The 142,294-nt window shown below is 52.3% G+C and overlaps 3 protein-coding genes across 7 annotated transcripts; 1 reads left to right on the forward strand and 2 right to left on the reverse strand.

The window, feature by feature from the left end:
* The first annotated feature begins 23,113 nt into the window (after positions 1-23,113).
* NKX1-1 (NK1 homeobox 1) lies at positions 23,114-26,609 on the forward strand. The gene is made up of 2 exons (XM_045986330.1): positions 23,114-23,600; positions 25,741-26,609. Exons 1-2 carry the CDS (start codon positions 23,114-23,116, stop codon positions 26,607-26,609), a joined length of 1,356 nt encoding a protein of 451 aa, XP_045842286.1.
* Positions 26,610-39,184: 12,575 nt separating this feature from the next.
* UVSSA (UV stimulated scaffold protein A) lies at positions 39,185-67,910 on the reverse strand. 4 transcript variants are annotated; one of them, XM_045988634.1, is made up of 14 exons: positions 67,875-67,910; positions 66,120-66,361; positions 64,850-65,180; positions 64,118-64,238; positions 62,850-63,230; positions 61,826-61,938; positions 61,439-61,567; positions 53,011-53,116; positions 46,590-46,728; positions 46,058-46,177; positions 45,247-45,430; positions 44,792-44,900; positions 42,129-42,303; positions 39,185-40,874 (listed from the first exon to the last, which is right to left on the reverse strand). In XM_045988634.1, the coding sequence occupies exons 2-14, from the start codon at positions 66,215-66,217 to the stop codon at positions 40,781-40,783; spliced, it is 2,100 nt and encodes a 699-aa protein (XP_045844590.1). In that variant the 5' UTR covers positions 66,218-66,361; positions 67,875-67,910; the 3' UTR covers positions 39,185-40,780. The 4 variants fall into 4 exon arrangements, with proteins under 4 accessions (XP_045844590.1, XP_045844598.1, XP_045844606.1 ...); XM_045988642.1 differs by having other exon boundaries at positions 66,120-66,219; positions 67,875-67,908; XM_045988650.1 differs by lacking the exons at positions 53,011-53,116; positions 67,875-67,910 and adding an exon at positions 46,315-46,378 and having other exon boundaries at positions 66,120-67,203.
* A 7,575-nt stretch (positions 67,911-75,485) lies between these two features.
* Positions 75,486-108,156, reverse strand: MAEA (macrophage erythroblast attacher, E3 ubiquitin ligase). 2 transcript variants are annotated; one of them, XM_045988674.1, is made up of 10 exons: positions 108,051-108,156; positions 90,169-90,351; positions 88,061-88,264; positions 84,760-84,882; positions 83,955-84,068; positions 81,214-81,290; positions 80,388-80,496; positions 77,561-77,694; positions 76,592-76,787; positions 75,486-76,234 (listed from the first exon to the last, which is right to left on the reverse strand). In XM_045988674.1, the coding sequence occupies exons 1-10, from the start codon at positions 108,117-108,119 to the stop codon at positions 76,139-76,141; spliced, it is 1,305 nt and encodes a 434-aa protein (XP_045844630.1). In that variant the 5' UTR covers positions 108,120-108,156; the 3' UTR covers positions 75,486-76,138. The 2 variants fall into 2 exon arrangements, with proteins under 2 accessions (XP_045844630.1, XP_045844639.1); XM_045988683.1 differs by lacking the exon at positions 83,955-84,068.
* Positions 108,157-142,294: the final 34,138 nt, after the last annotated feature.

A 142,294-nucleotide genomic window follows, 5' to 3' on the forward strand; every position in this document is an offset into this window, starting at 1 on the left:
CAGTGTAAGCCTGGTCCACTCGCAGGCGCACCTGCAGTGTGGGCATGAGAAAGTGTGATAGAGAAAGAAACGGTCCCAGGAGATCAGCTGAGCCCAGGTCCACACCTGGAGGCATACAGGGCTACCTTACAAAGGATGGCTGGGGACATCTGGAGAGTCAAGGGGATGCCATGTCAGAACAAGGCCACACTGGGGTGCCTGGGTGGTTCAGTGGGTTAAAGCCTCTGCCCTCGGCTCGGGTCATGATCTCAGGGTCCTGGGATCGAGCCTCGAGCCTTGCATCCGAGACTTGCATCCGAGCCTCGCATCCTGCTCTCTGCTCAGCAGGGAGCCTGATTCCTCCTCTCTCTGCCTGCCTCTCTGCCTACTTGTGATCTCTGTCTGTCAAATTAAAAAAAAAAAAAAAAAAAAAGAACAAGGCCACAGCTCTCTGGATCCCAGGGACAGAAGTGCAACTCAGACTGGTGAGGCCAACAGGAACGTTGGGGTGAGGCTGGGCTTAGGAAGACCAGGTCCCCAGGTCTCCCTTCCCCACTCCCTCCCCCTCTCTGTCTCTTCCTACCCCACCCGTGCCTCTCTCTGCACTTTGGCTGTTTCTCCATCTGTTGCCAACCCAGCCAGCACATGCTCTTGGTCAATCACAGAGAATCTGCAGCCGTGAGCCATGGACCTCTGCTGTGGGTGCCCTGGGGCACATTGAGCCAGCATTCACACTGTGACCACCCAGACTCTAGAGACTCCTCTGTGGCTTTGCCCTCTGTCAGCTTCCATGTGATCCAGGCACTCAGGCGGGGGTTGGGTGGGGGCAGTTGCCCAGAGCTGGGCCGGCCCTGGGGACAATGGCAGGGTGCTCCTCCTGCCGTCTCCTCCCTCACGGGCTCTCTTCACTGCACTTCAGCGTCTTCGTCCCCAGGGTGGCCTGCCCCACTCACACCCTGCTGTCCTGGGATCAGAATCCCACACCAAGGTGCTATGGTCCCATCCCAGCATTTCAGCTCATTTCAGCTCAGAGACCCCACCACAGCCCAGAAAGTGAGGGGTCATGAGTCCCCCCTTCCTGGGGTGCAGGGGCAAAGTCTCCATGTACCCCACTCCCTGCTTTCAGGGGTGAGCTCAGTGTCCCAGGTTCTAATCCTATCCCAGACAGCTAAGCTACCTGCTGGGGCCAGTCTGTCACCTTGAGTGGCAGGTTCCAAGTCTTTAAAGCGCATCACAGCACCCAGCCCAGGGGCAGGCAGGGGGGATATGACCTAGAGGAGGCGGAGGGCGGGTGGGACCCCTGCTCAGACCTGGGTGCTCCTGCCCGTCCCCTCTCCCAGGCCTGAAGAAGCTCACGCACAGCTTGGGGCCAGACCCAGCACATCCCACCTGCCCTGGCAGGAGGGAGGGAGGCCCAAGACAGACCCAGAGTTCTGGGGAGCTGAGGCCTGCCCAGCTTAGCAGCAAGAGGTGGCAGGCGGCTGTATTTTTCCCTTAATGTGACAGACACTTAAAGCAGAGAAGGGGACTCATGGCCCCTATGAAACAGCGGCCCCGTCTCCCAGGCTTTATTTTATTCACGACAACAGAAATAAAAGTGCCTTTTATGGGGCCTCCTGTTTCTGGCTCCCCAACCGCACAAAGACATCATTTACAAGGAAGCTAACTGCCCCCTTACTAAGCTCCAGAGGGGGGACGCCCATGTGGGCCCGGCTTCCCCAGCAATGGTGTGGGGCTTCCAGGGACAGGCAGAGCATATTCTCGGGACCACAAACAACGTAAGGATGGTGGTACAAGGTCCCAGCAGCCACCACCCTGGCCAGGGCATGCCCAGGCACCTCAGTCACCCCCACCAAGCAGAGATGACCTTCATCCCACCCCAGCCATGATGGAGGGTGTGGGGATGCACTGGGCCACACTAGGCGAGGCCATCTCGCAGGACCCCGGGGGTTGCATTTCCAGGCAGGCAAAACAGGGGTGCCAGGGGCCTCTCCCCATCCGACCTGGACACAGAATGGCCAAGATGTTCTGTCATTCGTCAGCCCATTTGTTGTGCACAGTTGCTGACCCAGGTGCTGGGGCGCCTGCTCCTGGGACAGACCCGCCCCACACCTAGCACAAGGCGCCTGATCTTGAGTGCCCTTGCAGGGGGAGGAGGCTGCCTCTAGCAGAATGGTCAGGGGCTGCAGACTTCATGCTATCCCTTGGGGGGGGGGGGGATGCCGGTGACTGTGGGGGAGGTTGAGGGCTGCACCAGGTGTGGAGGCCACAGCAGGGTAGTGTGGATGCTGGAAGGGTCATGACCTAAGCACAAGGTGAAGAGGACTGGTCAGAACTTGGGGGGGTCATCAGGGGCCCAGCAGCATGGTGGGGGGAGACGGAGGCAATATCTGGAAGCTGAGAGCATGAGGACCAGTGCTGGTCAGACATGGAGCTGAGGAGGGGCAGGAGATGCCCAGCCTGGGTCACAGGAGACCTAGGAGATTCTCTGGATGTGTGGTTGGAAAAGGGGTTCTGAGCTGCAGGAAGGATGCCCAGAAGGACCTGTGCGGTGGGCAGTGGATGGGCAGGACTGGATTCCAGACCTGCTCTGGAAAGGATGCAGGTGGAGACTGGACACTGGAAAGGGGTGTGGGGCCTGGGGGCTCTGGGACAAGAGGACAGAAGCCAAACACAGCCGGCAGTCAGCACAAAGGCAGGCGGGCAGTGTCCAGAGGCAGGAGCAGAGCCCACAGAGCGTGGTGTCAGTGAAGAAGGGGCCTTGTGCCAGCCCGACAAGCGTGAGTCTGAGTGTGAGTCTGAATGTGAGCCTGTCGAGCGTAGTCTGAGTGCCAGCCCGTCGAGCGGGAGTCCAGGCACAGGTCTGTCAAGTGTGAGTCTGAGTGTGAGCCTGTCGAGTGTGCACATTCAGGCCTGGCCTGCTGCTAGGCAGCAGGTTAGGACCTCGTGACCTTGGCTTGGATACAGAGCCCCCATCCTGCTACAGAAGGAGGGAAAGGCTATCTCCAGCCTTTGGTATTCTCAGCGCAGAGAATGGATGAATCAGAACCGGATCCACCCCTCAGGTGGATGCTTTCCCCCCGAGCAGAGACCAGCGGTGTTTATCTATGGGTCAAGAGGTTCATTTCACAGAACTGGCTCGAATGCTGTGGGGTCAGCTGGATCACGGGGGACCCACAGGGCAGGTGGCAGGCTGGTGTCTCCAGGTGGGGTCCCCTCCTCCTGAGGGGCCTCTGTTTTGCTCTGCAGACCTTTTACTGCTTAGATGAAGCCCCACTTTGCTGGGGATACCTCCTTTACTTCAGGTTCCCTGATGGGAGACGTGAGCTGTACCTGCCAGAGACCCTCCCAGCAAAACCTGGGCAGGTATGCTCACACCTGGGTCTCACCAAGTCCAACCGCCATCACAGACTGGGCCCATGCAGAGCAGGGTCTGGCCTTTCTGCTCCATGCTGGGCAGGTGTCCTGAGGGTCACAGCAGAGGACAGAGCCCATGGGGCGTTCCCTGAGGTCCAGTTGCAGGCTGCAAACAATAGGCACCAATAGAAGCCTCAAGTGCCCAGAGCAGGGATGTGGTGAGCCCTCAAGGCCATTGGGCCACCCCTCCCAGCAAAGCCCCCAAGCCATCAGCCACTTTCTCCTTCCTATCTGTGCCAGCAAGGCTGCCTTTGGTGTCCCCCGCCACCCACCTTGACCTTCCAAGATCATCAGTGACTCTCTTCCCCAGACCCAGGGGTCAGCCCACAGGTGTTACTTATGTTCAGCAAGCTGTGGCCCAGACACCCAGACTGAGACAACTTCTTCCCTGGGTTCCAGAACCTTCGCCTCCTAGGAATCCTGTAGACTCGGCAGCTGTCTCCTCAGATCTGGGCCTGGAGAGTGAAGACAGTGAGGAGGGCATCTGGCACATGCTCTGAGGGGCCACAGGCTCCTGGGTGCCCTGTGAGTGCACGCGGCTAGCATATGGTGAGGGCGTCACGGGAGGGGTCAGGGTCTTGCCCCCGCAGCTGGCAGGACCCACCCTTCCTTGGCCCCTTCCACCTGCCACCTCAGGGTTCGCCACTCCCACAGCACTGTGACCACATTGCTGTCTCAGCCTGTACCCTCCCCCAACCTGGACCCCTAAATCCGGCTGCCTGCTCCCGGAGGCCTCTGGCTGTGGGAAGAAGTACACGAGACAAAATCCAGCTGTGCATCCGCCTTCCTCCCTTCCTCCCATTCCCTATCCCAGGAAGACACCTGGGCCTCCATGGGTTCTCACCCAGGCTCAGACAGGGACCGTCCCGGGGCCGAACACTGTAGGGAGCTTTGCTTCCTACTGAAAGGGAAACATGGGGAGAGACCCAACATAGCCCTCAACCCATGCTCCCAACCAGCAGGCCCGCCCCTCCCCAGGCCCCAAGCTGCACCAGCTCCTACCACACATGGCCACCTAGACTGCCTCCCCAGGCACGTCTCCCCGGTTCACACAGGCTCAGGCTGCTGACCCCTAGGCCAGTAGGTGGACAGAGGTCCCGCCCCATGTGCACATGTGACCCCACAGATGGACAGTCTGGGACCTGCCAGGCCTCTGACTACCCAGCAGGACAGCAAGACCCTGGCCACAGCCATTAACACCTGCTCTGAAGCCTGGTTCACACCCTCCTCCCGGGACTGTCTGCTAGGTCTCCAGCCCAATGCCTGTGGATACCCTGGTCTTGAGTTCACTGGAATGTGCTCCTTGCCTTCTAAAGCACTGTAGTTAGCCTGACAGAGCTGAGAAGAGGCCACCAGGCCGTTAGAAATGAAGGTCATGGACACTTCCAGAAAACCCACCAGGTCTGAGTTTTAATTCTGCAACAGCCCAGCAGAGAGGTTGCATCTTCCGATTCACCTGTTTATCACAGGTCCCACTCATTAAGGGCCTAGCTGGTTCCAGCCAACTCCACAAGAAGAAGCACCTCAAAGACCAGACAGAATATCCAAATGGATCCAGAACCCTCACCACCCTGTGGGTGGCCAAGCGTTCCACAGCCAAGCAGCTTGGTCCGAGCAGAAATCCCCAGAGAGAGAAGTTCCTTGCTTTCCAGGCCTCTGCCCACCCTCTACCCACCTCAATCCTCCAGAAATCCTGGATGGCCTCAAAGCCCCAGAGCCAAGAAAGAAGACCCTGGAGGAGGGAGAGGTGATGGCAAAGGCCTGTCAGACCACCCACCCCAGACCCCCCTCCCAGTGTGCCCCTCTGCTGCCTTCCTTTGAGTCCCCCAGGGCCTGCTTTCCAGCTGAAGCCTGACCTGCTGTATTGAATGCAAGGACAGTTAGTCATCTCTGAGCACCCAGGCCCAGCTAAGTTCAGAACGTTCGTCAAGTGAATGAACAAGTGGCTTGAAAGCACTTTCTTGATGACTGAACCTCTGACAGAAACTTTCCAAGAGCTGTAGAGTGATGTGCACGGAGGGAGACTGCCCTGCTTGGGGCCAAGAGTTAGCTCTGCGTGCCAGGTGGGGGTGGTGCTTGCTACATAGCATTATCATCATTCTTATTTCCTAGCAGCTCACCTACTTTAAGGACCAAGACAGTAGCCTTCAAAGGTGGGCCTGTTATGTTAATGGCTGTGACCAGGGTCTTGCTGTCCTGCTGGGTAGTCAGAGGCCTGGCAGGTCCCAGACTGTCCATCTGTGGGGTCACATGTACACACATGGGGTGGGACCTCTGTCCACCCACTGGCCTAGGAGGAATGGGCCTGAAGGGGTCATTTAAAATCTAAACATGAGGGCACTCTCCTGTTGACCCTGGAGGGCCCTGCTAGGCAGGTGTCAGGCCCAGGAAGGGAGCCTGTGGGGTGGGGAGAGGGTGTGAGGGTGACCAGCTCTGTGTAACACAGGTCAATGCAGAACAGGCCAGAGGGGATGAGATAAAAGGACGACATCTGTGAAGGTGCTTTGTCATATAATTGTGGCATTGGAGCTATGTAAAGGCTTTACACAATTAAAAAAAAATATATATATATATATATATGGAGAAAATCAACCCACAGAAATTTAAAACAAACTGGAACTAATAAACTTACCACACAGAAAAAAGAATTAATTTAGGTGACTGTAATTACAGTATTTTTATGTGTATGCCCAGTGAGACTTATTCTAAGGACAAACAAACAAAAAACTGCATAAAGAAATCTTAAATTGCACTTGGAGATCCTCTTGCTAATAGAAACATTGGCATTACTATTTTGAAATTAGTATAGATATATCATAGGATGAAGCATGTAAGTAATTATGTTAAGGTCGTTAGGAAACAAGATTTTTAGCATGAGAGAAAAAAGATGAAATTGCAAATAAAAAATGAAGTTTAAGACTGTAATATGAATAAACCATCTGAAAATAAAATTAAGAAAACAATTCCATTTACAATAGCATCAAAAAGAATAAAATACTTAGGAATAAATTTAACCTAAGAGGTGAAAGACTGGTACACTGAACATTACAAAATATTTGCTGAAGTTAAAGGGGACCTAAACAAATGGTAAGATATCCTGTGTTCATAGAGTCAAAGACCAAATATTGTGTTAAGATGATAATACTCCCCAAATTGATTTTTGGTTTCAATGCAATCCGTCTCAGAATCCAAGCTGGCCTCTTTGTACAAATTGACAAGCTGACTGTAGATTTCTTATAGAATTGCAAGAGACCTAGAATAGCCAAAACAATCCTGAAAAAGAAGAATAAAATTTCAAAACTTACTACAAAGCAATGGTGATCAAGAGTAAGAAGTCCTGGCACAAGGAGAGACAGTGATCGGTGGACTAGGACAGAGTCCAGAAATAGAACTTGTGTCCATGGTCAACTGATATTTGACAATGGTACCAAGACCATTCAGTGGGTGAAAGTCTTTTTGAACAAACAATGCCAATGCTAGGAAAACTGGATATCCACATGCAAAAGAATGAAGCTTAAGCCTCACTCCATACCACATACAAAAATTAACTCAAAATCAATCAAAGACCATGTAAGAACTAAAACTATAAAACTCTTAGGAAGAAAATGTAAAGGTAAATTATCATGGCCTCAGGTTAGGCAGTGGTTTCTTAGTATGACACCCAAACAGCAACAAATAAAAAGAGACATATTGGACTTCATCAAAGATAACAACATTTGTACTTCAACGGACACTATTAAGTGAAAAGACAGTTTTCAGAGAATGAAAGAAATTCTCTTCCAGAGAATGGAAGAAAATATTTTCAAATCCTATACTGATATGGACTTCGAATCTCAAATATATGAAGAACACATAAAATTCAATAGTAAAAGACCAATTAACCTTATTTAAAAATGGGCAAATAGGGGCGCCTGGATGGCTCATTGGGTTAAGCCTCTGCTTTCAGCCCAGGTCATGATCTCAGGATCCTGGGATCGAGCCCCACATCAGGATCTCTGCTCAGCAGGGAGCCTGCTTCCCACCGCCCCCGCCCCCGCCTGCCTCTCTGCCTACTTGTGATCTCTCTCTGTGTCAAATAAATAAATAAAATCTTTTTTAAAAATGGGCAAATGATCCAAATAGACTTTCTCTAAGGAGGATATACCAATGGCCAGTAAACACATGAAAAGATACTCAACCTCATTAGTTATCAGGGAAATAAAATCAAAGCCATAATGAGATATTGCACATCCACTAGGATGGTTAGATCAGAAAGCCAGATAACAGATCCTTACAAGGATGTGGAGCAGTTGAAACCCCTTTACAGTGGTGTGGGAATGTAAAATGATGGTGACATTTTCATAAATAATTTGGCAGTTCCTCAAATGATTAAACATAGTTACTGCTTGGCCCAGCACTACTTCGCTTCTAAATACATATCCAAGAGAAATGAAAACATCTGTCTGCATAAAGCTTGCACACAGATGGTCATCATGGCATTATTTATAATAGCAAAAGGTGAAAACAACCTAAATGTCTGCCAACTGATGAATGGATAAGCAGAGTGTGGTGGAACCATATAATGGAATATTACTGGAGAATGAAAAGGAATGAAGTCTTGAGATATGCCACTACATGGAGTCCCAGAAAGAAAAGAAAAAGTTCAGAAAAAAATACTTGAAGAAATCGTGGCCCCAAACTTCCAAAATCTGATAAAAGACGTAAATTTACAGACTCAAGAAGCTCCGTGAACTCTGAAGAAGATAAACTCCAAAAAACCCATGCACAGAAATACCATAATCGAACTATTGAAAACCAAAGACAATGAAAAAAACCTTTAAAGCAGCCATTTTAAAAAAATGATAAGTTACATATAAGGGAAATAATGACTGGAAAGACCATGGATTTCTCATCAAAGACCATGGAAACAAGAAGGCAGTGGAACAACACCTTTTTTAATGCATTGTTTTTGTTTTTAAGTAAGCTCCATGCTGATGTGGAGCCTGAAGTGGGGCTTAAACTTGTGACCCTGAGATCAAGATCTGAGCTGAGATCAAGAGTTGGATGCTCAACTGACTGAGCCATCTAGGTGCCCCAGGAACATTTTCTAAGTACTGACAGAATCTAAATGCCAACCCAAAATTCAATATCCATTGAAAATCCTTCAGAAATTAAGGCAAAATAAAGACACTCTCCAATGAAGGGAAGTGAAGAGAATTTGTTGCCAGCAGACCTGCTCTAAAATAAATTCTAAAAAGGGTTCTCCAGGCAAAATGAAAATGGCACCAAAAGAGAACTTGAAACTTCAGGGGGCAAAGCAAAAGAAATCATGACTCTCTACACGAAACTCTGATTTTACTTCTTACTTCTTTAACATATATATGAAGGCTGAAACAAATGTTCAGCATGGTCTGGGGAATAATCCATGTATGAAGATGTAATGAGGCAACACTAACTATAAAAGGAGGATACAGGTGGTTTGAGGACTTAATTTTCTGCATTCCACTGGAAGTGGCAAAATATTCACTTGAAACAGACTGTGACAAGCTCAGTGTCTGTATGATAATCCCCAGAGCAATTGCTAAAAACATAATTAAACAAGGTGACATAGTAAAACAAAACAAAACTAAGCTAAACTAAACCACCCACTGAGTAAATTGGAATGCCAGAAAGAAAGAAAGAAAGAATCATAAAGAAAAGAGAAGAGAGAGGCATGAAAAAGAGAAGAAGAGGTATGAGACGAACAGGCAAAAAAACAGTATAGTGTTTGACCCAAATCCAAACACATAAATAATTACATTAAATGTCAATGGTTTAAACCACCAATTAAAAGACAGAGATCATTACACAGGACTGAGAGAAATCCAATGTGCTATCTACACAAATCCACCTTAAATATAACCATATAGGTAGATTAAAAGTTAAAGGGTGCAAAAGGATAGATTATGGAAACAGTAATCAAAAGACAGCTATGCTCATATAGTATATGGGTACTATATGGTACTATATGGGTACCTATATACTAATATCAGATGAAGAAAAATTGCCAGGAGTAAATGGAGACATCACATAATCATAAAAGGATCAATTCTTCAAGTAGACATAAAATCCTAAGTGTGCATTTACCAGACAACAGATCTTCATGATACATAAAGCAAAAACTGATAGAACTGCAAGTTGAAATAAATTCACAATGATGGCTGTGACCTCAACCGTTCTCCCTGTGTCAGCAAAACAAGCACCTAATCAGCAAGGAGGCAGAACTAACTGAGCACCACAGCCACCTGGTCCATTACCAAACACTCCCTCCAACTACAGTAGAATACGCATCATTTTTAAGTGCATATGGAACATTCTCCAGAAAGATCAGATCCTGGCTTATAAAACTGACAAAACTGATTTAAAAGAATTCAACGTACACAAAGTATGTGCTTGACCACAATGGAATTAAAGTAGAAATCAACATAGAAAGGTGTTTGAAAAACCCCAGAGGTGCAGAAGTTAATGCACTTGTAAACAATCCACAGATCAAGAAGATGCCTCAGGGGAAACCGAAAAACATTTGAACTAAATGAAAAGAAAGTTTTCAGTCTCAAAATTATTTGTGGGATGGAGTTAAAGCAGAACGTAGAGGGAAATTTATAGTATTAAATGTTTACATGGGAAAAGAAGAATCCAAGCTTCTTCCTTAGTACACTAAAAAAAGAAGAGCAGAAGAAAACCAAAGCAACCGGAGGAAAGGAAATAAGAAAGATGAAGCCCAAATCAGTAAGATTAAAAACAGAAAAATTGTAGGTAAGATCAATGAAGGAAGGACTGGTTCTTTGGAAAAGACTATTATACCAATAGATCTCCAGCCAGATGACAAAGAAGAAAGAGGTCATCACTGTGGAACCCACAGACATGAAATGCAGAGTGGGGTCTGATCCATGTAAACAGATTCTGACTCTGCAATCTGGATGGATGGACCAGGTTCCTGAAATCCACAAACCATCCAAAGTCACCCAAGAACTAACAACCCACATACCTTCTATCTACTGAAGCAACTGAGTTCATAGTTCATAGGCTTTTAAAGAACGAAACTCTGAACCCAGATGGTTTCACTGGCAAATACTACAAAATAGTTAAAGATCAAAAAAAAAAAAAAAAGCTCTTCATAATCTCTTCAAGAGAATAGAGGAGATAATACAATCCCATTTTATGAGGGCAGCATCCCCAAATTCCAACAGGAGACAAGGACAAGGACAAGGACAGGACAAGATAAGAAGCTATAGAATCAAGAATACGTGTGCAAAATCTTCAGTAAAATATTAGTAAGTTGAATCCAGCAGCATAGAGCAAGAACAAAAACATCTGGACCAAGTGGGGTTCATCCCCAGAATGTAGAGTGGTTCAGCACCCATCACCTGTCACCATAGTAACAGACAAAACCACAGGGCACTGCAGAGAAAACATTTGATAAAACAATGTGTTCATGATAAAAACTCACAGAAAACTAGGATCAGGAAGGAACTTCCTTAAGTTGGAGATATTGTAAAAAAAAAAAAAAATTAATTTCAGTTTCGAGTTCTTGATTGCTTGTACGTAGGAATTTGACCTTTTATAGGTGGTATCCTCTGACCTCCCTGACAGGTCCTGGGAATGCGTTGTAGGTCTGCCGGGGTTTTCCAGGTGGATTCTCATGTTGTCTGCACAAAGTGAGGACAGTTTGAGTTTTTCTTTTCCACTCTGTATGCCTTTTGCCTCCTTTTCTCCACTGAGACGTTTGGAGGTGGAGGGACACAGTGTGTGGAGATGTGCTTCCAACCATCGGAGCAAGAAAAGCATGGCAGTGAGGACATGGGTGGTGGGACGTGCTGTTACCCTGCTGAGCCCGAGCAGCAGGGCTCCTCTCTGCATTTCTGTGTACGTTTGATGAAGGGTTTTTAAAAATCTTTTACAACAACCCAACAGTAGAACAAATGGGAAAGGGACAAAGGCAGTTCCCCCCAAATTAAAAACACACCTGATCAAGATTCACTGAGGAAAGATTGCATCCTTCCTAGCAAATTCCCGTGGAGGGGATCTGCCCACCTTGTGTGCAGAATGGCGGGCACCAAGGGATGTGTGGCTGCCTTCCCGTGAACCCAGGCGGGCACCAAGGGATGTGATGCGCCTTCCCGTGAACTCAGGGACTCGCATCTGCTTCTTCCTAAAGAGGGGACGGAAATCTAAAAAAGAATCCACACAGCAACGTGTTTAGAGTAACCTGCAGCTAATGGAATGATAATTCGCTCAGGTCTCTGGACGAGGTACAGATGACTATGGTGGGGCGGAGAAGCGGAGACTGAAGGCCATGGATCGTGTCAATATGCACATCTTTAAAAAGCAGCAAACAGGGGCACCTGGGTGGCTCAGTGGTTTAAAGCCTCTGCCTCTGGCTCAGGTCATGATCCCAGGGTTCTGGGATTGAGCCACGCATCGGGCTCTCTGCTTGGCAGGGAGGCTTCTTCCCGCCACCCCCTCCCCCCCGCCTGCCTCTCTGCCTACTTGTGATCTCTGTCTGTCAAATAAATAAATAAATCTTTAAAAAAAAAAAAGTGTCTTACCTGACCAAAAAAAAAAAAAAAAAAAAAAAAAAAAGCAGCAAACACGGTAAACGAGAAACAGGCAAGAGAGTGCCCTGAGGTCTTGCCGTGAGGCGGGATTGCAGAGGCTTCCCCCACCTGGCATGTCTCCGCAAGGGCATGTTACCTTCATTATCAGAAAAGATACAGATTGTCTAAGAACATGGAGATAGCAGGATCCTTCCCACAGCCCCACAGCAGGCTGGACCAGGGAAGCACGGAGCCCCCACACCAGGCTCCTGCCCATTTCAGCCCCAGCTGCTCCCCTCCCCACCCCCAGGGCTGCCTGGGCTTCTCTGCTAACTGTGCCCTGGGTTGGCTGTCTCCAGGGAGGCGGGATCTTTGAATTTTCTGCAGACAGTGCGACCTTGGCCCCAAGCCTAGTACAGTGGGCAGCCAGGCAATGAGGAATTGGGGACAGGAACAGGGTCATCTGGGCAGAGGCCTGGGGGCCAACAGGCAGGGAAGGGGGAGGCACCAGCTTGCCAAGGATGACAGCCTTGCAGAAGTCAGGAAGGTCACAGAGGGTCAAGGTCTCCAGGCTCCTTCGAGGTCTAAGCTCACTGGGCAGAGCAGACTTAGCTCCACGGCACTGCCTGACCCCGCTTCCAGGACACTTCTGGGCACAAAACCTTATGCTTCCCAGCCGCCGTCTCAGGGCCTGCCTCCCAAGAACCAGCTCATTCTGTGGTTTCTGTGGTTTCTGTGGCAGTGAGGGAAGGGGCCGCTCTGCCCAGGGCTGGCAGCCAAGAGCAAGGCTTTGTGCAGCCCATGAAGGACGAGGGGAAGCAGCAGATGGCTGCATCTGCCACAGCTCACTCCAAACCATGGTGCCTGTCCTGGTCTTATACACAGCATGACCGGCCGTGCTCACCAAAGGTCACCTTAGGAGCAGCCTAGCGGCACTGTCAGCCCTCCGTTCCAACAGTGAATGAATAAAGCAGGGCTTTTGGGGGAAGAGCTGGGCCAGGGCCTTTAGGGGGTGCTGCTGGAGCAGAGAAAGGCATATCAGTGAGAAGCTGGTGACAGAGGCAGGGAATGGCCAGTGCAGAGGCCCTGGGGCTGGAGTGAGCTAGGCGGAGGGCACAGCAGCACAGGCGTCCTGGCAGGGCTGTGCTAAGCCCAGTGAGAAGGGGGGAGGCAGGTGGGGGCCTCTCCAGCCATGGCCACAGGACTGGTTTTTGTTGTCGGGTATCACCTAGAAAGCTTTGGAGGGGTCACGAGGTGAGCCCTGCACCCATGCTCTGAGCATCGTGAACAGGCGGACCCCTCTGCTCCAGGCACCCACTGTAGAGAAAGATGGGAAAGCAGCTGAGGGTCCATGGACCAGGGTACCCACCTCACAGCAGGACAGGCAAAGCCCCTCTTGGCTGCTCAGAGCTGGGGTCAGAGACCCACTCTTCAGGAGCCCCACTGCCTGGGACCCCAAAGACCCCTGGTTCAGAGGGAGCCAGCGACAGGGGCAAGACTGGCAGGATAGGCAGGAACGGCCGGAGCCTGCAGCCCGGCCCTCCCAGCACCTGTCCCCAGATTAGATTTCTCCTTTCTCATTACCACCGTAATAGGTCCTTCAGACCTCATTCCAGCCCTAGATATTATCTGACCCGTATAATTAATTAATTATAGCCCAAATATTATAGATTATTAAAAATAGCATAACTAATAGTGTAATATCTCAAGCTGTCGACTTTAATAGTCAACATTGTCTTGGCCGCGCTTATCAGCCCGGGACACCCGGTGAGAATATTGATTCCGGGGTAATTTTAGCCGTCATCTGCCATCCTGACTGGGACTGTCAGGTCCTCACCCAAGCCGGGGCTCATTTGAAATCGTTAAACCGCCGCTCGGCTCACAGTGGATCTTAATGTTCCCTTTTTCTCCCCTTCAATATGTTTCAGCAACAGAGAGGAAAATAAATAGAGAAGAGGAAGGGGAAAGCCAGAGAGAAAGCGACGGAGGGAGGGAGGGAGTCCGCTCTCCAGGGGAAGGGAGGTGCGACTGATTTGTCTCTCTCCCTTGGGACCCTGGACTCCCGCCCCCTCTGCCCCCAGCCCGTCTTCCCCCAGACTCCGCCCGCAGAGCTGTGCAGGGGGAAGGTGTGGAGGGACAGGACACACGTGCGCAGCTCCGCCGGCAGCCTCAGACCCGCCCGCTGCACCCGACGACCCCGGGGACCCCTCGCAGGCCGACCCACTGGGTCAGACCCAGGCCGGCACCTGGCGCAGGCGGCCACGCGCACAGACACGCACACCGCATCACGTGGACACGCACGTACCAGCAGTCACCTGCAGAGCCACACGTGTGAGTGAACACACAACCACATGCGCGCGGGGAACACGGACACACGCGTCCCAGCCGGCGCGCATTCATTCACCGAGGGCCCTGGTTGGGTGCCGGCAAGCCCCAGTGGCTCAGAGTATTGAGGGGTCCCGTGGACGCGACCTCCCGGGGTGGGGGGGCTCGGGAGAGGAGGGAAAGTGCGGCCCGGAGTCCCTCCCGCCCCGGAACGCAGCTCCGTAGCCACAGCCCGCAGGCCGCGGGAACCCTCCGCACTCACAGACCGCCCCTCAACGGGAGAGGGCTCGGCGGGGTCGGGGCCGTCGGGGGGCGGGGCCTAGTCTCCCCAGATCCTCCCCATCCTGGTCCGATCCCGCGGGGCCCCGCTGGGCGAGCGCTCACCCCGCACGCCTACCGGCCCGCACAAGCCCCGTCCCATGCGCACTCAAACCTCACCCCATCCGCCCCCCTCCCACGTCTCTTGTCCCCTCGGCAGGCCGCTCAACCCCACCTCCACCCCCACATGCCCCTCTCCCACTCTCCGCAGCCTCTTGGGCGGCCCGGGACCCCAGCGGCATTTCAGAATCGCTCCTCCAAGCCTTCCCTTGGAGTGTTACTCAAAATTCTAATTAGGATTCACGCGTGTGATAATAATTTAATAATCAGGGAGCCATGCAAGAGGCATTAACCTCAATTAAGCTCAATTCGCGGCCTGACGCCCCCCACCACTTGCCCTCCCGACCCTGAGTGAGTCCTGCCGGTGTGACTGTGGCATGTGAACGCTGGGCAGGAACAGTTTCACTGAATGCATTTATTGAACACCTTCTGTGTACCTGGCCTGGACCCCGCTCGCATCCTGAGTGGGTTCCCAAGGCCCCCTCCCCTCTTCCTCCTTGTGCGCTGTCCATTTCTCCTCACAAAGGAAGTGCCATGTCCTCCATGCCTAGCCTTCCCACCAGCCCTCATGACGGCCCTCCCTCCCTCAAGGCGCCTCAGGTAGAAACTGTCAGAGGTATGCCTTGGAGAGTAGCTGAATACATGGTGGATGAAGGAGTGAGCCCCCCATGGGATGAGGTATGGGGGGAGAAACACAGTACCTGACACTGGGTGACTGTGAACATGTTCAGGAAAGAGCCCTGTGACTGTGGGGTGGATGAACAGTGAATAGGTCACTGTGGGACACAGAAGAGAGCCAGGTGACATGGGCTGTGAATGGACAATGGGTAGGGACTGCAGAGGCCACACCTTCTCACCTCTAGGATGCCACAGGCAGTAAGGTGCCCCACTTGTATCAGTCAGGTTCTGCTACAGTATGGCTGGGTAACAAACAGCCCTGTAGCTCTCAGTCCACAGCCATGACCGACCATTTCCTGCTTGTGGACCTTGATCAGCTGCCACTGGCTGCCCCTGACTGGGCTTGTCGGGAGTGGGGGGTGTTCAGGTGGACTCTAGACCTTTATTCCTAGACCCAACTGAATGTCTGGAGCATGTTCTCTTCACAGAGGAGAGCAGAAGTTGCAAGAGGCCAAAACACAGATGCTCCTAAGGCCTGAGCTCAGAGTTGGCTCCTGGAAACTTCTGCCCAGTGCAGGTCATGTGGCCAAAGTATAGTTTCAGTGGGTGGGAAGTGTACTTTCCCCATTGCAAGGCCTTGACCGAGTAAGAGGGTGAAGGGAAAGAAAAAACTGTGGTTAAATTATCCAATCTATGACATTTCTGATTTAATTAGAGTTTTTCCAGTTGGATGGGACTGGGAGGGGCAGGGGAGTGAGGAACAAGAAGCATTACTGTAAATGTCCGCATGTCCACAGACACATCATCACTTCTGAATCAAGCTGTGCCCGGAGACACTGCCCGGAGACACACAGCACGCAGGGGTAATTAAGTCCTCCCTTGGGCAGGGACCTCCCGGGTCAATCTCCACCCATCCCATCTTGTCACCCCTGGTGAGACCCAAGCAGAGTGAGAGGCACAGATTTGGGCCCCTGGGATTTACTGAGGGAGGAGAAATCCAGGAGGCAGTGCAGGAGAGGCAGGGGGAGGACAGAGCCAGGTTGCCTTCTGCTGAAGTCCTCTTGGCCTGATCTGCGGGGAGCTCTGGAGTAAAAATCCTGACAGCTGTCTACCCCTGAAGGAGGGGTGGGGGTCCTCCCAGGTGTCTCTGGGAATGGGTCTCCTATCAACTAAGGACAGTTCTCCTGAGTAGTTCATGGGTGTGAGCTTGAGCCCCTCCACTCTTAGCAGCAGCGGCTGGGGTATAGACAAGGATCTGGGAGGGGTCTTGGAAAGGACCCAAGCAGGGATCTGAGTGGAGTTCTGGGCGGGACACCATCTGACTCCACTTCACCAAGGAGAAAATTGATCAGTGCCAGACCCCCTGTTGGTGGAAGACAGAGCCAAGGTGGCCAAGGCCCTTACTCCCCAGCCAGGGCCATTTCCCTATTTAGAAGGGCCAGAGAGCTAGAGCAGGAAGTCAGACCATTACTGGGGTGACTGAGAGTGGGTGAGCAAAATGCTTGCCCTACCCCTCAGCACTCGGTCTTCCAATTTTCCTTGTCAGTGTAAACATGGTTTTTTGCATTTTACATTCTGCCCTTACTCTGATGGGGAACACAGAGCTAAGTGAGACACGCACAACATCCAGGAGCCCACATTCTGAAGACAGAGCCACATGTGAAAAGATAAATGTCCCATGATGTGTTAAAACAGGACAGAGTGAAGCTCAGGGTTTGGAGGGACACTCAGGATGGCACCTCCCTTTTCACTGGGAAAGTCAGATGTCTTCCAGGTGGTGCTGCCACTAAAGTAAGAAGAAATGATGCATGTGGACAAGTGGCCAAGGGCACGGTTGAATGAGGAAACAGGTGCAGGCACATGGCATGTTGACCATCGGGCTCAGAAGCCCTGGGTACAGGGTGCAGGTTTAGGGACTATGCAGGACAGCCTATAGGATCCAGTCAGGATGTCCTTGATGCCAGGCTGCAGAGCCCAGATTTCAGCCCTGGACCATGGCAGCCTTCAGGTGTTTCTGGAAGAGGAGTGTGATCTGATTTGTGCTTTAGAATGATGGAGGATGGACCAGAGGGCCAGGCTGTGGCAAGGGCAGTGAGAAGAGGAGGAGACCATCAGCAGAAACCTGACACCCTGTGCCCCAGGCATCCCCAGATGCCCCACTCACAAGGATTCTTTGGGACATTCACTTCCAAACAGAGGCATTCCACTGGGTAAAAAAAATCCATAGAAAGCCCAAACTACTGTGGTGATTACTGATGGTGAGAATGACTGCCCTTGAAACCCTGGGTACTGATGGGACTTTGGGGGGACAGGGACGGAAGGTGGCTATCCTGGGCATGACTGAACCTGGACATCCTTGCTGCCCCATAAGATGGACCAGTGGCAGGCAAAGCAGCTGGAAAGACCAAGGGCAACAAGGGGCATCCTGAAGAGAGAGAGTCTGAGGCAGCTAGGACCCCTCTGGGCACCCCACCTGGACTGCCTTCTCTTTGGCACCTGATTGTTGATAATCTGTCACTTTGCACATTAAGAATGTTGGCACCAGGGATGCCTGGGTGGCTCAGTGGGTTAAGCCTCTGCCTTCGGCTCAGGTCATGATCTCAGGGTCCTGGGATCAAGCCCCGCACTGGGCTCTCTGCTCAGCAGGGAGCCTGCTTCCCCCTCTCCCTCTGCCTGCCTCTATGCCTACTTGTGATCTCTCTGTCAAATAAATAAATAAATCTTAAAAAAAAAAAAAAAGAATGCTGGCATCAGTAGGACCCAGCATTCACATACTTCCACCACATACTGGCTGGATGACTCTGAGCATGTGATCAATCCTCTTCACCCTCAGTTCTCCCATCTGTGAGGTGGTCATCCTCACCCCTGCCCTACTCTCTGGTCAGAAAACCCTTGGGGCTAGGATGTCCTCTGAGGCCAAGAGAGAAATCTGGCCACCACCTCCCCAGTGCTGATGTGGGAGTTGGGTATCCTACCCTCCACACACAGCCTGAGAGCCACTCCCAGTTTTGATGATCTGCAATTTTGTTTTTGTCTTAAGTTTAAAGGGTTTAAACCTCACCTTTGCACTCGACTGACCCCTTGGCATGAACTGGCCCAGGGCTATGTGCTCTTCATCTTTGAACTCACGCAGCTTACAAAGAGAACCATTCAAATACAGGCAGTGAAAACCTTGTAAAAATCCCTGGCGCTTTGGTTAGTTCTGGCTTAGCCATGGTGACTGAGCTGGGGTGCAGCATGTACGGCTCCAGGACACCACACCATACACACCCTGCCGCCCTTTTCCTCCTCTGGGGTATCCCGGGGGTCAGGGAGAGAGCCAAGGTCGGGGAGAGCGCCAGGGAGAGCGCCAGGGAGAGCAAAGAGGCTGGAAGGTTGTTCGCTGTCCGTGGTGCTGACCGCGGGAGCAGGCTCAGTCCTGGGAGGACCAAGGCGGGGGCGCTGTTGGTGGTACTGACCTGCAACGGCCCTGTCCATGGATCCGAAGTTGCCCCTGGTGCGGAGGTTGTGCAGTCGGCAAGCGCAGCCAGCTGCCCATATTTCCTCTCTTCTCTGGTGTTCTGAGGGTGGGGTACCCTTGCTTGAGAAGTCAGGAGACCTCAGGAGAGGCATATCTTGAAAGATGAGTAAAGAAGCCAAAAATCGGAAAGTTCCTCTCTTGTTTTCCAAACTCTGGATGAACAAAAGGGTTCACCATGGAGTGGAGCCGGTGGAGAGGCAGAAGGAAGGAGAGTAGAAGCCTTTTGTTCTCCATCTCTGCCTCTACCTCCCGCATCCTTCCCAAAGGTGTGCAGGAGAATGGCCCGGTCAGAGAAAGCACCATGTCATCAGCAGGACCCAGTATGAACTCAAGGAGTCAGAACACTAACTTGTAGATGGGGGTAATAATCTCTTCCCTGCATATTTCATGGCGATGTTGGGGGTGCCTGGACAGTCTGGGATGGGGTGTGCTTTGCATGAAACCAACATTATACAAAGTGGGGGTTATCCATCCTTGTGCTCTGTAGACCCCAAGAACATTGCTGCCCTTCCATTCTGTCCAATAAAGCTCTCCAGCTGCAAGAGAAGGGAGGCCCCTACCCCTATGTACAATGAAGGCTGTGATAGTGTTGTCATTCAACTCACAAGGGAAAGGTATAAGGGACCTTAAAGATTACATAGGATCCAACCTCCATAATTGACAGAAGAAGTCATGGAGGAGGGAGTTCATAAACTCATGATAAGTTAGTGGCAGTAGAGGAATGCCTCTCCTGCTCTTGTACACCCCAAACTTCCAAAAACTCTGATGTGGGGAGAGGAAATGGCCAAGGATTGAAAGGGCTGGATGCTCCACTCTCCCCAATCCTTCTCCCTCAAAAACCTCCCCTACCTCTTCCTCCCCTTCCTCTTCTGCATAATCTCAGCCCTCACCCACTACTTTTCTTTGGCCACTTCACCACCAGTCCCTCCCCCAGATTTCTTCACTTGTTCCATGTTGCTTCCTGCTTTGGTGCAGCCCCTCCCCCAGCCTCCCAGTGACCCCATCTGGTCCTGCTGATGTGCAGTGAGTGGAGACTTAGCAATGAAGTGGTGTCTCTTGTCCACTGTGTAGGCAGAGGCATCCCTATCTCAGGCACTGATTTCACCTGTCAGTGCCCACCTGGGGCCCCGCAAGTGAAGCTGGTGGCTTGGAGATAAACCGATATGGCAGATGGGCAAAGATTGCACAAATGAGGGTCTAATTGACAATCAATTGTGATTAGGAGCGAAAGGATGTCTTTATAGCCCTGGAAGCTCTGAGTTGAAGTTGGGGGGAGGGGAGGGTTGTTCCTGGGTATCTGAGAGAGTAGGACGGGGGCTGTACAACGCCATGACTTACTTGGGTTGTTTTTTAGACATGGGGGCGGCATGGGGCAGGAGCTGATGTCATGATCTCCCTGACCCTTGTCCTCATATAGCACCCCCTCTTTTCATGGTAACATGACCCAAGGTCCTCTCTGTAGCACTGGAGGCCTCCCCTCACACCCCATTGCCCTACCCCTATTCCCCTGGGTCAGACCCTGCAGCTCATTACTCTGACGGCTGCAGCTCCCATTAGACAGTTCACAGGGAAGAGAGGGGAGAGGAGAGCCAAGGAGGAGAATATTGGTGACTCCAAACTCCAGGACAGTCACAGCACTTTTTGTCCAAGCAGCACTAAGCCCTGAGCCAATCCCCACCTCTCAGCAGGGAGCAGAGCCTGCTGTGCTGAGTGTGTGAATATATGGTTGTATATTACAATATGTTATTTCATTATGCTTCATATGTATCATATTTAATATACTGTATTCTGTTTACTATGTCTTAGTGCTATTTACCATACATTACACTATGTTGACATTATATAAAACGTCATTTTATGTGGGTTTGTGTTGAATGAAAGTTGTACCAAGAGGCGCCCCATTTCTCTTCCTCACCTGCAGGTGTCTGGTGTGTAAAACGGGGGTGAGAGCAGACCCACACCCTGCCCCTGCCCACCCAGCAGGGTGTGGGGGTAGTGACTGCCATGTTTGTGCCTCCCCTGGTGACCTATGGTAGATAGGGACAGACTGTGTGTGGCATGGAGTGTGAGCACGCACAGGAGGAGGTCGTGATGCTCTAGGGCACACTGAAACTCAACCACCCAGAGCCAAGTCAAAGGTCTGCACTGGGGATCTGCCCTAGCACACCTCACCCTGTGCCTCAGAGGGCAGAGTGGCAGCTCAGGGACTCTGCAGGTAGGGGCCCTGTGTGCCATCCTCCTGGAAAGACTTAAAGAGAGGACTGAGACAAGCGAGAAGCTGGTGGGTGCAGGTGAGGCTGGCTGCAGGGCACTGAGAGCCTCGTGGCTCCTGAGCCTCAGACAAGGTGGCTAGGTGCTCGTGAATGAATCTGGGATTGTATGTGTCGCATCCCGCTGAATGAGTGTATGTGTATGTGTGTGTGTGTGTGTGTGTGTGTGTGTGAGTGGGGTGTGCACATCTATATTCAAACTTAGCTGGGGGAGGGGTAGAGAGAGCCTAAGAGTCCCGCCAGGAAGGTGGGGGAGGGAAGGAGATAATTACCTCCCTGTGATGAGAGATTATCCACCCTCCTTCCCCCAGAGGTGATTTATAATTTAAAGATAAAGAATAATCAAGTCCTGGCAAGGAAGGACACAGTGTTGTGGGTCTGATTAGAATCTCAGGATGGACCAGCACGCGGGGGAGGGGATGGGCTGGGAGAGGGGAGGCCTTGCCTCCCCGCCCCCCTCCCCAGTCCCAGCCTCCCTGAGGCTCAGCATGTCCGAGCTTGGCCCAAATTACAGCCGATTGGTCCCCCATTATTTCTCCCAACTTTTAATTTCTGCTTCCAAAGGATCATTGCCCGCGGTAATTGCAAAGGACCCGTCCTTGTGTGCGGAGCAGGCTCCGGGGACCGCAGTGAGAGGTGGCGTGCACACCGCTCATGCACACGCCCGCGCGCACACTCGCGCCCATCGCAAACAGCCTCACACCCTGAAGATCCTCGCACGCGCGCTCCCACCGCCGGCTCCCACCTGGGTCCCACCAGCGGCCCAAGCGCTCGCCGGCTCTGCTGTGGGAAGGGGGAAAGGGCGCTGCCCAGGAGCAGCGGTGGTCTTACCCTCGGGCGCCGGACGCTGGCCGGTCCTTCCGAGGGCCACAGGGCCCTGTGGTGCGAACATCGCTTCTGTGGAGAAATATGTGCAAATAAAGACCCGGACCGAGGGCCTTCTTCTTTCTCCGGACGTGGGGCTGGAAGAGTTTGCCGTAATGTGTCCCCTTACTTGCAGGGTATCGATTTTTATGTAGGCCGCCTGCTGTTTGTGGGATTCTTCGGTCCCCATTTTGGGGGGCGGGGGTGGGAGGGCCGTTCAGCCTCCCTCATTTTCGATCCCACTTCTAATGAGCGACCCAGGGGCCGTCGGCCCCGCCCCTCGCGGGTACACAAGGCCGGGCCCTAGTTTGACGACGCGAAAGGGGCGGGAGCGGGAGGGGCTGAGGGACAGCGACCCGGAGCCGCGAGAAGAGACCCCGGCAGGAGCGACCGGGAAAGGCGGGACCGACGTCCACGGAACCCGTGGGAGGGGGCTGAAGAAACGAGGAGGACACCCCGAGTCTGTCCCCAGGAGCCACCCCGCCCCAGCCGCTGAGGGACGCCGGAGCCTCGAGGACCGCCGGAGTGGCAGGACCGCGCTCCCCGAGCCTGCAGAGAGGCAGCCTGGGCGCCGCGTCCCGCGCCGGGCTGTCCCAGCCAAGTCTTAGCGCTCGCCCGCCCGTGGGCCCCGGGGCCTCCGCGGCCCCTCCACCGATTGATCCCGCAATTATTTAAAAGCCACGGCTGTCTCCTCCCCTTCGCCCAGGAGGCAGGTGCACAGTTTCTGGACGAGCGGAGGCGCAGCGAAGCGCCGCTGACCGAGACAGCCGCTCGCAGCCCGCACCCGGGCTCCGGGTGGCGAGTCTGTCGGTCGGGCCCGGGGCTCCGTCCGTGCGTCCCGCGCGGGGCCCGCCTCCTCCGCCCGGGACCGTTCGCAGCCAATTAGGCGCGCGCGCTAACGAGGGCGGCGGAGCCCCGCGGCCGCCTGCGGGCGCACGTGTGTGCGGCGTGTGGGCGCGTGGGCGCCGCCGGCGGGGCCGCCATAAATGCGCGGGCCGGGCACGGCGGGCGCCTGAGGCGGCGGCGGAGGCAGCGCCGGGCAGCAGCGGCGGAGCGCGGGGGCACGGTGCCGAGAGCCAGGCGAGCCGCGGCCGCTGGCGCGAGACCGTGCGGCGGCGCCAGGGCCGCCGGGGATGGAAGCCCAGTAGCCGGAGGGGCCCGAGCGGCCGGAGCGGCGGGAGGCCGGCATGAGCGCGAGCGGCCCGGCGGCTCCCGGGGACTGCCCGGCGCTGCCGCCGCCGCCTCCCGGGCCCGGCCCGGGGCCCGCACCGCCCACGCCCGCCGCCGCCACCGCCCGGGACGCCATGGACGGGCGCGCGGAGCTGCCCGCCTTCGCCCGGGCCGGACCCCCGCCGCTGGCCGCCAGCGACACGGTGCCCGCGGCGCCCGAAGGGGCCGGGGCGGTTCGCCCTGGCCCGCCGCCGCGCCCCACCTCCTTCTCGGTGCTGGACATTCTGGACCCCCACAAGTTCAACAGCAGAAGACGCCGCTGTGTGCTTCTGGGCCCCGTGGCGCCCTCCGCATGCGCCCCGTGCGCCCCGGCCCCGTGCGCTTCGGCCCCGTGCGCTCCGGTCCCCGCCGCCCCGGGACGCCCGCCGCGCGCGGAGGAGCTGGAGCGCCGCGCCCTCGCCGCCGCCGGAGGAGCTGGAGCGGCCACCGGAGCTGAGCCGCCGCGTGAGTAGGACGCGGCCCGCTCCGGTAGCGGGAGCTGGGGGACGGGCCGCATCTCTACGTTTACGCTCCTGGGCCCCTCGGTCAGCCGGAGCAGCCGGGCCAGCCGTGTGCCAAGGCTCAGTGCAAAGTTCGCAGCGCGCGGGGCTCCGTCCGACCCGGACTCCGGGGCCGGGGCCGCCCCGCGCCTCCCGGGATGGCTCCGCCGGGCCGGTCCCAGGGCTTCGGGGCTGCAGGGCCGGCCTTGGAAGGTAGTTGGTGCCAGAGGAGGAGGGGACCTGCAAGGCGGAGGGCTCGTGACCTCCCCGCCCCCACCGCGGCCGCCGGAGGGCTCCCTCCCCATTTCCTCCTTCTCCTCCTCCTCTTTTTTTTTTTTTTTTTTTTTTTTTGGGACAAATCAGACTAATTGTGACAAAACGCTGGTTATCTCTGGAAAAACAATTAAATCCCTTCGATTACAGTTAAGGGGAAATGTGCTTAGCGGCGGAAAGCGGCCGGTAATGGGGCGGCCCGCGCCCCCGGCCCGGTCGATATCCCATTACGGCAGCATGCATATCTCTTTCAAGCACCTTGCAAACTCCCCCCGAACATCTAAATTATAGGGTCAAAATTCGGATAATTACTCGATTAAAACCTATTACACTTATTAGGGGCCGCTATTGATCGAGAATTGCATTCGACCGGCTCCTGATTGCTTTTGGTGCCCCCTCCTCCGGCCCTTCCTCCCTCCAACTTCCCAGCCCCTCCACTGAGCAGGGACAGGAATGCAGGGTGGACAGGGCTGGGGTCGCTGTCTTGGGGCATAGGGCCCTCCAGGAACATGGGCTGGTGGGTTCCATGTGGGGTGGAGATGAAGGAGGAGCAAACCCAGCCTGGCTGGAGGGGAACCTATTGGGCTATTGGCCTAGCCAGGGTTCTGGGAGCCTCCACCCAGAGCCTCCACTTGCATGGGGAGCCCATCCTAGCGGAAGGCCCTATCTCTTGGTTCCAGGGGTAGCCTGGTCAGGCCGTCTTCCTCCTTGGACTACCTCTGACAAGGCAAAGCTAGATGGCCAGGTGCTCTCAGGATTCCCTAGGGGACAGCCTGCTCCTGCTAGGAGGTGTGGGTGCCCCCCACCCCCGCACACCTGCCCCGCTGACACCCATGCAAGCTCTGCGGTCACCCTGGGGAAGGCTGCTGGCCCACAATTCGACACATATTGCCTGGGTTCTTGATGCCAACCTGACACAACAGCGGGGTCTTGGTGCCTGACTGGGTTGCTCCGCGACCACCACGTGCCCAGGAACCACCACCACCTGTGGGGTGCCGTCTGCAGAGATGGCCTCCCAGGCCCTGCCCAGGACACACTCTGTCTTCCAAATTTTCCATACTGGAAATGCAGCCCTTCAGGGGCCTCTGCTTGGAGGATGGGGGCTGCCCCTCAGACTGAGCCTAGTGGGGACGCCAATTCCCCCCCCCCCAGCCCCAAGTTAGCTCTGCTCAGGACCCACCCCCGGGCCAAGACCTTCTGGTCAGGACCCAGGCCTGCGGGCTTTCATCGGAGGGGCGTAGAGGTTGCCAAGTTCCGGGGCCGCGGCTTGAGGTGGAAGTGGGGCCAGGGCGGCCGGGTTTGGTTGGTCCCCAGAAGTCCCCTCCTGGCAGGCAGCTCCAGCCCCACCCCTGGCTTCTGGCCGGCCGGCTCTACAATGCCCGGTAATTGGCTGGCCCACGCCTTTCTGTAATTGGTGGGTAATATACGCCGAAATAAATTAAATGGCCGTTAACTAGTTTGTACATTACACAAAATGAGTTTAATTAAGTTTGTATCTGCCCCGCGGATCGATCGGAGCTTTCACTCTGCGGTGAACCCCGCACGCGGCACCGGTCGGCCTGGCTCGGCTCGGGTGGACGCCTCGAAGGGGAAGCTCCGAGAGGAGAGAACGAGCGAGGGATGGAGAGCAGACGCGGGCGGGCGGGCGCCGAGGGAAGAGGGAAGGAGAACGAAAGCGCTGGGCAGAAGAAGAGGAGGGCAATAAGGCAGAGAAGCGACAACCCCGGAGGAGGGAACCTTTCCCGGGGCGGGACAGCCCGAGGGGATGAGCATGCGGAAGGGAGGGCGCTGCGTCCTAACTATCCTGTCCTCCCCGTCCCGTCCGCCCGCAGACGCCGGCGACCCCTGCAAGGCGGACGAGGCCGAGGCCAGCGGCTACAGCAGCGGCGGCGGTGGCCGCAGCCCGAGCGCGGACAGCGGGGACGAGGCGCCCGACGACGACGACGACGACGAGGCGCCCGACGCGGGGACTGCGCGCGGCACGGAGGAGGCTCGGGGAGGCGGCGGCGGCCTCGCGGCCCGCGGGTCGGGCTGCCCGGGCGCGGCCGAGCCCGAGGCGCCCCCCGGCGCGGTGGACGAGGCTGCAGTGCCCGGACCCCGCGGGAACTCGCCCGGAGCCCCCGTCCCGCCCGGGGCCTCGGCGGCGGCGCCGGGGGGCACGGGCACGACGCCGCAGGGCGCGGCCGCGGCGACGAAGCCAAAGCGGAAGCGCACGGGCTCGGACTCCAAGTCCGGGAAGCCGCGGCGAGCGCGCACTGCCTTCACCTACGAGCAGCTCGTGGCGCTGGAGAACAAGTTCAAGGCGACGCGCTACCTGTCGGTGTGCGAGCGCCTCAACCTGGCACTGTCGCTGAGCCTCACCGAGACGCAGGTGAAGATCTGGTTCCAGAACCGCCGCACCAAGTGGAAGAAGCAGAACCCTGGCGCCGACACCAGCGCGCCGACAGGCGGCGGCGGGGCCGCGGGGCCGGGCGCGGGGCCGGGCGCGGGGCTTCCCGGCGGCCTCAGCCCGCTTAGCCCGTCGCCGCCCATGGGCACGCCGCTCGCCATGCACGGCCCCGCCGGGTACCCGGCGCACGGCCCCGGCGGCCTGGTGTGCGCCGCACAGCTGCCCTTCTTGTCGAGCCCGGCAGTGCTGTCGCCCTTCGTGCTGGGCTCGCAGACCTACGGCGCGCCCGCCTTCTACGCGCCACACCTCTGAGCGCGGCGGCGGACGGGGACCCGCGGGCGCCGGGCGACGGGCTTGTGCGGCCGCAGTCGTGGACTCGGTACACAGCCGGCTGCTACAGAGGAGTTTTACGTTTATAATCGACTGTACGCGTCGGGGCCGGGCTCGGCCCGCTCGGAAGCACTTTGCTGAACTTCGCTCAATCAATAAACCGCAGGAGGCTGCACTGCGTTCCTCAGGCTCCCGCCTGCCCGCGCGCGTCCGTGGGGACTTCGTCGCGTCGGAGGTGCCTCCGGCCGTTGGGCCTGGCACTGCGTTCAGGCCCCGGTGTCCCCTGGCCAAACTCTGCCCTCCCGTGGCGCCGCCCGCCCCACACCCTACACACAGACATACACGCACAGACACACACACAGGGACACACAGGAACACACAGACACACACACAGGAACACACAGACACAGGCTTCTTTGGGTTGGATGACTAAGTCTGTCCTCTGAGAGGCCCTGGTCCCTGCGTCTTCCTTCCCCCCAGCCTGGGGCCCGTGGCTTCAGGGACATCCCCTTCCTCCTCTGTGTAGCCTTAGGGGGCTCTTCCAGGTGGAGGATGTCCCGCAGGACGAAGCGGGGCGCAGGGTCTGGGCTGGGAGCAACACTGTCTCCTGGGCACCTACCGCAGGCCTGGCTCGGGTTGGGCATTTGCACCCCCAGGCCCGGCAGGGACCAGCTCCTGTGGCTTCTCAGGGCAGGGAAGCTGGGGCTCCCCAAGCTCGAGCGACTTGCCCAAGGGCGCCCGAGCTGGACCACAAGCCCGGCAGCACGTAGCGCTCCAGGCCGGCGCATCGACTTGCGGGTCCCGCTCTGGGCGAGGGCCGCACACCGTTCCTGGAGCCCTGGGGAGGCCGGGAAGGGAGATGCGGCAGCGCCTGAGCTGGCGGCTGCCCTCCGCGAGAGCCGAAGCTGCGGGATGCAGGCACTGCGGCGCGGTGAGGAGGGGTCCCTCTGGCAGCACCGCCTGGACTTGGGAAGAACTCGGGAGGGGCAGCAGGGTGCCGGGCGCGGTGACTGCTCTGCGCCGAGGCCTGCGCTGCAGAGGCAGCCGGCTGCGCTCTGGGATGCGTCTTTTCTAGGCGGCATCCCCTCCACGGGAGGAGCCGGCTGAGCTCTCAGCACTTGCTCCCGCGCCTGGTAGCCGCCCCACTTCGCACCCAGCCGCACCCACTTCGGGGAGGGCGGAGGCTGAGTTGGGGAGCTAGAGGGCGCTGCAAGGGTGGGTGGCAGCGACTCCCACACCTGCTGGGACAGCAGCGGAGAGAGCGCCCCCCCCCCCCCCCCGCTTCACCATCACTAGTGGGTAAAGGGCCACCGAGGGGCATTCCCCAGCCTATAGGGCTGCTGGGGTGGGGCTGGGGGTAGAGGCGGCTGGGACCACCTTGCCCACCGCTGGGGCTGGCCTCCTGCAGGCCACTGCTCTGCTTCAGAACCCCCCCCCCCAAACACACCTGCTACCCCTTCTCTGCACTCCACCTGCTCAGCACTGGCAGCAGGAAATTTTCTAAGTAACCATGCTGCCTTGTCTGTCCAAGAACAGGGCTCTCTGGCTGGCAGAGCTCAGCAAACCCGATGTGTCTGTGCAATCCAACAGCAGAGGGTGGAGGGGGTGGGAACACCCATCGTCTCACCACTGAGGTCTGCGTATCCAGAGTATAGGCAGCTGACAGAGAAGACCCAGAACTCCAGAAAGTTCCAGATGGCTCTTGGCCTAAACTCAAATCATCAGCATTATTGTGCACTTAGCCCGGCTGGGCTTGAGGGCTGCCAAGCAAGAAGCCATAGCCTCCACCTCCTGGACGCAGGGAGGACAACAGCGAAGGTGCAGGGGTTTTCCCTAAGTCACTCTTGCTTGAGCTCAGTGGGGCCTCTTCCATCATAGCCCTGGAGGGAGAAGACGAGGTAGGCCAGGTACAGTCACCCTGCGAGTCCACCCCGCGGGCCACGGTGCTCAGGCCTCTGTGAGCCGGCACCCCCAGCCTAAGCTAGAGGTGGAGGTGAGTGGTGGTTTTCCTAGCCCCTCTTTGCTGTCCCCCAACATGGGGGCCCCACTTTGGTGTTAGTGCTACGAAGGGCTGTCTCAGCTCCGAGATCTGGGTGCACTCTGGGATGGTCCTTCCTCAAGCTCTTAGGACCAGTCCTGGCTGTGTCAGCATCCACTGGCATCCCAGATTACACCCTTTCATCTCTGTCTCCTGTCAAGCAAGGCATAGGCCCTGCAGGTGTGCACCTGGACAAATCCAGGCCTGTCCGAAGGCCGCGCTGTCTCCTGCCCAGGCACTGCTGAGCCCAGACAGAGGCAGAGCCCCCTCCCCATGAGGCCACTCCCCACACACTCAGCCCACAGCTGGCACTCTGGTGCCTTGCTATTAGGATTGGTTTTGGCTGCATGAAAGAGAATATCCAAATGAACACAAGTTGAAAGGAGATTATTCATTTTCTCTTATGTGATGGAAATCTGGCCACTGGCAGCCCAGGCAGCGAGGACACCTACACAGAGTTCTTGGAAATCCTCTTCCATCCCATTGTGTGCTACAGCATTCCTGGGCTGGGAGCTCATCCTCAGGGACCCAGATAAAGGGCAGCGCTCTGGCCATCACATCCCCATTCCAGGCAGCAGATAGGAAGGAGAGGAGAGAAGGGGGTACACCCCTTTTCCTTTTAAGGCGCTTTCCCAGAAGCCCATGTAAAACAGCTGCTTATAACATTGGTCTGAGCTTGGTCACATGACCACTCCTCACCAAGGGAGGCTGGGAAATGTAGTTTTTAAAGCCGGTAGTGACTTCCTCCTCTTAAGGTGGGGAAAATAGGTATGGGAGCTGCTAGCTGACCTGCCACCCTTGAAGCTTTGCCCACTCTCCTTCCTAGCTGCCCCGCTCAAGTCTCACCAGCTCCGCCTCTCCTCCCCGACAGCTGGGCCTCACCCTGGAGAGGGCACTCACCTGGCCAGCAGCCCGCTGCCCCACCGTGTCCACGTCCCTCTCTCCACGGACCTCCACCTCCCCTCCCACGGCCTGCTCAGGCCACCTGCCTGTTCCTAGGGTGGCCTCCCTCCTCACCCACTCTTCCCCACTGGGCCACACATCCACACCCTCCTTCTGTTCCACCCTGGCTAGCCCAGCTGCCCCCTTCCACGCCAGAGTTACCTCAAGAGCTGTCTATACTCGCTGTCTACACTGGCCTCTTCACCAGCTTCTCCACTTGAGCCCGCATGGCCCCCACCCTGCTGCCTGGCCAGAACTGCCTGCTATTCCTCTGATCTGCAGCCCCCGCTGGACCCCAGGCTCAGCGGACCCCTCAGGCCCCACCTGCAGTCCCGTAGAGATGAGCTCAGCTCGGCCACTGTTGGGGAGTGTGGCCCCAAGACTCTCACTCCTCATCCCCAGGACTTGCTTCTGTCCTCGCTCTCCTGCCAGCACTTGCCCAGTTCTTGCCCTCATCCACGTGGTCCCCTCCCCCACGTGGCAACAGAGGGTGCTTCTGTGGCCACCTCTTGAGTCCCATAGTCCTCCACTGGACCAGTGACTGCCTCTGCCCTCCCACTCCTCCTCCCTTACCTGCGGAGTCACTTCTGACCGCTCGCCCCCTGCTTCCAGCAAGCCAGCCTCATCGGTGACATCCCCTAACCCCCAAAGTGGTACCCAGGACACAATGTGGGGTCCCCAGGTCTCTGCCCTCGGCCACTTGAGGTTCACATGGCTCTGAAGTGTTACTCAGCTCAGAGGGACCTTCGTAGGCTAATCAAGGGAAGGGGTGAAGCTTCCTAAAGGGGGTGACATTTCCATGGGGAGGGTAAGTCTGGACATAGAGCCAGGGGCACCAAGGACAGCAGGTGGTAAAAGCTGGGGAGGAAGTGGAGGTCAAATAGGTCATTCTCAGGGGTCTGTATTCTGTAGGGACTGTCACATGTAGACACTGTTGCATACAGGTCCATGGGGAAAGCAGGTTCTCTTCCATCCCAGGGTTCCATCCCCCATAGGCAGGTGACAACTCCAGGATGCCATTTCCCACTCCATCCTGTGATGGCCCTTTCAGAGCAGCCAGTGGATGGCTGATTTCTTCACCCTTTTGCCTGGACACAGGAGTTGCTGGTAGCTGGATGCCTATCCCCAACATAAAGGACAGTGTTTTCTGCTTGCTGGGCAGCTGGGCACTGCCAGGTGACTAAGACTGGTGGAAGTAGCAGGGCACCTGAAAAGGTTCTCCACAGGAAACAGAGGTACACCCCCTCCACTCCTCTGTCCTCATACCCTGGGATGGCTGGAGCCCCAGCAGCCAACTTGGGCCAAGAAGTAGCCTAGGGGTGGAGGCCCTATGCACTGATGCCAGCAAGCAAAAAGCCCCAGTGGCACCGTGATGTCTTCTCACTAGCTTGGGGCACCCCACCTTAGGGCTTTTCATGACAGAAGCACACAAAAATCCTGTGTTGGAGTCAGCTAATTCTGTTAACACCCTGTTTCTGTAATGGTCTGTCCAACCCCAGTGCTGAGGCCACGACTTTGCAGTGATGTTCCCTGGGCCCTGCCATTCCTCCCTCCTGCAGTCTGCTCTGGATGGGGACAGCAGGGCCCCTCCCCCATGCTCCACCTGCACCCCATGCTGTTAAGTTTCACAAAAACGCCCTCTTCCACCACACCTCTTGTTGCCTCAAAGAGAACAGAAAGAAGTCTCTGACATGAAAACATAGCACAAAGCTACAGTAACCACAACAGTGTGGTAACACACACAGAGGCAAGTTGGTGGGGGGGGAGAGAAAGCTCCTGAGCAGAACCGCTGTCTGCGGGAATCACATGAGACAGGGCAAGGCTCCACATAAGCTCAAGAAACACTGATTCGTCATGAAGTGGATGACACAGCTGAGCAGCTGTCTGAAATAGAAAACTGGATTTTCTGGTCACGTTTTATATTGAGAGTAAATGATAAACAAATCAGTGATATAAATGTGGAAATGAAACACGTAGAAGTACCAGAGGAAAAATTTTTATTTTTACTTGATTAAAAAAAGTTTTTTTTAAAGATTTTATTTATTTATTTGACAGAGAGAGAGAGAGAGAGAGAGAGATCACAAGTAGGCAGAAATGGAGGCAGAGGGAGAGGGAGAAGCAGACCTCCTGCTGAGCAGACAGCCCGATGCAGGACTTGATACCAGGACCCTGAGATCATGACCTGAGCCAAAGACAGAGGCTTAACTTACTGAGCCACCCAGGTGGCCCCAGAAAAAAAATTTTTTTTCCAGAAAAAGTTTTTAATAGAATCTTTGAGGGGGGAAGGGACACAGATACACGAACTTCCGTGTGGCAAAACATTAGCAAAGTCAGCAGATGGGAAATATTTGCAATTTGTCACACAGAGCTCATTCTTTTTAAAGATTTCATTTATTTATTTGACACACAGAGAGAGATATCACAAGTAGGCAGAGAGGCAGGCAGAGGGGGAGGGGGAAGCAGGCTCCCGAGCAGAGAGCCTGATGAGGGGCTCAATCCCAGGAACCTGGGATCATGACCTGAGCCGAAGGCAGAGACTTAACCCACTGAGCCACCCAGGTGCCTCCAGAGCTCATTTTCTTTTCTTTTCTTTCTTTTTTTTTTTTAAAGATTTCATTTATTTATTTGATAGAGAGAGAGAGATCACAAGTAGGCAGAGAGGCAGGCAGAGGGAGAGGGGGAAGCAGGCTCCCCACGGGGCAGAGAGCCCGATGTGGGGCGTGATCCCAGGACCCTGAGATCATGACCTGAGCCGAAGGCAGAGGCTTAACCCACTGAACCACCCAGGCGCCCCCAGAGCTCATTTTCTTAATGAACAAAGAGCTCCTACAACTTTTATAAGCTAATAAACCAACAGGAAAATGACCAAAGGATATGGACATATAATTCACAGAAAAGGAGCCAGGAAGAGTGCTTTACCATACGAAAAAAATGCTCAACACCTGCCTCGTAAAAGACAAGTGGATAATAGCCCTGAGATGCCAGTGTTCCATGAGGCTTGGTGAAGATCAGGATGCTTACTACCACGTCGAGGGAGGAAGGGTTCCGAAGTCAGTGTTCTTGCAAGGTCACTTCTGGGAAAGCAAGCTGAAGTCCCCGGGCCTCAGCCCACAGACACTTGTGGCTGTGCGTGAAGACGGGCGTGTCCAAGCACACCTGTGGCAGGACGGCACAGTACAGTATAGGGCAGGGAAGGGCCTTCCTGCCCAGCACTCGGGACAGCTCGAAATGCCACAGAACCCAGGGAAAAACTGAAAAAATGAACTTTTAAAAAACTCTGGAAATTAACCAAAGACCCCTAACAATCCAAGGAGGGTTCATCCTAGAAAAATGGCTCAATCTTGGTGGGAAGGCAAACCCTGTGGCAATTTTCAGTTGGTTATGCCCACACCCTCTCTCCAGCTCTGCAGTGGTCTCCACACCCAGCAGCCTCAGAGCCGTAGCAGCAGCCCCTGGGAGGGGAAGACGGGGTCTGGTGCACCCCAAAACCCCACCCTCACTCCTCTCAACTCCACCTGTCACTCCTGGACTTGTCTGGCTGCTACCTGGAAAAAACCCACTCACCAGGTTCGTCTTTTTCCTGGCCTGACTCAACTGGCTCAGTGTGGGTCGGTAGAGAACAATCAGGGCTACTGTTGAACAATGCAGTGGCCTGCAATGGCGACATCCAATTGGCCAAGGATGCTGGTGAAAAATCTCAGAAGACTTGAGGAGTACTTAGCTCTCACCACTGGTTGAGCTTGAGGCCCTGAACAAGCAGGAAGTGTGAGCTAAAACGGAGTTGGCAACTGCCTGGCTGAGTGTTCAAGGTGTGCCTGACACATATGCATGGCTTTCTGCCAAGACCACAACACTTCTTGGATCGAAGCATTTAAAGAAGTTTCTGTCTGATCATTAGTGATCACTAAGCTGACCAGAGACTTCAGTGGCCAAGCATGACAAAGAATACAAATTTTTACATAATTAGTCCAGAAAAGACACTAAATAAACAGCAACAAGAAGTTGTGGGGCGAGGGATCTGATTTCCAGAGTTGCCATGTTATGTTATCTAAAATGTCTAATTTCAACAAAAAAATTAAGACACACAAGGAAATAGGTAAGTACGGCCCATACATAAGGAGCAAAGCAGTCAATGGAAACGGTCCCTGAACAAGGCCAGATGTTGAACTTATTTGACAAACACTGTAAACCAGTTCTTATAAATATTTCCAAAGAAGTAAAGGAAGCCATGTCTAAAGAATTAAAATATGAGATAATGTTTTACCAAATAGAGAACATTGGTAAAAAGAAATTATAGAAGAGAACCAAACAGAAAATTCTGGACTTGGAAAGTACAAGTGAAATGAAAAAATCATGGGGTACCTGGGTGGCTCAGTTGGTTAAGACACTGCCTTTAGCTCAGGTCATGATCCCAGGGTCCTGGGATCGAGTCCCACATCAGGCTCTCTGCTCAGCAAGGAGCCTGCTTCTCCCCCACTACCGCTCTCTCTGCCTGCCTCTCTGCCTACTTGTGATCTCTGTCAAATAAATAAATAAAATCTTTTTAAAAAAATGAAAAAATCATTAGAGCAAGTAAATATTAGATTTTACTTGGCAAAAGAAAGAATCTGTGACCCAGAAGATAGACCAATAGGTTCATTCTGAGGAACAGAAAAAAGAATGAAGAAAAATGAACAAGGCTTCAGGGACCAGAGAGACACCACCAGCCATCTGATACACATAAGGGTAGTCCAACGACACAAGGGACACACACACATACACACACATACACACAGAGGCAGAAAGAACCTTTGAAGAAATAATGTCTCAAAACCTCCCAGATTTGATGACTGACAACCTCCAAACCCAAGAAGCTCAATGAATTCTAAGGAAGACACACACAAAGAGATCCATAACTAGACACATTTTAAAATTGTCAAAAGTCAAAGACAGGGGCACCTGGGTGGCTCAGTGGGTTAAAGCCTCTGCCTTCAGCTCAAGTCATGATTCTGGGGTCCTGGGATCAAGCCCCACATTGGGCTCTCTGCTTAGCAGGGAGCCTGCTTCCTCCTTTCTCTCTCTCTGCCTGCCTCTCTGCCTACTTGTGATCTCTGTCAAATAAATAAATAAATAAAATCTTAAAAAAAAAAGTCAAAGACAAAGAACATCTTGAAAGTAGCAAGAAAAAAAATACAACTTACTGTGTACAAGGCACCTTCCAAAAACCCAGCTTATTAACACTGGCTTCTCATCAGTGGACACCAGAAGGACACCAGAAGTGGGATCATACACTCAAAGTGTTAGAACAGAAAAACTATTAACAACATATCAAAATCCAGTGAAGCTATTCTTCAAAAGTGAAGAAGTTAAGACATTCCAGATAAACGAGCATCGGGACAATTCACTGCCAGCAGACCTACCCCTCAAGAAACACTGAAGGGCACCCTGCAGACCAAAGTAAAAGACACAAGCCAAATCCACAAGAAACGGAGAGTGCTGGGTCAAGGTGGCCACACAGCCCAAGAGCAAACAGTATAATGTAAGTCTTTTCTTTTTCTTTTTGACTTTAAAGAGCTACAAAAAGCAATAATCACAAAACCATGTTGACGGTCTCACAATCTATCAAGATGTAATTAGTATGGCAAAAATGGCACAAAGGTGCTAGTGGGGAACATACCTATATAAGAACAGAGCTTTTGTACACCTCCCAAAACTAAGCTGATATGAAGCCATACTGGATTGTATTTACTTGTTCACTGGAATCTTCAGAGCAACCACTGAAGAGTTCCCCAAAAAACCAAAACTCAGTGAAAGATACAGGGGAATCCAGTGAATATCCATGCAACACACACACACACACACACACACACACACACACACACACAGCAATGGGAAAAAGAAGAAAAAGATGTGTAGAAAAACTGGGAAATGGTAGACAGAAATCTTCCCTTCTCAGTAATTACATTAAAGGTAAATGAACTAAATATCACACTTGAAGGCAGAGATCAGCTGCATGGAAGTACAAGGATGGAAGAAGATATAGTGTGCAGATACCACAAGGTGTGAAGACACCATACAAAAGAGACTTTAAGACAAAAGCTGTTATAGAGACAGAAAACACCCCATGACAAAAGGGTCAATCCATCAGGAAGAGTACAGACTTATCAACAGAGCCCGAAAGCACATGAAGTAAACTGACAGAAAGAAAAGGAGAAATGGACAATCAAGAATAACAGAGGCATGGGGCACCTGGGTGGCTCAGTGGTTTAAGCCTCTGTCTTTGGCTCAGGTCATGATCTCAGGGTTGTGGGATCGAGCCCCGCATCGGGCTCTCTGCTCGGTGGGGAGCCTGCTTCCCCCCCAACTCTCTCTGCCTGCTTGTGATCTCTGTCTGTCAAATAAATAAATAAAATATTTTAAAAAAAAAGAATAACAGAGGTAGCAACACTCCACTTTCAAGAATGGACAGAACAACTGGGTTAAAGGTCAACAGGGAAAAAGAAGACATATGCAACACTATAACCACCTCAACCTAACACACATTATCTACAGAACACTCAACAGCAGAACACAGTTCTCAAGTGTACATGGAACATTCTCCCAGGAGAGCACATATATGAAATAAGTCTTTAATTTCAAAGGACTGAAATTATACACAATGTATTCTTCGGCCACATGGAATGAAATTAGATCAAATGACAAAAGAAAATTTGGGAAATTAACAAGTATATGGAAATTAAACCAACTCCTGAATAATCAGTATGTAAAAGAAATTCAAGAGAAATTAGAAAATACCTGGAGATATAGATGAAACACAACATACCAAAACTAATGCAATGAAGCTAAAACGGTGCTTAGATGAAACCTTAGTTGTAAACACCTACATGGAAAAGTAGCTACACCTCAAATCAATAAGCTAATCTTCTATCTTAAGAAACAGAAAGAGGGGCGCCTGGGTAGCTCAGATGGTTAAGCATCTGACTTTGGCTCAGGTCATGATCCCAGAGTCATGGGATTGAGCCCCGCATTGGGCTCCCTGTCTGCTTCTCCTTTTATTGCTCCTCCTGCTGTGTTCTCTCGCTCTGTCAAATAAATAAATAAAATATTTAAAAAAACACACACAAAAAGAAACTAGAGAGTAAACCCAAAGCAACCCAAAATTTTTAAATTATTTATTTTTTTTAAATTTATAAACTTGTATTATTATAAAGATCAGTAGAAATTAACAAAACAAACAATGAAAAAAATGAGAGAAAAATCAACAAAACCAAAAGTTGGGTTTTAAATAGATCAATAAAATTGATAAGCCATTAGCTAGACTGGCCAAGAAAATTTTAAAAAGTGAGAAAACACGCATATTTTTAAAATCAGGAATGAAAGACATTGTCAGCAAGCTTACAGAAGTAAAAAAAATTACAAAGGAATACTGTTAACAACACTATGTCAACAAATTACAACCAAAGACCCATATGAAATAGATAAATTCCTAAAAATATAGAAACTACTGAGACTGACTCAAGGAAGAACAGGAAATCTAAACAGATCTACAATAAATTAATTTTTAAAAAGATTTAATTTATTTATTTGTCAAGGAGAAAAAGAGCACAAGCAGGGGGAATAGGAGCAGAGGGAGCAGCAGATTCCCCACCGAACAGGGAACCCGAGGCGGGACTCGATCCCAGGATCCTGGGATCATGACCTGAGCCGAAGGCAGACGCTTCACCAACTGAGCTACCCAGGCACCCAAGAAAATAAATAAATTAAAAAAAAAAAAAAAAGTCTCACAAGGAAAAGCCCAGGACAAAACTTCACTGGTAAATTCCACCAAATGTTTAAAGAATTAATACAAATCCTTCACAAACTCTTCCAAAAAACAGAAGAGGAAGGAACACTTCCCAGCTCAATCTGTGAGGCCCATACTACTCTGATACCATAGCCAGACAGACGTCATAAGAAGAAAAGTCTGTGGTAATCTCTTTTATGAACACAGACACAAAAATCCTTAACAAAATACTAGCAAACTACGTCAGTGGAATTGTACAATATTAGCAAACCAGGTGCAATAACATATACGAAGAATTATATACCATGACCAACTGGGATTTATCCCGTGAATGCAAGGGTGGTTCAGCATATGAAAAACAATTCATGTAACATACCATATCAACAGAATAAAGGATAAAAACTACATGATCATTTTAATAGATCCAGATAGACATTAATAGATACAGAAAGACATATGATAGAATTCAACATCCTTTCAAGACAAAAACATTCAACAAACTAGAATTAGAAGGGAACTTTCTCATCCTGACAAAAAGCACCTACAAAAGCCCATGGCGACACCATTCTCAATGGTAAAAGACTGAAAGCTTTCTCCCCAAGACCAGGAACAAGATGAAGATGTCTGCTCTCACCACTGCTATTTGACGCTGGACTGGAGGTTCTTAATTTGCCGAGGCGATTAGGCAAAAGAAAGACAGGCATCCAAATCGGAAAGAAAGCATTCTATTTGCAGATGACATGATTGTGCGCAGAGAAAATCCCAAGGGATCTACACACATACACACACACACACACACACACACACACACACACACACACAGTTAGAATTGAGCTCAGCACAGTTTCAGGCTACAAGACCAACATACAAAAATCAATTATATTTACAATAACATCAAAAAGAATAAAATACTTAGGGATAAATTTAATGAAATAAGTGTAAAACTTATACACTGAAAACTACACAAAACCTTTGAAATAAGCTAAAGAAGAGCCAAATAATAAGAATATCCCAAGTTCATGAATCATAAAACTTAATATGAAGATGACAGTGCTTTTCAAAGTAATCCCTAGATTCAACAAAATCTCAGCTGCCCGTTTTGGGTAGAAATCAACAAGCTGATCCTAAAATTCATTTGGAATTGCAAGGGACCCAGAATATCCAAAATAATCTTGAAAAAGACAAAGTGGGAGGACTTACTTTCAGGGTTCAAAACCGCAAAGCTATAGTGACCAAGACATGGCAGCACTGACACAAGGATATGTAGGTCAGTGGAACAGAATGGAGACTCCCAAAATAAACTCTTATGTTTATGGCCAGCAGATGATCAGCAAGGTGTGATGGTAATTCAGTGGGGGAAAGAATAATTTTACAACAGATGGTGCTGGGACAACTGGTATCCACACACAAAAGAATGAAGGTAGACCCCCACCTCACACCATATACAAAAATTAACTCAAAATGGATCATAGGCCTAAATTTAACAGCTTAAACTATAAAACTCTCAGAAGAAAACATAGGAGTAAATCATGATCTTGGACCAGGCCACATGCTTAGGACGCCAGAAACACACGAAACAAAAGAAAAAACAGATACTGGGTGTCATCAAAATGAACAACTCAGTGCTTCAAAGGACACTATCAAGGAAGTGAAAAGAGAATGGGAGAAAATATTTGCAAACAATGTAAGGGTCTAGGATATATAAAAAATTATTTTTTTAAAAGGTTTTTTATTTCAGAGAGAGACCAAGTGAGCATGTGAGCACAAGCAGGGGGAGAGGCAGAGGCAGAGGGAGAAGCAAAAACCCCCCACTGAGCAGGGAGCCCGATGTGAGACTGGCTCCCAGCACCCTGGGATCATGACCTGAGCCTAAGAGAGTTTAACTGACTGAGCCACCCAGGTACCCCCTAGAATATATAAAGAATTCTAACAACTCAAACAACGCAATTAAAAATGGACTAAGAATCTGAATAGATATTTCTCCAAAAAAATACACAAATGGCCAATAAGCACATGAAAAGATTACCATCACTAGTAATTAGGAAACTACAAATTAAAATGCAAATCAAGATACCACTTCAGGGATGCCCGGGTGTCTCAACTGGTTAAGCATCTGCTTTGGGCTCAGGTCATGATCCCAGGGGCCTGGGATCGAGCCCCACATGGAGCTCCCTACTCAGTGAGGAACTTGTTTCTCCCTCTACTTCTGCCCCTCCCCCTTCTCATGCTCTCTTTCTTTCTCTCAAATAAAATCTTAGAAAAAAAAAAGATACCACTTCACACCCAGGTGGCTAAGATTAAGGAGAGATCACGTGTTGGCAAGAACACAGAGAAACTGGACCCCTCGCGCTGTGGCAGGAATGTAAGTAAAACAGGGCAGCTGCTTTCGAACAGTCTGGTGGTTCATCAACACGTAAACACACAGTGGCCAAATGAACTAGCAGTTCCACTTCTGGGCGCAAACCTAAGAAATGAAAGTATATGACCACACAAAACTCGGACACATATGTTCACAGAATCATTACTCATCACAGCCAAATGGTGTGAAAACTCCCCAAATGTCCGTGATACGGAGGTGTCATTGCTGAGCCATATTCCACAACATGCAAGACCTGTGGAGATGCTGTGCTAAGTGAATGGAGGAAGCAGACACAAAAGGCCACATGCTGCTAGGACGCCATCCACCCAGAAAGGACAGAGCCACGAACAAATCAGGAGGGGCCAGGGGCTAGAGGAAGGATAAGGGGAGTGACCGCAAATGGGGACAGGCTTCTGGGGCAACAGAAAGTTCTGGAACCCGGTGTACAGGTTCTGGTCTAGGTTATACAGCGCACTTCATGCCACTAAGTGGTACACTTTGAAAGGGTGAATTCTAGGGTGTGAGAGTATGAGGCTGTTTTTTAAAAACACGAAAACCATGAGGTAGTTGCTGTAATTCTGATGCATAACCATCACCAAAGTGCTCCATGAGCTGGAAACGCGAGCGGTGATGCCGAATGGCTCACAACCCTGCTTGTCTTAAAAACAGTGTTTATGTGAAAGTGTGAGGTTTCCTAGAGTCCCTCTGAGTGACCACTGCCCAGGGAAAAGGCTGGGAAGTGGGAGTTGGGGCTCTGCAAGGACAGGCTGCCCATGTCACCTCCAGGATCTCAGGCAGGCCAGACCCATATAACCCGGATGGCAGTGGCTCCTCAGGGCAGGGCCGTGGCTCCCCAGGGCAGGGGAGCGTCAGTACCTCTGGGGCACTGTGATTAGAATGTACACTATTTCCTCCCAAGAAATCCATGCAACAAATGGTGGCTGTGGTTCCAGCCCAGTCCCGTGTCTGTGCTCCCATCCTGGCACCCTGGCTGAGGGAGGCTGGAAGAGGGGCCCACAGCCGGGGCGGCTGCACACACCGCATCTGGCCCTCTAATTTAGCGCATAGTTAAACTGGTTTGCAAACTTCTCATGCTTCTTCCGGTCCATCTGATTCATGACTGTGACCACCCTCTGCACAGCAGCCCTGTGGGGAAAGCAGAGTGAGACGAGATCAGGAAAGCCTGGCCAGGGCTCTGGGCTCCAAGCGTGGTCTGGCTGGGATCAGGCCCTGGTCCTCAGTGGCTGCCCCATGCAGACTGCTCAGACTGTGCAGATGGGCAACACAGCCCAGAAGTGGCTGCAGCTTACCTGTCCGGAGCCTAAAGCAACCCCGTGGGAGCCTCAAGTCCCGAGCCCCCAGGATCCCGACCTCACCAGCGCCAGGCTGCACCACAGACTGACAGCAGAGCCTGCCCAGCAGGCCGGAGGGGGAGCAGCCCGAGGGCACAGGCAGTAAGGCAGCACCAGACCCTCCCCAGCCCCGTGCACAGCTCCCCAGGACAGAGCCGCGGGGCAACACAACAGGCCTGCCAGCAAAGATGCAAACAGGCCATCAAGCGTGTCTCGCTGCCCAGCCTGTCTGCTGCCTGCTCAGCAGAGCCTGGGCCCAGGAGGTAGCCTCCAAGGCCACCAAGCAGCAATGCCCTGCTGCCCCCAAGTACTGGTGTGACTCCGGGGCTCAGTCAGTCACCTGTGGCCCTCCAACAGGACAAGCTCACGGGGCTCCCTCCTGTCCAACCCTGCACAGGCCAAGTATGTGCTGATGCTGGCCAGGATGGACATGCCTCCTACGGCCACCGCATGGAGCAGAACGCCTTCCAGGTGTCATCTGCTCAAGAAGGCTGCCCCACGAGGATGGCCTGATGGCACCCATGATGTGTGCATAGATCCGACCAAGGAGGCCACGGCCTCATAGGGCTTCCTACAGGAGCACCCTGAGTGTGCTCATCTGGCCAGCCCTGGTGGCGGGCAGGCAGTGAGAGCACTGGCTGGAGGCCTTCCTGCCTGGGCCCTGCTGAGTCCCCAGCCGCCAGGCACGTCCAGCTGGGCTGTGGAGATACCCTGTCCATGAGCCCCTTCCCGGCAGCACTGGCCAAGGTCTGCTAAAGCAGAGACCCATGTGGTGTCTCCCATCTCCCCAGTCTCAGCTGGCCTCCCCTGCCCGCTGTCCCCACGCGGACACCCCCAAGCACAGATCACAAGAGAGCCCCCTAGGGCCAGCTGACCCTGCACCAGCAGCCCCCATGGAGGCCTCCCCCCACCACCAGAAAAGGAGGTAGTGCTGGCTGGTCAGTGAAGCTCATCCACCACCTTCGGGGTGACCAGCTCCAGGCCCCTCTAGTGTCCCCAAATCCAGGGGCAGGGGGCAGGGGGCAGGCATGGGGCGAGTAACTCTTACTTGGCGAACACCTTCTTGGCAATACGCGCGCGGGCAGTGTCGGCCCGCCGCTTCAGGTCGGTGAGGCCAGGATGCTTCCTCCTCTTGCCCTTGCCGCTCCTGCTTGACCCAGACGAGCCAAGGTCCACTCCAGTGGCAGCCTCCACATCTCTCATAAGCTCGGGGTCCTGCCAATCTGCAAAGAGACCCCAAGGTTTCAAAGCACTCCTGACACCGACCAGAGAGCCTCTCTCCTGAGCCCTGAACCCTCTTGGCCCACTGCTGGCCAGCAACAAGGGGAGCGGATGGCAAGGCAGAGCTGCCCACCCATCCTGGGCCCTGTGCCACCAGATGCCAGAAAAGAACTGGGACGGGACCCAGAAGCTTCATCTGGTGTACCCACTAGCCCCCCAGGCAGGAAGGCAGCTGAGATGGGCACCAGTGGCAGGCTACTTCCCAGCCTCCAGCAGGACTGGCCCACCCAGCCCCCAGAGACAGCGGCCAGACCCATCTGCTGACTGGTGTTTGGGTGCAGCAGGGGAGCAAGGGCCCAGCGCTCAGGACAGGCTGAGCTTGCTTTCTCACTTGTCCAAAGAGGACTTGGCAATGGGCTTCAATGAGGGAGTCGGTTTACCAGGGCAGTTCTGTTCTTCCTGCTACAGCCCACGTCAGGCAAGGCAGTAGGGGACGCTGCTCCACGTCCCACAGAGCCTGGCCTCGCCAGCCTGGGGCTGCACCACGGCCAGGCCAGCATGCTTATCTGCCAGGACTGAGGGATGCTTTCACTGTCTCATGCTGGGGTCCCCACGGCCCCGCTCCGACCCTGGCTTCTCCTTCCCACCCTGGCCTCAGCTTCCTGGTCCCAGTGGGAGCGGGCCTGCGTCTGGAAGGTGGGGTTGGGCTCTGTGAGATCAGGCACATCCTGTTCAGGAGGGAGACAGCACAGCCCCCCTCATGTGCCAGACCTTGGGCCACTGAGCCTGGCTCACAGGAGGGTGCCAATCGCCCCACACGCCATTGGTGCCCAACATGCTCACGGGAACCTCATGGAATGTGCACCCCAGACAGATGGGTAGGCCTCCCCAAGTTGATTTTTTGAAGTGAAGGAGTACAGGACCGCACAATTCAGACCCAGGAACGATTAATCCAAGATTAAAGAAAACTGTCTAAACAGTTTATCTCCCATAATAAGAAGGCGCCACAGTTTAGGGGCCCAGTGAATGGAGCAATTGTTTAAACACCACGGAAAAATACCGGCGGCTGGGAGAGATGGAATGAGCATCTCAGTAAAATGAAGGAGCAATTTAAAAGCCTTTGAGGAAAATCAATAGCTGCCGGGGCCGCACGGCCTTCCTGTGCGCTGGCGGGCCTGGAGCTTGGCGCATTGTCACCAAGGTTAGCGCCGGGGAAAGAAAATTGCTGCGCGTGCGAGGGAGGCGGGGATCAATACTGTAGTTAGTAAAGAGATGCTATTTCACATCTGACTGGCCAGCGCCGGCCCGCGGCCGCAGCCCGATACCTGTTGTTAACAAGTCACCGAGGCCTGGAGAACCAGATACTCTTCAGGGTTGACACAAAAAATACGCACTTAATTTGCTACTGAGTGTGAGCCACCAGGGAAGGCCTCGCCCCACGGATTAGTAGGTCAGGGGCCCCTCCCTGCTGCTGTCCCCCGCCTGGGGGCTCAGACACAGCATCAGCCTGAAATCTCACATCTGTCAAAGGCAAAGACCCCACTAATGACGATAAACGCCACCTGGCTGGGACCTTCACGTGTAGGCCAGCGCAGCCCTCACGCTCTGGGTCCACACCGTGGCTTTCTTGGGATAGCGAAAGCCCCAGGTGGCCAGGACCTCCAGACCCTAGCCTAGGCTTGACAAACCACAGAGACTCCGAGACGGGTCAGAGGTCTGATGGGTAACCCCCACATTCTAAACATACCCACATGCTTCCCAGACAGTAACAGCCACTTCCAGGGGACACCATGTGGCCCTGCTATTCAGGGGTCCTTGGGAGTCACGGGGTGGCCAGCCTGTGGCACGTGCCCAGCACAGGGCACCGACACACATACCGTGTCTCAACATGACAACAAGACAACACAACAAGTTCCCCAAGTTGTCCTGAGAACAACACTGAACCTGAAATGGCCTCTGTGCGGAACTGGCTCCCAAGACCTGGGGCTCAGGGCCTACCTGGGACCTTCTTGTGTCTGCCTGGGCATGCACACATGCATGCACATCCCACTTGGACCCCCATGTGCACACACCCATGCACACCCCATTTGCACACCTATCCCACGTGCACATGAGCACACGCACGCACATGCACTCACAGCTGTGTGCACACACACACGCCCCAAACCTCCCATGCTACGGAGAACCGGCTGCTCTCCTCTCTGGAGCAGGGGTTTCAGCCAATAGCCTTCTTACCTTCATTCTCCAATTTCCTTAAAAACGTGATTCAGAACCCAGACCGAGCCACCAAACAACATGATGGTTTCTGGCCGTGAGTCTGTTTCTCCAGGGGTCAGCGATATGAAAACCTGGCCCAACCAGAAGCCCATGTCCCCCGGGGTGCTGCCATGAGTTACAACCACGCTGGCGGTGGCAGGTAGCCACTGGGTCCTAGGCTGTCCGTCCCCGCCTGCCCCAGCACCCAGCCGCCTGCTCTGGCCCCAGACCTACCTGCACGCCCCGCCCCCTTCTGCAGCCGCCTCTGCTCCCAGGCCCTGTCCTCTGGCTGGAGGGGCTGGCCCATGTCATCTCTGGGGATGATCTTCCCGTGGAATGGGCACTGCAACAAAGAGGAGAGCAGTTCTGGCCACAGCCACTTCCTCAATCCGGCCACCTGGTGCTTAGCGCAGCACGGGCATAGGAGGGGTTGTGTGGGGCAGGCGTACAGGAACCAGTGCAGAGCATGAAGTCCTGGACGTCAGAATCCCAACCCTGGGCACGAGGTGGTGGCGGAGCAACGCGGGCCAGCCAAGGACAAGCGCTTTCTGAGGAGGGGCCCCCGCCAAGGGCCACAGCTGGCTTCACAGGGGCCGGCGAGAGCCCAGCACCCATACAGCCACTCCATCCCAGAGGCAGCCATGTCCATGTGTGCCTGTGGTCCTTGCTGGCCATGGCTGCCACCTCACCTTCAGCCGGTCCTGGCGCTCACAGAGCCGGCCGTCGGGCCTCGGGGCGCGGCACCGGTGCTGGACGGGCTCAAACTTCCCTGCAAAGGTAATGGAGCGGCTCTGCAGCATCTCCGAGACGGCGGCACTGTCCACTTCTGTGTCCACCTCGCTGGGCTTCCAGAAGCGGTGCTCAGAGTCACACCTGCAACACCAGACTCTCAGAGCCGCTGTGGGGAGGCTGCCCGGCACTGTGGCCGCAAGCTGGGCCGGGCAGGGCAGTCTGAGGACAGCAGACTCAGACTTCTGGACCCTGTCACAGATGCCATAAGCCCAAACTCAGAAAGGGTCCTCCCCTGTCCAGCCTCCATGGCTGCCCCCAGCCTGCCAGGACTGCATGCTCCCCAGCAGGTTAACCAGTGGATGCACCTGTGCCCCCTTCTCGTCTGCAACCCCCAGAGGACAGCGTTAGCTGGCATAGCACAGGGACAGCTCTGGGAAGTCCTCGCAGAGCCCCAGGCCTGGCCCATGTGCAGGGCTGAGTCAGACCACTGGAAGGGCGAGGATGGGTCAGGAAGGGCCCTAGGCCCAGGCAGCCAATCCTTCACACCCCATGATGCCAGACTGTAGGAGGATGGTGCAGGACCTCTCCCCAGGGAGCCACAGGAAGACTCAGAAGAGGTGTAAAAGGCACCCCCCGGCACAGTTCTGTGGTCCTACTAGAGCCTGCATGTGGTGATTGCCTCCATAGGGAGTGTGAGGCAGAGTAGGCCCAGGGCCCGGTGGTGTTTGCGGGATGGGGAAAGGTGGGACCAGACACACCCACACTCACTTGAGGATCTTCCCCGGCTGCTCCTGGCCCCAGTAGCACAGGTCCACACCAAAGGGTACAACAGGTGCCCGGGCCCGCTCTGCTGCCAACTTCCCGGCCTCCTCATGTCCTATAGGCGCCCTAGCAAGGTCACAAGAGCAGGACATGCTGACTGTGCATGCGTGAGCTGCCACAGGCCCTGTCTCTCCCTCTTGTCCTCCGCTCTCCTCAAGACACAGACCCCGGGGTCAACACGTCCAAGCAGTGACCTCTGCTACCTTAGGTTCGGGGTCCAGGGCAGCCGCTGGTCCTGACACCAACCCCAATGGTCTTCAGGGAGCTCTGCAGGGAGCTGGTCTCAGATCTTTGGACTTCTTCCTGGGTCTGACACCTGTCCCCACCAGCTCTCCGAGGACCCCTCTATCCCATGCAAGCCAAAGGCACAGACAGTGGCAGGCGCTCATCCGGCCCAGGGCACACCCAGGGTCACCCCCACACAGCCAGAGGGGTCTGGGCAGCCTGCGCCAGGCAGAGACAGGCATCTGGAGGTCACCTGGGGCTCGGGGCAGGAAGCGAGCGTCCACGTAGGTGGTGACGCTGGGCAGCAGCAGAGGTGGGGTCATGCGCCTCCTCGTCCTGCCTTGTTGTCCTCCTGGCCTGCAAGCCCCGGGCAGTAGGGTCCTTCTCCAGCCCTGGAACAGAGAGGAGCTGTTCCTGGCCACCGCTCCCATGACCCCAGACTGACCCCTGGGGGCACCATGCTCTACCTCTACCCCCTGCTGACAGCCCAGCAGTGATGACCCAGGTCAACCTGCAGCCAGGCTCCAGCCAGAAGAGGCCACCATGCTGGCGCCTCCATACACCTCCACAGGAGATGGCCAGAGACGAGGCCACCAGACTTTAGAGCTTTGTAGGCCAGCGTCCATCCCAAATCCTCAGAGCGGGGCGAAGGCAGATTCCTACCACCATAGGGGCCCTCCCTGGCCCCCGCCAGCCCCTCTCCGCAGGGTGTATGGCCACACTGCCCCCGCACAGGCCAGGGTCCCAAGGCGGCACACAGTGTGGGTGGCATCAGCAGAGGCGTGCCACCCCAAACTCGCTGTGGGAGCTGAGGTCCTGTGGGCTGAGTGCAGTCACATGTGAGGACTGTGACATGCCAGGAAGGAAGCTGAGCAGCATGTTCTAGACAGGGGATGAGACGTCAGGCAGGTCAAGTGTGTTGCATGCTCCCCAAGGGCCGTGGGGCCCGGAGCACACTGGAGCTTCGGAAGAGGAGGGGAGAGCAGAGACCCCCCCCCAATGGACAGCGGTAATGACTCGGGGACTGCAGCAGGCGCCCCAGGCGGTGGGCACCCCAGGCAGCAGGCGTGGGATGAAGCCAGACGGCAGCTTTCACAGCTCAGGTACGGACACCGAATGTGCTGCATACAGATGTCAGCATCTTTGCTACTGGCCCCCAAAGCACAGAAAAAATAACTGGAGTTGGGAAGCGGTTGAAGAAATAAGACACCCAATTTTGCTGGAATTTGGGAACTACCCAAATGGCCCACTGAGTGTCAAGAAAGAGACAGAGAAAACATGGCTGGTAGACTTACAGGGAAACTTAAGGACGATAAGATGAAGAGAAAGATCCAAAAAGCTTCTAGAGAGGAAAAGCAGAAAGGGCGAAGGACAAGCATCCCACCAACACCAGTGTTTTTAACAGTGACTGTGACCGTGAAGTCTCTGGAGTTCCTCCTGAGAAGCTTGAAAGAGAAGACAAGCTAGAACTTCCTATCTAGCTCACTAGCACCCTGTGGTGCCTGTGAGGGACAGCTTCACACACATGAGACCCTTTCTGGAGCCACAGGAAGGCCTGCTTTGAAAACACTCTCCGAGTGAGTCATCAATCCATCCGTCAGGGCGGAAAGGGAGTTTGGGGCAAGGCTTGAGAGCAGGAGCACAAAGTGGTATCTCTGCCTCTCACTGCACACCTGGCACCAGAGCTGAGCTGGGGTGAGCAAGGTGCTAGGCTAGGGGGTCGCGGGGGGAGGGCGGTGCAGACAACGTTATGGGACCAGGGCCGTGCACAGGAAACATGAGGATGAATCTTTCAAAAATGAGGGATAACTCTCAGAAAAATCAATGCTCTTACAATTTTATCAATATTGATAGAATGTTCTAATTTTTTTTTTTAAGATTTATTTGTCAGAGAGACAGAGTACAGGCAAGCAGAGTGACAGGCAGAGGCAGAGGGAGATGCAGCCTCCCCACGGAGCAAGGAGCCCAATGTGGGACTCGATCCCAGGACGCTGGGATCATGACCTGATCCGAAGGCATCATGACCTGAGCCGAAGGCAGCTGCTTAACCGACTGAGCCACCCAGGCATCCCTTGATGGAACGTTTTAAAAATTAGCAGAAAAAATATTAACCTACCAAACAAAAGGTGCGGAAAGAAAACCCAGTGGGTAATAAAGTATCTGGGACATTGAACAACCAGAAACAATTCATTAAATGGGTTAAAATCAGCTAAAAGGCAGATTAGTTCTAAAACTTTTAGCAACCTGTGGTCCACACAAGACCCACTTAAACAGTCAACAAGACGATGAAGCTAAAGACAGCCACACAGACTCACCCTGTAGAGTGGGACAGAGAAAGCAAGGACAACAGTGTCACCAGAAAAACCGGGTTTCAGGCTCCAGACACACAAGGAGAAACACAGCGCATGTGGTAAGCAGCTCAGGGACTCGCCATGGCCGGCTCTGTGGACCCTTGCACAATAGACCAAGAAGGCCAAATCCACAGCCACATGGGACACTGCATCCAGGAAGCCCTTCAGAACACATGCACACCTGACAGGACCACAGGCAAGAGAACCAAAGGGACCTCAGCGCCCCCAGATCATGTCCCTGGGCCACGGAACAGCCAGGAGCCAAGCAAAGGTCAGTGAAGACCCAGACGTCAGAAACCTACACACACACTCTGACACTCCCTTCCTGAGAACACAGACTTGTGGTATAGACGGCTCTACTGAACACGGATCCACCCAGCACCCTCCAACACCAACTCATGAACACTGGATTTAGAGAGAACTGGAAGGGATGTGGCAGCACCGAGGACTAACGTGTGTGCTTTAGGCGTGGGCTCTCTGCAGCAGGGGCAGCCTGACCTGACTCGGGGACGTCTAGCCCAGTCCCCTACAGCGTCGCAGGCAGCAGCAGACGGGCCCCCTTCTATGCATGGTCTCCCTGGCATGTGGCCGCACACAGCTTCGCGGGGGCTCCAGAAAGTCCATAGGCCCTGCACCGGAAACATGTGCCCGCATCTACTGCAGATGCCCGGCAAGCCCGCCTGCTGCCCTTTCCCAGGTTCCAGCAGCTGAGAGCAGAGGACAGAGCTGCTTGGGCATGACAAGTCCCCCAGGGTTGGGATCCCAGGCCAGGTTCCATCATCACCATGCTGCCTTGGCCCCAGCTCCCCGAAACCCCCAACACCCCTACTCGGGATGTTGACAAAACCTATCACTGACTGCTCAGAGCCTGTCGCAGACAGCCAACCCCACGAGTGTGCACGAGCCACACACACGCGCCCGGGGTGCTGGGGAAGGCTGATAAGTGGGCATTGTGGCATTTAGATGGATACAATCACAGCCGAAGGATCAATATGTGAATTCCTAGGAGTTACAAGAATGAAATATATTTTTCATTGATTTGTTGTTTTAAACCATTAAAAAGATGGGTAAGCGTGTTAAAGCAGAGTAAATACTCAGGGCGCTAAAAAAACACGACCATTTTCACATTGTTGTAGAAAATCAATCTCGCTGACATACACTTTCAAAGTAAAACCCCAAAAAGCAGCTGGTGTGTCTCAGCCCAGGAACGAGCATTCTCCGGCAGAGCTGGCCACTCGGCCATCAGACGGGCACGGGCCTCAGTACAGGAGCTGGGCTCAGATTTACTCCCACCGTTGCTTTTAGAAAGAATCCTACAAATGCCCAAATCCCCTTTTTTGTTTAAATTGACGAAGTGGCACCCATTTGCCTGGAGCGCTAAGGCAGACAGGGCGGGGAGCGATGAATCGATAGCGGGAAATGGAGAGGCTGCGGCTTCCGCACGGAGTTAGGCCGCGGAGCTTGACATTATTGATTTTACCTAGTTCAGCTGGCCTTGTAATTAAAATGTAAATTTGAGAAAGAGATTATGTCCTGACAGAAATGGTAGGATTAAGGGGAAGATAAAAGCCCCTCGGTGAAAATTCACAGAAAGAAACGAGAAAGAAAAAGCACCAGCTTCCGCAGCCGTGTGGATTTAGACCAATCTACTGCGGGTTCACCTGCATTTAATTGAAAAAACAGAGGCGGAATATAAACCAGCGTTATGAACTGCCTTGGCTGCCACACTTCTGTGTCTGGAAGCCTCCAGAGCCCTGGGGCCCGCCGGGGCTCCCAGTGGGATTTAGGGTGGTGGCAAGGGTGGGCCCACCAGGGGCGCGGCTGTCTCTAGGGCCCTCCTGACCCTCGCGACCCTAGTCCGGCTGGATCCATCACCTCCAGGCCCCCCGCAGCCCACCTGTCTGCGAACACAGACCCATGTCAGCCATGAGCATGACCTTCTGGCTTACACACAGGATGTCATGAGCAAAGGGAGGGGGGCCGGCAGCAGTCTTGCCTCCTTTTCTGGGCTCCTGAGGTACCCTCCATGGGCCAGGCGTAGCTATGGGCACCAGGGACTTGGGCCCTCCTGGCTTCATGAGGAGGTGGCAGTCAGGTGCCCCAGGAGCCCAGAGCGGGAGGCAGCCTGCACACTGTCAGGCTTGCAGACTATTGGGATCAGCAATGTCTCTGTTGAGACAGCTCATCTCTGCTCCCTCGTGGCTGGGGCCATGGCTGGCAACTCCCCTTGCCATGGTGCCAGGGCTGTGCTGAGTCCAGGCACATGTCCTGTGAGCATGGCGGGCCCACCCAGCCTGTCGCCTACTCCCCTCGGCCACTCCTGCTCAGCACCTCGCCAGTGGGAGTGGCGGCAGCCCCACCGTCCCTGCTGGAGCCCATGGCCTCCATGGCACAGTGGATGTGGAGCAGTTGAAGCACTCCGTGGACTGTAGCCGCACTCCCTGCTACAACTAGAGCTGGCTACCAACACAGCCCCAGGCCAAGCTCTCTCTTCTGCGTAAATGGCTCCATGCCATCCAAGCAGGATGCACCGAGGGCCAGGCCAAGTAGCTGTGGCTGGAAAGGGCCGAGAGGACCAGCTGAGGGTCAGTGCAGGGCTCCTAGGCCCGAGGGGCAGGGCCCGGGGTCTCTGAGCCTGACCTTTGCCAGATGCACTGCTAGCCGCAGGAGGTGCTCAGGCTGGGGCTGCGCATCACCAGACTCCTCCACTGCAGAAACCTGGAGAAGTGACCACACTGCACACTGCGAGCTGCTCCCTGGCAGTCCCGGCCCCACTGCCCACTGTCCTAGCCTGGGCACAAGTGGCCTCGGATATGGCTGGGCTCCTGCTGGGCTCCGGCCTGGGCATGGGAGGGTGCTCACTGCTTCTAACAGATGCCTTGGGCAGCCCCCAGGTCCCTCGTGGGGGCAGGTGAGGCCTCTGGCCACAGGGAGCCCCTGCTCCAGGGCAGTGGGGGTGGGGGGGGAACGGCAGCATAAACGAAGCCATTTCAGGCACAGAAGAACACAGAGGAACGAAGGGCAGGAGGGATGCCTAGTGGTTAGAGGAAGACCTGAAAACTAAAATGTGAAGGTCTGCAATGCTGGGGCAGAGGGTGAGGCATGCATGCAGGCCCTGGCAGGCAGGGGGCAGGGATGAGTGGCTGCTGCTTCCACGTCCAAGCTGGTGCCTAGGGAGAGGACACGAGGCTGGCAGCCAGCCGGCAGGAGAGGAACCAGGGCTGTGCCAGCAGCAACCATCAGGTCTGGATGTGCTATTTTGCGTGCTGCCCCTAACAGGCCCCAGCTGAGCTGCCTAGCATCTACACCCTGCGGAAAAGTTCACATTTCATCTTATAGACTCAGAGATAAGTCAACTAGTCTGTTTCTCCACAAAAGGCATGGGTCTTGTTTTTTTTTTTTTTTTTTTTAATATTTTATTTATTTGACAGAGAGAAATCACAACTAGGCAGAGAGGCAGGCAGAGAGAGAGGAGGAAGCAGGCTCCCTGCGGAGCAGAGAGCCCGATGTGGGGCTCGATCCCAGGACCCTGGGATCATGACCCGAGCCGAAGGCAGAGGCCTTAACCCACTGAGCCATCCAGGTGCCCCATGGGTCTTGTTTTTATCAGCCTCCTGTGTGTGTGCTGGGTGGATTCCGCGGGCCCACAACCCCTCACCAGACGGCCACCATGTTGGGGTGCAGATGTGCGAAAGAAGGAAACCCCAGACAGGAAAGAGCAGTCACATCTGGGTCTGCACTTCCCAAGGCACAACCCTCTGTCGCCAAGAGCTACACAGGAGCCCTGGGCCAGCGGCAGAGTCCGTGACTCCACAGGTGGTAAGTGGGGACGCCAGGGCCAATGAGGCCTGAGGACTAAGGAGCTGATGAACAGCCAGTAGTCTCCCGGCACCTTGAGAGTCGAACCTCACACCCACAGCACTCTCCCCAGGGCACAGGAGTCATATGGGCTCTCTGTCCACTCTGGGGTACCCGCCCCCCTCCTGGACTCGCTCCCCAGTGCTGAAACCTGTGTATGCCCAGCAGGCTGCCCCTCATGGAGCACCAGCCTGGCTGTGCCCACTGAATGAGTGCTGGGGCCTGCCCACCATGGACAGTGGGAGCCCACGGTGGGGCAAGCCTCAGGGAGGAGTCTGGCCTGAGAGGACCTGGGGCACAAATGGAGAATCCCATGATTTTCAATGACAGCTATGCAATGTTAGCAGGTAGGGTGGCCACCATGGCTGGCTCCCCTGCTCAGTGGGCCCCAGACCCCAGATGTGAGGTCACGCCCTGAGGGTCAGCATCCTTAGCAGGACCCCCTCCTGCCCCCACTGTACTCACCATACTCAGGCCGCAGGTCGTCAGGGATGCAGGCTTCATACCCCTCCTTCTCTGGGACCTCGACAAAGTCCCCATCATCCTCATCCTCGTCCCCTGGGGCTGCCACCTGTGGAAACCACCCCCAGACCTGCCTATGAACAGAGCACAGAGGCCTGGACATTCCCAGTCCTGCCTCTGCGGGTCAGGCGTGGGCTGCGCCATAGCCCAGAGACCAAGGACTGTCTCCAGGCCTGGTCCCACTCCTGAGCTCATGCCAGATGCACAGCTCCGAGTCTAAACAATGCGCAACCTGCCCCACCACCTGGTGCCCTTTGAAATGCTGGGAGAGGCACGGAGTGAGTGTGTTTCCAGAGCCCCAGGACAGGCAGGGCCACCCCTCCCTGCAGGCCAAAACACAGCGTCTGGCCGTTCTTGGGGCAGCTCTGGGAATGTTGGTGTGACTAGGCATTTCTGAAATATTCTTTCCTTAAGAATAATTTGTTAAAAAGCCAAAAGGAAACAGTTTCTTTTCAATGATGCCCTTTTCCCCACCCAGGTCAGTGTGGTGAGGGGTCCAGAGCTACCAGAGGAGCTGGGGGTCATCTCCACCCTAGCCTGCCCAGAGGGCCTGAAGAACTATAGGGAGCCGGCTTCCTTCCATGAGACCTGGACCCCTGCCCCAAACCTACGGGCTGAGTAGCACCTGGCCTCTCCATGGAGGTCCCCACGGAGGAGTTTGGGCCACCACACACTGGGGGAGTCAGGCTCTGCAACTGGCCCCACATTCTCAGTAACCCCCCCACCCCAGCCCCAGGATGGGACTTGAAGGAGAGCAAACCGCAGGGATCGCTGCTTCCTGAGAGGGTCACGGCAGGGAGGAAGTAGGAGCGCCTGCCCCACTGCCAACCCACCCGGGAGCACTCGGGGGCCAGCTCAGCCTGACCAGGACGTGAACCCCGCACCACAGTTTCAATCCCCCAGAAGGAAACACTCAAGACAGGGAGCCCTGTTGGATAAACGCCAATCACCGAGGCAAACTCTGGACAATCTCGTGACAAGCCTTCACTTCCGAAGTCTTTCTCTGCAGCACAGCTCACAGGCACCGGTGAGGCCCAAACGGAGAATGGACAGCCTGGGCGACACCAGGGGCAGGAGGCCACCCCAGGCTCAGCTAAGTCACAGACTCCCGCAGCTCCCCCCAACAACTGCCTGTCGCCACAGAGCCAGGCCTGGTGGCAGCCACCAGCAACCACGTCTTCCTGCCGTACCTGCAGCCTAGGACGCCTGCCCCCCGGAGGCATAATCAGATGCAAATGCACTATGTTTGGGCACAACCCACAGCGGTGCATCTGGGAAGCTTGGCAGACATTAATCATCGGAAACTGTAATTTTTTGTTATCAGTCTAACACTGATCAAAAGGGAAGCCTGTCTCCACCACTGACCTGTGAAACGTCCCAATTATACTCTTTGGAAATGACAGGGGCACTTAACTCCCGAGCTAGGCAAATGACGGCGATCAATCACGTTTGAATAACAATGAGCCACGGACCTGAAAATTATTTTTGTATAGAATCTACCCAGGAATTTATGAAAGGTGGAAAGCAGCCCAAGGTTTTAGGGCATTACGGTTCTCGGCTAGTGCAGTGCGTATCAAACACTAAACAGAATTTATGTGTTTTAATTTTCTAAAAGGTAGATGTGGACGGGGTGCTACAATGCATAACAGAGCGCGGCGGGTTTTAAATATGGGGGTCATTTTCATAAAATATTACGCTCACCACTCTCACCCTTCAATTTCACCAGGACTTTTACTAAATTTTCATTTCCTAAAAAATATTCACCTGCTTAGCTAACTATTAGGAATTACACCCTTTTTTCCCCCAACGAAAACTGTTTATTCCCGTGATGAAATACGGAGCTCGGGCGGCTCTTTGTTCTTAAATTAGCACTGACAACGTGTGCCAGGTCGTACCCGCCTCCAGGACCCATGGGGTAAGAGCTGCCCCCTCAGGGTCCCCGCAACCGGGCTGCTGGCCTCTGCAACAATCCACCTGTGCACGTGACCGGGGAGCTCTCCGGCTGCAGGTGGCCCCTGGACCGGTAGTGATGCCGGGCCAGAGATGGACTTTGCTACTAACACCAGATCTGCAAATCCGTACTCCAGAGCCTCCAAGTTCAACGTGGAGTTCCCGGGGCTGTGCCAGTGCTCTGAAACCCCCCAGACCATGGGGAAAGGGCAGTGACATCTGCTGTCCAGATGCAGAGGAAGTCCCACGACTAGGCACAGTGGCCACTGCTGTGACACCTGTGTGCCCTGCTCCAGGGCCTCACACCAAACACTGGCTCAGAAACAGAACACTGCCACCAGCCAGGCCAGAAAGCCCTCTCTAGGACCCCGGCCAAATAGCATGGCCTGGGGAAACTGAGGCCGGCAAGAGGGAGCCCACCGGGGCCAGTCCTGGGGTGGGACAGGGAGGGGGCCAGAATCCAGACCTGAGGGAGGCAAGGCCCTGGGCAGGGCATGGGGCACGGGTGTGTGGACACCCTGAGAACCCTGGGAAGGAAGGAGATCACGCCACAAGGAGGCAACTGGTTCTCAAAATGGGGTCCACTTATGAACTGTTCTCATTCTGCAGCTCCCCACCCCGCCTCTGCGGCGTCTGGGCTATGCACCCACCTTCTCCAACAGGTGGAGTCCCTGAGCAAGTGGTCAGAGCCCTGTGGCCCACCACACGCCTCCCGCACTGGGTGGCCCTCTGGGAGACGCCAGCCAGCTGCAGCAGGGAGGCGCCAAGGAGGCCTGTGGGCCTTCTGCCGGTTTCCTAAAAATGGATTTGCATCCACAGTTAAAAGGATTTAGAAAAATGAGCTTCTAGGATCATAATTAAACAAGCAATAAAACGTCTAAAATATACAACACAATCAGCTTACAGCAGTGGGGGTATCAGGGCTCCTGATTATTGGAGGAGGAACAGGAAGAGCGACCTGGTCTGGGAGCAGGTCTGCCCGCCAAACGCACGCCCGAGATGCAGCTGGGACTGTTAAATAAATTTTGTACGATCTAATTAACTCGGTGCGCAATCTCAATTACTTTTCACCCAAGAAATCACTTTTGTTCAGTTTTATGTGTGTCTGTTTCCCTTTTTAAAAAAAAAAAAATGATGTAAGGCCTCGTCAGACAAGTGAGCTCCAAACTGCATTTGTCTTTCAGCGGCTTGATGGCCATGCATTTAAAACCCCATTCTATCTTATAAACTAAAAATTAAACGTGCTCAGCTGTGATGGTCGTCATTGCATCTGCTATTTATATGCTAATGCCCTCCCTGGAAGGCCGTGCAAATTGCCCAGCCCAGCCAATATCTCATGTGCATCTCCAGTGGCTGGGGACGCGCCTTCAGAGGGCAGAGGACAGTGGGGCTGCAGGGCTGACTGGGGCAAGCGCAAGGGAACAGGGACCCCAGGCCACCACCACCCAGGCCACGCAGAGGCCGCTCGGACGCAGACCAGGCTGCATGCACATGGCCTCCTGCTCAGGAACGAGCTGGTGCATAAGCGCCGCCGTGTCCAGAGTGACTGGCACCCCCTTTCTTGTATGATCCAAATGGGCTCGGGATGCAGTTCCTCAGGGCTTCACCTTGGCAACGGGCTGCTAGCGGAGCACGCTGTGGGGCCACAGGACGCCTGGAGGTCCGTTTCTAAGGCGAGGTGGGGTCCGGGCACATCCGTCCCCCAGCACAAGTAGCAACCCAGGAGCCCCAGGCGGGCACCCTCTCCCCTGCAGCCGCTGCCCTGGGGAGGCCCATGGGAGCGGATGAGCCATGGGACAGGATGCCAATAGCATGACCACAGAGCACACAGTGCTTCCTGGTTAGAGCCAGGACTTCCCCAGTTTTCACCACCCATGGAAGTGGCATCCACACAAGAACAGGGAAACGGGCTCCCTCAGCCCGACCTGCACAGGTAAAACGCAGGTGACCGGCGCCCTCGGAGACTGAGACTCACATGACTTCCCCCAGACTCAGTTTTCCCACCTGTGTAATGGGGAGGTGACGTCACCCACCTCCCAGGGCTGCTTGTGGGAAGGTGTTCAGGGGCAAGAGGTGCACAGCAGCATAGGGTGAGTGGGCACAGTGGGGCTGTGCTCCAGGGCCCTAGGGCACAGGGGAGAGGTCTGGCCCTGAGCAGTGGGGAGCCTATGTGTGCTCTCCCAGCGCTGGTGGGAAGGGCAGAGGCATGCGGACCCCTCCCCCGGCTCCAAGCCCTCAGCCACCGAGTGGCCTTCAGCGTGATGGAGGGAGCCTCGTCTCCAGGAAGGTTGTTTACTGGCCCTGCCGAGCACAAGGTCCCCACTGCCGGCTGATTTAGTTTCCCTGCCTCCCTGGGGTGCCTGACTCGTTCAACATTTCATTCCCTGGCTTCCCACTCTGTCCTTTTCACCTACAGGGAGCTGGTGCTCATGTGGTTCCCACAGTACAGAAAACTCGGGGGACATGATGACAGCAAGAGTGTCCAGGGTCCCTGCCCCAGGCAGGAGGCAGTTCCTTCGCCAGAAGGCCCATCCGTGGGGAGACCGCTCAGGCAGGCAGGGGTGGCCAGCATGGGAGAAAGCCTCCCAGAGCCCTGCGGGGCGACGTCTGCTTTTGGAATGAGGACATGCTGGCTGTCTAGACCTTGTGGCCACTGTGTCAGATGGCTAGTCGGTGAGGACGGAGATACCCACACAAGCATCTCACCCACTTAAACCTACAACCCAGCCATTAAAAAAAAAAAACCATCTTCCTGAGAGTTTACATAAACTGATGCTTGAAGTTAATTTTTTCAGACATATTAGTTGGCAGGAAATTATTATTTTGTTAATTACACAATACAAAATAATTGGTGATCTTGCCCACATAATTAAACCGCAGGCAATTTGAAAGTTTACAAAGGATTTTTATCAGTGTAATGAATGTAGCAGGCGCGGATTATTACACTCCCCACGGCAGCAGGCTGGAGACTAAATCTACCCAATGATGCTCCACATCGATCTATCTGAGATTTATCCCCAGCTGCTCCCAAACACAACAGAGACACACTCTATAAAACAAACAGTTAAACGTATTTAAACTGGCTTAAATACTTCTCAAAGTCGGAACCTCTGTGTCAAAGGGAAAACAATATGTAGAAACCAACAGCAACCCCAAACCAGAAAGGGGCCACCTTCCAACACCCCCACCCCAAGGGCTTGTTCCCCATGGGCCCCCGACTGCGGAGGCACACCAGCCAGAAGCCCTGTGTCTGTTCTCATCTCCGGCCCATCCATCCTAAGTTCTCCAATACTGAATCGCTCCTTCCCAAGTCAGCGCCCCCAGCTCGGCCTACTGTGCACAGTCAGGACGCTGAGCCCCTGTGGGAGGGGAAACGCTAAGGCAAACCACGTAGAGCAGCTCGCTCGTGATTTCTAGGGACCGCAGTGGCTCCTGCAGCCTCCGGGTCTTCGTGGAGCGGGAGCGGATGGGCAGATACACTGTGGCTATTCTGGGAAGCGGCGCTCACCTGAGCAGGGGGCTGCCACTCAGCCACTCGCGCCCCAATCGCTTTATCTCCAGGCGCCGCAGCATGCCAGCGCGATGAGCACAATCTCCAAGGATTTCAGAGCAGTTCCTTTTTTCAATCAGCTTGTGGAGAAGCGTCTGGAAAGCCTCGGCGCGCTGACAGAGGCAGGGACTTTCCCTTCCCACTGCGACACCTTCCCCCAGGCAACCCAGTGACCCGCTCAGTCTGCCCTGCTGTCCCTGCGCAGGAGGGGCTGGGCACCTTCTCCCACAGCGCTCCTCCAGGTTGGCCTCCCACCCTTGCCAGCACCCCCAGCATCCCCAACGCCCCCAGCACCCCCGATACTCTGTGGAGCGGCATGGAGCTGCCCCCACCAGCTTGATTGTCTGGGGGCAGTGCAGGAGCTGCCCAACAGTCCCAGCACAGTCAAGGCCCTGTGGGGGCCCCAGAGGTCCATGAGGGGACAACAGCAGCCACAACAGAGCCAGGCAGCCCAATCCTGGCAGTCCCAGGGCACCCAGGGCAGGGCTACTTCCACACGGGGAGCCTGAGCCCACTCTGTCTCCTCCAGCCCTTGGGGCATCCGAAGAGAGGCCCCCCAGCTGCAGCTCACTGGCCACCACAGGCTGGAACCTGCCATGCCGAGCACCTTGTGCCTCCTGCCGGGAGGCTGGGGCTTCCAGAGACACTCAGACCCCTGCCTCACTGGGTCCATTAGGAGATGGGCCCTTCCCCTGGGGGCTCTACAGCCACAAGGCAAGACGGTTCTTCTACCAGCTCTAGGCTTGGGGCCCTGTGGGCCCCAGTGGTGCTGGAGACCCCAGGCCCAGCGGGACGTGGTCATGCTGCCCAACCAGCCCTCACAGCTGCCGGGGCTCTCCCCAAAGCCCCCACTGCTCTGAGGGTGCCTCCCCAGCTCCTTCCCAGTGCAAGCCCCTGCTAGGTGGGGGGAGGGGAGTTGGTCCTCAGGGTGCCATGAAGGAGGCACCCGGAGGAGCCAGCCCAATTCCCCACCCCTCCCTGCTCTCAGGCCAGCCTCTGCTCTGACACCATGATCCTGGCTCATCTAACATTCAGAGCTAAATCCTGACATGCTGGGAAGAGCTGACCAGATCACCTCCCTCCTAAGACCAGAAAACAACCTTCCTTTGCTGTAAAAAAAAAAAAAAACAACAACAACAAAACAAAAACCAAAAAAACCCAAAAAACCCACCTTGGTCAAAATTCACACAACTAACTTCTTAATGAGGTCACATCCCTAAAACAAGGCTCTTCGAGGAATCTTGTACCCACAGAAACCCCTCTAGGACATCGGCCAGCAAATACCAGGCAGCATGCAGGCTGGGCTCCCTGCCCAGAACTTTCCTCTGATGCCACAGCTTTGCAGGAGAAAGGCAAGACCGCCCTCTGCCGGTCTCCGGGGACCCCCACACCTGCACCTGGAGGACAGCCAGTGGGGCAGCTGCTCAGAAACTCACACGAGGGCAACGGCCCTGAGACAGGTGTCCAGTGGCCCTGGAGAGATCAAGGTCACTAAGAGCCGAGACCCAGCATGTCACCTACTGTCCATCCTAGAGCTAAGTGGCTCCGAATCTGCTCTCTTCCTCACTGGGGAATGCTGTTCCTCCCACCCCAGAGCACCCACTGGAAACAGTTACACCCACCCAGAGCCAGGGCCCCGCTCGGTGGGCCATGTCTGGGGTCCCAGCACCCTGGCAGAAAGGGGCACTCTGGGATCTGCCTTCTCACTTCTGAGAGGCCAGCAGCTGTGCTGACACCCCCACCCCCGCAGTCCAGCTCTGGCTGTCCCATCCTGCTGGTAGGCCCTGAGGACACCTACAAAGGACATGGCTCTCAGGTCCATCTCGGACATCAAGGTCTAGGTCCTGGCACAGGCTACGGGAGGTGTCTCAGGAACTGATGTGCCCCATCAACAAGTGTGGCCCAAGGGGCGCCTGGGTGTCTCAGTGGTTTAAAGCCTCTGCCTTCTGCTCAGGTCATGGTCTCAGGGTCCTGGGATAGAGTCCTGCATCGGGCTCTCTGCTCAGCAGGAAGCCTGCTTCCTCCTCTCTCTCTCTGCCTGCCTCTCTGCCTACTTGTGATCTCTCTCCGTCAAATAAATAAAGTAAAAATAAAATCTTAAAAAAACAAAAACAAAAACAAACCCAAATGTGGACCTGTCCCAGCTCTACAACCTTGCCCCGAGACCCAGCACTCAAGGGGACTAGCCACTCCCTACCAAACCACATGGGGCCCATGAGGTGCCACACGACCAGCAGACATCCGGTCTGGACTGGCTTCCCCAAATGAGACATCAGGCCACATGTTCACTCTACCTCACCACCCAGGAGCTCTTCTGTGGGGCTCTGCTTGGGACCATGACGTCCACCTCCCCAAGCCAGGAACATGGCCCTCTGCATAAAGCCGAGGCCAAGTCCTGATTCTCGGTCTGCCATAAGCACCTTGACATGGAGCGCCCTCGGCTGCAATGTAGGTGGACGGGATGAGGCCCTGAAGCCTGAAGACCCTTACCAGCTCACAGGAGGCTCTGCTGGGGTGCTCTGGGGGCTCAGGGTGCAGCTGTGCAGCGGGGCTAGACTAGGTCTCAGCTCAGCCCACGGCCGCCTCCTCCTCCTCCAGGACCCTGGGATCTCCCTCCAGACTAGACCATTCCCCGCCACCCCTGCTCTGCCATTCCCTCCTGCCGTGGACCCTGTCTCCACCCTCCATCCGCGGGGAGGTCTGTTGCTCTCTGGCCCCCGGGGCCAAAGCTTCCATTTCAGGAGAGGAGCTCCCACTGAAGTAGGAACCAGAATATTCCCAAAGCCCAGTGATGCATGCTGACTCAGAAAAGAGCTCAGAGAGAAGATCTCCTTGCTGTCACCCCCTCCCCAGCCCAGTGGCAGCACTCACCTCCCTCCGGCGCCCCTCCTCAGGCTTGATATCCAGCTCTTCCGACCGCTGCAGGGTGGTTTCCAATTCTGCCTTCAGGTCGATGGCAGCTTCTAAGTGCCCACCGTGGATCCCCGCACGGGTGAACAGCTGCCAACGAGGGGGCGCATCACTTGGGTGGGCTAGGGCACCCTCCCCAACCCCCCAACTCACCCCTGCACACCCCATGGAGCACACAGTCCTTCCCCACCAATCTCCCCTCCCTGCGTCATCCCTGCACACCCTGGCATGTGAGACGTCACCTGGACCCAGGATGGCACAGTCCTCCCCACCCCTCTGCAGCATCACCCCTGCACACCCCATGGGCCCCTGACTCTGCCCCAGGACCCTGGCACACGCGGACCTCACCTGGACCCAGGACCGCACAGCTGGCAGGAACTTGTTCTGGATAAGCTTGAGCGATTCCCGGGCTGACTGGATGACGGCATGGTTGTCCTCGTCCTCATGCACCCTCAGGCTGTCTGGAACAAAGCATGAGGGTCACCGAAGGAGCCAAGGTGGGTCACCCAGCACCACAGAGGAGCCACCCGCACTGCTGCCCATCCTGCCCCAGCCAGTTCTGCCTGGGACCCTGCACCTCATGCCTGAGAAATAGATGCGCTACTTACAGATCTGGCTTCAGTGGGGACCGTCTCACCCCGAACCTATGCCTCCCCCCACACCACACCCCAAGGCCCCACATGGCACTCACACAGACACACAAGCCCCAGGCCATCCAGCAAGCCTGAGGAGCTGTGGAGCCCCCTCCCCCATACAGCCCATACCACAGCTCAGTCCCACCGGACCCCCTCTGTATCCTGCCACCTAGTCTGTCTCTAGCTGGGCACCCCACCTCCTGCACACAGCCTATTCCCTGGCCCCCAACAGCTGTTAGCTCCCTGGGGCTGCTGACACCCAAGAGGTCCAGGGGCGGCAGGTCTTCACACAACTAGGCTGACCAGCCTTCCTCTGTGAACACCCCTAATGGGCCCCCAACCACCCACACCCCACATGCTGCTGGGCCATATGGGGCCCCGCCTCTCACTCGGCATCCTTGCGAACGTGGTGGGAAGCCGCGGTCCAACTACATTTCCCTCCAAGCCAGAGTGGGGGGCACCTAATCCCTGACAGTCACACTCTGATCCCGATGGGCCGGGAACCAGGCACTGCAGCCTCCCCAAGGGCTCCTCAGTCCCCCGGAAAATGAGGCCAGCCCATCACAAGGAGGACCTCAGGGTGGAGCCGTGGACTCCGAGCCTTAAGTCACCCCTCACCCCAACCTTGGAGTTCTGCCCTGCTCATGGTCCGGGGAAGTCTGGGCTCTCACCAGCATCCCTAGGGCCCATGGCTGAGTGGAGAGAGCCCTGGCCGGCCAGCAGGAGCTACTAGTTACCTGAGGAGAGCTCCACATCCAGCGTGTACTTGTGGGAACCCAGCCCATGGCACCGCACAAATTCTTCCTCGTCACTGTCTCTGTCGCTGTCCTCCTCCTCGTCCTCCTCCTTGTCCTTGGCTCCTGCGGTGGTCTGAGGGGACCCCGCCCCACTGCTGGCTCCTGGACAGCCGGCAGCGGCAAGCAAGGTCTTGCTACAGCAGGGCTGCTCCTCGTCCCCGTGATTCCTGGCACTGACCCAGCTAGGGGCACTCTCCACAGACACATCGAAGGCCGCTGTGGGCAATGAGGCGCCCAGGCCTGTGGCAAAGTCCAGTGGCACCAGCAGCCGGAAGCAGCTCTCCACCTCTGTAAGGCAGCGCCGGATTTCCTCGGCCATTTCTGCAAACACACGTATGGCCTGTTGGGGCCACTAGCACAGGGCACTGCCTCCCCTGGTGCAGGACCCAGGATCAAGGGTAGGGCGATGTTCCGGGAGCAGGTGGGCCCAGGGGCAGGTGGGCTGGGTGGTGACATGTCACATGGAAGTACAGGTCTCCTCCTGCCCCCCTAGCAGAGGCCAGTGCCCTGGGCGTGCAGAGGCTTCGTGACCACTGGGAAACCACCAGCTCAGTAGCACGAGGCTGCCCTCTGGGACGTCCTCAGAGACGCCCTCATGCCTGGACTTTGGCCATGAGCGTCACGGTGCCCCAGACACTGAGTGGGACGTGCCACCACAGACAGAGCTTCCAGACAAGGGAGGCCCGTGGGGAGCCATCAGGGCATACACCACTTCCCAGTCCTCCCTGGCCATTCCATTCTGGCCAGCCACTTTCCGATGGGATCTGCCTGGGGCCAACCAGCACCCTCCTCAGGGGCAGAGGCCTGCTTCCAGGCTCCTCCTAGGCCAGGCAAGCCAGAAATGCCTTCAGCTGGGGCCTGCCCCTTGAGTTCCTCTCACTCGGAGTTCCTCTCACTGCCCATCAAGGAAAGGGCCAGGTGCTCAGAGGGATCAGGTTTTGGAAGTGGGGGGTGTTGGTAAGAGGAAACAAGGGCCATGAGATGAACAGACACATGTCCCCTGCTTCCCCCAGCCAAGAGACCTTCCCGGAGGCATGAAGGAGACCTTCCATTCGGCACCGCCAGGGGGCGCAGGAGAGAAGCGGCCACCCAGAGGTTTCTGAGAACAGGTCTCAGGTCTGCCCTAACCTGGGCACGGAGGGCGGGTTGCACAAAGCCCTGGTGCAGCGCAGCAGGCTGGGAGCCCTCAGGCCTGATAAGTCACTCACCCTCCATCTCCCTGATGGCTCGCTCAGACTTCTCCCTGTAGATTCTATCCAAGCGCTTCTGCTTCTCCTCCTCCTGCTTTCTCTCTGCCAGAGTCCGCGCACTCACGTCCTGAAAATCCACCTGGGAAATTGAAGGGGACGTGAGACCTGACTGCACAGAATACAAAGAAAATAAGTCAAACAGACCTAGGAGACGTGCGGGCACCAGCACAGAGCCAGATCCTCTGGGTCCCTGGGGTCCAGCGCTTCCAAACACAAGGGAACACACTTGACAGCAATGATCGATCCCCAGCCGAGCACAGCCAGCCCACAGTCCAGAAAGCAGCACGCCTCTGAGAAGAGTGTGTGTGCAGGGGAGTGGAGGGAGCCACTCGCCCCACCCCGGGGCCTGGAAACACCCCGGGAGGGGACCCGGACATGCAGTGTCAGGCAGCATGCTCAGGCTGTGGAGGGGACTGGCCAGCTGCCCGGACAGGAGGGCAGGGGTGGTGGCAGTCAATCCTGGTGGGTCTCACGCACCCAGGACCACCAGTGCCCACAGCAGACCCAGGAGGGACTCAACTCCAGGACACAGAACAGGTCGCATCGAAGAAGCCGACCCCTTTCTCTCATTTGGCTTTCTGTGAAGTCGGGATCTGAGGCCCAGCTCCCGGTAGCCCTGCCCCCAACACTGGCTGGCCCTGAGAGGCAAGTCTGTCCACTAACACAACACAGAGCGTGCGGCCTGCCCACCTGTTTGCTGTGTCTTAGAAAGTGGTAGCCCAGAGCCAGCTTCTTGTAGGCCGCGCCGTACTTCTCATTCCACCCTTGGATGGCCCGGGTGGCAGCCTGCCGCAGCCTCTGGGCCACCTCCCTGGGGGGAGGCAGGGGCTGCTCATGGTCAGTGCCCAGTGTGAGCTCCAGAAACTCCTGGAAGTTGGAAACAACCAGCATCCTGAACTGGTGGGACCGGGTGAAGAGCTCATCTATGGCCTGGAATGTGGAGAGGCGGATCTCGGCATGGTCCTGGCTCAGCTGGGCCATGAGCAGGTGGTAGGCATGGCTGAGATGCTCCTCCGAAGACCTAGGGACACCAGTCATCCTTGCCAAGGCCCGATCCTGTGTGTGTGCACTGTGTACAAAGCAGCAGGGACATACCCTCTCCCACTCCCCTCCCCTCTGTCCAGAGCAGGCTGGACCAATGACTGCCCTCAGTCCCCGCATGTTTCTGTATGACCCACAAGCAAGAATGGCTTTTACGTTTTTTAATGAAAGAATAATACTTCATGACATGTGAAAACCATGAGAGCCAGCGTCAGTGCCCATCAAGTTTTATTGGGACACAAGCACAGCCGCCCCTTCACATCGTGCCCATCACTGTCCATGGCTGAGCAGCCATCGCAGAGACTTTATGGCCTGCAAAGCCTCAAGGAGTCACCATCTGACCAGAGCAGAGACCCCTGGTCCCCAGCCTCCCCTGCAGGCACACGGCCAGGTCACTGAAGCAAGGAGGAAGGGACCGGCTGCCCCTCCCCCACAGAAGCCGACACACACCCTGCCCCCTCCTGCTGCCCCTCCCAGCTACCTTCCCTGCAAAAAAAGCCACCACTGTTTTGGGCTGTTCTGGGTCTCCAGGGAAACCTGATCTGGGCTGCAATTTTTTTTGTCAAAAGCTAAAAACTTCATTACTTAAAATCACTTAAGCTTTCCTGCTTTGTAAATACAGGATAAGGACAATCAGTGAATCTCAACTTTGTCCCAGCTGAGGTTTCCTTTGAAGTGTTCAAGCCCAACACGCCCTCCCCCTCAACCCTGGGACCACTGCCCCACAAGGTGACCGCCCGCCAGAGCTGGGACCTGCAGAGTCCTGGGGAAAACATCCTGGACCGTTCCTTCCCTGTACAGAGGCCATGGTGGGGGCAGACCGGCAGGGCTGACAGACACAGGTGGTGGGAGGCCTGCCTCCAGGAATGTCTGGACCTGCACAGCCAGCCAGTGTGAATCGCTGAACCTTAAGACATACTTGCAGATTTTCTTCAGTTCCTTCATTTTCTCAGGATTCAGCTTGGGTTCTCCCGAAGTCGTGAGCTCTTCCACCAGGCTGGACAGTTTCAGATCCATATCTAGAAATACGTGTGGCAGAGACGAGGAAGGACCACCTAGCCTTCGCGATCTGTTTACACGTTTCCTGAACTCACTGTGTCCTGGGCATTCCGGGGGACTGCAAGGCTTGCCCCTCCAGCCCTAGCCTCTGATGTGACCTGGCTGCGGAAATACAACAACGTAGATGGTATTCTGGACACAGCACTTTGGGTGGTAAATCAGGAAAAGCACAATAGAATAACTCTAGAGTTCTCCAATTCCACATGTGGGAGGTACCTCAGCAACCCAAGAATTCAACTGCCTAGATAAAATTTAAATGAGCTTTTCCCAAAGGTGCCTGTGGCCCTTTCTCCCTTCAGCACATGGCTCATTCACAACCCACAGGAAGCTTCTGCAGATCACAACCCACAGGAAGCCTCTGCAGAGGGCAGAGGGAGTGGCTACGGGCCAGCATCACTTGCACCCAGAACTCCAGGGCTGAGCACGCAGCAGGTTTGCAGGAAGGGAAACGAAGGGCGAGGCTGACAGCCCAGGAAGTGGGTCACTCAGCAGGAACTGAAACTAGGGGCAGCATGGGGGGCCAGACTCGCTGGGGGGCTGCTTTATTTGGTAGAAGGAGGGGCCGGGTCCGGCACTATACACGTGCCCCTCCAGGAGCCACTCTCAAGCAGTAACGTTTGTCACTGACACTAACTCAGTACCAGCCTGGCAGGTGTAGGGAGCTGCTCATCTCATCTGAGCACCCTCCAGGTATCCCCCACTGACATGGGTCCCTCCCCATGGACTCTGCCAGAGTTCCTAAGCCCAGGGCACCATGGCCACACAAGACAGAAGAGGGGGTGTCTCAGGGAGGAGGAGAAAGCGGTGACCAGGGAGGAGGGAGCGTCCAGAAAATGGAAGGGGTCAGGGTCAATGTCCTAGTGAGGAGAAGAAGGGAACAGTGGGGTGGGGGGAAGGAGGGGACCATGTGAGGGGAAAGGGGGAGAGGGTGGCGGCGGAGGATGGATAGGTGTCCCAGGGAGGGGGAGGAGGGATGGCGTCCTGGGCAGGGAGAAGGAGGGACAATGTCCTGGGGGGCAGGGGGAAGAGAGATGGTGTGGTGGTGGGAGGAGGAGGAGGTGGTGGTGGAGTTGCGGGAGGGGGAGAAGGAGAGGGAGGAGGGATAGAATCCCAGGGATGAGGAGGAGGTGGTGGTGATGGTGATGGAGGGGGTGGAGAAGGGCTGGTGTCCCTTAGAGGAGGAGAGGGAGGGATGGTGTCCCAGGAAGGAGGAGGAGAGATGGTGTGGTGGGAGGAAGAGGTGACAGAGGAGGAGGAGGAGGAAGAGCAGGAGGAGGAGGAGAAAGAGGTGGGAAAGGGGGAACAGTGTCCCAGGGAGAGGGAAGAGGAGGAGGGGGAGGAGGCGGAGGAGGATGAACAGGAGAGGGAGTGGGAGGAGGAGGGGTGGTGTCCCAGGGAGGAGAAGGATGGAGAGGAGGAAGGGGAGGAGGACGAAGAGTGTGATGGGGAGAAGGAGTGTGACGGGGAGGAGAACGGAGAGCGGGAGGAGGAGGAGGGGCGGTGTCCCAGGAAGAAAGCGGGGCTGAGGGGCGCGTCCTGGAGAGGACGGAAACAGTCCCGGACGAGGCCGGCCCTCAGGACCCCTGCCCGGTATCGCGACGACCGCGACACCTACCGCGTACCAGGCCGCTCGCCTCGCCCCTCCCCTTCCGGCAGGGACCCCGCCCCTATCACGTGCCCAATTCGCCACAGTCATTGGCTCGCCCTGGCACGGGACGGCGCGGTGACGAAGGTGAGTGAGGCGAAGACCGCGCCTAGGCGCGACGCGACCGCTGTCACCTTAGCCCGCCCTTTCCGGCGGGGACTCCGCCCACCTCCTGTCACGTGGCCCCGAGCTCGGCAGCCAGTGGCTCGCCCTGAGGCGCGAGCGCCGGGGCGGGGCCGAGATCTGCGCGGTGACTCAGGCGCGCTCCCGGAGGGTCTGGAAGGCCGAGGCGGGCGCGAGAAAGGAAGCGGGCGGGCGCAGCATGTCCTTAAAGGGGCCGCGTGCGCTGATGCCGGGGCGAGGCCAGCCCGGGCAGGCCCGAGGGGTGCGGTCGCCCAGGAGTGTGCGATTCCCGGGCCTTGACACCGCGACAGGCGGGCCGGGATGCCCGGGTGGGAGCCGGTGCGCGCTTCTCCCGGGGGTGCCGGACACCCCTCCGCCCCGCGCTGCCTGCTGCCGGGCACAGACGGCACGCTAGGCCCTGGCCCTCCCTGCCCCGCTGTCCGACCCGCGCTGGTGACCGCTTCCGGAGGCGGTGAGCTCGGGGAGCCCTCGCCGTGCAGGCAGGGACCCCTCTGGGCGCTGGCCAGGGTGCTTGCCAGGCTTTGTCCTTCTCCAGGACGCCCCTCGCCCCTGCCCGCTGAGCAGGGGAGGCCAGGCTGGCCTTGTGCGGGCCCCGCGCTGGCTCGGCCCTGGTGCAGCCCAGGCCCCGACCCGTGCCGTCCAGCCGCGCGTGTGCGCCCGTGGGTTCCCTGGGCACCCCCACCTGGGGAAGAGGGCCTGGGGGTGATCAGCCCAGCTCTCCGGTCTCTCGCACCAGGGGGTCCCCTCCGGGCCAGGCGGTGGCCTCGCCCAGCCCCTTCTTGGAGCCTGTGCCTGTGTACCCCCAACCCACAGGCTGAGTGGCTACCACCCCCTTGGACTTTTGTCTTTGCCTTTGCCTCAGGAACGCCTGCTTCACCCCCAGGTACTGAGGGCCCCGGTGCTTGGGGCTCTTTGAGGGGGTCTCCACAGGGACTCAGAAAGCAGGTTGCATGTTTAATAGGATCTTAGGGGGATGCAGAATGGCGTGGAAACACCAGGGACCTCTGCACATGGGACCAGGACCACATGGATCTGAACGCCCTCAGTAGTATCCTCCTTAGCAGCAAAAGGTGGTACCAGCCCAAGTGACCATCAGTTGATGGTAGATGAACGTCTGTCCTTCAGCCAAAAAGGAGGAAAACACAGACACACTTGATAACACAGATGAACCTTAAAAGGCCCTGATATTGCGGGATTCCATCAACACAAAATGTCGGGAGAAGGCAGATGCGTGGGGATAGATTAATGATTGCTGATAGGGAGCGTGGCGGTCAGCACGCTGAAGCGTCAAGCTGGATGTGTCCAGAGGGGCAGTCACAGTGTGGCAGCTGTCACTTGATAATGCAGTTATGGAAAGAGAAGAGGAAAGCGGGAAGCATGCATACTCGCCCTTTCTGTGCGCCTGATCCCAGGCCTGGGGGTTGCTCTGAGCAGCCTCCAGCTTGGCAGCCTCCCTGCATCTCCTTGAGGTGTGGGTTGGCCTTTCCGGTCTCCCAGCTGTTCCCATCAGCACAAAAGCATGCAGTTTCTCTCGTCCCAACAGAACCCTGCTCTGCATCCACCCCACCCCCCCAAGCCTGTTAGGGTTGTGGTGCTCTTGTGCAGCAGGACTCCCCCAAAGAGCTGTGCATTTGCCCTGCACTTCTTTCTCCTCCTCTGACCCCTGTGTCCACCCAGTGGCATGTGATGTTTGTGTGGCCCAGTCACATCTCCTGCCTGCCTCCCTCGGCTCAGGTGATGGGATGTTTGTACTTCCACGTGCTCAGGCCAGTGACCTGGGGGCTGCTGCACCCCATGTACAACCCACTGGGGGACCCTTGCAGGCCAGCACCATAGAGTCCACTTATCTCACAGCAGCCAGGAGGAAACTGTCAGTGCCACCCACCGCCTACATCTCCAGTTCTGCTGCCTCCCTCCAGCAGGCCTCCATGGAGCCCACTCTCCTGCCTGGAAGGCTGCTCCCAGCCCACCCTCACCGGCCTTGTAATCAGCTTCTTCCTGCCCTCTACTTAGACAGCTCCATTTCATTCTGCAGTGCTCAGACTCCATCACACAAGGCTCATAATTTTTTTTTTTCTTTTTGCCCTTAGAACATATGGTCCATGAGAACTGGGGTCTTTATTTTATTTCATGAGGTCAGGCACAGAGTAGCTGCTCAATATTGAATGCTGAATAAATAGAAAGCCCAAATGAATGTGTTGAGACCTAAAGGATATTGTAGAAGAACCAACCAGGACTTCAGAGATGAGGAAACCCAGCAGGACACACACAAACCCATCCAAGGCACAGCAGGACCACAACATGGAAAGGCAGTGATCAAAAGCAGTGGAAGAGAAAACTCGTTATACAAACAGTTACAAAGATAAGAAAGGAAACAGCAGACTTCTTGGTCACAACACCACAAGCTTGAAGACAATGGCATGAAATTTTTATTTTATTTTATTATTTATTTATATGACAGACACAGCAAGAGAGAGAACACAAGCAGGGGGAGTGGAAGAGGGAGAAGGAGATTTCCTGCTGAGCAGGGAGCCTGATGCAGGGCTCCATCCCAAGACCCTGGGATCATGACCTGAGCTGAAGGGAGATACTTAATGACTGAGCACTCAGGTTCCCTTGGCATAAAATCTTTAACATACTAAAAGAAAAAACTAAAAAATTTGTCAACCTGGATTTTACATGTGGTGAACTATCCTTCCCAACCTGAATTAGATTGAAATAGGACACTTTCAGACCAAGAAAAGCTGAGTGAACTCATCGCCAACAGGTCTGCATGGAAGCATACAGGAAATTCTTTAAATGAGGAAAATGCTAGCAGATGCAAGCTTAGATCTATAGAAGCAGTGAAGAGTGCTGTAATTGGCAAATGTGGGTAAATATATCTATTTTGTTTTAAATTTCTAAATCATTGGTCACCGAAAGCATAAAAAGGTATTGCAAAGTACGGAATACAGAATGTCTGTAGAAGTAAATAGGTGGCTACAGTAGGGTACAAAGGGCAGGAGAGAGGCAGTAAGTTTCTGATTCTTACCATATTTGCAGGCACTTGTGGTCAGTTAAAGACGTATACTGAACTAGAGCAACTACAGGCATATAGCTAAGAAGTCAATGGAGACAAAATAACTTTTAGTCTAAAGATAGCAGGTAAAGACAGAAAAAATAACAGAGGACAGACTGGACAAATGGAAAAAGAGTAGCAAATCCAGCAATAATAATCATCACTTTAAATATCAGTAGTCTAGACACTTGCTCAATTGAAAGGCAGTGATTGTCCAATTGGATTAAAAAGACCCACACATATGCTCTCTACAAGAAATAGACTTCAAGACTTAGGGTGGAAGCAGAAGGATCAAGAAAGAAATAACATACAAACACTAAACGGGAGGGTCAGAGTGGCTGGGCCAGGACAAGGTGGACTTTATAACAAGAGCTGTTACCAGGGAGGGTGTTTGTGCTTAGTAACAGATTCCAGATACATGAAGCAAAAGCCCATAGATGTAAAGAGGACATAGACAAATTCACTTGTAAACTTTTAAACACAAGTAGGGAGATCAGTAAGGATAGAGACTGGCTGCCCACCACAAATTTGACCGGGCCTGCACTTGCAGGACACGCCCCCGACAGCAGGCAGATGTTCTCTTTAAGTGCACATGGAACACTTACCAAGGCAGACATAAAACAAACCTCTATAAATTTAAAAGGATTGAAACCATATGGACTAGATTTTCTAACAAATGAAAGCTTAATAACGAAAAATATCTGGAAAGTCTGCAAGTATTTGAAAATTATCTAGAAGACTTCTGTAACCTGTGGGTCAAAGAGAAAAAAAATCATAATAGAAATTATAAAATAGTTTGAACTGCATGAAAATGAAAACATTAAAATGTATGGGATGTTTATATTAGAAAGGAAAGGCCCCAAAGCAGTAATCTAATCTTCCCCTTAAGAAGCTAGAGAAAGGACAATTAAACCTAAAATAAGGAGGAGGAAGAAAACAATAAAGAACAGAAATCAGTTACACAGAGAACAGGCAAACAATAGGGGAAAAAAATCAAAGACCAAAAGGTGGTTCTTTGAAATGATCCATAAAATTGATAAGCCTCTAAGTAGATTTCAAGAGAAAAGAAACAAATGACCAATATCAGGAATGAGAGGGGACATTACTACAGAACCTACAGATGTTAAAAAAAACAATAGAGTATGTTGTAAACAATTTGCATGAGCACCATGAGCACCAGAGGTTTATCTCGGGAACTGAAAGCTTGTTCAGCTGCTCAAAGCTAATCTAGTTCTCTGTGTCACCCTTATCAGAACAAAGGAGAAGAGCCTTATGGTAATTTCATTAGATGAAGAAAAGAACATTTGACAAAATTCAACATGCCCTCATGATGATAACTCGGGAAGGAGGAGTGAACTTCCTCAACCTGATAATTGCACTTTGCGAAAACCTAGAGCAGACATGGTTCTTCATGATGGGAGAGGATGCTTTCCCCGAGATCAGAAACAAGACTAGGACTCTGTTCTTACCCTCCTAGTTCACACTGTCCTGGAGGCTTTACCCATACAATTAGGGAGAAAAAGAAATGCCAGGCATAGAGATTGGACAAGAACAGGCAAATGGTCTTTATTTGCAGAGGTTACAACACAGAAAATGCTTTATAACATACCAAAAAGCTACCAGAACAAATGAGCTTAGGAGGGTCACGGGATACAAGATCAATATACGAAATCAGTGACATGTCTGTATGTTACCACACTGGAATGGTTGGGAAGTCAAATTTAAAAATCTCACTGACAATAGCAGTAAAATGATGAGAACTGTAATGCAGGCGAGGTCTGGATACAGAGAACACCGCATTCACAGGCTGGTGGCCTCAATATTATCATGATTTTTAAGTTCCTGCTGCGGGCTGAACTGCCCTCCTCACCCAAACTCATGTTGAAGCTCTGCCCCCCCCATGCTGACTATATTTGGAGGCAAAAGTTCACATGAAGTTATGAGATGGGTCCTCATCCGACAGGACAGGTGTCCTCACAGTAGGCAGGGCTGTCTTTCCATGCACACAAAGGGAAGGCTGTCTGTGAGCCAGGAAGATTGACTCTGGCAACTGGATCGACTCTGGTGTCCAAAACTGTGAGAAAATGTTTTTCTGTTGTTCAAGCACCCCAGTCTGTGGTGTTGTTCGGGCAGCCTGAACAGACTAAAGCCATTTCCAGATTGATCTAAAGATTCAATCCAATTCCAGTTAAAATCCCAGCAGACTTTGTTTAGAGTACTCTTATAAGCTGATTCCAAGACTTAGGTGGAAATGCAAGCAGTCAAAACAATTTTGAAAAAGTAGAAACTACATAGAACAAAAGGGGCTCATTTGTACTTTAAAGCTGCAGTGACCCAGATGCTGGGTGTTGGGGTGAGGACAACCCTAAGGCAACTACACAGAGGAGAACATCCAGAAATAAACTGAGAGAACAACAGCCTGGGGACTTCGCATTATCTGATGGAGACAAAGAGGCCTTCAAAATATGATGTTCAACATATGATGTTGTAATGACAGGATGAACACATGGGGGTAAGTGGTCCTTAGCCTCTTCCTCACTCTATACACACAAGTTCATTGCAATGGGTTACAAACCTACAAAGCTAAAACAATCTTCTAGAATACAGGGGAGAATATGGTTGGGACCTTAGAATGGGCAAATTTTCTCAGAATACAAGAAGTTATGAGCCATAAAAGAAAAAGTTAACTGAACTTTACTAAATGTAAAACCTCTGGTGGTCAAATAACAGGCAACCAAGTGCAAATACACGTATCAAAGGATCTGTGCCCCCAATATGGAATGCATTCCTACAAAGAAAAAAAAAGGGGTCATCCAATAAAGAATGGGCAGAAGACTTGAACAGATATGGGACTAACAGCCACTCACCATATCGGCAGGAGCTCAGCATCTGCAGCCATCAGGGAAACGCATATAAGCCCACAGGGATTACCCACCTGAGCCCCTAACGGGAAGAATGATGCCACCAAACACTGGCAAAGACACGGACAAACCAGAACGCCCCCACACCGCCAACCGGCATGTACACTGTTAAAGGTACTTTGGGAAAAGCCTTGGCAGTTGTGAAATTAGAGGTACAGCGCTGGCATGACTCCTTCTACTTCCAGACATTGACTTAAGCGAAATGAAAACAATGTCCACGAAGAACCGTTCCTGCCATATTCATGGCAGCTTGACTTATAGTAACTATAAGCTGGACACAAACACAACGTCCACCAAGAGAACGCACAGCTTGTGGTGCGCGTGGAGTGGACTACTGCTCAGTGATGGAGGAGGGCCACGGACACACGCAGCCACGTGGACACACCTGAGGCATCTGCTGAACCAAGTCAGGCACAAAGGACCACATGGCCTGTGTTCTAATGTATCCGAGGGCAAGACTAACAGCAGCTGTGCTGATAGTCCCAGTGGTGACTGTGCAGCGGGGTGTGGCTGTCTGGGAAGACTCCTGGGCTTGCAGCTTATACCTGGTCCGTTTATCAAAACTCATCACACTATTTATGGAGAACTCGTGTGTTCCAATGAGTACGACTGCTATGCTGGTTAAAGCCTACCATGAGCGAAGAGCTGTCAGCCACTGGCATGTCCTGGATCTAAGATGCACAGGGCTGAGGCTGGCAAGAATGCAGAGCAGACGGGGTGGGGGGGGGGGGTGGGGCGGGGAACGGGTGGTTTTAAGTGCTCTGGCCAGCCGGCCATCATTGTCACTGTCTATTGACCTCCACTCACAACGTGGGCATCCAGCAAGTCACGTGTGAGTGCATTTGTGGCAGCTTCATCTGCAAACAGCTCAAACTTCTCCAGTGTAGCTGGGACCAATCGCTGTGTTCCACTCACCCTGTGGCTGCCCCCCACTCTCCTGGCCGAGTAGCTCTCCCCATGTGTGTGGTCACCGGAATGGACCAGAAGGGACCCGGAGAGCAGACGTGGGGTGTGTGGCTACACGCACATGCACACATACGGATGTCCTCATAGCTTTGGGAAGGAAATGGGGGGCGGCCCAGGTGATGGTCAGAGGGAGGCCAGGGGGCCAGGGCGGCAGGGCTGGAGGGCATGGTGGGAAGGAGCTGCTGCCTCCCTGCATCCACCCTGTGCTCTGCGTGGGGACTCAGCCACAGGTGCACCAGGTGCCCATGGGCAGCAGGAGGCCAACAGGCACTGGCGAGTCCGGGAGACCCCACTCAGAGGGTACAGCCGCACTCGCTTCCCCCAAAGCAGAACACAGCACCCTCCAGCAGCTGCAGCAGGACTCTGGGATGGGGCCTGTGTGGGGACCCCAGGAGCCACCCTGTTGCGTGGCTGCAGACTAGGGGGGGCCTGGGGCGAGGAGACACAAGCAAGGGTATCAGAACGCACAGCAGCTTCCACCTCACACAGACATAAGAAATAGAAAACCCTTTTATTAACAGGTTTTACATTTACAGTTTATTAGCTAATCAACATCGACATGCAAAAATAAGCGCTAAATACAACCCTCTACAGTGTGGTTTCGTGTAAACTACAATGGGTCATTTGATTTGAAAAGTCATCAGTGGTTACTCGGACTGACTGCTAGTTTCTGTAACAACAGCATTAGATCTACAGTTACGGAGCCATTAGCAAGGCCTCTGCAGAACTCGGTCCAGTGGATTTCCACGTGAATACATTCTCAAGCAGGAAATAAGGCGGCACGAATGATGTGACATTGAACCTAGCACACCCTAAGACCGCCCCCACGGCAGCGCAGGTGCAGCCCCTTGGGCCCCCTCGCTGAGGATGGCCGTGGGGGCAAGGTGGCAGGAGGGGCGGGGGCGGGGGCACGGGAGAACCGACTCCTGTTTCCCAAGCGGCCGAAGGCGGCGGGTAGGTCTCTCTGAAAGGGGAGGGCATCAGGTGGCTCACGTGCACTCCGGAGTCCTACCAGCAGAAGGCTGTCCCCCAGCACGGATGTATGGACCCGAATCCACCCTTCTAGGAGTGCCCAGCGTCGCTCACTGATCTTTGGTCGCAAGAAACAGAAACGCAGGCGGGCGGGGGCGCATGAGGCGCCCGGCCTACATGATGTACACCTTCTCGGCTTGGGAGAAGTGGAACACTTCTTTGGTCCTCGGACAAACGACTTTGTCATCTTGACGGATGGACAGCAGAGACTGAAACACAATGGGGGCAGGGGGTACATGAACGTGCGGACACACAGGCTGAACCTCTCCTGGGCACCCGCCCACCTGCCCACCGCTGCGGGACAGCTCAGCTTCTCTCCGTACACTGCCTCCAGGAGGCCTGTCTGCGAACCCTGATCCTGATCCTGATCCTAGCTTCTTGACCACCAGTCTGGCTCACCAGGGGCAGCATGGGGCCAAGCCACCTGCACGCGGGGAACCCATCCCAGGGACCGCACCCAGCACAGACAGCAGGCAGCTGGCGGAGACCGTTAGGTCCGCCGGATCTACCACTGCCCTCACACGTCCCGCCCCGCTCCGCTATCCCTGCACGTTGTTGCTCCTCACGTTGTAGCCGTAGACATAGCCATTGGGCAGCATCATGGGCGGGTTGTTCTCATTCATCACGTCACCGGAGATCTTGCAGACCAGGCGGGAGTTGGCGCAGTGGGCCATGGGCAGGGGCTGTGCCAGCTTGTTCAGGGAACGGCTGCACACGGGGCAGTCGGGGCTCTTGGAGCTGCCGTCCTCCTTGTAGCACTGTCTGCGCAATGGTTAAGGAAGGGTCGTGGGGTGGGGGGCACTGGGCGTGCTGAGGCCACCCCAGCTGCCAGGCAGGAATCAAGCCTGGAGCTTTCTTTCAAGACAGAGCAAACACTGCATCCAGCAGGAAAATGACCTCACTAAGGCTGCACCAGCCCAGCCCGAAAACCCCACTGCCCCATACCCCTGTGCACCTGCCCCTTCTCATGCACCTGAGCCCGTGGCCAGTGCCCACAACACTCACTGTGGTCCCATCACACAGATGGCCACAAAAGCCAACAGCCCCAAGCGGCCCACATGACACATTCGAGAGGGACACTTGGGCACTGGGCTCACAATCCCACTGCTCTCTGGTGGCAGGGGAATGACAGCTGTGCCACACACGTTTTCAAACAAGACACTGGGCCAGGGATGGCCAGGGCTCAGACCAAGAGAAGCTCGAAGGGATTCTCAGGAATCACCCGGGAGCCTTCAGAATGGCAGCCAGACCCAGCTGCCAGAAGGTACACCAACACCAGCCTTGCGGCCTGTGAGCAGCGCCCAGATGGTGTCTGGGAATGAGTGAACACTCAAGAGGCTGGGGGCAGAGGTGCCCCAAGACCACCACCCCTGACTGCCCGGGACCGAGCACCCACCACACAAGCCACAAGCAGAGACCTCAAGTCGGGAGGGGTGTGGCGCCTGCCTGCTTGCTGGAGGACAGAAGGCACCAGATGTGGAGCCCAGGCTAAGGATGGCCAAGCCCGCGGATGCCCTCGCCCGCAAGAAGGATACGGTGTCTTTATGGCCGAGAGGCCGGCCTGCAGCGTGAGGGTGAACACGGAGTTGTTGCCCAGCTGGTGCAGCCGGTAGTTGTCATAGCGGAACTGTTGGATCAGCATGCGCCACCGGGCCGGGTCCAGCAGGTCCTGCAAGAGATGGGGCAGAGCCGAGCTGGGGACAGCACAGAGCCGTCAACCCCGACAGCAAGTGACAAAGCCTTCCTGGCCCGCCCCCATCAACCAGAGCCCACCAGCTTGGACTCCCAAGTCTGCGTGGACACAGATGATCAAGTGGGGGGCCTGTGGCCTCATGGCAGGAAGGGGATGCAGTGGGCCGAAGGACAGCATTGAGGTCTCAGGGGCAAAGTCTTAATCCAGAAAGAAACTTCCTACGCCAGGAGCCATCCCCATGTCACGGCTGAGTCATACAACAGAATAGGAAGCCTGGTTAATATGTGTCCCCAGAGCTTCCCAGGTTCCGAGTCACCAAGAGCCAGCAAGACTGAAACCCCGCATGTCATGCACAGGGGTCAGGCCCCACGATGAGGGAGGAGATGTGGGCACCCGTTCAGCAGGGGCTCTACGGGCAGACAGTATGCTCAACTCCAATGTTATAAAAACATGTCTTTGGGGCACCTGGGTGGCTCAGTGGGTTAAGCCTCTGCCTTTGGCTCAGGTCATGATCTCAGGGTCCTGGGATCTAGCCCCGCATCGGGCTCTCTGCTCTGCAGGGAGCCTGCTTCCCTCTCCCCCTCTGCCTGCCTCTCTGCCTACTTGTGATCGATCTCTCTCTCTGTGTCACATAAATAAATAAAATCTTAAAAAAACAAAAACAACAACAACAAAAAAAACATGTCTTTAACATCATTATTACTGAAGCAAAGTCCACAGCGGACCAAGCCCACAGTCCAGAGGCTCTGCAACCCCCACCCCGAGACCCTTGGCCTTGGGCCTCTCGTGTGGCCACCTCTCCCTAACTAGAACACATCGCCCTGCTTCTCGTGGAACCCCGAGACACACCTGTGACTGCCTGCTACAGGGGGCAAGGCCTCTGTGCCCTCAGCATGGCAGGGCGTGGCCCTGCCCCAGCACTGCCCTCCGGAGTCCTGTGCCCCCCGGGGCCATCCCCTCTGTGTGCACCCTGGTCTTCCTCAGGCGTGCCATCCGTGTCCAGTTACGAGGCCGTGCGTCGGCGGGCTGTGCCTGCCTGTCCCCCACCAGCCTGGACTCCGCAGTGGCTGTGTGGCTTCTCTTCACGCTGCCCTGGTGCCTCCCTGAGGGTCAGCCCTCCAGCCCTCAGGCAGGATGGCACTTGCCTCATGCTCCCAGAGCAGACACCTCACCCTCCAGGTCAGGCCCTCCCTGCCTTCTCTCAAAGCTTCTCCAGAGCAGGGGAGAGAGATGGAGGAGACTCTAAGTTAAAGCTCAGTCTCATTCCTGCAGAGCCCGTGACCTGAGGCTTGATTACGGGACACTCCTGACACCACCGAACCATGTGAGTCCAGTCGCGGGGGAGATGCTGCCACTGTCCTGCAGACGGCTGAGAACTCCAGCCACCGGGGGCTGTCTGCCCACGAAACTGCATGGGGCAGCCAGGGCCTTGGACAGAGCCCGCCATCAGGGCTCAGGGAACAAGCTTGGTCCAGCCCACAGGGAAGGCAGTTTACTTCACTCCCTGGGAACAGGCTGGCAGCTGGGGGACAGCACGTGGCTGAGCGTCTGCTGAGGGTGTCGGCAGGCAGACCTCCAGGCCCACAGGGTGCTGAGGGGGGCATATTCAGGAACTAGTTTCCTTCTAGGAACATACAGGAGGAAGAGCCACCCCCCCAATCCGGCCAGTACCCTGAACTCAGGCTTTCTGACCCGGGACTCTCGGATTCTGTTACAGGGCCCAGACAGACGAAGACAGAAAACTGCGGGAGGAACCAAGCAACAAACACCTATATATGTGGGCACAGCTGGGAGAGCCCCGGTCTCCATGGGCAGCAGCAACAGGGTCCCAAGCAGGCCCGGCACAGGTGGCAGAGTATGGCGGCATCTGGGGAAGGCAGTGCTTGTGTGCAAGGGACCTGGGAACAGGACGGCCATGCCTCCAAGCAAAGTGCAGGGTGGGGGGTGGGCAGCGGGGGCTGCCTGGCTTCTTTGGAAACATTTACAGTAAAACGTGTGAACAGAAAACTGACACAGGGATGAACTGCTCATCTAAAGAAAGCAGAACTTGATGATTTGGAAACTTCCATCCATGTTGCAAAAAATGAGAAAGCTGCTCCAGAGAGAACACAAAGGGCGTATCCAAGCAAGCCTAAGGACATCCATGGGGGTGTGACCAATGGCTGATGGGGAGGAGCCAGAAGGAAAGTGGGAAGGCTGTTCGAATTCCTAGGTTCTCCAGGACACCACTGGAGCAGTTCAGCTGCAAACAAGTAACATCTCTCAAGACAAGAGAAGGACCCTAAAGGCAGATCAGAGATTACCAGGGCTGTCCTGGGGGTCCCAGATGGGCATCACCTGTTTCAAGAGGCCAGACACGCTGCCCTAGCAACGCTGAGCAAGCTGGCTAGTAATGCTATGTGACCACACCCGCCCAGACCCCACGTGGACCCCCAAGGCAAAAGGGAGCAGCAGAGAGACAACGGAGGTGAGGCAGAACATGGGGCAAACGGGGAATGTGACAGGTGAGGCACCCAGACGTGAAACATCTCCAGGCCGAGACCCCTTGTGCGTGGTTCTGGCCCAAGCCTCCCACTGGCAAGGCGGGAGCTAGACAGGGAAAGCCTGCATGGTGTGCGGTCCCATGCCCAGGCCCTCCCCAGCCCCAAGAGCCCACAGGTGCGGCTTACCTTGTAGGGCGAGATGTGTGTGTCCGGGGGGAAGGCCAGCATGCCCATCACCTGGCGGACCTCGTCCAGCTGGCTCCCTTCAGCCTGACTGAAGTGCTTCCTCGCGTGTCTATGAAACATTCCAGATTTGTCTGAGTTTGCCTTTCTATCTTTAAGAATCAGAGCTCCCCATCTGCCAGAGCCTCAGTACCAAGTATGCCCCACCTCATGTGACCTGGGCCAGGGTCTGCCACAGCGAGGTGAGGCGAGGGTCCCTCTCCTCAAGGGGACAGGGAGGGGGATGAGGCTTGAGGCACCAAGCACAGAATCCCATTCAGAAAACACCCAGAAGCAGGGACCCAAGCCCTTCCAAGTGACCCTGGTGTACATGAACCCAAACCCCGACGACACAGACCTGGGAGGACCCAGAGGCAGTCCAGCTCTCGTAGTGCCTCAACAACTCCCCTTCTGACTTTGAGAGCCCACCTGCCACCCCAAAGGAACAGCCCCTCCCTGCCCAGGCTGCACAGATTGGGCTTGACCCGGGCCTCTCTGTACTGCCTGCCCCTGGGGGAGCCCAGGCTCCCATACCTGCAGACCAGCCTCCTGCCCAAAGGCTCTCTGTGCCCACCTGAGGGCCAGCACTATTCCGGGGTGGGTGGACACAGCCTAAGAACTAAGGGCCCTGAGTCCACGTGCTAAGTCGGCCTCATGCTGCCTGGACAGAACGGAGCCTGGGTGCCAGGCGTCAGCATCCTGCTGATCACAGGCAGGGCCCAGCCGGTCAGGGCAGACCTGATCCTCCACACTTCACTCCCCAGAGCCCAGGAGGCCCCTCTCTACATACCTCACGGCGTCGAGTCTCTTATTCTGCCGGATGAGCTCAATGAACTCCTGAATCCTTAGGCTGAACTCCAGGCAACTCTGGGAGTAAAGATAAGACCAGGCTTGGGGAGGGTTGCCATGGAGCCACACTCACAGGCTGACCCTGCCAGACCTGCTGGACACTGCACACCCCGCCAAGCAAGCTCAGAGCCCCTGGGGAGGTGGGTCTGGTACCAAGACCATAATTTCCGCCTGCTGTCAACGCTTTTCTGGCTCTGACAGCACGTGGGCCCAGCGCTCCTGGCACAGTGGGAGCAGCACTGAACGCAGGGGCCGCTGGCCCTGAGCGGTTACCCACTGGCCAGGCTTCGGGACAGCAGGACAGGCAGGCACAGGTGCAGGTGGGCGTCAGGCTTCACCCCAAGTCCCTGTGAGGAGGCCGCAGACCCTCAGCAGTTCAGAGGGTGCGAGACAGGACTTCCCGTGGGAAGCACGTGAGCCCTAGAACACAAGTTTCCACCCCCTTTCCAAGGACAAAGCAGATGTCTGGATTTGGTCTCGCGGTGATAAAGTAAAAGCATGGGGACATGCCCCCAGAACCCCGTGTGGCATTGTCCACCCCGACCTGCTCTGGGAGAGGGAGGCCAGTCCCAGCTCGGGGCTCTGACACCTGGTGGGAGGAGAGCAGGAGAGACTGGGAGGTGGTGCCTCACAGAAGAGTGAGAGCAGAAGCAACGCGCACAAAGCCAGTGAGAGAAGCCCGGTCCTGGAGCAGGGACACTGGGCTGAGGTGGGGACAGTCCGCAGGGACGCCTGGGGGGAACCTTCCAGGCAGAGGAAGAGCCAGCCCAAAGGCCCTGGGGAGGGGGGGTGGGACCAGGAGGAGCGCAGGGGTGGTGGGGGCCGTCAGAGCAAAAGATGGAAGGCACGGGGTTTGCAGAGGGTGCGAGGTCTGGGACGTCAGCTGCTAGAAGCAGCACTGCCACGCCCATCGGCTGCGTGCCTGACAGGTGTCTGTCCAAACACAGCACGTGTGGTTCTGAGGGGATGCTACCAAGGGGGCACCACCAGCAGAAGCCCAAGGGCTAACTCTGCAACGTCCATCCAGTTGGCTGAGGACGGGGGAAGGCAGGAGAAATTAACTTTTATGACCTAAGACGAAAAACTGGATTATTTAACAAAGATGCTAATTTAAACTCAAATATCTTCAACATGGTTTCAGGAAAACACTCAGTATTTCCAACCAGAAACAAAATACATGGAATTAACAGAACAAGAGAAAAATCTCTGCGTTCTCCACTCATTTACCATTTTGCCTTCCACGGCACCTGAATCATGAGATGATATGGACAGTCTATGAGGCAAGTCCGTCAGTCAAACCCCAAGCGTCCAGCGCTTACACTCAAGTTTACCAATCATGTGGACTGCTCCCACCCGAGCCTCCAAGCGTGCGTTCTAGCATTCTGATGAAGCCTCTTAGCCAGGCCCCGGGGACGGAGCCCTCTAAGCCCCCACCCCAGTTCCACGGACACCAGGGTGGAGCACTGGCTGGTGTGACTTCCTTGGGGGCTCACCAGGTCGTCAGAGGCAAAGGTGCAGAGAGCCACCTACGTGGTGCCCAACGTATCCACACCACAGGAGCTCGGGGCCTGAGTGTGTTCCTTGGCCCCCTCCTCTCCTGCCCTCTACACCAAGGTGGCAGTCTGTCCTGACCCCCAACTGGATGGAGCCAATGCTATGTGCTGGGTGGCAGCACAAACCAGCCCCAGCCATGAGCTCCCTTCTGAGGCCAGACCAGCAGAGGCCGAGGGGTGGAGACACCGGGGAGGGGCCCTGCCTGCCTCCCCAGGGCACCCAACGGTCGCCACTGCTGTGCTTGGGGATGCCGGCAGCTCTACCGTCAGGAGGGGGCCACCAGATGGGCATCCCAGAGAGACAAGGTCATGTTCTACTACCATACAGCTCTTTTCTGGCAGGTCACCTTCCAAATAGTCCGCTAACGGACAAACACGTGAGTACCAAAACCCAGGTGCTCAGACTTGAATGTGAAATACCACGATTCCAGGTGATCACACCAAGCATGGGGGGCCGAAAAGGTCCTTCCCGTGCGAGCCGGGAGGGCCTGGCGCATGCACATTTGTGACTTCATCGGCTTCCCAGACGCAGCGCCTGTGTTGTGGCTTCGGCTGTCCTTAGGCGTCTGGAGATGGGAGTCAACTCAACAGACAGGCGCCCACCACCTTAGAAGTATTTTCCAGCTATGTGAAACTTGGGTCTCAAAGTTCCTTTTCTTGCCTAGAGTCTCACGACTGATGTGAGGGATCCGTGGTCGTTAGGCATGGCCCCCCCCCAACGCATCTGTCCCCTCCCTGGCCTGCGTGTGCGCTCACATGTGTACACACACGTGCACACTGTCAGGGCCTACTCCGTTCAGCTGACACTGCATAAGAAGCCTGTTTTGGGGTCATTAGCTGGTCTTCCCGGAGCACTTGGGAACGGCTGTTTACACTCTCTGAAGTTAAATGTTCCGGTGACTGGAGTCTCTGGTGATGGGAGCCCGCCGTCACGGATACAGCCGCCCGCCCTCCCCGCCGGGACCCGGCTATGCGGCGGTGCCCTCGCCAAGCAGCAGCGTTGACTGGACGTAGCAGGGCTTGCAGAAACCACCTGTCGGGATGGGGAGCTATGTCCCTTCAGACCTGGTTCCCACCGTGCGGCACAGCTTGGGGGCTGGAGCAGGAGAGCAGGGCAAGTGTTACATACCAATTCTGGCTTTCCTTTTATGGTTTCCATACCAAGATCCTCACTCTCTTTAGGGGGACCACTGGCCACTCTACTTTTCCGTCCCGTCTTCGCGTCGTGCTCGCTTTGGCGGCCCTGAGTGGCAGAGAGCGTCACCCTTGGCTGGTGACTATGTGCACATGACAAGCTCAACCGGGGAGAGGTTAAAGGCGCTCGGTTTAGAAAACAGAAAACAAACAGTTTTTCTAACGGAGGCAGGGGAAGGTTAATAGAAGTTAAACATTTCTGCAAGCTCCGGGGACAACACCTGTCAGTAAGCATGTTTTGGGTCTCTAAGTTATGATTAAGGGTCCACTCTGGAAGCTGCCTGAGGGTCTCAAGAAAAGCTGTACCGGAGAGGAGCCCAGCCTGGAACGCTGCACCATTGCAGGTGGACCGGCCTTCCGGACCAGGCTTTCCTGCCTCGGTGACTAAGGGGTCAGGGGTGGGAAGGACCTGCAGCTGCTAACAAGCTGAGCACACGCAGGCAGGCGGCACCTTGCTCCTTCAGAACCCCATGCTCAGAACACTTGTCCAAACCATAATGCAGAACGGGGTGCACTTTTTAGGGATTTTTACCTAAAGCCCAAACATCACAACCAAAAAATAACCCCAAAGCTACACCAAACCCCACAAACCACCCCCCCCAAACCAGAAGCACAGAACTCTGAGTCAACAGGTGCAGGCGTGTGGGCTACAGGCAGGTGTCTGCCCCGCCCCCAGGTGCCATGCCCCCAGCCCCACCCTGAGTTGTCCCCCCCACAGCCGCACCCGGGCTCCTGCACACCTTCATCTTGCGCAGCCGGGATTTGTTGTCGTGACACCAGGCCAGACAGGTGGCCGTCTCCCGCCTCTCCAGGGACTCCTCCACTTCTTTGGCCGTCAGGAACATCTCGATGTTCACTAAGTCCTTAGGGGAAGGAAGCAATGCACACTCAGAACACCGGAGGTCAGGACCCCAGCCCTAAGTCTGTGGATGCTCCCCCACCACCCAGCACAACCCACCGGCCAGCTCAGCCAGCTTCTCCAGCTTCCCTGGGCCAGGATGAGGGGCAGGCCCGCAGCTTAGAGGCCTGCAAAGCATTTGGATAGTCTCCCAAACCAAAGGTCCAATCCACAACCTCGCCCCCGACCCTAGCAGCGGCCTGACCCTGTTACACACTTTCACAATCAGACCTGGGAACCCTGGCAACCCATACCCTCATTTTGTTTTGTTTTTCCCTCTGAAGATGTATTTGAGATTCTGAGAAGGAGCAGTGAGGGCCGAGGGCCGGTGGGTGGCGTCAGGGCTGTGTCTGCCAGTCTGTTTGCTCTTCTCACCCTCTTCTCCCATGCCTGTGGAGCCACATCTACTGAGCTCTGGAGGATCCAAGGTGGGCCAGGGACCCAGTGTCATGACACCCACATGGGGCCCAGGGCCTAACAGTCCCCACCAAGTGGCTGGAGCGCAGTCAGCAACAAGGGCTCCTGGCCATGGAGGCAGGAAGAAATGGTAGATACCTGCACATTACCAAAGAGGGGGAAGCCACTGGAAGAAAGCTGATTTCAAAGAGTAAATATCTCTCCCATCTCGAACGACTAGAGCCAACACATGTCAGCTTCTTGGTGAAGAGAGGGGGAACATCCAACACAAACAAATCCCTTGAATTCTCTGGCCAGGGTCCTGCGGCTAGGAGGCGAGTATGGTGCGGCTGGTGGGCTCCCACGACCTTCACGGCCTCAGGCGGAGCCCCTCGGGCCAGCAAAGTACAGCACAAGGCAGCCTTCCTGCCAAGCTATCTCCAGCTTGGGTCTTCCTCAGTCCAGCCAAGTCAGGAGCCTACCACAGAACCTGCATATCTAAGAAGATGGGCTGTGTCCTGCTCCTCGCAGGCACAGTGTGTGGAGAAGCGCCGCTGTCCTTCTGGTGAGTGCAGCAGAAGACAGGAGCTTTCAAATAAAAGCACCACGGCAAAAGCCAGCAATGGGTCTAGTCACGAGATCAGCAGGATGCCATGGCTAATGATATCATTGTTAAAACCACAGTCATTGGAGTGCCATTACATTCGACCATGGGCCAGCACAGGCACTGCCCAGGCATCTCCCTGGGACAAGCCATAGCCAATCCAGGGCAGAAGAGCCCCTGACCTGAAGGCAAGCGGTGTGCCGCTGTCAGGGTCGGCGCCCTGCAGATAACCCAGGGGCCTCACTAGCTCGGTACAGCAGCCCAGCAGTGGGCAGTCTGGGCCAGGTCACCCAAGTCTTCCGGAACCAACAGATGGATCCCCAGCCTCACTCGGCCTCAGGCCCCACACTCTGACTGCAGGCCTGTAGAGGCAGCAAGATCAGACAGGGACAGGCCCAGAGAGACACTGCTCTGCCCCTCATGTGTGGGTGGGAGCCCTGCTTCCTTGCCCCCCGACCCCTAACCCTCCTGATATGAGCTCTGACAGTAAGTGCTGAGCACCGCAGCCTCACATCGTCTCAGAGCTCGGCTGTTCTCATGAATCACTGCTTTGGCCATCTCTCTGGCATTTTCTTCTCTTTTCTAGAACCTCCCGGCAGGGAAACACTGGGCCTCCTACATGAGGGTCATCTTTCCTATTTCCCATCTCTGGTTTTCAATTTTCCTCTAAATTCTGATAGGTGGCCTCTCCTGCCCACACCTCAGGGTCCACCTGTTGTCTTTGGTCCACACGGCCTCAGGGTTTGGGTCTTTGCCATCTTTTTCTTCTGCCAATGGCTGTCCCGGATGTCCATGGACCCTGGGGTGTGGGAGCCACACCAGAGGTGTTAAACCAGATGACTGCAGGCGGGCTAGAAATCACACCAGACAATCAGGGTCGCCTCACATGAGGTGCCAGCACTGACTTCAAATGCAGACAGACACACCAGGACACCAGCAGGATAGGACTCTCCTCTAAGACCATGGCTCCGTGTGGGACACACAGCCCCTATCTGGGCTGACCTGATGAGCTCTCCCTCCATGGCGTCTTTTGACAAACAGAAGTTTTAAATGTGAATGAACCCTGGTATATCAACCTCTTGGTTGGTGACAGCACCCTATCTTGTCAGGAGACCTCCCCCTACCCCAAGGGCCTGAGCTTGCTTCTGGAAGCAACCTTAATTCTACCTATAGCTGTGGAGCTGGGCATTCCACATGTAAATCTCATAGGGACCCTTTAGCGGATGTCCAAGGTTGTACCACCGCCACCACTGTGACTCACAGAGGAACCAGAGTGAGCCTATTAGAGCAGTGCTTCCAACTCAACACCCCCACCCCACACCCATCTCAGTTGAAGGGAAGCCCCACTCTACAAGTTCTGCACATGCTCAGACCCCCACCCCCACCCCAGTACCAGGCGGCTCCCAGGCCTGTCCCAGGACCCTCCCCTCATCTCTGCAAGCCGACCCCAACCAACCTTCTGAAAATCACCAGCCATCCTGCCTCTTTGCCCTATGCACCCCTGTGAACAATCCTGTTGGACCACCTGCCTCTCTCCCCTTCAAGGCCCATGTTCCTGAGGCTAGGAGCACCTGGCCACACTCTGCCCACAGGGGCAGGGAGAGGAGCGCGGGCTATCTGCGAGCATCCACGTGACCATGCAGAGGCACCGGCTGCGCCAAACACAAGGACCACAGAGCCCGTCCATCAGGTATACAATGGCTGTGCTGGGCAGGGAAGGAAGAGGGTAGGAGGAGCAGGGCCAAGGGACCACTGGGTGCAGAGTGTAGACTGGTGGGCCAGGGAGATAGACACGGCTCGACGACAGAAGGGCAGCACACAGGATAGACAACAGACAGAGGTGCACAGGAGTCTGAGAAGTGCTGGCATGGGGTGAGGGCACTGGACGCCTTTGTCACTGTTGAGCAGCCTTCCTCCCGAAGCTCCACAGAGCCTGGCCTGCGTGGGCACTGAGGGCCAGATCATCGCCTGTCTCTATGCCTGAACTGCGGGAACTGCTGCAGACAGGCAGGTGAGACACCGGGAACAGTCCCAAAGGACGGGTACAGAGTGGGGATGACCCCCTGCAGCAGGCTGCTGCCAAATGTGCAGCACACTGGCCCTGGTGCCCGGACCAGGATGGCGGGGGCCCATGTGTGCCCACCTCAATGCCGCTCTGGCGTGCCAGCTTCACGGCGGTGTTGTAGTAGCCACAGCGCAGCAGGTGCTCCACCATCATGCGGTCCATGCGCTTCCTCTTCCACATGCTGGCGGCCGCCGGCTGGTCGCTGCTGTGCTCCTTGAGGTGCTCAATCCGCCGCTTGCACAGCTTAGCGCTCTCGTCCTCTGCCTGGATAGACTCCACCGCCTGTGACGTGGGCAGAAGGCGCTTCAGCACAGGGCCCTTGCCGCAACGGGGCGGGAGACATCAGAGGGGGCTGGGGGACGGAAGCAGCAAAAGGGAGCGCCACCCCCCTCCCCATCACCACCCAGAGGCAAGTCGGAGCCACACCCTCTCTTGGGGGACGTCCCTTCTAGCCCTCTGTGGTCTGGGGCTGAGCTGCCACCAAAGCCTGACTGCACATTTGTTGCCGCTTCCTGGCTAACTCAGCCATCTGTTACCATTTTGCGGCTTTCTGTCTTTGCTAATACTTTTCCCCTCAACATCAAGTCTGTTCAAAATGAACACAGCTGCGCAGACATGTTCCTTATCAGCTCTGGCTGGGATGGTAGCTGACCGCCAAGTAGGTGACACATGGTCAGGGCCACCAAGGAGCCAGACATGCAAATGCACCCAAGGGCCCCGGTCGGCCTGCGTTTCCCTCAAGTGCTCACCATGCTCTCCAGCTGCCCCCTGCTGCCAGGATACTTGCTGCTCCTTTAGAAGTGGTTTTCCTCCTACAGCTGCTTTTAAGATTTTTTTCTCTTTTCAGTTTCATGATGTGAAATCCTAGGTTTATTTTTTTTTTTATCCATTTAGGACTCTGAACTGGTAACTTCCATCAATTCTGAGAATCTTGGCTACTCTTCCTGTGCCCTTTCTTGACTTTGGTCAAACATGGTCTCCGATCTAGTCTCTGTGGCTTCCCACCCTCTTACACAGCTCTGTGTTTTTGGTTCTGTGTGCTGCTAGAATTTCTAGGTAATTTCCTCACACCTACCTTCCAGCTCACAAATCCTCTCTTTAGCTTTGTCTGATTGTTAAATGTTAAAAAGTGTGTTATAAGCAAACACTTGAGTTTTTCATTTCAGTTATACTTTTAATTTACATTTTATTTGGTTTATTTTAAACTCTCAATTATGCTTTATGCTTTACATCCCCTTGCAAATATACTCAGCTGTTTAATCTTTGGATATAGTCAAGTTTGGTCCCTGATAATCTCTACATCTGAAATCTGAGTGAAGTCTCCTGTTCCTGCCACACCTCAACAAACCTCAACCACAGCCTCCCATGCACCTTGTGGTCCTCTGTGACCCCTGACGCTTTGGCGGACAGAGTCTGGCCCCTGGGAAATGCATTTAATGTGCCTGGTGCCTGGAGGCTCCATCAGCTGGGACCACTTACCCCAGGCTGAAGAGGAGGGTCCTGGCTCCCCTGGTGTTCTGAAACAGGCTGTAATGCTCTGCCACAGGAGGCCACCCTTGGGCACCCCCACCTGACATACACGGCCACCAGGTCGCACCACCAGCCCTGGCCTCCCCCCACCCCCAAGCTGGCCCCAGGTACTGGCCAGCAAGGCAGCCGTGGCCCCTGCCCTCCAATTCTGGTGATCAACTTTCTGTCCCATGAGCCCTTTGACATGTTCAGTAGGATGTTATAAAGCATCTTGCTGTGTTCTCTGGGTGGTTCCCTGGGCACAGTAGTGTACCCTACCTCCCTCTCCCAGAAATGAGAAACCCCACATGAAGCTCTGAAGCTCTGAGGGGAAAGTCTAAAAATAATAAATCATCTGCTTCCCGTCTGTGCTTGAGATATTCCAGAGCTGGGACAACCCAGCGACACAGGAGCAGGAGCACAGGACCGGAAGCCGGCCGCCAGCCCTGCAGGGGGTACAGAGCCCAGAGAGCATGGAGGGGCTCGCCTCTCCCACACTCTGGCCATGAGAGCCCACCTCCCCAAGGCATGGCTGTCTGGTCTCTGTTGCATCCTGGCTCCCGCAGAAGACAGCCCTTTTGGGGACAGGCTGGGTCCATCAGAACGCTGGGCCGTGGGACCCACACTATAGCCCACATGTAGGCAGGCGGACAGGACGGTCCAGAAGCCACACCGACCTTCCTCTTAAGGACACTGAGCTTCTCCACCACACCATCCAGAAGGCTGACCACAGAGTCCACGGCAGGGCAGCTGCTCAAAGTCTTCTCCAGCTCGGCCACCACCATGGTGACGTGGCTCGTTTCTCGATCAATGTTTTTCTGAGCAGCCCGAAAGCGTTTATTTAGTGTTTCGTAGGGCACCTGGGAAAGAATGGTAATTGGTGTGTGAGCACCTGCAGTCCTACACGTGCGACACTCAGACCCCCTTCACAGTATTTTGGCAGGCACACGTCCTAGGCTCCTTGCACTCTACAGACACATCTACTCTAACCCTGACTGAGGCCCACAAAAGGCCTGTATGAATGGAGGCTCATTTGTGTTCCTGGATGAGGATACTAATGAGAAGACACATATCCCCCCCCAAATCCACAGAGGCAGCTCCTTTCTTTCCAGAAAACTGTTAAGGGCACACTGACAAAATAATCCCAAAGTACGTCCAGGATGCCAAACAGTTGAAGGAGATGACCACCACGAGATCCATCAGATGGAAAACTTGCAGTGGCCTGTGATGGGGCTGGCAGGTGCCGCAGACTCGGGACACCGGGAAGGCCACGCGGGACGGGGCGCACAGACGGTTGGGGTGTCAGCATGTCGCCACAGGTACGCATCTAAGTCATCTCAGATCACATTTATTCAGCCCCCAGGGACAAAACCACCTCTCCCTATAGAACAGCCAACAAAAGACCCAGGAAGGATGGCATGTCACTGAGAGACAGTGGCTGCCAACACTGCTCCCGGCCCTTCTCCGGGCTCCAGGTCCAGTACTTTCCACTTGTCAAATGCAGCTCATGCAGCGTGGACCCCCCGGCAGCCAGCAGTTCACCACGGAAGTTTGCGCTGCCGCTCTGCCAGGTGCCAGGCGCCGTGTGTGGCAGGGAGGAGCCTGGGATTCCCAGGAGCAGGGACACCTAGAGGACCCAGACACCAACCAGGGGCCCCAGCAGCAGGACCTCCCCAAGACCTGGCCAGGGGTCCAGTACTGCCCCTGCCCCAGCTGCCACCCCCCAAGCTGCCCTGCAGACACGGTGGCAGTGGGTAAACATTCCTGTCCACCACACCTTGGGTCTTCCTGGCTCAAGAGGCAAAATGCTGTTAGACAAACCACGTCCACCACTTGGGGAGGGCTCATCCCCAGCAGCCGGGCCTAGCAGGCTTTCCTGCAACTGCGCCATGGTCTCGCACAAGCAAGACAGGAGAGTCTCTAGACAAAGTAAAAGGACTGTCCCCACGTCCAAAGGAAAGGGCTCCCTGCCTTGAGCCTCAGTTTTGGCAAACGTCCCTCCTAATAACACAGCACAGCACGGAGACCCAGGTGCGTGCATGTGCTTGACCCCCCTCGCCAAGAGCACAGCAGCTCTCGGCGGAGGCCCTGAGGCCGGCGGACTGTGGGATGCTGATGCACACATCCTCCCTTTCAGAATCTTGGACTGTTCTCAGAGCCCCATCCACCCCAGGGCCTGCAAACCGTCTGTGCCAGACGGTTTGTGTGTTTCCAATATGTTGTGTGTGTTTCCAATATGACCTGGCTGATATTTCCATAAAACACAAGAGAATTACTGAAAAGTGAACTGAAACAAATCCAGTGATGCCCGATAACAAAAGCTTCAAAGTTTTATTCTAAATTCAGATGTTAAAACTACATTTCAATAAATACAAACAAAACAACCACAATACAGGAAAAGAGAAAAGCCACACACCTGCACACACTGTCAGCCCAAGCACAAGCCAGGGGACGGGAACACCTCCAGCGCCAGGCAACTGAAGAGCCATGGGAGCAGCCGGTGAGCACCGTCACACCCGATGGACACTGCCGTGCCCCTAAGATCCAGCAGGTCTCCCCGTGGTCAATGTACCCAAGCTCAGGGGACACCAGCACAGGACTCCCAGGAGTCTCAGGTCCTGCCTTCTGCTCACGACACCTGGCATGACGCTCATCCCTCAGAGCCAAGGGGAGGAAAAGGAGACTCTGAAGCAGGCGCTACAGGCCTGGATCTCCATTTTTAACTTTTACCCAAAAAGAAGCAGGCAATACTCTAACACTCATCTTCAGTCCATCATTGATACCCAGGCCCAACTTATAAGGTTACAGTCAACATTAATTCCTCTCTCTTTTGATAAAAGAAACTAAGTCAGGACTTCATACACTTCTCGGGGGCTGTGAGCCCCACTTTGCTCTCCCATCATGTGGCCTACATCTTCCCTGGGCCTGAGTCAGCCCCTCAGCCTCCACTCCTGAGTCTGACCTCCAAATGGCCTGGACAGGAGCTTTCCGGGGCCACTCCTCCCACCCAAGGACCCCTGAGCTGTCCCTGGTGCTCCCGCCCCACACCTGGTCATAAGCTCCACAGGGTTGAGCTCTCAGGACCTCACCTTCTGCTGCCCACACCCTGACATGTCCTGTGCCCCCCACCGGTCTAGCCCATAGCAACATCCCCCACCCCCCACCAGGAGCTCTCAGAATTTATGTCCCAGGAGCACTGAGCAGTCTCCTGTGCCAGCTTCCGTCCGGAGGACACCAGGCAGTGGGCCCTGGAAAGCTGCTCAGCGTTCTGCCCACAGGGCACCCAGCCTGGGGTCCGGGCCTCCCCTGCCTTTCCCCAACTGTCCCCTGCTGCTCAGTCACCAATAGCTCCTTCACAGCCTCCTTTAAGAAGGGCTTTGGCCAAATGAAGGAGTGGAATTTCTGAAATGCTGAAGATACTGAAGGCAGCCAAACTATCATTCCAGAAGGGCAACATTAAGATACTTCTAGGCATGCGGCACTGCCAAGGTTAGCGCCCACATCCCTTTACTGGGAGGAAAATTACTCAGAGAGCCCTCAGTGAGACAAACAACAAAATCAATGAGATGAAACAAGATACAGCAAAAAGCTGTATGTGAGGAAAGAAACCAGTAAATAACAGAGTCGAACGAGAAGGAAAGAAACCCATCCACAGCCTAAGGAACGTGGATAAGGTGACTCTAAGTCCAAGAGGTTTTGAAAGAATTCCAAAGTAAGAGGCAAATATGAAATGTAGTCTTAAATGCTCAGGCAACCGGTAAAACCAAAAGCAGCCAAATGGGATTAGCCAAACTTAAAATTCGTGCGAAGCAAAGGAAGCGATCTATAGTGAGACCGTAACCCCAGAAGAGGAGGGCACCCAGGCAGAGTGCAAGGCTGACAAGCGTCTGGCACCCGGAGCAGGTGGTGAGCTCCAGCTCCAGAGCAAAGGCATGAATCCCCAACCCCAGGTGGGCAGAGGAGCTGAGCGGACAGCTCTCTGGAGGACCTGTGCAGTGGCCGAGCCGACAGGACAGGCAACTGAGCGTCACCAGGGATCAGGGAAATGTGGGTCAGAACCACGGGTGACCCCACGTCACAGCCCACAGGACGGCTGCTCTCAGAGGAGCAGACACCGACAAGCCGTGGCGTGGACATGGACCGACGGGAGCCCCGTGTACTGTGGGCTGCGGCCGCTGTGGAAAACAGTGTGGAGGATCCAGGATGAGCTCACGGTCCAGCGTTCCACATCTGGGCGTGTTCCCTGGGGAACAGAAAGCAGGGTCTCCACGAGATGCCAGCACCCCCATGATCATGGCAGCATTAGGCCCTGCAGCTGAGATAGGGAGGCACCCAAGTGTCCATGGGCGGATGGATGGACTACCAAAATGTGGTGTATACACCCAATGGAATATGATTCAGCCTCAGAAAGAAGGAAATCCTCCCACATGCCGCACCATGGAGGAGCTGCAGGACGTCAATGCCAAGTGAAAGGGCCAGATACCAAACACTAAAGGGTAGGGCTCTTCTCCCAGGAGACACCAAGAGTAGCCAAATGATCAGAAACAGAACAAAGGAGGGCAGCTGCAGGGGGCTGGGGAAAAGGGAGGGGATTTAATGGTGCAACAGATGGATGTGTCCCCACCCCCATAATGCACCCACATACCCCCAACCAAATGGTATGTGGACATGGAGTTTTGGGAGGGGACTGGGTTACAAGGTGCGGTCCTCATGATTGGGATCAGCATCCTTCTGACAGGACTGCCTTCACCACTGTCTTCACCACATGTGACACAGGAGAAGGCAGCCATCAGCAACATGGAAGAGGCCTCACCAGAACCAGACCACCATGACACTCTCATCTTGGACTTCCAGCCTCCAGGACCTGGGAGAAGCACTTTCTGTAGTTTACAAGCACCCAGCCAACTGCATTTTGAACTGAGCAAGACAAACAGGTACACAGTTTCAGTTGTGCAAGCTAAAAAGCTCAAGAGACCTTATATGCATATGGCTAATACTGCTGCACACTTAAAAATGGAGATGACTAGGGGCATCTGGGTGGCTCAGTGGGTTAAAGCCTCTGCCTTCAGCTCAGGTCATGATCCCAGGGTCCTGGGATCGAGCCCCGCATCGGGCTCTCTGCTCAGCAGGGAGCCTGCTTCCTCCTCTCTCTCTGCCTGCCTCTCTGCCTACTTGTAATCTGTCAAATAAATAAATAAAATCTTTAAAAAAAAATGGAGATGACTAGTTCATGCTATACTTTACGATAAAAAATATTCCTATGGTGCTGATAACACAAGGCAATGGTATCTGATTTCCACAGCTCCCATGAAGTTACAGTGAACATACCAGGATTGGAGGAGGGCGGAGAACCCAGATATGGACCCCAACAAGGAGCCCAGAGACCCAGGGCAGAGAGGACCCGCTCTGCAACAGCGGAGCAGAACTGGACAGCCACATGGAAGAGGGAGGACCGCAACCTGGCCTTCATGTGGGCTGCAAAAATTCTTAAATGACCATGGCCCCAAAGGTCAAAGCTAAAACTACAGAATTCTAGACGGGAACATAGGAGAAAACCTGCACAATCTTAAGAGAAGCAAAGATTTCTCAAAGGGATACAGAAGGCTATAGCTATAAGAGAAAGATTAATTAAACTAAAACTTTGAAAAGCAATTATTAAAGGCAAGGCAAAGAGTAGGAGAAAACATTCAGTGTATGTAAATCTGACAAAGGACTTACATCTAGAACATATTTAAAACTCTTAACAACTCAAGACCAAGAAGACAATCCCATTTTTAAAACAGGCAAAAGGTTTTAACAAAAAGTCCCAAAAGCAGATACACAAAGGGCTAATAATAAAGACACATAACATCATTAGTCAGAAATATCCAAGTTCAAGCCACAAGGAGACATGTGAGAGTTAGTGGTATGTGTTGTCAAGCTGACCGGGCCACAAGGTAGAGACACAGGGTGAGTCGTGGCTCTGGGTATGTCTGGAGAATCGTGTTTGCACACTGGGTTGGGTAAAGCAGACTTCTGTCAGCTCTCCTGGGCCTCCAGCTTGCCCACTGCAGATCTTTTCGGCCCCCATAATCCCATAAACCAATTCTGCATAGTCAGTCTCCACCTCTCTCCCCCTCCTCCTTCCCTCTCTGTCTTCCGCCCATGCGGGATGGTTCCGTTTCTCTGGAGAGCTGAGACAGGACACTAGGGCATGCTAGCAGGACTTCCCCAGCACCTGCCGGCTAGGCTGAGGACACCTGGATGCTATCGCGGACAGTGGTGTGCATGACCCTCAGGAACAGAATCTGGCTGCTTATGATGGTAAACATACATGTACCACATCACTCAGCAATTCCAATCCCAAGGGAAACAAATAGAGAATCCACAGAGAGACTTGTACACAAATTACACAAATGCTCCTAATAGTTTTATTTGTAAGCCCAAGATGGGAACCATCTCAAACATGCATCCATGGGGATAGTAAACTGCCCACTGATGTGGGTGCCGCCAATGAAGTTTAAACACCGGCGGAGGGGGGGGGCGCAAAACACACAGTGCAGCGGTGAGGTCCCTTTATGTGACATTCCAACACCACCACACCAGGGGGAGGAGCGGTTTGCCTCTAGGGAGAATGCTCCCCAGGGGAGCCCTGGAAACAACTTCTGGAGACCTTTCAGATCTGTCACAACCCGAGTGTGGCTGTGACCTTGTCAAACCAGAAGAGGAAATTAAATGGAACAAAGATAACCTTATCAATCTACCAAGAAGGAAAGGAAAAAAGACACAAAAAAGCACAGGAGATGGAGAACAAATATGGGGAGGGAAAGTCCACAATATTGGTACTCCCTACAAATCTGGATGGCTACAGAAAGAGAACTAGAGCACAAGTGCATAAGAGAAATGGAAAGGATAGAGCCACAGCAGGGCTGTCTGTGGAACGGTGAGCTGTGTGTGCACACCATCTCAAATTTTCTCTCCACCACATTAAAAAGAATCCGATGAAGCTGATTTTAGTGTATTTTATATATCCAATACACCCCAAATATTGCATTTATTAGACACGTTGCATTATTTTTTCTCTAAAATCTTTAAAAGTGCTAAATCTTTAAAAGCCACTACACATTTTGTTTTACATGTTGAGCACATATTTGGATGAACAAAATTTCAAGCACTCTACAGTCACATGGGGCTTGGGGCTGCTGTGCTGGACAGTGCAGCTACAGAAAACCTATGATGAGGTTTGGGGGTAACTTGGACCCCATACATGGCTGGCAGGGAGCATGGGGAAGGGAGGGGAATTTGACAGCAGTTATCAAAACTGTGTCTCACCTCTAACCTGCCTACTGGAATTTTGTGGATCAATGCTAAAGTTAACTCATGTGTGTGCAGAGTAGCAGGTCATGGATACGCTCCCAAGGTTGGCCAGCACTGTGCAGGATGCTTTTTTTTTTTTCTTCTGTAGGTTCTGCGTGGGGCTTGAACTCACGACCCTGAGATCAAGACCTGAGCTGACAAGAGTCAGACACTTAATCAACTGAGCCACCCAGGCACCCCTACATGAGTGCTCTGTAATTGTCTATTACACTGAAGCATACAAAAATGCTGACAGGCCGTCATTATTTTACCAATTTTAATTAAGATATAACTCAGATACCATAAAGCTCACACTCTTATTAGAGTGTACAATTTCAGAGTTTTTAATATAATCACAAGGTTGCACAACTATCACCATAACATATCTCTAGAACATTTCCTCAACCCAAAGAGAAATCCCATCACCATGGAGGTCCTCCCCACAGGCAGACAACCAGCCACGAACAACCTGTCTGGGTCTGCCCATCGCAGACACTTCACACAAACAGACTCAGATAGCCCACGGCCTTTGGGCCGGCTTCAGCGTAATGTTTTCACAGTTCAGCCATGATGTAACGTGTATTTCATGCCTTTTTACTGCTGAAGAATGGCATTCCGTCACGTAAACATAACACATTTACTTACGCATTCGTATGTTGATGGACATTTTGACTGCTTCCAAATTTGGGGCTATTAAGAATAAAAAGGTTACAGAGACTCCTGCACGGTTTTCATGTGGACACCTTTCGCTTCTTTGGGGGCTCTAATGAGGAATGGAATGGCAGGCCACTCTATGTCAAGCTTCTTCGATAAACACCAGACTGCTCTGCATAGTGTCTGCCATTTTACATGCCGTGCACTGCAGGACAGCTCTGCTTCCTCCATACCCTCACCCAACACCTGCTACCAGCCATCTTTCTGATTCACCATTCTAGGGGGCAGAAAGTGGTATCTCATTGTGGTTTTCAATTTGAATCTCATAAATGAGTAATATTGTTGAGAATCTTCTCAATGCTTATCAGCCATTTGTATATCTTCTCTGGAAAAGCCTATTCAAATCATTTGCTCATTTTAAAACTGGGTTGTCTTTACATTATTGAACCTTAAGAACTCTTTTCCCGTAGATTCTGGATACTACTAGATTCCTACCAGGTATGACATGCAAACATTTCGCTCCATTCTGTCCTTGGAAGCACAGGCTTTTTACTTTTGAAGTCCAACCTATAACTTTGTTTTGGTTTCCTGTGCTTTAGGTGTGATATCTAAGAATCTTAGCTCTTACATTTAATTCTCTGATCCATTTTGACTTAATGCTTGCATATGGTGTGAGCGAAGGATTCAACTTCTTTCTTTTCCATGTGGATATCCAATTGTCTTGGAACCATTTGCTGAAAAGCCTCCCCCTTCCCTATTAACTGTCCTGGCATCCTTACTGAGAGTTACTATGTATGGGCTTATATCTGGTCTCTAAGTTCTAGCTCACTGATCTATCTTTAGTCTTTGTTTTTTTTTTTTTTTTTTACGATTTTATTCATTTATTTGACAGAGATCACAAGTAGGCAGAGAGGCAGGCAGAGAGAGAGGGGGAAGCAGGATCCCTGCTGAGCAGAGAGCCCGATGTGGGTCTCCATCCCAGGACCCTGGGATCATGACCTGAGCTGAAGACAGAGGCTTTAACCCACTGAGCCACCCAGGCGCCCCTTGTTGAGTGTTTTTATCACGAAAAAGTGTTGGATTCTGTCAAGTGCTTTTTTTCCTCTGTCTATGGAGATGAACATGTGGGTTTTGTCCTTTATACTGTTGTGGTGTGTGTTACACTGCTTTTTCCACCTTGAACCAACCTTGCATTCCTGGGGTATATCCCATTTACTCATGGTACATAATTCTTTTCCTATGTTGTCAGACACAATTTGCTAGTGTGTTGTTGAGGATTTTAACACCAATATTCACTCTTGGGGAATACTGGTCTATAGTCTTATTGGATATCAGTGTCTGGTTTTGGTATCAGGGTAATACTGACCACAGAGTAAGCTGGGAAATGTTCCTTTCTCTTCTATTTTTGGGAAGAGTTTGTTAAGAATCAGTGTTAATTCTTCTTTAAACATTTACCAGAATATACTAGTGAAGCCACTTGATCCTGGGCTTTTCTTAATGGAAAGTTTTCTTTTCTTTCTTTTTTTTTTTTAAATCTCTTTACATGTTATAAGCCTATTCAGCCATTGTCTTTTACTCCACAAAACAGCAATTTTACATGGTTCAATCCAACATATTTTCCCTTTGTGTTCCTTGTCTAACACTCAAGGAGGAAAAGAGGTCTTGGATCTTTCTCATCAATGTGAATCACCTCTTTATGGGTCACATTTGGTGGATTTTTTAAATCGTTATTTGTTTTATATTCTGGTTCTATTTTATCTGAGTATACCAGAGATTTAAATTTGTATTAATTAAATCTACTTAATTTTTCCTTGGTAATTTGTCACACTGTAGCTTTTAAGATCCTCAGGATTTCTGTTTAGTTAGCTGATGTTAAATTATATTTCCTTCAGTACATTTTTCCCCTTCAGTGACTCACAAAAAGTAATCCTTCCTGTTTTCACAATTGAAACAGAATCTGGCAAACACCATAAGATTTCTATGAAACATCTGTACTTTCACCAGCTCTATAGCAATCCTCCTACACTGTGTCATTTGCTTTAGTATGTGTTTCTTCAAACCTTCTCCAATGTTTGCTGTGGGTTTTCTGACAGTATTTGCAGACAAAGAAATGCATTTTAGTTTGTCATCATAATGTTTTCAGCCATTTTTACCAGCACAGGAAGGATTTCCCCAATGTCATGGGTCTTTTTATCTTTCACAATGAAGAAAGCTCAGAAGAGGTTTCTATTTCTCACAAAGCTAAGAACATCTTCTAAAGTGTAAGACTGAAGGGACGTCTGGGTGGTTCAGTTGGTTAAGTATCTGCCTTCAGCTCAGGTCAGGATCCCAGGGTCCTGGGGTCGAGCCCCACATCAGGTTCCCTACTCCGTGGGAAGCCTGCTTCTCCCTCTGCCTCTGCCTCTGCTTGTGTTCCCTCTCTTGCTGTGTCTGTCACATTAATAAGATCTTTACCAAAAAATAAAGTGTTAGATTGAGCCCTGAGCAGCAGCAGACATCTACATCCTGAAGAGTCCACCTCGTGTTCGGATGTGTCGCATGGGACAGTTTCCCAAATCACAAAGGCTTCCTCCTTCCCGGAGCTTATCTCCCAAGCACAGCACACACCCCAAGGGAGGCTCACGCAGTTTCAAATGGCTTCTTAAAACAGTGACATTTCTAGCCAGCTTCAGGGGGTGAAGACGAGACAGCCCATTCATAGCACAGGGCAGCAGACAGAGCTCGCCGTGGGAATAGTGCCAGCAGCACCTCCATGTCCTCCTCCCTCAGCACAGGATGGTCTGCCGGGTACCTGCAGACATCTGTCCGTGCCACTGGTCCATCTTAGAAAGGGAGGTCTGAGCAAAGTAACAGCCAGCACACACATAGTGCAGCGCCGCATGGGCGGAGGACCCCCATGTGGGGGGAGAACCATGGCCGTGCCTCCCCGTAGTCAAGTGCCGTCCACCCCTCGGGATGGGCTCACTGACCAAACACGACACAGCAACCACAGATGGGCACCAGGGTCAACCTGTGTACGTAACACCAGCAGAGCAGGCTTCCTCACTGCTGAGCAGCGAGTGACGGGAAGTGGCGTCTGTCAGCAAGGGGGACGCCGGCCACTGGCCTTGGCAACGACCCGCCCTTCCCTGTGTTTCCCTGATTACATATAAGAAGTCCAGGCTCCAGCACAAGCAAGTCAGATGGCACGTTCAGCCATCAGTACGTTCAGACACAACACTCCCTGCTGGTGCTGGTCCTCCTCTAGGCCTTTCCTGAGACTCCCTGCGTCTCCCGTAGTGCCCATCATGCTAGCTGCTAAAGCTTCCCTTGGTATTTTCTGATGCTGTTAGGTTATTGTGAACGGGTATTTTCCCAAGAGGTGCTTTAACTGGTTGTTGCTGACCCAGAAAAGTAACTGATTTTTGTACATTTTTTATGTGCACAGTTATTATGTTGAGCTTTCTCATTAAGTCTAGTAATTTTCCAATTTGTTGGTGTTCTCTGGATACACAGACATATTATGTCTCGTCCATTTGAAGTTACATTTACTTCTGTTTCAACTTTTACTTCTTTGGACAAAATTGCCAAAGCAATATTTAACTAACAGTTCATTCATTAACTGAAGAAATATTTTTTCTCTGCTCTCCACAAAGCCTACAATCTCAGGGGTTAGAACCAAAGAAGCAAAATGCAGTATGACAGTAACAGCTAAGGAGAAAGAGAGAGAGGAGGGAGACGGTAAGGCTCCCGGTTGAAACAAAGTGACCTCACTGAGGTTACAGCAGAGCCAAGATCCAAGAAGGTGACAGAGTAAGAGGAACACCTGAAGGAAGAGAATTCCAGAAGGAAACACATGCAAAGGCTCTGAGCTCCCCCACCCCCACTGCCAGCACCACGGCAGCAGGAAGAAGGAAGGTAAGACACAGTCCAACTCTGAACACATGCTGGAGCTACAGCGGAAAGACACACGGATGTAAGCTGTGAGGACAGACGGCTCAAGACTCTAACCTGATGGGGAAGGAAGGAAGATGGGGAGGGGTCTGGGGAAGAGGCATGTAAGGTAGGGAGTTCATACCTGCGTGTGCCGAGCGACCCTGCAGAGATTCCAGTGAGGCTACTCGATCCTGGGCCCTGGAACTGGGGAGCTAACCATCTGGGAGTCACCAGTATGCACAGAGAGTCCTCAGACTCATGAGACAGCACAAGACCATCAATACGGCGCGCGGTCACACTGGGGGAGGGTGGCTGTGAGCTGGGGACAAACTTGGGAGCCAAACAGGGCCCTGCTGCAAGGAGGAGGGGCTGTCAGTGGGTGCTCACTGCCAGACACCATGAGGATCACTGAGGGCCTGGCCAGAGCCCAGGAGTGAGGAAACAGAACGCAGCCTCTCGCCCTGAGGAGCGTGGGTTGTAATGAGGGCTCTTACAGAAAAGCAAGCAGAGGGACTGGGGGCAGTTCCATCAGACTTTGACTAAAGCTGTAAAAAACATAAAGTAGAGGAAGGGACAGAGCACAGCAGGGGCCACAAATCCCAGCTGCACTCAGGGCCAGGGCAGCAATAAGCCCCCCACCAGGCTGTCCTAAGGTCCCCCCAAAGCTGGGTAGAGCCAGTCATAAGCTCTGGCCTCTGAGCAGAAACAAAATGCTGAATGGCATTTCCGGGAGGCCCCCGGGGAAGGAGCAGGAACCTTCCCCCTTCCCCTCCCTCCTGCCTGCCATCCGCAAGCAGAATGGAGCCCCACAGCCCATGGAGACCAAGGGGATCACGGATCACAGAAAGACTGTAGGAAACACAGGCCTCAGGAACACCCCAGGGCCTTTGAACAAACCCTGCACAAGGGGCAGGAGGACAGTCTTCACATAAGATGGGCTGGCTGGGTGCCAAGAAGCACGAGTTCTGGGCTAGGGAGCCCCACTCAGTCGCGTGAGGGGGCCTGGCAGGTGGCCCACCATCCAGGCAGGAGTTCAGGGTCAGGCCTGCCTGGAGGCAGGACTTGAGACCTCTCCAGGGCTGGTTGCTGCCACGGAAACTTAAGGACCCCAAGCTGGAGGTAACCTGAAAGCAGAAGACTAGCCAGGAGAACCAAGAGAATGGCAGCAGGGGGGCCAAGTGAAGGAGGCAACTGCCCAGCAACTGACCACTTAGCAGCGTCAAATGGACTGTGACCTTGACAAACACATTTTCAAGGAATGTCAGGGGCCAGACTTCTGACTTGAACCAGAGAGACACATGGGAGGGGGCAGGAATAGGAGGCAGTGGCTGGAGGAGGACCTGGGGCCATCAGAGCCAGGTGCTGATGGAACCCATCGAAAAGGGGAAACTGAGTTGGGAGGGAAGAGATAGGTTTGCTGGAGCTGCAGGCAAGAAGGGGTGGGCTCCAGGCACAGCTGACCCCTGGGGGGGGGCAGCTCCCCACAAGGGAGGGCAGACCCAAAGAGGGCGGCAGCGGTCACGAGTGGAAAGTGGGTGAGGAGGCCAGGCTGGGGCCACGTGGGCTAGGGGGAGCAGGAAGCAGTGCTGTACAGTACTCGTGTTCATAGATGGGGGTGGGGGGGAGGTTGTGAGGCCATTAGCACAGCTGGGGGGTTTTCTCCATCAGCCACATTCAGCTCAATAGCTGGGTTGTTAAGCTAATACCTCTTTTCTATCACATAGTTGTTACTGAAACAGTGAATAAATCTTTTTTCAGAAAGCTTTCAAACAAATAGCCCCCAGGGATACAGATTCTAAAACAATGTACACCTAGAAAGACCAGAGGCGCACTGAGCTCTGCCGTGTCTTGGCCGGACCTCCTCCCAGTTTGCCCCTCCCACCCCTGCATTTGTGGTCTACTGCCAGGCCCAGGCCCTCAGGGCCCCACTGTCAAGACCTGTGTGTGGCTCCCGGAACACCCGAGCCCTACGGCTCTAACAGGTCTGTGTGCCAGTGGTGCTAGGGTCAGCCAAGACCTTGACACAGCCCCAAAGCTGTGCCCCAAAGCGCAAGTGCCCTGGCTGCCCACTGAAGACCATCCCCCCTGCCCCACACAGGCCTGCCTCCACCTGTTCAAGGTCGGAGATGTTTGAGATTACTTGTTTAATGCCTCCCCCTTGCCAAGCCCTATCTTTTTCTCTGTGACACCCCAGTATCCCCAGCTGTGCCCACTGAGCACACAGAGGTTCTTCAAGCAAGGAACACGAGCCAAACGAGCACGAGGCCTTCGGAGTCTAGCACCTCAGCTCCGGGGTGCCTCGCGGTGGCTCTGGGAGGGAGAAGCACCAGTGAGCCCCACCTGCAGACCTCACGCTAGCATCTGTCGCACGGCTGCCCCTTGGCCACTGCTGAAGCTGCTTGCCTAGGCGGGGGCTCGAACTGGCTCCAGCCTACCCCACTGCTACAGAGAGTGGGGCGCTGGAAGCCCTTCCTTTCCCGGCGTGAAGCTTGTTTAGACTACCATGAGCAGCCTGCACCCACCCGGGCACCCACCCTGGCATGGAGCAGCCCCTGTCCCCAAAGGCCCACCCACCCAATGTCTTGTCTGTGGCCCAGGATCAGAGCAGCAGTGCAAGAGACAAGAATAGAAGGTCAGGAGGATGCAAAGGGGAAGAGGAGTGTTTCAACTGTGCTCTGGCTTTGGTAGGATCCTGGAAGGCAAAGGCAGTCTGAGGCCTCTCAGGGTAGGAGCAGATTGGGCTCTGGAGGTCTGACAAAGTTGGAGCCTGAGAAGAGGAAGGGCATCACGCTCAGAAGCCTGGAGCCAGAGAGAGAGGTGGTGTCATTCACCAGATACAACCACCTGAGAGAGGGAAAAGCTCACTCTGTAAACCATAAGATCTAAAGTAAAAAGGAGTCAGGACCCAGACTACTGCCTCCATCCTGGACTCAGCATACTTAGGATTTTGTCCCTTCAAACCACATGCTCATGCTTACCACTGTTTCTCAAACTTGAGAACATATGATCCCCTACCTCCCGGCCAAGACCAAGCTGGAAGAACTGTAACTTTAGGCATATAATTAGCACCCGTACTTTCTACAACAGGCACAAACCCGAGCTTTGAAATTGCAGACCAGTATTTGGTCAACAAGACTGTCACCAAATTAAAAGCAGAACATTTCAACAGTCCCCTAGAGAATTGAGAGACACAGGAGAATACGCCCACAGACCCTGCGGGGAACAATGCCCCATGCTCCCCCTCCCCCAGCCTGTCACGTGTGAAGAAGAGAGGGCAGCTGGGAGGGGGACATAGCTGGGTCAGGCTGGGAGGACCAAGAAGAGGAGGCCCCAGGAGAGCACAGAGAGAGGCACAGGTGAGACTCAAGGTGAGGAGCTGGGGGAGGGAGGGTCCAGAGCCAGGTCTCCCAGGGACCAACACCAGACCCTCTCTCCTCGGTGAAGACCCCCACCTGATTTGGGTGGTGGTAAAGAAGGTCTCTAAGATATTATTTTACTTCAATTCTCTGAGGGGGAAAAACAGAAGTCAAGACTCCAAAATATAAACAGGATGGTTAGCAGAATAATTTGAAAAATAAACAAGCTACTTTGATAAGAATTTTTTTTTAAAGATTCTATTTATTTATTTGAGAAAGAGAGAGAATGAGAGAACACGAGCAGGGAGCAGGAGAGGGAAAAGCAGACTCCCAGAGTCTGCTTCTGGGAGCAGGGAGCCCAACATGGGACTCGATCCTAGAACCCCTGGATCATGACCTGAGCTGAAGGCAGATGCTTCATCAACTGAGCCACCCAGATGCAACCAGAGAACACTTTTAAAAGCATAATTAAGAGGGCCTCCAGTTCCAGGTGCTCAGGTAAAGACTCACAGCTAGGCCCGAAACACAAACGTGTTTTCCACAAACCCCACTCTCCCTGCTGTTCTAAAAACATAAAAAACAAGTTCCCAAAGCAAAATCCAGTCCAGTGGTTCTTACCAGGGCGATTCTGCCCCCCAGGGGACATGTGGCAATGTCTGGAGACACTCTGGGGATGGGCAGAATCCAGGGGTGCTGCTACACATCCTACAATGCACATCCCCCACTACAAGGACTCACGTGGCCCGAAAGCCCACACCAGCCCATCCCACCCCAGGACTGCAGGCTCAGTGAGCGGAGGGCATCCAGCTCAACCCATGCAGGGCGGTTATGTCACGGCTGTGCCATTCTCTTCCTGCTGTGCCAGGAGGTAAGACCCGTGCCACAGGCACCCAGGAGCCCACCACCAGCCCTGGGGCTGTGAGGAACCTGCCTGGATTTGCCTCCATCGTGTCCAAGGAGGCACTGCCTGTCAGGAAAGCCATGAGAACTTGGCTCCCATTACCCTGCAGGAGAGCGTGCCCTTGAAGCCCAGAAGCATAGTACACACCTTGCAGAACTCAAGCCCTCAGCCCTCACTCCCCTCTTTATGCTGTCTGCACAGTGCTCCACGCCGAGGCTCATGCATCTGGACCGTGCTCAAGACTGTGACCAACATAGCTCCCAAGTGTCCTGGGGATTCCATATTAACTTATGCTCCTATGTCAAGGGACCCTTGTTTCCCAGGGAAACTTCCTCCTTATCCACTAGAAACCACTCCTAAAAATATCTAGAAAAAATGTCAACTCTCAACAATGACACATGTTGATGGATTACAGGTGATCCAGACAACCTGTGAGGGAAAATGGTGGAAGTAGCTTCCCGGATTTCAAAAATTCATTTAAATCTTTCTAAAGCAGAAGTAAAACTCCTTTTAACCAGGCAAGCTCACTTGACACTGTAGTATCTCTTTACCTGTATAAGTAACTGCAAGATTACTTTTAATCAAAAGCTATTTAATAACTCTAGAAATCAACTATAGTCAGGATTATGAAACCACGGAAGAGAACTTGGAGGGGAAATCCCTTCCTGTCTGTTGTTGCCCACACTTACTAGCCAGTCCCAAACTGCCAGTTTTGTCAGTTCCAGTGCCAGGCCTGGGGGTAGGCTGAGTGAGAGACAACAGGCCGAGATGAGTGGCTCCCCCACAAAAGCCTCATTTATTCATGTGGTGTGTGTGTTGGGGGGGGGGTAAACATCAACCCAAATGATGTCTCCTTGGGGGCCTTGGGTGGCATGATGTCATGGCTTTTCCGAGCCACAGGGTCTTCAAGGAGTTGAATACAAGAACAGCTACCACCTAATTCTGAAAGGGCCTAGACAACAGGCATCTGGTGCAGTCGCCAAAGTTCCCCTGCCCTTCCTGATCAAACAAGGTGCGGAGAAACAGCACTGCTCCACCGCTAGTCAATGAAAAGCAACAAAGCCTTGCTTCTGCTTTCCCACGAGGACTGCACAGGGCAGTCTGACTTGAGTAGTGACGACTGGCAGCAGAGTCCCCTGATTCACCTGGGGTAGCTCTGGTGCTATCATTACCTACATGTGATAGGAGTCAGCAAACTCAGAGCAGGCGCGTCTCCTACCTGGGGTCTCCCCGACAGTGATGAACACAGAGGGGCAGTATTCAAACCCGCCACGCCGCGCCCACCACCACCTGTCACCACTGAGGTGGATGGGGACCTGGGGGTCTCCCAGGAGGAGAGAAAAGCTACCTGGCCTCTCAGGGAACGAGTCCAGAATCACAAATGCCCAGCCACCGTTCTCCTGGAATGTTATGACCTTGATCTCCTAAGAAATTCGTTTCCAGGTGCTTTGTTCTCATCGCCATCAAATCCTCTGCTAACTAGGTAGGCAGCAAGTGTGGCCCCTCCTACTAGAGACACAGACTTCATGCTCAGGGAAGGCGACTTGGGTAAGTGGCCACCCAAGGTCACCCAACCGGGAACCCAGTGGCAAGGGCTGTATTTCAGGTTTGGTGACGTCCCACAAGATGGGTTCCCATTAGGTCGTTAGGTCTCTCTTTACAGGTTCCCTAATTAGAGACTGGAAGGAAGTCAATACACCAACACCTCCTGACATTAGGACAGCTGGATACCAACCGTCAGGCACGCTTGCCAGGCGCCCACGACCCCACACCCTGCAAACCCCGGCCTCCATCCCAGCCCCTAAAACCACCAGCCTGTCTATTGCAAAATGTCACTGGGGCAGTTCACGTTTGTTTGTTTTTTCTTTTTTCTTTTTTTTTTCTTTTGGACGAAGGAGCCACAATCGGGCTCCGGAGGGCGAAGCCGGGCGCCAGACAGACGCGCTCCACGCCCTGCCACGAAGTCGAAGGTAGGGCCGGCAATGGACGGCCCCACACCACACCCGCCCGGTCTGAAAGACCCCAGATCCCGGAAAACCTGGCCCCCAGACCCCGCCTTCGCCGGGAAGCCCAGGGGGTCGGCCTCGCAGACCCCCAGGCCCCGGGGAGGCCAGCCCTACACACCCTCAGATCTCGGAGAACCCGGCGCTGTCTGTAGACCCCCGGGCCTTGGGAAGCGCGGGCCTCCCGACTCCCAGACCCCGGGGCACCCGGGAGCCCGGCTGCACAGACACCCACGGATCCCGGAAGGCTAGCCCCGCAGAAGCCCCCCCAGACCCCGCCCGGTGCCCCAGGCCGCACCCCGGCCCCCACCCTGCCTCTCCTCCCTCCCCTCCGACCCCCAGCGGTCCGCGGGCACTAGCCAAGCGCGGCCCCTCGCCCGGCCCGCAGACCCCACCTTGAGGGTCGGGTACTCCTGCACCTTCAGGGTCATGGAGAGCTGAGCAGCTGACTCCTGCACCGCCATCTTGAATCGGCCAAAACATTAGCGGGTGGGGGAAGCGCCGCGCGCGGCACGCCGGGTAGTGACGTCGCGCCCTCGGGCGGGGCGGGGCGGGGCGGGCTGGGGCGGGCCAACGCATCCGCTTCAATCGCGTCCGCCCACCAGACAGTAGCGGCGGAAGAAGGCGCGGCCGCGGCGTGTGCGCGGAAAAGCGTCCGGCCGGACCAATCATCTTTGGCCGTCCTCTCGTTCAGCCAATCAGCGGGAAGCCCGGCTCGGCGGCTCCCCCTGGAACTAGCGGCTGGGAACGACAGGCTCTCCGCCCGGCTACTCCGGCCAGTTCCGGCGTCAGTGCGGGGAAGGTCCCGAGCGTCCGCCGGCGCGGGGAGGCTGAGCACGGAGAGTCACGGAGCTGCTGGCCGCCTGGATTTCCCTCCTCACGGACGGGGTGGCCGCTGCCCGGTCGGGGAAGGAAAGGCGGACTTGGTACAACTGAATGTCCGGAAAGCATCCCAAGTGTGCCTACCCCACCAGGGGCACGTGGCCCAGTGTCCACCGCGGCGCTCCAGTTCCTTGCCAACCACTTAACGATCCAGCCTTTCCAAATAACCCTCTTACTCCCCTTTTAAAACAGAAATGAAATTAGGTTTCATCAATTAGGAGAAGACTTTAAAGTTAAACCGTTTCGCGTCTTTCTCACTCATTCCCGAAACAATTTTTTAAAACTGAAGCTTAGTTTGAAACACCTAAGACTACACAAGGTGGGACCGCTATTGTGGGAGGGGGAACCGCCACGACCCTCTGCCCCCACCTCTGTCCAGCCCCTATGCCATGCAGGTGAGGAGAGAACCACACCGGGGTGAGAGGCAGCTTCCTGTCCTGGATCCAGCCGAAGTCCTTGTACTGGTTGCATCAGGATGAGTGAATTCATCAGGATCATCAGAAAGTGCTTACAGCTCAGTACTAATCACGCTTTCGCCCAGTTGGTAAGTAGATGCAACAGGTCCACCCCGATGAAGTGTGAAAGTGAGGAGCGAGACAGATTCCTGTGTGTGGTGTATGCCTCTAAGGAGACATTGGAAATGAAATTGTGTAAAACTAGGGGGCGCCTGGCTGGCTCAGTCTGTTAAATGTGGGACTCTAGGTTTCAGCTCAGGTCATGATCTCAGGATTGTTAGATGGAGCTCCACCTGAGGCTCAATCAGGGAGTCTTAATGGGATTCTCTCTCTCCCTCTGCCTCTGCCCCAACTTGCACAAAAGTGCACACACACTCTCTCTCTGAAATAAGTCCTTAAAAAAAAAAAAAAGTAATTGGTGTAAGACTAGAAAAATGCAGCATTCTGTGGGAGAAGATATTTGCAAATGTCTTATCAGATAAAGGGCTAGTATCCAAAATCTATAAAGAATTTATCAAACTCAACACCAAAGAACAAATAATCCAGTTAAGAAATGGGCAGAAGACATGAACAAACATTTCTCTAAAGAAGACACATAAGGGGCGCCTGGGTGGCTCAGTGGATTAAGCCGCTGCCTTCGGCTCAGGTCATGATTTCAGGGTCCTGGGATCGAGCCCCGCATCGGGCTCTCTGCTCTGCAGGGAGACTGCTTCCTCCTCTCTCTCTGCCTGCCTCTCTGCCTACTTGTGATCTCTCTCTCTGTCAAATAAATAAATAAAATCTTAAAAAAAAAAAAAGAAGACACATAAATGGCCAACAGACACATGAAAATATGCTCAACATCGATGGGCATCGATGGGAGATACAAATCAAAAGCACAGTGAGATACCACCTCACACCAGTCAGAATGGCTAAATTAACAAGTCAAGGAATAACAAATGTTGGCAAGGATGTGGAGAAAGGGGAACCCTCTTACAGTGCTGGTGGGAATGCAAACCCATATAGCTACTCTGGAAAATAGTGTAGAGGTTCCTTAAAAAGTTAAAAATAGAGCTATCCTATGACCCAGCAATAGCACTACTGGGTATTTGCCCCAAAGATACAAATGTAGTGATCCGAAGGGGCACATGCACCCAATAGCAGCAATGTCCACAATAGCCAAACTATTGAAAGAGCCCAGATGTCCATTGACAGATGAACAGATAAAGAAGATGTGGCATATAAATATACATAGAGACAATGGAATATTACTCAGCCATCAAAAATGAAATCTTGCCATTTGCAATGACATGGATGGAACTAGAGGGTATTATGCTAAGTGATATAAGACAATTATCACATGATTTTGTTCATATGTGGAATTTAAGAAACAAAACAGAGGTGGATGGGGGAGAGAGAGAAAAATAAAATGATGAAATCAAAGAGGGAGAACCATAAGAGACTCTTAATCATAGGGAACAAACTGAGGGTTGCTGGAGGGGAGGGGGCTGGGGAAATGGGGTGACAGAGTGATGGACATTAAAGAGGGCATGTGATATAATGAGCACTGGGTGTTACATGCAACTGATGAATCACTGAACTCTACCTTTGACACTAGTAATACACTATATGTTAATTAATTGGATTAAAATAAAACCAATTTTTAAAAAAGACTTCAGAGAATACTGAACAGTAGTGAGCTTATTGGGAAATACAAAGGCAGTAATTTGAAGCAAAAAAAGAAAAAAAGTGCACCATCAGCATTTTTTAAACCCTTAGCAAGGATAAAAAGGGATGCTACCGACTATGATTGATCCCAGATCTAATCACAGCTCGTCAGAATAGTGGTGTACCTGTCTAGTTTAGCAAGTTGTTTTTGTATTTCAAGGAGAAAAACTGAACTTGAAATCATCACGTGCAGCTTTGGAGAACTGTATTATTTAACCTAGGTTGTCTTGTTTTCAATTTTCAGGAGTTTAAAAACTAAAGTACTGTGGAAATTGAAACCAAATGTGGTTTAGAACAGAGTCTGGAGGTGGGCAGGGGAACTCCTGCCCTACACTCCAGGTCAACCAGGGACCCAACAGGAAGACATGCACCTTACACCTGCTATTACCTTAGCTACCACTTTACTATCCCAGTAGGAGGAAGGAAGGTTTCCTCCTCCCCCAGTAACAGCCCAGCCAATGAGGGACTGCCACAGCCCAGCCAATGAGACACTGCCACTACACTTAAACTGCCAGTATACCCCAGTGGACTTACTGTTTACAACAGCCCTCCCAACTCCTCTTTCCTCTGTAAATGGGCATCCTCTGCCTTATTCTCTTGACTTGCCTATGGTTTTGCCCTGGGTTGATGGTCCTGCACTGCAGTCCTCTGCTATTCCTGAGAAAACCCAGTTTTATAGGGAAAATAGCAAGAAAAATTGTCCTTTTTAAAAAAAAGATTTTTATTTATTTATTTGATAGACAGAGATCACAAGTAGGCAGAGAGCCAGGCAAGGGGTGGCAGAGCAGGCTCCCTGCTGAGCAGGAAGCCCCACACAGGGCTGGATCCCAGGATCCTGGGATTCTGACTGTAAGGGCCTATTCAGCCAGAGCAGCCCCACCCCAGTTGAACAGCCATTTTGTTGTTCATGCAGTAAAACTTAAATTGACCCTGCCCCCCCAGGGGAACTTACTTAGAAGCAAGTTCCGGGAAATCAGTCCCAGGTAACAAAGCCCAAATACGAGTGTGGGTCAGGTCAGGTGGAGATAACGGCCCAAATGCAGGGATGAGTTGACATGGCCTTTGCTCTATAAAAGTTAGTCTGTAAGGCAGGGAGAGGTCGCCCTCTCTGCAAGAGACGACCCTGGCCGGTCAGTTTGATTGTCGATGCTTGGCACGAAATAAAGCTTTGTTTGACCTTCACTTTGTATCAGTCACACTCCTTTGACCATGGAGCAATGACCTGAGCCAAAGGCAGAGGCTTCAACCCACTAAGCCACCCAAGTACCCCAAAATTGTTCTATTTTTAAGGTTAATACATTGCCTTCTAAGTTGTTGATAAAATAAATCCTCATTATCTCTATGCTCTTTCCCAAAAGGAAATGCCATTTGATTATTCCAAGAGACAGTAAGTCTGCTCTAGAGGAACAGAACCCACCAAGTTTTTTTAAAATTGAGAGATATCCCACAAACAACACCATGTGTAAATTTAAGGTATACCATATATTGATTTGATACATTTACATTACAAAATAATTGCTATCATAGAGTTGGGCATGCAGCCATGGATCACAAACTGTCACTTCTTCTAGTGTTGAGAACAATTCAGTTCTGATCACTGAGCAAGTTTAATGCTCAATACATTTTTGTTGTCTATAATCACTGTACTGTGTACTAGGTCTCTGGGACTAAGTGGCTTACTAGTTCCAGTAAGTACCTTTAAACTTTATCTCTCCCATTCCCCCACCCTGCAAGCTCTGGTAACCATCATTTTACTTTCCACTTATGATTTCAGCTTATTTAGGTTCCACATGCAAGAGATATGAATCAAAGAGATATTTCTCTTTGTCTGACTTACATTACTCAGCTTAATGTCCTCAAGGTCCATCCATTGTTGCAAATGGCAGAATTTCCTCTTTTCTCATTGCTGAATAGTTATCCATTGTGTATATACATACCACATCTTCTTTATCCATTCATCCATTGATAGACACAGGTTATTCCAAAACTTGACTATCGTGAATAATGCTGCCTTAAACACAGGAGTATGTATATTTCTTTGGTATCCGGTTTTCATTTCCTTTGGATGCATATCCACAAGTGGGATTGCTGAATCATATAGTAGTTGTATTTTTAACTTTTTGAGGAAGCTCCATATTGTTCTCAATGGTGGTTGAACCAGTTTACATTCCCACCAACTGTGCATAAGGGCACCCTTTTCCCACATCCTCACCAACACTTGTTACCTCTTGTCTTTTTTCTTTTTAAATATTTTATTTATTTATTTGACAGGCAGAGATCACAAGTAGGCAGAGAGGCAGGCAGAGAGAGAGGGGGAAGCAGGATCCCTGCTGAGCAGAGAGCCCGATGCAGGGCTCCATCCCAGGACCCTGAGATCATGACCTGAGCTGAAGACAGAGGCTTTAACCCACTGAGCCACGCAGGGACCCCATCTCTTGTCTTTTTGATACTTAGCCATTCTTACAGGTGTAAGGCAATATTTCATCATGCTTTTGATTTGCATTTCCCTGGTGATTAGTGATATTGAGCACCCACTCATGTACCTGTTGGTTATTTGGATGTCTTCTTTGGAAAAATTCAGTTTTGGTCTATTTAGGTTCTCTGCCCTTTTTTAAGCTGGATAGTTCGGGGGTTTTGTTGTTGTTCTTGTTGTTGAATTTATGAGTTCTTGACAGATTTTAGATTAACTGCAAATATTTGGTTTACAATTTTTTTTCCATTTTGTAGATTGTCTTTTCATTTTGTTGATGGCTTATTTTGCTGTGCAGAAGCTTTTAAGTTTGATGTAGTCTCACTTGTTGATTTTTTTCTTTTGTTGTTTGTTCTCTTGATGTCATAAAAAAATCATTGTCAAGACCAATATGGAGCAGTTTCTTCCCTGTTTCCTTTTAGGAACTTTAGGGTTTCAGTTCTTAAGCTTAAGACTGATGCATTTTGAGTTAATTTTTGTGAGTGGTGAGAAGGGGGTTCAATTTCATTCTTCTGTGTGTGTTTATCTTGTTTTCCCAGCACCGCTTGTTGAAGAGACTATCCTTGCTCTGCTGGATTTTCTTGGCTCCTTTATCAAATATTAGTTGACCATATGTGTGAGGTTTATTTCTAGGCTCTCTATTCTGTTCCATTAGTCTATGTGTCTGTTTTTATGTCAGTAATACACTTTTTAAAATTACTATAGCTTTGTAGTATAGCTTCAAGTCACAGCCAGCTTTACAGAAGGATCTCTACTCAGCTAGAGAGCTCTCTAAAAAAGGGTCTTTAAGCCTCAGTTGTCAAGCATGTCCCCCAAATGCACTCGCCATGATAGCTGGCAAAAGACAGGGCAAACAAGGATGTATAAGAAAATTCCAGGGGTGCCTGGGTGGCTCAGTGGGTTAAAGCCTCTCCCTTCAGCTCAGGTCATGATCCCAGGGTCCTGGGATCAAGCCCCGCATTGGGCTCTCTCCTCAGCAGGGAGCATGCTTCCTCCAATCTCTCTCTCTGCCTGCCTCTCTGCCTACTTGTGATCTCTGTCTGTCAAATAAATAAATAAATAAATATTTAAAAAAAAAAAAAAGACAAATAGCTATATTAAAAAAAAAAAAAAGAAAACTCCAAAATGCTACTCAAGGTTTCCAGTTTCTAATAGAAGTGTACCAAGTTAATGCTCTCATAGTAATAAGGAATTCTTCTTTGGTTTGTTTTCTAGACAATTACACACAGAAAAACACCACTGCTTAATAGGAATTTTGAATGATTTTTAATTTGATTTGGTTCCTAAAAGGCCCGGAGAAAAAAAAGAGTGACATTTTTTCTGTTTTGGATTTTCTCTGATCTAAATGTTCCAACTAGTGTCTGCTTTGGTAAAGAAACAAACAGTTAAATCAGTTACGTATCTTGGGACAGTGCTGGAACCTACCAAATACCAAAACTGAAAGCATTAAAATTCAGATGCACTCCATCTACCTTCTTTGTTAAAGCTATTGATTATCTATGTTCCATGTTAACTGTGTGACTAAAATGTGTTATTACAATTATTGTATTTTTTAATTTATTAAAGAGAGAGCACTAACAGAGGGAGAAGCAGACTCTCTGCTGAGCACAGAGACTGATGTGGGACTCAGTCCCAGGACCTTGAGATCACCACCTGAGCCAAAACCGAGAGTCAGATGATAAACTGACTGAGCTACCTAGGCACTCCAGAAATACTGCTTTACAACAAAAATACCACACTGAAAGGGGTAACATATCCCACATTTTAGGGAGTCATCATTTTATATACAGGATCTTCAAAAGAAACGGTTTTTTAACCCCAAATAAAAAGAAACTTTTTAAGGAGTGGATTCTGGGAAGACGGCAGAGTAGGAAGTGCATGTAGGTGAGAAACTGCCTCCCCACCTGGACCACAGCTGCAGTCGCAGAAACCATCTGATGCAACGACCATCTTGGACTCAGGAGTCTGTTGGAGGCTTGAAACTTCCAGACTTGGAAGGTAAATTACAGCTACTTTTGGTCAATTTCAGATCTTAGCACAGTAGCAGCTACCCATCCCCATCTTGCAGCCCCAGTCACACCACAGGCAATTGTCCACCTGTTTCTTGAACAGTGTGCAGAAGCCAGTATAGGCAAAAGACCCTGTCTTGCAAAGAGTAGGGATCTGGGCTTTGACTGCTGATTGCTCCTTCTAATAACACAGGTTCAGACAAATAGGCAGGCAGCCATGGTTGTTGCCCCTCCCCACATTGTTGTAAGACCCTCTTCCTCTGGCTGAACAGACTTATAGGGGAATTCACTGCCAGCTCCCTTCCCACTACTTTACCTTTTCTTTTTCATTTTTTGGGAGCCAGATATTTATAACAACTGCATATGAGGTGAAAATTAGAAAGTGGGCCATGCATGTCCAGGAAAGGGCTCAAAAAGACTTGAAAAGACCTTAAGTTATACCTCAGGGTGATCCTCAGCACAACAATCAAAGCAAAATAAAAACAATAACAAAAAACAGCAAACCTTAAGGTAGGGTGAGAATTTGATTTCCAGAGAAACCACATTATTAAATCCAAATGTTCAGGGTTCAATGTTCAACGGAAAATCTCAAGGCATACAAAGAAACTGGAAAGTATGGCCCATTTAGAGGGAAAAAAATATATCAACAGAAACTTTATGAAAAACACCAACAGAGCCTAAGGGACCTATGGGACATAGCAAGCAGATCAGGCTACCCATTGTGGGCATTGCAGACAAAGACAAAGAGAATCTCAAAGGCAGCAAAAGAAAAGCAACTCATCACATAAAACAGCTCTTGAGGGTGCCTGGGTGGCTCAGTGGGTTAAAGCCTCTGCCTTCGGCTCAGGTCATGATCCTGGAGTCCTGGGATCGAGCCCACTTCAGGCTCTCTGCTGAGCAGAGAGCCTGCTTCCCCTGCTCTCTCTGCCTGCCTCTCTGCCTACTTGTGATTTCTGTCTGTCAAATAAATAAAATCTTTTAAAAAACCCCATAGCTCTTGAATGAGATGATAAGCAGATTTTTCCTTAGAAATTTTGGAAGCCAGGAGATATTGGGTCAACATATTCAAAGTGTTAAAAAGAGACGGCGGGGTGGGGGGGGGGGGGGAAACAACCCTATCAATCAAGAATCCTATATCCAACAAAACATTCCCAGATAAACAAAAGTTAAGGGTTTTCATGGCCACCTAGACCTGCCCTGGAAGAAATGTTCAAGGGAGTCCTACAGGGTGAAATGAAAGGACACTAAACAGTAACTTGAAGCCATATGGAGAAATAAAGAATCTCAATAAAAGTAAATACATGAACAATTTTAAAAGTATTGTAACATTGGTTTGTAATTGTACTTTTTGTTTCCTTCACGATTTAAGAGACTAATACATTTTAAGAAATTATTAGTTTAAAAGCTAGTATTGTAACTTTGTTTATAATTCCAATTCTTGTTTTCTGCATAATTTAAGAGAATGATTCACTTAAAAGAATCTTTAATTTATGTTTCTGTGCACACATAATATACAAAGGTATATTGTGACATTGATAATTGAAGGGGGAGGGGACAGAGAAGGAACAGACGTTTTATTCTTCAAATTAATCTGATATAAATTATATAAATTCAAATTAGACTATTGTATCTTTGGTAGTTTTTTTTTCTAAAGATTTTTATTTATTTATTTGACAGAAAGAGAGGGAACACAAATAGGGAGAATGGGAGAGGGAGACGCAGACTCCCCACTGAACAGGGAGCTCAACACAGGGCTCAATTCCATGATCCTGGGACCATGACCCAAGCTGAAGGCAGATGCCCAATGACTGAGCCACCCAGGTGCCCCAAATTTTGGTATTTTAAATATAAGCCCCACAAATAAAACAGCTATGGAATATCCACAAAAGGAAAAGGGAAAGGAATTTAAATATTTCACTATAAAAAAATCAACTAAGCACAAAAGAAGACAGTAATGCAGGAACAAGTGACAAAAAACTATAATGCACATAGAAAACAGTATAGTGACAGAACTAAATATTTCCTTTTCAGCAAAATCATAAATATAAATGAACCAAATTCTCTAAACAAAAGCAGAGATTGGCAGAATGGGAAAAATATGTAATCTAACCATAGGTTGTCTATAAGAGACTCACTTGAGATCCAAAGACACAAACAAATTGAAAGTGAAGGGATGTAAAAACATACTCCATGAAAATACTGACCAAAGGAGAAATAGGGGTGGTTACACTAATATCAGACAAAATAGACTTTAAATTAATACAGCAAGAACTTAGAAGAAATATAAACATTTACATAGCTAACAATGACCATCAAAATACATAAGGCAAAAACTGACAAAATTGAAGAGAGAAATAGCCAGTTTTACAATAAATTTGGAGATTTGATTACCTCACTTACAATAATAGGTAGAACTAGAAAAAAGATAAATAAGGAAACAGGACTTAACACAATAAACCAACCAGATCCAAAAGACATACAGAAAACCCATCCACCAACAAACCATGCACACATTCTTCACAAGTGCACACCAGGTATTTCCCAGGATGAACCATCTTTGAGGCTACTAGTTAAGTCTCAGGGGATTTTATAAAGATTTATTTATTTATTTATGTGACAGAGATTACAAGTAGGCAGAGAGGCAGGCAGAGAGGGAGAGAGGAGGAAGCAAGCTTGCCGCAGAGCAGAGAGCCCGATGTGGGGCTCGATCCCAGGACCCTAAGATCATGACCTGAGCTGAAGGCAGAGGCCTTAAACCACTGAGCCACCCAGGCACCCCAGTCTCAGGGGATTTTAAAAGATAGATATTGGGATGCCTGGTTAGCTCAGTCAGTTGGATGCCCAACTCTTGATCTTGGCTCAGGTCTTGGTCTCAGGGTCATAAGTTCAGACCCCTCACTGGGCCTCACACTGGGCATGGAGCCAAGTTAAAAAAAAGATATCATACAAAGGGTCCTCTCTGATCACAATGGGATGAGGCTAGAAATCAATAATGGAAGGAAAAGTAGAAAATTCACAAAATTGTGGAAATCAAACAATGCACTTTTATTTTTTATTGATACATGTATTTAATTTTAATACAAACTCAGATTTTAGAAGCTGTACAAAGAAAGCTAAAAACACTTCACATATTCATGTAGCTTTAATATTTAATCTTCGCTTTTACTGTACTGACTTAGAATGTTCACATTTACTGAGGAGGACCAAGCATGACCATCACCATCTGAGCAGCTTGCTGGGGGCTTGTGATTTCTTCCATGTTCTCTTTTCTCAAAAATCAACTATTTTAAGTCTTGAAGCTATTCTGCTTCTTCTCAAAGGTGTTTCCAGAATAAAAAGAATGCTTATAAAAGAATTCTTCTGTTTATATTTTCAATATTCATTTTATGTTTAGAAGCTATAAGTTTGTAGAGACCATAATTATGGTCACAACAAAATAGGTTCAAAACCTATTTTGAACATCAGAGGCTCAATCTGTTGTCCAAACACCACACTTTTACACAACCAATGAATCAAATATGAATATATGTTAAAAATCATAAAGAAAATTAGAAAATAATTAGAGATGAATGAAAAAGAAAGCACAACTTACTAAAACTAATGAATTCATTGACAGTGGTCTTAGAGGAAATTTATAGCTATAAACATATTTAAAAACAAGAGTGATTTCAAGTCAGTGACCTAAATTTACAACTTAAGGAATCAGAGAAACAAGAACAGACTAAACCCAAAGCTAGCAGTAGGAAGAAAATAATAAAGATGAGAGCAGAGAAAAACAAAATAGAGGAGAGAAAAACAACAGAGAAAATCAATGAAACCAAAAGTTGGTTCTTTGGATAAATCAATGTAGTTGACAAAACTTTAGCTAGATGGGCTAGGAAAAAAAAAACAGGTTACTAAAATTAGAAATGAAAGTGGAAATGTTCAAACAAATGTGACAAATAAAAAGGATTATAAGACAGTACTATGAATAAATGTACATCAAAAAATTAGGTAACCTAGTTGAAATGGGCAGATTCTTAGAAACACAAAACCCATCAAGACTAAATCATGAAGAAATAGAAAATCTTAATAAACATAGAACTAGTAAGTAAATTGAATGAATAATAAAAAATCTCTTGACTGGGGCGCCTGGGTGGCTCAGTTGGTTAAGCAACTGCCTTCTGTTCAGGTTCAGCCCCACATCAGGCTCCCTGCTTGGTGGGGAGCCTGCTTCTCCCTCTCCCTCTACCTGCTTGTGTCTCTCGCTCTGTCTGTCAAATAAATAAGTAAAATCTTTAAAAAAATAAAAAAGTAAAACAATCTCTTGATAAAGAAAAGCCCCAGACCTGATGGTTTCACCTACACTGTAGGAAACTACAAAAATGTTCTCCCAACATCTAAGGAACTAATACTAATTATTTTCAAGCTTTTTCAAAAAATTGAAAATGAGGGAACACTTATTAACTCATTTTTATGAGGTCAGCATTTCCCTGAGCCAAAGCCAGGCAAAGACTACAAAAAAAGAAACTACAGAGTAGTATCACTTATGAACGTTGATGCCAAAATCCTCAACAAAATACAAGAAAACAGAATTCAACAGCATATTTAAAAGGATTCTACCTCACAACCAAGTGGGATTTATCTCTGGCATGCAAGGATGGTTCAATATATGAAAATCAGGGGCACCTGGATGGCTCAGTGGGTTAAAGCCTCTGCCTTTGGCTCAGGTCATGATCCTAGAGTCCTGGGATGGAGCCCCACATCGGGCTCTCTGCTCAGCAGGAAGCCTGCTTCCCTTCCTCTCTCTCTGCCTGCCTCTCTGCCTACTTGTGATCTCTGTCTGTCAAATAAATAAATAAAATCTTAAAAAAAAAAAACAACGAACAATAATTGGGGCACCTGGGTGGATCAGTCAGTTAAGCTTCTGCCCTCTGCTCAGGTCAAGATCCTAGGTTCCTAGGGTCAAACCCCACATTGGGTTCCCTTCTCAGCAGGGAGCATACTTTTCCCTCTCTGTCTGCCAGCCACTCCCCCTGCTTGTGCATGCGTGCTCTCTCTCTCTCTGTCAAATAAATAAATAAAATCTTTTTATTTATTAAAAAATAAATAAAAAGAATAATAATAAAAAATAATTAGACACGAATACTAAGTGGCATCAAAATTAGGAAGAACTGGGGTGCCTAGGTGGCTCAGTGGGTTAAAGCCTCTGCCTTCGGCTCAAGTCATGATCACAGAGTCCTGGGATCGAGCCCTGCATCGGGCTCTCTGCTCATCGGGGAGTCTGCTTCCCTTCCTCTCTCTCTGCCTGCCTCTCTGCCTACTTGTGATCTCTGTCTGTCAAATAAATAAAATCTTTTTAAAAATTTAGGAAGAACTAAAGCTGTCTCTGTTTGAAGATGATGTAATCTTATATTTGAAAACCTGAAAGAATACACAAAATACCCATTAGAACTAATAGATAATTTCAGCAAAGTGGCAGGATACAAAGTCAACAAAATGTCAGTTGCATTTCTATACTTGAACAATGCACAATATTAAAAGGAAATCGTAAAAAAAAAAATTTCCACTGACAATAACATAAAGAAGAATCAAGTACTTAAGGATTAACTTAACCAAGGAAGTGAAATACTTGTACAATGAAAACTACAAAGTGTTGCTGAAAAAGTTAAAGAAGTCATAAATAAATGGAAACACATGCTGTGTTTGTGGATTTGAAGTCTCAATATTGTGAAAATGTCCAAGTTCCCAAAGTAATCTATAGTTTCAATACAATCCCTATAAAAATCCAAATTTCATTTTTGGCAGAAACTGGAAATCCCATTCTAAATTTCACATGAAATCTCAAGGGACCCTGAATAGCCAAAATAATCTTGAAAAAGGAGAACAAAACTAGAGGAATAACAGTTTCTGGTTTTGAAACTTACTGCAAAGCTACAATAATCAAAACGGTGTGGTGTTGGCAAAAAGTCATATAAACCAATAGAAGGGAATAGACAGCTCAGAAACACACCCTCACAAACATGGTCAAGTGATTTTCAACAAGGGTGCCAAGACCACTCAATAGGGAAAGGGCAGTCTTTTCAACAAATGGTGCTAGGAAAACTGGATATCCCCAAGCAAAAAAATGACTTTGGAGGATTACCTTATATGAAAAAATTAACTCAAAATGGATCAAAGACCTAAAACTATAAATCTCTTGGGGGAAAACACAGACAAAAGCTTCATAACATTTGACATGATTTCTTGGATAGGACAGCAAAGGCACAGGAAACAAAAGAAAGGATAGACAAATTATACTTCATGAAAATTTTTAAATTTTGTGCATCCAAAGACACTCTCAACAGAATAAAAAGGCCGTCCACAGGATGGGAGAAAATATTTGCAAATGATGCAGACTATGTAGAGAACCTCTAAAACTCAAGAACAAAAAAAACAAACAACCCAAGTCAAAAACGGGCAAAGAACTTGAACAGACATTCCTCCACAGAAGTTAGGCAAAAGGCCAACAAGCCATGTTTTCCTGATGCTTAACATCACTAAGCATCGGGAAAATGCAAGTCAAAACCACAACATGATCCCACCTCACACCCAGTGGGATTACCATGACACAACAACAGTAAATAATCGTTGTTACAGGGATGTGGGGGAACTGGAGTGCTGAATGCTACTGGTGGGGGAAACAGGATAGGGGTTACTCAGAGCATTAAACTAGAATTATCATATGATCCCACCATTCCACCTGCAGGTATGTTCCCAAAAGAATCAAGGGCAGGGTCTTGAAGAGATATTTGCACAACCATGTTCACTGCAGCACTAGTCACAGCAGCTAAAGAAGTTGAAGCAACCTGAGTGTCCATGGACAGATGAATGATTACCAAAATGTGTTCCAGCCATATAATGGCACATTATTCAGCCTTAAAAATGAAGATAGTTCTGACACCTTCTAAAGCATGGATGAACCTTGAGGACATGATGCTCATTGAAATAAGCCAGACACAAAAGGACAGACCATGTGTGATTCCACCTGTATGAGAGGCCATTAGAGGAATCAGAGTATAGAAACAGAGCAGAATAGTGGGTGTCAGGGGCTGGGAGGGGGTAGTCGGTGCTTGATGGGAAACAAGTGTCGGTTTTACAAGATGAAAAGAGTTCTGGAGATGGAGGGTTGGGCTGGTTTCAGAACATTATGAATGTATTAAATACCCCTGAACTATATAAACATGATTAAGATGGGGATGCCTCGGTGGCTCAGTGGGTTAAGCCTCTGCCTTCAACTCAGGTCATGATCTCAGGGTCCTGGGATCAAGCCCCAAGTCAGGCTCCCTGCTCAGTGAGGAGCCTGCTTCTCCCTCTCCTCTCTGCTGCTCCCCCTGCTTGTGCTCGCTCTCTCTCTCTTTGTCAAAATCTTTTTTAAAATGGATAAGATGGTAAGTTTCAAGTGATTTGTAATATATATTACAATTTTAAAACTGGGGGAGAAGAAGAGGCAGGCAAAATGGATGAAGGGGAGTGGGAGGTCCAGACTTCCAGCTGTGGAATGAATAAGTCAAGAGGATGAAAGGTCAACACACAGAATACAATGTTGTAAAGTGACAGTCGCTACCCTCATAAGCAGAGTGGAACAGAGAGTGGCCCAACCACTATGCTGTACACCTAAAACTAATGCCCCATTATGTGTCAACTACGCTTCTATTTTAAATAAATGGGGGATGAAAGGGAGGCTCTGCCTTCCTGGGATCTGAGCTCTGGTGAGACTTGGCAGGGCCCTGGGACCCTGACCTGGGAGATCTCTTTCTCTGCCTGAGAGCCCAGCTGTCCACTGTTGGGGCAGGACAAGTCCTGCCCCCTGATCTCCATGTCAGGATGTCCCTCTCTGCCCTCTGTGCTGTCCCCAACTTCACAGGCTGCTGCCGGCACACAGCAAGGGTCCACGTCTGGGAGGGTGCCCCCAGGGCCTCCACTCTGCTCATCCACTCAGCAAGCCCTGAGGACGAGCAGGCAGGGGTGCAGACCCCACTTGGGGGGGGTATGCTCCCTCCACGCTAGTCACCACACCAGCCACGTGCTGGCCTGGCCTGTCCCCTGGAGGTTCGGCTAGTGCATTCCTTCCCTGACCATGCATGGCATTCTCCTCACCACTACACAGAAGGGAATGCAGGGGTGGCTCTCTCCCCTCCCAGGACGGGTGTACGACTCTGGAATCTGCCTTATCCAGACATTCTTAGCTTTCTTGTGAAGTTCAAAATGAACAGGGAACCCTTAAAGGAAGCGTAGAATGATGGGGGTGACCATGTCCACCTTATATAGAGATAGACATCCTCTCTGAAGGTTTGTTTCAGTGCCCAGGAGAGATGGGCTAATGTGGCCCAAACTGTGATCTCATCTGCCAGGTGCTGTGATGGCATATCTGGCCCGTCCAACACATTTAGTAAGAAGAATATTCTGCCGATTCTCCAGCTCGTTGGGATTTGCTAACTTTTACTAGAATAAAAGTGGACTTGTCATCATCACCAGCTGAGAGCCCCTTTGCTTTCTAAGGGTAATGACTCATTCTAGATGTTCCACATTCTACATGGCTGCTCTCTGAATTCTTTTTTTCTTTTCATTTTAGAGAAGGGGGAGGCGCAGTGGGAGAGGGAGAAAGAAAATCTTGAGCAGATTACATGCCCAAAGCAGAACCTAAAGCGGGGCTCGATCCTACAACCCTGAGACCATGACCTAAGCCAAAATCAAGAGTTGGATGCTTAACTGACTGAGCCACCCAGGCGCCCCTGCTCTTGAATTCTGACTTTATTTTCATATGAAATCAGTGATGCACCTTGACAGGTGTATGTTATTCATTTAAGCTCACAGGCAGAATTTTAATTAAGTAACCCATTTAGAGCACTAGTAGTAATTTTAAATTCCTTTGTAGAAAATACACTGAAACAAAGAAAGGAGTCAGGTTGACAAGATAGCCTCCCAGGATCCTCTACCCTGTGGTGGTATGAACACTCACACATCTGTGGTTAACATTTTTGTGTACGGAGCCCTTTTCCTTATGGGGGATTAAAACCGTGTGGTGCTGCTTTCCAATGCAGCATCGGACCATCTGCAGCACCAAAAGGAGGTATACCAGAGGCAGCACCTTCCTGGGGGTCCTTCTGTGGTCAGGCTCGTCCCCATAGATGGGTCTTTTGGGCCAAGGGGCCGTGTGCATCCACACACCCTCTCCCCTTCTAGAATCTGCCTATATGCTTGCAGCCTCAGAATCCCACCGACCAGTCTGGAGCCTGCTCGCAGGCCCCTGTGGGCGGACCCTGACCAGCTCCCTGGGGTTGGACAGCACAGTGAGTGTGCATACTCGAGTTCAAGAGGTGGCCAAGGGTCAGGGTTTGGAGAAGTGCAGGGGTGGCCAAGGTAAGCAGGACTGAGGGACAGGACACACAGGACCTGGACATCAGTGTGGACAGCACCACGTGGGCAGAGCACATAGAGACCAAGGTGCAGCGTCAGACCAGTGACAGCTGAGGACAGAGAGGCCAGAGCAAACCACACTCCAGGGAGCCAAGCCTCAGTTTGGTAACAGATTCCCAGATGTGGCACCAAAGTCACGAGTAACAGAAGAAAAAGAAAAAAAATAGAAGGATCATACTTCACCAAAATTAAAAACTTTTGTGCATCAAAGGACATAATCGAGAAGGTGAAAAGACAACCTACAGAAGAGGGAAGAAGAATATTTGCAAACCATCTATCCAACACGGGTACAGAAAGAATTCTGACAACTGAATGACAAAAGGACAGACGACCCCTTTCAGATGAGGACAAAGCACCTGCGCAGACATTTCCCCAAAGAAGGTCCACGAATGGCTGGTAAGTCCATGGAAAGATGCTCGACCACCAGCAAAGCAGCTGGAGACGCGTTGCTCGAGTCTGTCAGGCTAGACTCGCCATTCCAGAGTCCATCGGGCTGTCCTGTTCCTTGCTTGAAAGAGAGCAGGTACAAGAAAGGCCCTGACCTCCCAGCACTAGCAGTTCTTCCTGAACACAGAAGCTAGACCTCACATGTGGAAGACAGTCCCCCCCATACCAAAAGGAAAGTAACACTCTTGTCACCGGAGACAAGGAGTCAGGCCAAGGTGATTTTGTGCAGACAGAACTTGTTGAGATAGCTTTCCTCTGCCTTCGCCCTCCCTGGGTGTTTTAGTCATGGTTCCTGGTTACCTTTCTTTGTTCACCTGCTCCAGGAACACCAGATCTCATCACTCCTTCTGGTGTTTTTTTCCACAAGGACTCCCACATACATACTTAACGCCAGTCCTAGCCAGAAACCCTAAGAGGGTCAAGGGTAAGTTTTACCTCCCATACCTTATCATGGGGGAAATGCAAATCAAAACCACAGTAAGATACCACCTCATGGAGCGCCTGGGGTTCGGCTCAGGTCATATTCTCCAGGTCCTGGATCGATCACTGCATCGCATCGGGCTGCCTGCTCAGCAGGGAGCCTGCTTCTCCCTCTTCCTCCACCTCTACCTGCTTGTTCTTTCTCTGTCTCTGCAGCTCTCTCAAATGAATAAATTTTTTAAAATCTTAAAAAAAAAGATACTGCTTCATACACCTACTAGGACAGCCATAATCCCAAGGGCAAATAACAAAATAATTCAAAACCAGAAAACAAGAAGTTAGTTAGGGACAGAGTGGAAAGTGGGACTCTCCTACTTTGCTGGTAGGGTTGAAAAATGGTGCAGCTGTCGTGGAAAAGAGTCTGGCAGTCCCTCAAAGTTTCGGGCATAGAATTACTGTATGATCCCGCAGCTCCACACTTATGTATAAACCCAAGAGAACGGAAAGAGACATTCATACAAAAAAAAATTTACCCATCTGTTCAAAACAGCACTACCAACAATAGCCAAAAAAAAAGTGGAAACAATCCAAATATCAACTGATGGGTAAACAAAATATGGTCCATCTCTACAATGGGAAATTTTTCAGCCATGAGAAGGAACTAAGGACAAAAATCCAGCATGGATGAACCCTGAAAACATGTGGAGTGGAAGGGGCCAGACACAAAAGGTCACATATGGTATGGCTCCATTTATATGAAATGTCCCAAGCAGGCAAATCCATAGAGACAGAAAGTAGATTACCAGAAAGTACACATTTAGGTTCCTGACATAGACATTTATGGAACAGTCCACACAACAGCCGCAAAGTTAAAGTTGTTTTTACGTCCCCATGGAACATGTAACAAGATGGCCTGTATCTTGGGTCACAAAGCAAATCTCAACAAATGTAAAATAATTGAAATCATGCAAACTATGTTCTCCAACCACAATGGAATCATACTAAGAAATGATAGAAAGATTATAAGAAAATCTCTAAGCACTTGGAAACAGAACAACACACTTCTGATAATCCATAGGTCAAAAAGGAAGTCTCCAGGGAAATTAAAATTAATGAATTAAGTTATAATAAAATACAAGATATTAAGATTTGTGGTACACAATTAAAGAGGTACCATGAGGAAAGTTTACAGCATTAAATGCTTACCTTAAAAAAAAGGAAAACTCTTAAACCAATCATCTAAACTTATACCTTAAGAAACTAGGAAAAAGAAGAGCAAAATAAACTCAAGACAAAAAGAAGAAAACAATAAAAACATGCAGAAATCAATGAAATTGGACAAAGAAACAGAAAATCAATTAAACAGTGGGCCATAAAATTGATAGACCTCTAGCAAAATTGATAAAGAAAGAGAGAAGACACAGAGAATCAATATGGGGGATGAACCAGGGGTCTCAGCTCAGACACTGCACACAGGGAAGAATGAGGAGGAAATACTCACCCTACACAAATTTGACACCTTAGGTGAAATGGACCAAGTTCTCAAGAGAGCACCAAAAAAGGTATCTCCAGGCCTAGGTTGTTTCACTGGAGAATTCTTCCAAACATTTAAAGAAGAATTAACATCAATTTTACATAACATTTTCCAGGAAATTGAGAGAAAACAAGGGAGCACCTCCTAATTTATTTGATAAAGCCAGTATTACCCTGATACTCAACTTGAGAAAGATAGTATAGAAAAAGAAAACTGCAGACTAATATCCCTCATTAACTGAGTTGCCAAAATCCACATCAGAACATTACCAAATAGAATTCATCCCTGTATAAAAACAATTGCGCACCACAACCACATGGGGCGTATTCCCCAGACGTCTGAGACAGTCCAATACTTGCAAATCAATCAATACTAATCCATCCTATCAACAGGCTGAAAAAGAGTAGTCACATGAGCACATCAGGTGGTGCAGAAAGAACATTTCTTTTGATTCATAATTCAACACCCATTTATGGTTAAAAATTCAGAAAACATCGAAATAGAAGGAATTCTCTATTTTGATGAAGAACCTCAATAAAAAACCTCTAGCTACAGAATACAGAATAGTGAAAAACTGATGCTTCTCTCCTACGATCAGAACAAGGCAAGGAAGTCTTCCCTCACCACTCTTATTCAACCTAGTGCTCCAAGTTCCAGCCAGTGCAGGAAGGCAAGGCAAGGAATTGGGGAGGCATACGGTGTGAAAAGGGAAAATTAAACTGTCTCCATTTGCAGACAGCACGACTGTCTGTGCAGAAAATTCCAATGAATCTAACAAACAAACAAACAAAAATCAAACAAACAAACAAAAAAATCCTCCACCTGCTGGATCTCAAACCAAAAACCGCTTTAGAATGAATATGTGAGTTCGGCACAGTTTCTGGATATAAGATAAACATCAACTTAATTTCTATATGTTAGCAATGAACACATGGAAACAAAAACTTAAAAAATACATAATCACGGGACGCCTGGGTGGCTCAGTTCGTTAAGCAGCTGCCTTCGGCTCAGGTCATGATCCCAGCGTCCTGGGATCGAGTCCCACATCAGGCTCCTTGCTCAGCCGGGAGCCTGCTTCTCCCTCTGACTCTGCCTGCCACTCTGTCTGCCTGTGATCCCTCTCTCCCTCTCTCTCTCTCTGACAAATAAAAAAATAAAATAAAATCTTTAAAAAAAATACATAATCACAATTCTTGAAACTTTATAATCATTAACACATCTAGATACAAATCCAAAAAACACGTACAAGACCTGTTTGCTGAAATTTACACAGCAGAGGGGCGCCTGGGTGGCTCAGTGGATTAAGCCGCTGCCTTCGGCTCAGGTCATGATCTCAGGGTCCTGGGATCGAGCCCCGCATCGGGTTCTCTGCTCCGCAGCGAGCCTGCTTCCTCCTCTCTCTCTGCCTGCCTCTCTACCTACTTGTGATCCCTCTCTCTGTCAAATAAATAAATAAAATCTTTTAAAAAAAAAAGTAAATCTGCTTTCTGTTTAAAAAAATATATTTTAAAAAGAAATTTACACAGCAGTGAGGAAAGAAATCAAACCTCCAAATGAATGGCAGACAAGTGGTCATAGCAATGTCAGGTCTCCCCAGATTGATGTACTGACCTCACATGTTCCCTAAAGACATTGCATTAGTATTTATTTTGTACATATAGACAAGATTATTCCAAAGTATATACGGAAATCCAAAAGAACTAGGAGAAATAAAACACTTCTGAAAAGGAATAAAATGGAGGAATCTGTGCTCAGTCTCAAGACTGTCAGGTGTTGGTGGAGGGAAAGACATGGGTTCAGTTAAGGAGAGGACTCAGGAGCAGACCTACGCCAGTAGGACTCACTGAGTTTGTTTGTTTGTTTGTTTTGAGAGAGAGAAAGAGCCTGAGAGCGAGCAGGGGAGTGTGGGGGGCAGAGGGAGAGAGAGAATCTCAAGCAGACTCCATGCCTAGCACAGAGTCCAGTGAGGAGCTCTATCTCACAACCCTGAGATCTGGACCTGAGCTGAAGCCAAGAGTTGGATGTTCAACTAACTGAGCCACCCAGGTGTCCCTGACTCCTTGATTTTTGACAAAAGTGAAGAATCCACTTCATCAGAAGGACAGGCTTCTCCACAAAAGGTGCTAGAGCCATTGGATGTCCATCAGATGAGAAACAAAACCAAAACAAATAGAAAGACCTCATCCTAAACTTCACTCCTTATACAAATGTGAGCTCAAACTGACCACAGCATGTATTCAACGAAAACTGTGAAAGGGCCTCCCTTTCAGAAGGAGGCACGGGGGAGACAATCCTCAGGACCTCCTATTGCTGGGTTCTAAACATGGCACCAGAAGCAGGATCCATACAAGAAAACACTTGAAAAACTGGACTTAAACTTGCTCTAGTAAAGACCCTGTCGGGATGATGAAAGACAAAGTACCCCCTGGGAGAACACTGTTTGCAAACCACATAGCTGACAAAGAACTTGTATCTAGAACGTATATAGAATGCTCAAAAGTCAACAGGAAAAAAACTCCAAACTAGCCAAACAGAAAATGGGCAAAAGACATAGACATTTCGGCAAAGAGAATGGACAGATGGCAAATAAGCGAACGGAAGATATTCAGTGTCCTTAGCCATTAGGGAAATCCAAACAAGGACCCGAATGGACATCCCCGCCCCCTGCAGCACGTGGGTAAACTAAGGGACACCCCGACGCTGGGAGGACGGGGCTCTGTCCCAGGTCGCTGGTGAAAATGTCGCGGGCACGGCCACTCTGGGAAGACGGCTTTACGGGTTCTCCAGAAGCTGGGTCACGGGGCGCCGACAGGTGGGTGGTCTCTGGGCACATGTTACCAGATCGTGGGCTGGGTTTGCGGGCACCTGCTACCCCGAGCCCCTTGGTGGGAGGCCCCGCCAGCCCCGTCGCCGCGGCACTGGTTTGAGCTGAGCTGGTCAGAAGGCTCCGGCCGGCAGACCGGTCTGCCTCGGGCTGGAGGGCTGACACCTCCTGACTGGCTGGAGGTCCAGGAAGCTCCCTGTGTGCGTCCGCGTAGGGGGCACCTGCACCCAGGGGGCAGGATGCTGGGGGTCACCTCCCTGTTCTGACCGGTTGCGGCTCTGCAGGTCCAGGAGGGGCTCTCCTGGCAGGTGAGGACCCCTCCTCCGCCTGCTGGATGGGAACATGCCCGGGACAGTCAGGCCGGCCCCTGGGGCGCGGGTCTGCCAAGAGTCAGGTGCCAGGCGTTGGTGTGCGGGACAGCTGGGCATGAAGGTGGTGCCAGCCTACAGGTGCGGGGGACGGAACTGGGAGGGCCGCAGGGGGCGTGGGAGGGGGTCCGCTGTCCACGGGGACAGGCCACACAGTTTGGGGAAGGTGCGGGGCTTCAGCGGAAGTGTGTCTCCCTGCACGGTGGGGCCTCGCCCGGACCGGCATCCACGACAGCCGGGCCGTCACCAGCCTCCTCTGGATGTCACCCCTGCTCCCCTCCCCAGCCACGGACCTCCTGACTTCATTACTGGGACCCCTTCCTGGAGGCCTCGCCAGCTGGACCAGCGCCCATGCAGATCCTTACCCGGGTCCCTTGCTCACCTCCCTGGCAGAGCCTTTGTTCCACAGGCCAGCGATGGGGGTGCGGGAGGGATGCCACCACGTGAACATTAGTAAGAAGCTGCATTTAGAACGGAGTCTGGAGGCGGGTGGGGAGAGCTCCCACCCCACACTCCCGGTCAACCGCGGACCCAACAGGAAGACATGCACCTTACACCTGCTATTATTTTAGCTACCACTTTACTATCCTAGCAGGAGGAAGGAAGGTTTCCTCCTCCCCCAGCAACAATCCAGCCAATGAGAGACCGTCACAGCCCAGCCAATGAGAGAGAGTCACAATCCAACCAATGAGACACTGCCACAGCCTAGCCAATGAGAGATCATCATAGCCAGCCAATGAGACTCTGCTACAGCCCAGCCAAATGAGACACTGGCACAACCCAGCTAATGAGAAACTGCCATAGCCCAGTCAGTGAGAGTCCCAGCCTAGCCAACGAGAGACAGTCTCAGCCCAGCCAATGACAGTCTCAGCCCAGCCAATGACAGACAGTCATAGCCCAGCCAATGAGAGACAGTTCCAGCCCAGCCTGTGAGATACTGGAACAGCCCAGTCAGTGAGAAGCCACTGCCCTTCTGGCTCTCAGTCTGCCGGGAGGTCTATGGGGAGGCGGTGTCCCCCAAACGCGTCCTTTGTTGGGTTCTCCCTCCTCCGCGGTGAGTCGGTGCCGGTTTGTCCTGTGCCGCCGGCCGCGGTCTTCGCGCTGACACGCGGTGTCGCCTGGAGAACTGCTGGAGGTCTGAGTTCAGGGTCCCGCCACGTGGGACGGCACTAGGCCGCGGGGGCTCCGGTTCCAGCCCCTAACGCCTGGTGACCCGGAGACTCCGGGGCCGCGCTGCGCCCTGGCAGGTGAGCTTGGGGCCCGCAATCTGTCGGGAGGGCACGGGCACCTGCCCCGGATGGAGATCGGTCCCTGGAGCTGGAGGCTCCGCAGTGGACACTCGTCGTCCTTCTGTGTACTGAGAAGGACCGCGTGGGTCTCCGGAGGGATCGGGAAGCCCTTTCCCGCTGCTCTTCTGCTGCAGGTGCAGCTCCAGGACGGAAACCTCTGGAGGAGACGAGCAGGCGGACGGACACGAAGCTAATCCGCATGTGGGGAGGGTCGCTTCCTTCCTCTGAGTCGTCCCCTCGGCGTTTCCTTCCACGCACATTCGCTGACCCTCGGCTGATCGCAGTCCCACGAGCGCTGCTTGGCTCTCCAGGTTAGGGACCGCCCTGCCAGCCGCCGGCGCTGGACGGGTCTCCCACCTGCCCGCGCGGACATGCCTGCAGCTCCTGGCCCTTGGGGCACCGACCTTCCCCGGGTTCCCAGACCAGTGGGTTGGCTCCCTGCCCCGCACCCCATGGTATGTCCTCTGGATGCCCTCCTGGTTCCCTGCTCGAGGCCCCTGACTTCCTCACCGTTGCCAGCACCTGTGGCGGATGTCACCCTCCCCGTGGTCCTGCTCCCCTTTGTCCGCACAGCGTGTGCCAAGCCGGGGGCGGGGGGCGGGGGGGGCCGGCGGGGCGGATGTAGCCGAAAAGCCCGACCCTTTCCTGTGGCATCATTTTAGGCAGGTGGCGCTGCAACCAGAAAGCAGGTGTGATGGGAGACCAGGTCCGGGAGCCGCAGGGAGAGGCGCGTGAAGAGCACAAGAGGTGCTCGGTTCCTGCCTGCCTGATCCTGGAGGAAGCCCAGACTCCATTCCCTGGGTCTGGCCAGCTGGGGGGCATTCTTCTACATTGTGTTCTTGGAGGTGCCTGAGGAAACAGGCTGCAGGACTGTCCAGGGTCCAGCACCGGCTCCAGAGCTGCACACAGGACAGTCCACCTTCCCCCTTGAGAAGACGCAGGTGGAGCTCCTGCGGGGCTGGAGCCTGTTGTGGGGAGACTGTTGGGGGGGGGGCAAAGACAGAAGGGCAGAGATGACTGGAGGCCAGCTTGGGGGAGGGGACTGAGGAACAAGTTCCTGAGGGGGACAGACAGTGGGCACGGTCTGAGAAGGTGCATATCTGCACACCCGGAGGGTCTGAGCTCTGCCTGGTTGGCTCAACCACAGCAAAGCAGGTGGGGGGATGGACACCAGGGCCCTGTAGGTGGTTCCTAGATGGTGCTGGGTAGATCCGAGGGGAGAGAGAGACACACACAGGGGGTGGGGGGATCACTGAGAAGATGAGAGGTAAGCTGGAGCCCTGGGTGCAGCAGCGGGGACAGAGGCAGAAGAGGGGCAGCCTGGGGGCCTGATCATTGGAGGGGTGGGCGGGGTTCTCCCTGTTATCACAGGCCTGTCTGTGTCCCGCGGGAAGGACTCCGGCTGATCTCTGAAGCCCCCCTGCTGATGGCCCTCCCAGCGTGTCAGCTGGTCCAGTTCAGCCTGTCAGCCACACAGGGTACACTCACCACGTTTCCTCCGCTCTGCCACTGTTGCTCCCTGGCCACGTGGGAAGACGCGTGGTCATCATGCTCATTTCCCTCAATCCCTCACCTCCCAGCCCACAGTCCCAAGTCCAGACCTCCAGCAGGGTGCTGTCACAACTTACACTTCTCATCCTCCCACCAGCTCCAGGAGGAGGCTGGAGGGATCCAGGAGGAGGCTGGCAGGATCCAGGAGGAGCTGGTCAGGGAGATCGCCACCTTCCCTGCCGACCACCCTTGAGGAAGGAGCTGACAAGTATCCCTGTCCTCTTGTCCTCTTCCCCCTGGCAACTCCTGGAGGTAATCTGCACTTTCCATCCACGAGCTCCCAGGGGACAGCACACCCACCTGGTTCCGCTGGCCAGCCCCATGTGGGCGGATGTCCCATGAGCTCAACTGCTTCTGCCCAAGCGTTCTCATGAAGGCGTCTCAGGATCTCAGAGTCCCAGGAGCTCGATTCACAGCCCATCTCCTCCCCATCAATCTCCCTCAGTCTGCCAGGAATCTGGGGGGAAGATGTCATCATATTCTCCACTTCCCATCAATTGATTTCAGTCCCCCAGTTACCCCAGGGAAAGGGACATCGTACTAACCCTGCTCTCAGAACACATGGGGGACACAGGACATGGTCCACATTTCACGTCAATCCTCTTAGGCTCCAGTGACCGGTACAGAGGGCACCATGCCCTCCTAGGCTCCATCCCTGGGTGAGGACCGGCAGGTGCAGATACAGGCCCCTGGCCTCCAGCCCTCGGCTGGTGAGCACAGGCTTGTGGGCTCCCAACCCCAGGTTCGGGGGCCTGTGCTACCCAGCCTCCTGGGAAATCTACGTGGGACCCTCAAGAACACAGGTGTACATGTGCTGCCAGAAATGCCTGATAATCACTTGGAAAAGAAAGTGGGAAATCATCTGAGCAGATCTCAGAGCTGGGGGTGGGAGCGGAAATGGGAGGTGACTGTTTCAAGGAACTCCTGGTGGCATGAAGACAGCTCTGAGGAGGTCATCTGCAGTCAAATGCTCTACCCCTGAGCTATACCCCCTGAGGAGGTCATCTGGACAGGGCATGAGGACACGGGCTCCATGGTGAGGCCAGGGCTGACTGCACCACCCCCCTCCCACTGTTGTCCTGGGGGAGAAAGGACCCCTGAGTGTGCAGGACAAATGGAAATAGAGCAGCGGAGCAGGGACAGATCGCACTGACAACGGGGTGCCAAGAGCCGTCCCCTGGGCTCCAGCCACTTGTGCAGGCCCAGTGTTCTTGCCATTCAGGGCTCTCCTCAGAGGACCCTTCCTGTGTCATCTGGGTCTGCTCTTGGTATCTCCCCCACGTCTTTCTTTGTGGCAGCTGTCACCTCCTGGTACTGCATGGTAGCTAGTGTGGCTCCCCCATGCCCGTGGTGTGTCAGGTCCGTGAGCAGGGCTCTGCCTGTCCTGTTGATGGCTGCATGAGATCTGTACGGCAGCCGCCAAAAATACACACTTTTTTTTAGGTGCTAGGGCCCAAAACAGGGCTTGAGCACATGACCCTGAAATCAAGAGTCAGGCACTTAACCGACTGAGCCACCCAGGCACCCCCAAAATATTTTTTAATGAGTAAATTGTTGCTACATATTCAACCTAGAAAGCTGGATGTCGGAGTTCCACGGCCCACAGGTGAAGAGTAGTCGCGCCAAACGATCCTTCAAGACCGGGACAAGCAGTTCCCCGTATGTCCAGATTCTGGGAGTTCATACTCATTCTCTGAAGATCGTGAAAGCATGCACGCAGAAAGGAGAAAATTGAATCCGTGCAAAGCAGTGGAGAGCAAAGAAATCCCTCAAGTTTAAGGCCATGGTAGCGACTTGGAAGGTTTTTAAACAAACATCTGTAACTTTAATGGTAATGATTTTGATCTTCACAGTAATGATTTTAAATGATAATCAGCACAGAAGGGGCCTGTGAGCAAACATCGGTGGCATCTCGTGCAGAAGGAGCCTCATGGTGGTGACGTAGCCTCTCTCATGACCAGAGGGTCAGTGCCTGCCCGCTCTGATGGAGAGCTCTGGAGGGAGACTGGTGAGCTGCCGAAGCAAGCAGGCTATTGGGCATATCTGACCCTGGACCCGGTGCCGGGCACTGGATTGTGTCCCACAATAAGTCACGTCGACACTGTAACTCCCAGGATCTCAGACAGTGACCGGAATCAGAGATAGGGTCATGGGAGATACAATCAGTTAAGACGGGGCCCTGCTGGTGCAGGGTAGGCCCTTAGTGCACCATGACTCGTGTGCTTATAAGATGAGCCACAGGAGGAGAGGCGGCCACATGCCCAGGAGCACTTGGTCCCCAGAGGAAGCATCGCCCTGCGGACAGCTTGGTCTCAGGCTCCTGACTCGTAAAGGTGAGACAATCCATTGCTGCTATCTGAAGCCACCTGGCTTGTTACGGAAACCCTAGGAAACCAATAACACCAGGTAACAGTGGTTTTTTCTTTAGATTCTTGACTCAAAGAAATGTTACAAAATACATGGCCCCATTTGCAGTTCATGCTCCACAGCCACAGCCCCCGGGAGTCCCACTCAAGTTTTTCAGATCTGCTAAAATAGCATTGTGGGTTTGGTTTTGTTTTTTAAGATTTTATTTATTTGGGAGAGAGAGGGAGCACAAGAGTGGGGAAGGTCAGAGAGAGAAGCTGACTCACCGCTGAGCAGGGGACCCCATCTGGACTTGATCCCAGGACCCTGGGATCATGACCAGAGCCAAAGGCAGATGCTTAACCAACTGAGCTACCCAAGCGCCCAAAACAGCACTGTTTTTATAAAAATGTGCAATCTTAGGATAACAACCCAAGAAACATAGAGGAGCACAAACTGTAAAAGCAGGAGAATGTTCGCTGTCCCATCTGTCCCCAGCCGAGCTGATGACCATCCCATAGGAAGCCACTCGAGGCACCCACTCAGGGAGAGAGCAGTGCTGGGGAAGGCGGAGGGGTAAAGAGCTGAGCAGTAGGCATGTTAAGTTACTTTCCTGTAATTTGAATAGAAGCAGCAGGGATGAGTGAACTGGGAAGGACAGAGGGCAGGCATCTGGGCATTTGCACCGTGAGAGCTCCTTGCTCCTGAGAAGAAGGTTCTGATGGCCAGTGAGCGGTCACAGTCCGTATTTGCTCCCTGTGGCTGGCCTGGGCCAGCTTCAAACCCCAGAAACTTACCCTCTCAGTTCTGGAGGCCAGAAGTCTGAGGTTCAGGTGTCCAGGGCACTGCTCCCACCCAGTCTCCTGGGGACGGTTCTCCAAGCCTCTTGCAGCTGCTGGAGTCATGGAAGGTGCATGGCGGCCCTGGGCTCAGCCATCCCTCCTCTCTCTGTCAGAATGTCCCTCCTCCGTGCCAGATTTGGGTTCACCCCAACACCAACAAGGTCGCATTCACTGGCTCTGGGAGTTAGGCAAGTCTCCCAGTGCAGACTGGTCCTGGGGTTCTCCAGGTCTCTGTGAGTAAGTACCCTCCTTGTCCTTGCAGGCTATGCTCCATCTTATCTGCCTGCTTCTGTGGCATCTACGCTCTGCCAGCAGCCACGACTCTGTGGTTCTTGGGCTCGGGCTCCGACCTGGAGCCTGGTTTTACCACACTCTGTCCTTCATGACTCCCAGGCCCTGAAGACCCTGCGCCAGCTGGGGCCTCATATCCAGGCCCAGGGGGTACTCTGCTTTCTGCAGGTCTGAGGGGTTTTTGGGTGCATGCAGTGGGGAGAGGACTTTGGGGGCCCCCCCAGGAAAGGCTGAGCACCTGAGCACCCAGACTCCGGCAGCTCCGAGAAGGGGAGCCTTCCCATGTCTGGCGGCCACGGCCCCATTTCCTGCCAACACAGTTTTCCTTTCAGAGATTCCCCAAAATATCTCTGCTGAGCTGCTTTGATTTGTCGCCTGGCAGAGGGAGTAAATTGTTGCCATTGGGATGGTTCTCTATCCCTCCGTGGTTCGTCCGACCCCAGGGGTTTGCTGCACTTTGGCCCCCACTCTGCAGGCCGAGCTGGAGGGAAGTTGGCTAGATTGTGTTTCCAGAGGCAGGTGCTGGGGAGCTCTCACACCCCAAACTCCTGCCACAGGGGGAGTAGGGAGGAGGCAAGAGGGGTTGGGGGAGTGAGTGGCCAGTAGGGTCTTCAGCCCTTGGGGCTTGGCTCTGGCTTCCATCCATTTTCTTTTTGGTGCTGGGCTGTTTGCCCTGGACTCCAGTGACCCTTCGTGGGTCAAGCCCTGACATCAAATGAGGACGTGCACCAGATGTCCACCTTTCTCCCCTTCCCCACCTAGCCATGGCCCCAGAGGACCTCTTGCAGGCAGGAAGTGAGGTGGTCCTGCCAGGTCCCCTCGTGCTGGCTGTTCCGCACCCTCCAACGAGGGCCCGAGCCTCTTCTTTGTGCGGCGGCTCCCCTGTGGGTTGCAGGAACTGCCCCCAGCTTACCCTACCCCCTCACGGGCCTCACACATTGCTCGTGGGCTGAAGGTCGTTTTCCAACGATGAATGATAATCATCAGGTCAGGTTCTGTGTGGTCACCAAGACCCCAGAGCGCAATGACTCCAAACCAAAGCCCGGCATTCCTTACACTTTGGGGCACCGTGGCCAGCACCGCCCTCTATCACCATGGCAGGTGGCCATGGCTGTGTGACTACATTGCCACAGACTCGGTGACTTAAAGCAACACACTTTGGCACGTGATTCTGACCGTTTCTACAGGTCAGGAGTCAACCCGGCCGCCCTCTCCTCTGAGGCCAGCCCAGAAAGGACCCACCTCCGAGCTCAATGGCCATGGCCACGTTCTGCTGCTTGCAGGGGGCGGCACTGAGGGCCTCAGTTTCTGACTACCAACTGGAAGTCGCCCTTAGTGACTCGCCCCATGGATCTTCCCCAGGCCAGCAAGGGGGGTTGTCGCTTGGCCATGTGGGCACTAAAATCTCATCACAGTGATGATCATGGAAGTGACATTGCATCACAGTTGCACGTTCTACCGACTAAAACATATTGCAAGGTCCCCCTCGGGCTGAGAGGGGACTCCCCACAGTCCATGAGCACGGGGATGGGAGGTGGGGACACATGGCAGCACGGCCACAGTTAGTGGTCCGATGGCTGACCTGGCAGAAGAGAGCGCTGGAAGGTTTTGGCTTAGGACTAACACATGCCTCCTGCCAGTTCTGTGGCCTGGGCTGATCTCTGGGGCTGACCCCAGTGTAGGGGGTCTGGACATGTGCTCCTCGGTGCAACAGAAAGGGGAACAGACCAGACACAGATAGCTCTACAGGTCCTGGCTGCTGTATCTCTTGTCAAAGGATTCCTCTTTCTAACGGTTTCTATTGTCTTTTATTTTGATGTTTAAAGATGTTTTATTGGTGCTAATATTAGTCTGCAGACCCCTGATTTTCTGTGTAGGTTTCCATATGCCCTCCAGTCAGCTATAAGGGTACTTAGGCAACTGGGGCACAAAAACCCAGCACAGTATTGTGGTAAGGCAGGCACATTGTTGTTCCTGACAGTAAGGGCTTAGGACGCTTCGCTTTTTTTTTTTTTTTAAATGGCTACTGGATACAGAATGTTATGAATAGTAAAATACACACAAGGTGACCATTTCAGTCATGTTAAGTACCCAGCATTACGTTACCACCACCACGCCCTTTTTTATGATGCTCACTGCCCACTTTTGGCTGATACTCTGTATCAACTCAAGGAACTCTCCTTCAACTTACAGTTTTCTGACAGGGTTTCATCAAAAATGCTTTTTAGGCAGTGATGCCCATGAAAAGGGTAGAGTAAGAAACTTCAGAAACCAGCAAGTAAACTGGCAAAAAATTATATCAGAATCAACTTTATTGAAACTCTGGAAAATAACCAAAGATTTATACCAACAGGTTAATGCTTGATTGAGAAAAAGCAGTTCAATCATGGTCTGAGGGCTCTGGGCATTTGTGCCTGACCTTGGCCTGCCCCTCGTGCTGTGCTTGGTTGGCAGCCATGAAAACCAGATGTGGGTGCCTGGAGCCAGAGGGGCAGTAAGAACTGTCCCTCTTTGTTCTGATCTTCTGGGTGCTCCCTGAAGGACTCTTGCAAAAGAGTCTTGCCTCTGTTTCACTCAACTAGGAAGTCTCCAGGATGGAGAAGTAGCTATGGGGGGAGGATGATTCCTGTTAAAACTTTTAAAGGCACATGCATTTATTAGCTGCTGATGACTGGGGGGCCAACAACAGACACATTGAAAAGCTTGGCAGGAGAGGCTGTGCTGGGAGCTCCTGTGGGTCTAGGCTGCATGCACATTCCCTGGGCAGAGGGCAGCCCAAGTGGCCTCATCTGTCATCCCTGGGTGGCCTTCAGGCTCCATGCAAATTGCAGTGAGGGAGGAGGCAGAGTATTAAACTGCTTGGATGAGTGTCAAAAGTGTGCCCCAATCCATATACATGGCCGTCTGCAAAGGGAGCTTTTGTGGTCTGGGAAGGTATTGCTGTTCTAGACTTTTAAAGAAGTCTTCATAAAATCACTAACTGACCACTAAGCTAGCTCAACAAAAAGTCAGTGGCCACATAACAAACAATGCAGACCTCACAAAATTAGTTCAGAAAAGTCATTAAACAACAGCAACCATGAGAAGTGATAACAAATCATGAGGAAGGAGGAGAATCTGATTCTCCTCTCTGTATCATCACAAGGATGCCAAACTATAATGTGCAAAATTTGCAGTTTTCAACAACAATAAAGGTTATGAGGCATACAAATAAATGAGAGCATACAGTCCACACACAGAACAAAAAGAAGTATCTAGAAACTGTCCCTGAAAAAGCCTAGACACTAGATTAATCATACAAGGGCCTTAAATAAACTAATTAAACATGTTCAAAGAGCTAAAGAAACCATGTAGAAATAACCAAAGGAAACCAGGGAAACATTGTCTAATGAAATGGAGAATGTCAATGAAAATATAGAAATTATTAAAAGGAATCAAATGGGAATTCTCAAGTTGAAAAGTACAATAACTGAAAAGAAAAAATTCAGTTGAGGTGTTTCAACAGGAGATTTGAGCAGACACAAGAAGCACTCAGTGAACTCGAATATAGGTCAACAGGCATTAGAAAGTCTGAGAAGAAAAACAGAAGAAAGAAAAATGAGCCAACCTAAGAGACTTATGGAATACAACCAGGTGAACCAACATATGCATATTAGGAGGAGGGAACAGGGAAGAAAGAATATTTGAAGAAATAATGACCAAAACCTTCCCAAATTTGTTGAATACCATGAATGTACCCATCCAAGAAGCTAAACAAAGTCCAAGTTCGAAAACTCCTCCAACGGATCCACACCAAGACATGTGATAATCAAACTGCTGGAAACCAAATACATGGTGAACATCTATATGGGGGCTTCTCTAAGAACGACAGGTGATTTCTCATCGGAGATCATGGGCACCAGAGAGCTTTGGCGTGATGCTTGGAAAACACTGAACAAAGAAATGCCAACCAAGAATTCAGTACCCAGCAAAACTATCCTTCCAAATTTAAGTAGAAATTAAGACATCCTCAGATAAACAAAAATTGAGAGAATCTGTCACTAGGAGACCTGCCATGCAAGAATGCTAAAGAGAATTCTTTCAGGTTGAAATGAAAGGACACCAGATGGCAACTCAAATCCATACGAAGAAATATAGAACAACAATAAACATGAAAGCCAGTATTATTGTGCTTTTGGTTTCTAAATCCTCTTTCATTTCCTGTTGCTTTAAAAGACAGTTATGTTAAACAATAATTATAAACCCTATCAATGGGCGTGCAATGTATAAAAATGTGATTTGCAACAAAAGCAACATGGGGAATGAAACTATGTATGACCAAAATTTGTATGCTATGGAAACTAAGTTTGTATTTATTCAGACTAGATCATCATAAATTAAGATGTTACTTGTAAGCCACATGGTAGGCCCTAATAACAAATATACAAAGAGTTAAAGAAATGAGAAGAAAATAAAAATGTTACACCAGAAGATATCTATCTGGCCAAAAGACGCAGAAATGGAGGAATCCAGGTAAAATAAAAAAGATGTAAGACAAATAGAAAACAAGTAGCAAAATGGCAGAAGTCCTTCCATATCAAAAATTACACTAAATGGAAATTGATCAGACTCTCCAATCAATAGTCAACCAAAAGAATGTCTACATGTCTATCAGCTGATGAATGGATTAACAAAATGTGTATCTATATAATGGTATTTTGTTCAGCCATAAAAATGATGCACTGATACATGCTTGAAACATTGTATCAAGTGAAAGAAATCAGACACTAAAAGCTACAAGTTGTATGGTTTAATTTATATGAAATATTCAGTATAGACAAGTTCATGGAGACAGAAAGCAAATTAATGGTTGTCAGGGTCTGAGGGGAGGGGAAATGGGGAGTGGCAGCTAAATGGGTATGGGGTTCTTTCTGGGGTGATGAAATTGTCTAGAATTATTTAGTGGTGTTGGTTGGATGACACTGTGAACATACACTGGAAGCCACTGAATTATATACTTTAAAATGGTTAAATTTGATGTTATGTCAGTTTTACCTCAATGAGAGAGTAGTTTGCACTAGATTTTATCAGTTTTTCTTGTATGTATTGTGATGATTCAGTAGAAAAGTTCCATTGATTTGTTAATGTGTTAAATGTTCATTTATTTTCCAATGATAAGTCCTTCCTTCTTCCATTCCTGGAATAAACCTGATTTGGCATAATTATTATTTTTGTGCATGTTGATAGATTCCATTTGTTCATATGTCATTTTATAAACTTGTATTTCTGTTTCTAAATATTATTAGTCTACATCTTATTTTAAATTTAATTTTTTAAAAAATATTTTATTTATTTATTTGACAGAGAGAGAGGTCACAAGTAGGCAGAGAGGCAAGTAGAGAGAGAGGGAGAAACAGGCTCCCCACTGAGCAGAGAGCCCGATGCGGGGCTCAATCCCAGGACCCTGAGATCATGACCTGAGCCGAAGGCAGAGGCTTAAACCACTGAGCCACCCAGGCGCCCCAAATTTAATTTTAACACTATCTGGTTTTCATGTCTCAAGATTACTTGGGTAGCTTTCCAACTTCTTAATCATCTAAAACACTTTGTATAAGATTTGGATGGCCTATTCTTTATTTTTGTTTTAAAGATTTTATTTATTTATTTGACAGAGACAGAGACAGAGAGGGAAAAAAAGCAGGGGGAGTGGGAGAGGGAGAAACAGGCTTCCCACTGAGCAGAGAGCCTGATTCGGGCCTTGATCCCATGAACCTGGGACCATGACTT

Source organism: Meles meles, chromosome 2 (assembly GCF_922984935.1).
Source record: "Meles meles chromosome 2, mMelMel3.1 paternal haplotype, whole genome shotgun sequence".
Lineage (NCBI taxonomy): Eukaryota > Metazoa > Chordata > Mammalia > Carnivora > Mustelidae > Meles > Meles meles.

Coding starts and splice junctions, on each gene's coding strand:
- MAEA (XM_045988674.1), bottom strand. CDS start 108,119: ATGGCGGTGCAGGAGTCAGCTGCTCAGCTCTCCATGACCCTGAAGGTG. Junction 88,265..90,168: donor TCAGTGTCCTTAAGAGGAAG/GTCGGTGTGGCT, acceptor CCCACGTCACAG/GCGGTGGAGTCTATCCAGGC. Junction 80,497..81,213: donor AAGAGACTCGACGCCGTGAG/GTATGTAGAGAG, acceptor AATGTTTCATAG/ACACGCGAGGAAGCACTTCA.
- NKX1-1 (XM_045986330.1), top strand. CDS start 23,114: ATGAGCGCGAGCGGCCCGGCGGCTCCCGGGGACTGCCCGGCGCTGCCG. Junction 23,601..25,740: donor CACCGGAGCTGAGCCGCCGC/GTGAGTAGGACG, acceptor GTCCGCCCGCAG/ACGCCGGCGACCCCTGCAAG.
- UVSSA (XM_045988634.1), bottom strand. CDS start 66,217: ATGGATCTGAAACTGTCCAGCCTGGTGGAAGAGCTCACGACTTCGGGA. Junction 65,181..66,119: donor GAACTGAAGAAAATCTGCAA/GTATGTCTTAAG, acceptor TGGTGTCCCTAG/GTCTTCGGAGGAGCATCTCA. Junction 46,178..46,589: donor CTTCCTGCCCCGAGCCCCAG/GTGACCTCCAGA, acceptor TGACCTTGCTAG/GGCGCCTATAGGACATGAGG.